At 46.3% G+C, this 144,179-nt stretch overlaps 2 protein-coding genes and 1 long non-coding RNA gene across 3 annotated transcripts; 2 read left to right on the top strand and 1 right to left on the bottom strand.

Annotated features, from left to right (window-relative positions):
* The first annotated feature begins 58,665 nt into the window (after positions 1 to 58,665).
* Positions 58,666 to 59,800, top strand: LOC119375948 (shematrin-like protein 1). The gene is made up of 2 exons (XM_037645992.1): positions 58,666 to 58,677; positions 59,546 to 59,800. Exons 1-2 carry the CDS (start codon positions 58,666 to 58,668, stop codon positions 59,798 to 59,800), a joined length of 267 nt encoding a protein of 88 aa, XP_037501920.1.
* A 5,958-nt stretch (positions 59,801 to 65,758) lies between these two features.
* On the bottom strand, positions 65,759 to 142,252 carry LOC119394458 (cytochrome P450 4V2). Its single transcript, XM_037661760.2, has 11 exons — positions 141,654 to 142,252; positions 128,111 to 128,220; positions 127,186 to 127,274; positions 125,703 to 125,902; positions 114,067 to 114,136; positions 109,940 to 110,066; positions 109,659 to 109,847; positions 108,245 to 108,418; positions 101,580 to 101,646; positions 89,504 to 89,683; positions 65,759 to 66,076 (listed from the first exon to the last, which is right to left on the bottom strand). Exons 1-11 carry the CDS (start codon positions 141,898 to 141,900, stop codon positions 65,874 to 65,876), a joined length of 1,656 nt encoding a protein of 551 aa, XP_037517688.1. The 5' UTR covers positions 141,901 to 142,252; the 3' UTR covers positions 65,759 to 65,873.
* Positions 69,363 to 71,294, top strand: LOC119394465 (uncharacterized). The gene is made up of 3 exons (XR_005184145.2): positions 69,363 to 69,486; positions 70,217 to 70,373; positions 71,153 to 71,294. It is a non-coding gene; the product is annotated as an uncharacterized LOC119394465 (long non-coding RNA).
* Positions 142,253 to 144,179: the final 1,927 nt, after the last annotated feature.

Below are 144,179 nucleotides of genomic sequence, written 5' to 3'. Positions count from 1 at the left end.
TGTGCTAAAAAGAACATCGTCATTCCGCATTGCCTGGTGCCAGTGGAAAATGGAAAATCTGCTTTGTGGGCAGTCAACTACTCCACAGAGCCTGCCATACTCCCGGACGGAATGAAACTCGCTACCTTCCGAGCAGACGAGCTTTCTACGGTGGCCTCGTTGACAGATGGAGATCCTCCGGGCGAAGCGGTCACTCTACGGCCTTCCGACTCACGTCTACTTGGCATGGTTAACACGTCATTGAGTGCGCGTGAGTGCCGCACCTTGGTCGACGTCCTGTCACGGTACCTATCTGTGTTCGACTTTGCGCAAGAGGACAAACCGCTTCCGATCCCTGAGTCTCGCACACGCCACAAGATCAACACAGGTACAGCGCATCCGATAAAGCAAAAACCTTATCGAGTTTCCCCGGCAGAACGTAAGATAATCGATGAGCAAGTTCGCGAAATGTTGGAAAAGGGGATAATTCAGGAGTCGTGCAGTCCTTGGGCGGCCCCAGTAATACTTGTAAAAAAGAAAGACGGCACCTGGAGGTTTTGTGTGGACTATCGACGTCTCAATGCAGTCACTAAAAAAGACGTCTATCCCCTCCCTCGCATTGATGATGCTATTGACTGCCTTCACTCAGCCTCGTACTTTTCCTCCGTTGACTTGCGGTCAGGTTATTGGCAGATACCAATGGATCCGGTGGACAAAGAAAAGACAGCTTTTGTGACTCCGGATGGGCTCTATGAGTTCAATGTTATGCCATTCGGTCTGTGTAACGCCCCCGCAACCTTCGAGCGGTTTATGGACACCATCCTGCGTAGCCTCAAATGGGAGATCTGTATGTGCTACCTCGACGACGTTGTGATTTTTGGGCGAACGTTTAGCGAACACAATCAGCGTCTCGATGTTGTGCTGGCTTGTATTAAGAACGCTGGGCTTGTTCTCAATTCAAAGAAGTGCCATTTTGGTGAGCGGCAAGCACTCGTTTTAGGGCACCTTGTAGATAAAGATGGTATCCGACCTGACCCACAGAAGACTAAGGCCGTCAAAGAATTCCAGCCACCACGGTCTGTGAAGGAGCTGCGTAGTTTCCTAGGACTATGCTCATACTTTCGTCGTTTTATTAATCGGTTTGCTGACGTTGCTCATCCGCTGACATGCCTCCTGCGAAGGGATGCACCGTTCCATTGGACAGAGGAATGTGACGCCTCTTTTCGACAGCTGAAGCATCTCTTGACGTCACAACCGATTCTACGGCACTTTGACCCCTCCGCCCCAACGGAAGTTCACACAGACGCTAGTGGTGTGGGCGTCGGTGCCGTACTCGTTCAACGCATTGAGGATAAAGAACGTGTCATCGCTTATGCCAGCCGCTCGCTGAGTAAGCCGGAGCGGAACTATACTGTGACCGAACAGGAATGCCTTGCCGTAATCTTCGCAGTTCAAAGATTTCGGTCATACTTGTACGGACGGCATTTCACGATCCTCACAGACCACCACTCCCTCTGCTGGCTTGTGAGCCTACGTGATCCATCTGGTCGACTTGCGCGCTGGGCCCTCAGATTGCAAGAGTACGACTTCACTGTATCTTACAAGACCGGCCGGAGCCATGCCGATGCTGACTGCCTTTCAAGACTACCTCTAAAATCCACAGACTGCGAGGCAGAAAACTTCGATCGTTACCTCTCTTCCCTTGATCCTGCTTTTCCCGACGTGGACGTGTTCAAGGCTGAACAGCTGAAGGACCCAAAGTTGCAGCCATACTTTTCTGCCGCTCAAGATTCTCAGATAGCGCGTCAGTTCTGTGTTCGCAATGGAATGCTATATAAGAAGAATTACTCTGCAACTGGGCCTTTGCTGCTGTTAGTGGTACCGGAAAGACTCCGTTCTTCTATATTACGTTCCATGCATGATGACCCCACTTCCGGCCACTTGGGATCAGCGCGGACTCTGTATAGAGCTAAAGAGCGTTTTTATTGGCCGCGAATGCGTCAGACTACCGAGCAGTATGTCGCCAGCTGCACGAGGTGTCAGCGTCACAAGCGTCCCACGAAAGCTCCCGCCGGTCAACTCCAGCCTGTGCCGCCTGCGTGCTCGCCTTTTGAGCAAGTGGGAATTGATCTTCTAGGTCCTTTCCCACGATCCTCCACCGGTAACCGCTGGATAGTCGTGTGCATCGATTACCTCACTCGGTACTGCGAGACGGCCGCCATCCCCTCTGCGACTGCTGCTGTCGTCTCTTTATTCTTGTTAGATTCCGTGATTCTCCGGCACGGACCGCCCCGAGTGATAATCAGCGACCGTGGACGCCAGTTCACTGCAGATGTTGTCAAGGAATTGCTACGCTTGTGTGCTTCTACTTTTCGACATTCAACACCCTACCATCCTCAAACAAACGGACTTACCGAGCGTGCGAACCGGACCCTTACGAACATGATTTCAATGTACGTGGCATCCAATCATAAGAACTGGGACGAGATTTTGCCGTTTATAACATATGCGTTCAACACAGCAAGACACGAAACGACATGCTATAGCCCATTCTTCCTTCTATACGCGCGCCCACCTCGTTATACTTTGGACACTATCCTTCCTTTGACCACCACTGATGGCCTATCAGTAGCTGAGACTCTCTGTCGTGCTGAGGAAGCTCGTCGACTAGCGCGACTCCGCACGCTAGCTTCCCAGACCACGTCAAAGGCCAGATACGACAGTAAGCACCTCCCCGTGAGCTATGTCCCTGGCGATTTTGTGTGGTTGTGGACCCCAGTACGGAAGCGCGGTCTATGCACCAAGTTCTTGGCGCACTATGCTGGCCCGTTTGTCATCATCGACCGCTTGAGTGAGGTTAACTATACGATAGCGCGCCTCACACCCAGCGGCCGACGTTGTCCAATAACTCAAGTTACGCACGTCGCCCGGCTAAAGCCATGTACACAACGAGAGGACACCTGACTCGCCCGGCGGGCTTCGTCTGCGCGAGGAGAAGTGTAACGGCGCCTCTGGAGCGAGAAAGAGGAGTGGTAGGAGAAGATGACGACGAGGACTTTGTTGCTGCTTCCGTAGCCTCACCCCATCCAGTGCTCTGCCGCTGAGCGTTCTCAATAAACGCCTCCTGACTCGTAACAATATGTTTCCTGCCAAGCGTCACATCAAAAGAAGCTAGCAATGCTTGAAATCGAATGAAGTCACAATATGATCCAGCTTTCAAGGATAAAACCATGGTATTTCTTCAAAAGTCAAAAGTGGCCTGAAGGATTCAGAAGGATCATGTGAACAATTATACTGAATAATGCAAATATTAACTTGAAACATTCTAATATTTAATAGGCGCTGTTAAATCTAAATAACAACCCCAAATTAAATATGCACTTGTTTTGCACCTTGAAGGTTCATGAACGTTAAGCTCTATAACGTGCCTCAGTTGACCGCATTTGGTGGAGGCCCTGTGTTGGGGAACATGGCAGGTTGAAGGTTGTTTTCGTATTCCACCCATTGTCGACGAGTGAAAGTGATTCTTTCCTTGGCTACGAGATGTGATCGGAGCCACAAGGGCCAGTATTACTTCACTCCACGTCATCCAGTCGAGTATGCTTTGAGCTTAACGACGCTTTAACGTATAAACTAGCAAAATGCTAGAAGTGGCTGAACTCGGGCAGTAATCTTGACTTCTAGGAATAAATGTTCACCTGTCTTAAAAATGTGCAATCAGTAGCATCCTGCTTGATTCGGATCATGGGACATGACATGCAAACGTATAATACTAAATAGTAGATATAGAGGAATAATTCTTATACTCAGTAGGTGTCATAATTGCAAATAACAGCTGCAAATAAAAAGCACGCTTTCACACTAATAGCACACCCAAAAATGTTGAGCTTTACGTGTCCCAGCCAACCTCCCTCATGTTCAATACCAGGGGCGTAGCCAGAAATTTTTTTCAGGGGGGGAAGTCATTCATGCTTTATGTATGTTTGCGCATGCGTTTGCATGTCTGTGTGTATATATACACAAGCAAAATTGAAAATTTTCGGGGGGGGGGTTCAACACCCCCCAATGCACCCCCCCCCCCCCTGGCTACGCCCCTGTTCCATACCATGTAGCTTTACGTGCACCTTTATTTAAATATAAGCTGTCATGCAACATCCTTAGCTTTGGCTGGTACAGCAGCTAATACAAACTGTGCTTGAGAATTCAAGATTTATTGCCAGTACCAACATTAGCTATACAAAATAACATTCTGTAGTAGTTCAAGCGCAAGTGTTGCAGCTTTGTTTCAGAATTAGCAACTCATATAGCGCTCACATAAGCATGCAGACATACGCGTCTAAATGTGCAGCTATTATTCTTTTTTTACGAAGAACTGCGCGAAATAAACTGGCACAAGGAGACGCACGGACAAGCATCTTCCTTGTGCCAGTTTATTTCGCGCAGTTCTTTGTAGTCATGAATTACAAACTTGCCCAGCGATCAATTCTTCGATATTATCCTTTACATGCAACCCACTTCCATGGCAGTTACCACGGCACACCATCTGTCAGACATCGTGCAACATGAAGCGTATTCGCATATAGTACTAGACTTGTCCTTCACTAAATGTTGAGACCTGAAATGTATTTGTTCTTTTTCTGGCATCATTTCAAAACATGACCTTTCCCTTGCAGTGTTGAGACATATATTTGCAGTAAGTTAGGCATTGTGTCCAAATCCATCACTGTGCCAGCCTGGCACTTAATTATGTATGCATGGGTCCCTTATTTCCATTCTGTGCTCCAAGCCCTTTCCTTCACCCATTACTGTAGAACTGTGGCATTTAGGTGTTTCATCTGGCACCGGCAATTGTTGTTTCATTTTGTGCCATTTCTTCGAGTACCCATGCCAGTATTTAGCGCGTTAAGTGAATGAAGGAACATGTTATGTTGCTGTGCAGCTGCACACTTAGCAGAACAATGAGATGCAGAGCCATGAGAGAAAATATAGAGAACATTGTCACGGTACAACGCAAACACAAAAGACAGTGAAAAGTTCTACAAGAGTAGGACAGCTTGTTGACACAAAAAAATGGCAGGCACAAACATGTCTAACAAGACAGAAACTTGGGCTAGTTGGTTGTCCTTCATGATGAACCAGCAGCACAACCACACACGGACAGAGGTAAGGTAGACGAAACACAGCACTCTGTTGTGTGCCTTCTTTCCTATGTCCGTGTGTGGTTGCACTGCCGGTTCATCGTGAAGGACAAACATGATGTCTTCGGCAAAATCCCAAAGACCCACTAGACATTGATGTTCATTGATGTCCCCATTGTCTTTCTCACCTGCAGAGCACACGCGTCAATACATATACAATAGGATGTATCGTAACGGTTTTTCACCTATATGTTCTGTTGTTGGAGTAATAGGGCATTGTGTGAACGAAATAATGAATGTAAAAATAAAATCACCCTAATATATATGCCATATTCCTTATTGCTCAATTCTCAACCTCCACGTGTTGCACTTCAGCACCTGTGCACATAATGGCCCCCTAAAGGATCGCGTCAGTACACTCTTAACCGCGTAACCTTTAGTAGAGGCATACATTTTTAAGATTCGTATCTGTCTAATTTAAAGGTTATGCATTACCTTCTAATATGGTAACTTCTACCATATAGGTCACGGTAGTTTTATAAGTCACAGAGAAACCTTTAAAGCAAAAGGTAACTAGCAACCTCTAAAATTGTAACTTTTATTAGAGGTATAGCGTGTTTGTGTCCGTATAGGTATTTGAAAAACTTCTAAACTGAAAGGTTATAGAGTAAACCTTCAAACGTAACTTTTATGACAAATACAGCACACCACTGCATGTAATTAACCTTATACAACCTCTGCATGCCTCGTGCAAAACTCTTCCATTAGAGGAAGAACATCACACGGGACATGCAGAAGTTGTGGGTTCATATTCCTCCCATTCAGCAAACTGTATTTTCCTTTCGTTCACCTGGAAAATAAACGTGTCCTGAAAGAAAGACAGGCGTATTGGCTTACCATGCTTTTTAGCTTAGTGGTACACAAACTTTCTAATCAATAAATGTTTATAAAGCCTGCGTGTGCATGGTAATTTCTGTGAGAAATATGTGAAATTGTTTGGCATACACAAAGCCGAACAGTTCATGCAGGAGCATAAGCTCTCAGACATTCGTCCGGATGCAAAGCAAATTAAACGAATTAGTCAGAGAAATAAAAAGCATGAAGCACTTTATTTAAAATGCAAAAATATACAGTAATTCAGCTATATGTAACTGAAAATTTTGTTTTTCTTAGAAAAATATTTATATGAGAACTTCCAAACATCTGCCCAAATAATCTTTGGCAATAAAGTTTGACCAACCAATTGCATATATAGTGATCAGACTTTTTTTCTTCAAAAGTGCCAAGAAACACTTCAATCAGTTTGAAATAAGCCCACGTGGGATAGGTTCTTGAGGTCTTAAAAGTTTTTGAACCATATTCAGGGTCTGCGAAAAAGCAGACGGGTACATGAGGTTTTTCAGAGAGTATATGAGAAAGCATATGACGACGGCACGCTCAATTTTCAGTTCCTTCAGTGAATTATTTCTTCCTTGCTGCCTCCATATACCCAAGCTTGGTCCTTGTATACGTATACATGGGATGCAGCAATTTTTTTTTCTGTCGGTAGAGCAGCCTGTAATTAGAATCATCAAAGACCCAAAAAAGAATGTTATATACTGAATGCAGCCATTTGCTAGACATTCAGCATTAGTCCAAGTCTATTTTTCGCACGTCATTTGACACATGAGCACTTATCAGTGCGTCTTTCACGCTTTTCGAATACAGTTAGGCAGAGAAAAAAGAAAATAACTTACCTCAGTTATCAGTGAGTGCTCTGACGAACCTTGCAAGTGCTTCGAGAGCTCCAAAAATGAAGTTTCCCTTCCTTCCTTCTCTGAGAAACTTGTGCCGCCTTTTTTAGCAGTTGTTCCGCTTCATCCACAGTGAACCCAAAGCGCAGTTGAAGCTCAGCACAAAGCTATGGCAGAAGCAACAAAACAAGAAAAACACTTATTTTCCCTTCACGTGCCTTAAAAAAGCGAATTTGAAACAAGTCATTCGGCTTGACCTATGTTATATTAAACCTTGAGAGTAAAGAAAAATCAATCGGGCCTTGAATACAACGCCACAAGATTAATTTTCCTGTGTGAGTTTACAACTCTACTGTGTGCCACTGCTCAGAAACAGATGCTTTACGATGTTTTAAATCAACGCTGATATAAAGTGTAAACTTACAGTTTCTTCCACCAAAAAATAATTTGGCATGGGGTCTACATGGTGTTGTCAGCGGTCTTGGTATGTGGCTCTCAAGAGGCACAAAACCCTTTCGTAGTTGACTGTGGCCCCTTTTAAGCTGTTCGAAGCCAATAATTGGAATACACGAAAATACAAATATGACAAAACAATTAAGGCCCCCTTTGACATGGAAGGATAAAGAACATAAACGTCCTTTGGGAGCATTTTGTCTCGTATGAAAATCGAATAAAATTTGCAGCCTACCTGCAACTCTGCCAATGCCACCTCTTTTGTTAGTTCTGGCCTGAATTCCTCCAAGAGAGCAGTATTACTTCTTTTCTGTCGGTGCCGCTGCATTTTTCTTTGCAGAGAAAGCCTCCGTATGAAGACACTCTGTGGAAAACAGTAGAATTTTTTGCATAACGATGAGCTACTTGATCATCTAGAGTACATTTTGAAAGTTGTATGCCACTTCAAAGAGTCCTGACACATAACTTTGAAGGCTAGATAACTTCTGGGATAGATATTTTTGGACACATGCATCATCTACAAAATGTCGACGGTGAATATAGGCTAGAACATGAATAAACTGAATTGTGATGTGCATGTCGCGCAACTGCACGAGAAACGCCCGACTTCACATCAACGCCACCTTGGTCCAACGGTAAACCAACGGCCACCTGATTCACGAGTTCGTGTTAGCTGTCATCATCCTAGCGAGCGCTCTTTTCTAGCACACCTCTGCAACGGAAAGAGGGGGCACCTCCTTAATGGACTTGCACGGGTGTACAAATGCTGACGTCCTTGCCCCGGCAATGCAAATGTAAGGCAGAGAGGTGACGCATATATATTTACAACATACCAGAGGGGATTACAGCAGCACCCTGAAAGCCTTGGTTGAAAAGTTTTCAATTCGGTGCTCATGTGAACGTGGTTTTGAGAGCTGACGTAACCAGCTATGTTTACACGAAAAGCACTTTGGGTCCCGCCTTACTCAATGCTCTTTTAAACCGAAACTTCACTGCGCACCAGAACAGTCTTCCAATTATTAACCATCACACGCTCAAGTAAACGAGCTTTCCGGCCGTGATAAATGGCCCGTTAGCAACAGAAAACACAAGGTGCAAAATTCTTTTTTTTTCAGTGCCTTTTTATTAATAAATACGCAGGGATTCACTGCTCACGCCAACCAGTATATGAGCCCGGAGGACGGTACAAACGGAGCACACGGTCAATAAAATCACACCGAGGTTGAACATGGCTCCGCAAATGCGGACGAGCCCGTTTTAATTCGTGAAAAGGACACGAAGCACCTCATCGATATCCCTCTTCTCGCACCACTCAGCATTGATTCAGGAGCACATCAGATGCAATGGCACTCCGCAGGTGCGTAGCCACGCGTAGCCGTGTTCCCGAGGCGAGGTACGCACAAAAACTACAGCGCAGATTAAGAGCCCACGACTGGCCTCATGCCCATATGCCGTCTGGCATACGTGTGCTCATATACCTAACACCGGCAAGAGGGAGCTCACACATGCACGCATATTCTCCGACCATAGATGTCAGACTCTGGAGTTTCCAAGATGTGTGGCGCCACCTGTCGGAGAAGTATTGAGTAGTGCATAGACCGACTCTCTCGCACAGTTTGCTATGGGACCAGGTGCAACTAGCGAGTGCGAAACAACGATTGAGCTTAATATCGCGTGTGTTTGCGCATTTACCACTCAGAACGAGAGCTGTGAATTGCTCTCCGCTAGTCGGACGCGCCACCGAGCCGTCGTGAAGTGCTTGCTGGATCATTCGCCTGAACGACGGCGAAAACAGCAGCAGACGAGAGCCCTCCGCACGCTACGAAGAAACTCCGCAAAAGACGCACTGTTGCGTTGTGAATTGCCACGGACGTAAAAGACTGAATAACAACGTTCAGTTTTACCGATTTCCGTAGTTGTCGTACGAAGAAGAAAGGCGAGAGCGCTGGATACGGGCCGTTTCGAGCGTGTTGGGTAAGCGAAGTACCCGCGTTCTCCACAGCCGGTGGCATGAATGTGTGGCTCTGCTGTTGTTTTGCGTAGCCCTGGTGCAAAACCGTGGTAACCTTGACTATGAAGCTCAGCAGAGGCTCTGACCGCGGTGCTTGTCGTGTAACACGAAGTGATCAGCTAGAGGCAGACTGGAGACGCGTGATACGCACACCGCGACGAGTTGGTCGTCACAACACAGCATCGCGGACGTATGTAGTACGTTTTGAAGGCTCAGAGTTCTGGTTCTAACTAGCTGACACCACGTACGTCATACAAGTAAATCGCAGAATGTTGGTCGTGACCCCCTTCAGGTTTGTTACGCCCGTATCCTCCGCGGTTGCCGTAGCTATCTCGGAGGCCACGGTTTTGCCTTTGGTTGTACCCCGCGAAAGTGGACACGCACGTATCCCCATTTGCAGTACATACAAACGGAAGACGACCATCAAGAGACCATTTGAGGATGCGTAATAAAACACTCCAATGCACAGGAAGCGAGAGATGAATTAAGGGAGATTGCAACTGAAAAGGCGAAAATCGCCGGAGCCATTTGCCCCTGATGAACCGAGTTTTGTACCACTGATCGTAAGATGCATAGCTAAGTAAATTGATCGTGTATGTAGGTACGTTATCGCTGTGGCATACGTATATACCCGATTTTAACGCATTTAGGCTCTAGAGAACGGATGTCGGAGGGCTTGCCTCGAACTCGGTGTCGTGTGATGCTCGCTTGTACTTGCGAGTTGCAGCGCGCGGGAATAACTAAAACTTATTTCGCATTGTACTCGCAGTTCGCTTTGATCAGCTTCCTTTGTTTCTGAAGCGTGGATTGGCGGAAGAAGCTTTCCAGGTCCTTGATTTTCAGGAAACCGCGCCTCGACACCAACGAAAGAGGAGGGTTATATTGCGGCCTATGCACATTCGCTTGCGGGCGGCTCTCTTTGCACTACCCAGTTAGTGCCAGGGCTACGATGAGGGCGCTGGTGGCGGTGTTTTTCGCAGCGCCGCCTGGGCAGAGTCTGACGTCTATATATATGCTTCGGTGCACCGCATTGGAAGCGATGATTTCACTTTGCAGCCGTAGACTCGGTTGTTAGATGAAGGAACGCACTGGTAAATGCTTATCCACTCATTTCAGCATCGTTCTCCGACTGCGCTCGCGGTAGCATGAGAAGAACAAGGTGGTCGTGGAGAGCGCGAGCGGCCACACAAGCGCGCCACCGAGAGAACACAGAGCCGCCTTTTCATTCGCGTGCGCCTGAGTGAGGTTTGAATAAGTCCTGGGGCGGACAACGCTTTTAGCACAAACACTACACCGCAAAACGCCACACCAGCTAAAGCATGGTACGTAGCACTCCTTACCTAACAACGTTGCGAAAAGATGCTAAGCTCACACGTGCACACAAAGCAAGTATTACGTGCTCGCGTGATAGTCCGTCAATTGCAAGTGAGCACTAATTTTAACAAAATTATGCCACAAAATTTATATCTTAATACTAGATTACCTGATTCTTGTATACGAGAGGCAACAACATTTGTCAGGGCATACAAAAGGGAAAACGCACAACGGCTGCAAAACAAAACTTTGCTTACCGAGATCAGCAATCCTGACGGCGCACACCACCATATATTGCTTGCAGTCGCATTGCAGCTCATTGCACCGGCCACGTAACACGCCACAAATGTCTTTGTGCTTGACGGGCATTTTAAAATCATACCGAGCACGCCGCCACACGTCCACAACGAGCGCGTCACGTTCAGGTAGTGGGATGAGACTATGGTGTAACGTAGTTGCTGTATATGGGCTGCCTGAGAGACTCATGGTGGCGCGAGAGGGCGCTGGGCGCAAGAGCGGTGCTGTAATCGCGGAGCAGACAGCTTCGTGAACAGCCTCTGCAGCAGTTATTTTTGTGAGACTTCATATCGCGCAATTTCGTTGTGACTGTAACAAACAAATTGCTTGTTTCAGCCACCATAAGCTGAATTTAGAGCATAAGAGCGTTCCTGTTAGCGCTTTATGGGCGTAGTTTCCTGCAGCTCTGGCTGTTGGTCGCTAACGTGTGCTTATATATATTGTTAAGACGTTTATTGACGGTGAGATTGACGGCGACGATGCACAACGACAGAGCGCAGACTCGCAGACTCTCACGAGCACGAGCACGAGGGGCGTGCTCTCCGAGGATAGGCGAAGAGGGTGACCCACTAGGAGGCGCTTGAGAGGACGACCCATTAGAGCGTTCCAATGCTTCTCTACAATTACTCCGGGTACGAAAAGGGAGCCGCCTGGCGACCTAACAGCTGGTCACTATGAGCGGGTCATGGTAGGGCTTGAGGCGCTCCACGTTGACAATGTCGCGCCCTCGACGGCGCATGTCGGAAGATGGTTCAATAGGTTCAATCAGGTAGTTGACCGGGGATGTGCGTTCGACGACACGGTAGGGTCCTTCGTATTTTGGTAGTAGTTTGGAAGAGAGGCCAGTTGCAGTGGTAGGAACCGAGAGCCATACGAGCGCTCCAGGGAGGAACGTGGGTGCAGAAGTGTTGGTGGCACTGCGAATGCTCTTCTGCCGCTCTTGGTCCTGCGTAGTAAAGGTCCTGGCTAGCTCGCGACACTCCTCAGCAAGTCTGGCTGTGGCAGAAATAGGCGCACACTCCGATCGATCCGGCGTGTATGGAAGGATGGTGTCGATTGTGTGCGACGGGTGCCTGCCGTACAATAAGAAAAAGGGTGAGAAACCAGTGGTGCTTTGAGGGGCGGTATTGTAGGCGTAGGTGACGAAAGGCAGAATCGAATCCCAATTTGTGTGATCGGCGGCGACGTACATCGATAGCATGTCGCCGAGCGTGCGGTTAAAGCGTTCGGTGAGGCCATTCGTCTGCGGGTGGTAAGCAGTAGTTTTGCGGTGAACACGTTGCACTCTTTGAGGATGGCTTCGACGACTTCCGACAGGAAGACACGGCCTCGATCGCTGAGCAGCTCCTGGGGTGGACCGTGGCGCAGCATGAACCGGTGGAGCAGGAAGGAGGCTACATCGCGCGCTGTAGCCGCGGGGAGGGCGGCAGTTTCGGCGTATCGCGTAAGGTGGTCTACAGCGACGATGGCCCAGCGGTTACCAGCCGACGTCAGAGGAAGTGGCCCATACAAATCGATGCCAACGCGCCCAAACGGCCGGTCAGGGCAAGGTAAAGGCTGTAGACCTGCTGGTGACTGGTGCGTTGAAGCTTTGCGGCGCTGACAATCGATGCAGGAGCGAACGAACTTCTGCACGTAGCGGTACATCCCTCGCCAAAAGTACCGTTGGCGAATGCGGTGGTATGTTTTCGATACCCCAGAGTGCGCACACTGCGGATCAGCGTGGAACGATTCGCATATGTCAGAACGGAGACTGCGGGGTATTACTAGTAGCCACTGGCGGCCGTCGGCGTTATAATTGCGTCGGTGAAGGAGGTCGTCGCGAATGGCGAAATGATGGGCTTGACGACGCAACGCGCGAGTGGATGGTGTTGCCGATGGATCAGTGAGCAAGTCTATCAGTGAAGCGATCCACTGATCCTTGCGCTGTTCGGTAGCGATGGTGTGAATGTCGATGGAAGAAACGGCATTGTGAGACATTGAGCTGTGGGTATTGTCGTCAGGCAAGGGGGAGCGCGAGAGTGCGTCGGCGTCAGCATGCTGGCGTCCGTTGCGGTACAGCACGCGGATGTCGTAGTCCTGTAGGCGAAGTGCCCAGCGGGCGAGGCGGCCTGATGGATCCTTCAATGATGACAGCCAGCACAGTGCATGGTGGTCGGTGATGACATCAAATGGGCGACCATACAAATAAGGTCGGAACTTCGTAAGGGCCCAGATAATCGCCAGGCATTCCTTTTCGGTGACGGTGTAATTAGTCTCGGCTTTGGTAAGCGTACGACTTGCATATGCCACGACATATTCAGGGAACCCTGGCTTGCGCTGCGCAAGGACAGCGCCAAGGCCAACACCGCTGGCGTCCGTGTGTACCTCTGTAGGGGCCGTAGGGTCGTAGTGGCGTAGTATGGGAGGCGACGTCAACAAACGACGGAGCTTCGCGAAAGCTTCGTCGCACTCTGACGACCACGAATTGAGCGGCCCATTACTTCCGAGGAGCTTCGTCAGCGGCGATATGATAGTCGCGAAGTTTCGGATGAAGCGCCGAAAGTAGGAACACAGTCCTACGAAACTGCGCAGTTCCTTGACGGACGTAGGTTTGGGGAACTCGGTCACGGCCCGAAGCTTGGCTGGATCGGGGAGAATACCGTCCTTGGACACGACGTACCCGAGTATTGTCAGCTGCCGTGCTGCAAATCGGCACTTCTTTAGATTCAGTTGCAGACCGGCCTCGCTCAAACGCGTCAAAACATGCCGCAGGCGTTGAAGATGCGTGGAGAAGTCCGGAGCGAAAACAACGACGTCGTCGAGGTAGCATAAGCATGTGTGCCATTTCAGGTTGCGCAGAACGGTATCCATCATGCGCTCAAAGGTGGCGGGCGCATTACACAGCCCAAACGGCATGACGTTGAATTCGTACAAGCCGTCGGGCGTGACAAAGGCGGTTTTCGGTCGAGCGTCATCAGCCATGGGTACTTGCCAGTACCCTGAGCGCAAATCGAGAGATGAAAAGAATTCTGCGCCTTGCAGGCTGTCAATTGCGTCGTCTATTCGCGGTAGTGGATACACGTCCTTGCGAGTGATCTTGTTAAGTCGTCGGTAGTCCACACAGAACCGCACAGAACCGTCCTTCTTCGCCACAAGAACGACAGGAGACGCCCAGGGGCTGTTAGAAGGTCGAATAACATCGCGGCGAAGCATCTCGTCGACTTGCTCGTTGATTACACGGCGTTCTGTGGGAGATACGCGATATGGACGTTGCCGCAGTGGCGGCTGGGTGCCAGTGTCGATGCGATGCGTAACGGCGGACGTGCGGCCGAGAGAAGTTTGAGCGACATCGAAAGAAGAGCGAAATTCTTCCAACAGGCCCAGAAGCTGGGAACGCTGGACTGGCGTAAGGTTGTCAGCAATGGAGGAACCAAATACATCAGCGGGTGATGAACCAGACGTGGAAACAGCACCGAGCGTACTGGAACTGTGGCAGTGCATTTCATCTGGTTCGTCCATAACTTGTGCGTCTTCGAGGGGTTCCACGCTACCGAGACATTCCCCTTGCACCAACGTGACACTGTACGGGAATGGATTGATAACAAAAATAGAGGTGCTGCCCTGAGTGACTTGCACGGTCGCGAAAGGCACCAGCAAGCCTTTCTTCGTGCAAACACGGTCAGATGGCGAGAGGAGTGCAACGGTGTCGGAAAGACTTGCGCAGTAGACTGACACCGCCGTTGACGAGTTTGCAGGCACCTTGGTGTCGTCTTTGACATGTACCTTGCCCGCAGCCGATGGATTGTCTGCCGGCGTCCAATCAGGGAACGGTGAGAGCTCTATTTCGGCTGGTGCGCAATGAATGACGGCGTCGTGGAGGGAGAGAAAATCCCATCCTAGGATGACGTCGTGAGAGCAGGCTGGAATTATGATCAATTCGACGGCGTACAGAGCATCCTGAATAATGACGCGGGCGGTGCACACCGCTGTAGGGTGAATACTTTGGGCGCTGGCTGTACGGAGGGAGAGACCGGAAAGTGGCGTCGTCACTTTTCGCAGTAATCGGCTAAGTTTGGCGTCCATGACGGATACGGCGGCTCCAGTGTCGATAAGGGCAGATGCGCGAACACCGTCCACAAACACGTCTATCACGTTCGATGGGATTCGCTGAGGGCTTTCGCAGTTCGATAGCGTCGCAGCCCTTGCCTCGTGGACTGCGACGACTAGTTTTCCTGGTCACGTGAGACCGGACGTGGCCGCATGGGCGACAGTGAGCGACGTCGTGGAGACGGTGACCGGCGGGTAGATGTTGCGGCGCGGGACGTCGGTGACATAGGCGGCGCTTGGTCATAATAAGGTCGGCTTGATTGGCTGGGGAGGGCTGATGCGACCCGAGGCGGCTCCATGCGATTGCAGTAGCGTGCGACGTGACCGGCGCAACCGCACGCGAAGCAGATGGGGCGGTTGTCGGAAGTGCGCCAGCGGTTCGCGGGTCCCATCCATGTCGCAGAACGGGACGGACGAGACGGCTGCTGATATGAGGGCATTGTGGGCAGGAGTCGGGGCCTGGGGACGACGTCGACGTACGTAGGCGGCACAGGCGCGTCGAAGGCCTGGGGTCCGACGACGGCTTCAGCGTAACTTCGCGGTGCAGCCACAGGAATCGCTGGGGGCGGCCTGGATACAGCTTGCGCGTAGCTTAGTGGCGCATGCACTGGAGGCGGTTGATGGTATTCAGGAATGACCTCTGCGATTTCCTGCTGAATCGCTCGGCGGAGAGGAGGCAGGAGGGTAGTGGGCGGCTGGTCAACGCGCTGCGGTGGAGCGAAAGCCAGTAGAGAGATCTGGCGGGCAATTTCCTCACGCACGAACGACTTGATTTCGGCGAGCAAGGTGGAGTGGTCGGAAATGGCCGACAAGCCCGCGAGATCAGCATCGCGTGATGGCGGTCGACGGGTCATCAAGCGCTGCCGGCGCAGCTCCTCGTAACTTTGGCACAGCGTGATGACCTCTGCCACTGTGCGAGGGTTTTTGGCCAGCAGCATGGTGAAGGCATCGTCGTCGATGCCTTTCATAACATTCCTGATTCTCTCAGACTCCGGCATGCTCGCGTCGGCTTTTTTGCACAAGTCAAGGATGTCTTCAATGTAGCTCGTGAACGATTCACCGGCCTGCTGTGCCCGTTCACGCAACCGCTGTTCGGCTTGCAGCTTACGGACGGCAGGGCGGCCAAACACGTCGACGATGGCGGTCTTGAAATCGGACCACGTCGGGAAATCGGATGCATGGTTGTTGTACCACATGCCTGCCACACCCGCGAGGTAGAAAACCAAGTTGCTCAGCTTGCCTGCTTCGTCCCATTTATTTGGGACACTCACCCGTTCGTAAATCGTGAGCCAGTCCTCCACGTCGGTGCCATCCGCGCCGGTGAAGACAGGAGGGTCACGGATGCGGGGGACACCGGGACAAGCGGTCAGAGCAGGAGGCGGCGTTTGCTGAGCGGCGTCTTGCGGCATGGTAGATGGCACGGTACGGTATCGAAGCTCCAGGGGCATCGAATGGAGACCGAAGTTGTGGTGACGGTACAGCACTCTCCACCACTTTGTTAAGACGTTTATTGACGGTGAGATTGACGGCGACGATGCACAACGACAGAGCGCAGACTCGCAGACTCTCACGAGCACGAGCACGAGGGGCGTGCTCTCCGAGGATAGGCGAAGAGGGTGACCCACTAGGAGGCGCTTGAGAGGACGACCCATTAGAGCGTTCCAATGCTTCTCTACAATATATATATATATATATATATATATATATATATATATATATATATATATATATATATATAGAGAGAGAGAGAGAGAGAGAGAGAGAGAGAGAGAGCGAGGCTTGTCGATGGTCTGCCACTGGCACCGGATTTGCGAACAAGGATACAGCTGTCCGCACAAGAGACAATCGTTATGGACGCTCGTTAGAAATAACGCCTCGTCTCCCTGGACCCGTCGTGTTTTTGCAGTTCTCTTCGGCAAAAATTGCTGCAAATCACGACCGCCGAGTAGCGGGATTAGGCAAAAAACGACGCAGGAGACGAGGTACAGAAGCAGGTACCATACTTTTTTTCTCCTTACCGCGAACGTTGCGGTAGAACACCTCAGAATGCCACGGCCCTCTAAGTATTTCATCGCTCTAACAACCATCTCGCCCACATTGCCGCACGCCGTGGACGGCGCACTTGCCAGTATTCTAGCACACGCAAGCACCAAACCATTTCAGGGCTGCTTGCGCGCGATTGGAGCAATAAAATTTCCTTTCCCGATCGCCCTCGCCGAATCTGTAACCCTTGCCCCTTGAATGTAAACGCCTAAACGTATATGGCGAAGACTCTGTCAGCTCTAAAGGTCACCGTTAAAGGTATACACGAGCCATATACCTTTAAATTTAGATTGTAACCTCTGTGAATCAGCATGTAAACCTTTAAAACTTGGGAAGACAAAAAACACAAAAACGTCGACCCATGTAACCTATAGGATAAAGGATAAATTTTGGTAAAGGTATACATACAGGATACGCGGTTAAGAGTGTAGTTTCTCTTAAATGGTTTTGAAAGCTGTTATTGGATCAGATTAAGCTAACTGAATCTCATGAACGTATCCTTTCAAAACAGATAAGGGGGCAGCCCACTTGTTATTTTCTAGCCAGCTACCTTAGCAATTTGGCCTTGAACGGGTGCACTTTCCTTGCAGTTGTGTCCCAAACAGCAGTGGCCTATCGGTTATCAGTAAAAATTTTCTTTATGAACAGTCTTACAAGTTCAGTAATGCAGCATTGTAATGGATCTATCATTCTGACATATAGTTTATGAATTCAAAACACTTCAGTTGAAATTCCTAACCTAGTTTCTCTATCAGTAATGACCACAATTGCTATGCAACTCTCGGTACCATCATCTGCATGCATGGATTGATGCATTCTGCAATGCTTTAATCATGCATCTTATCACTGGCCCTGTGATCTCACAAGTCACCTGTGTCCTTCTCTAGACAGTAACAGCTATAAATATTTTGCATAACTTAACCAGTTTTTTTTTCCAAACAGCATGACTTACCTCTATTTGCACAGTCAGTAAGCCTGAACACACAGTGCGCACTTTTGTAGTTTGACATATTTTATTTTCAGTTACAAACAAAACTGTGCAACAATGTATACACCAATACAGCGTTTGTAAACTAATAAGTGAATCTTGCTTTTACAGAAACAAGGTAAAAAAACAACTGCGAAAGAGGTGATCAAATAATTGAACAGAATGATTGTTGTTTTGCTACGCTTTAGGGGTTTCGGGCCTTCTCATCTGACTAGAATGAATTGATAATGACCTAGCTTGAGTTTCAGCACGCCTCTACGTAGAAAAAACTCTACTTTCTTGCAGAGTGCAAGTCAATACATACATGAAAAATTGCACCACATAAATGGCAGGAGCTATCTAAATGCCTTCAATTATAATAACTTTACTTAAACACAATAAGATAACACAGAATTGACTAGAGTAACAAAGAAGTATTGCAAGTAAGTGGGCCTTGATCGACGTCATATATTTACTTAAACACAATAAGATCACACAGAATTGACTAGAGTAACAAAGAAGTATTGCAAGTAATTGGGCCTTGATCAGCGTCATATACGTAGCCTTGGAAACAGACGAAGGGCTTGAGGTGTGCTTCCTGCCTGTTTCTGGCACTTAATTTGCAATCTATGCGTATAATACACAGTGAAAAAAATTCTGTTTTATATCATGAGCTGTGTAGTGCACGTAGGTACATTGATTTATCACAAATGTACGACTGAACTAGATACCCTCTATAATAGTAGGCCTGAAGTTTGAGGACGCAGCTTTTCTGTAGGTAGTGGCTAATAAAATTTCAAAACATGGGTATCAGCTGTGCCTGAACGACAAGTAATATGCTAATATAATACCCTAATAAATAAGACTTTTCACAGTACATGCATCAGAAATAATAAATAATATGATGACTGTGTATGTTATACTCTGAGGAAAACTACAAAATGAACATTGAATATGTATATATGAACACACACACATACATACAGTTGTTATTGCACATGATGTCTGCCACAGATTCCAATGCTAGTGTACCTGCTACTCAGGTATCCTCAATAGAAAGAGCATTGAAAAGTACGTGAACATAAAACAAACTTAAATGTCTCTAAGGTTTGTGAAAATTCAGCTAGCCAGCAGCCTTATCTACCCCGCCTAACAATGTAACAAAAAACACACAAACGAAATAAAACTGCACAAAAAAGAACATAAGTTAGGCGTTGTCCTTGAGCTTGTCGAGAATCTTTAGCAGTTTACTGCTTGCCCAGCAACGTGGAAAACCCTTCCTTGAGCAGCAAACTTTGAATTAGTCCCAATGTTTCGGCGAAAGCGGACGGGTAGGTAACATCCTTTATGTAATGTACGGTCAAACACAAGAAAAGTGCCTTTTCAAGCGTGCAGTCATCTTTAAGGGTAACACGCTCATCCTCAGCACAAAAAATAAGCTTTGTTGCCGAGCTCCAAACAATCATGGGCCCTGGTAACCCATGGACATCTGCAAGATACTGAAAAAAAAGTAATAAAAACTAATATATGTTTTATGTTCTGCACAGCATATCTTTATACAAAAAGCTAACAATTCAGAGGTAGTGGATGGATGAATGCCAGCACTAAAATAATGCAAGCTTTAGATGCAAAACCATGCATAAATTGAGATCTTTATGGGCGTGGCTTATGCCACAGTAAATAAAGCAGTTTCAGCAACCCCGATATGCAGCTATAGGTGCCACTGCTTGAAACTTTGCTAATGAATTCAAAGCAGCCACAAGTACAATGTCAGATCTCACTAGTGTATAAGCAAGCGTTTCTTTGTGTTTCGCACGCAATGTTCATATCATATATCTGTTCCATGAAAATTGGTAAAAACAGCAGCCAAATGAGTGTACTGAGACCATAAGTTATGGAAAGCAGAGCCTTGGCTTGCTTCAATAGTAGGCTGAAATGGAGGCCTGAAGCCACCTCTCAATGATGACATATCACAGGTGGTGAGAGATGGCATGTGTGTTGGGCATGTCCTTTTGCACTAAACTTGGGTGCTGTAGTGTCACGCTCACAGGGCAACAGGGCTTGTTGCTGAGCTAGTTGGTTCATAACTTGAGGAAAAACTGTAATGACGCAAAGAAGACGGGGACGAAGCGAAGACTGTTCGTGTCTTCGCTTCGTCCCCGTCTTCTTTGCGTCATTACAGTTTTTCCTCAAAACTCACAGGGCAAACCTGGAAATACCTGGCTTCTGTTTCTGTTGGGAAATGGAAGTACCACAGGACAATCAAAAAGGCCCGAATGGATTGCGTACATTGATGTACATGATTGCTTATGTGCGTACGCCTTTGTGCATACAGATGTACTTGAACTATCTTAAACTATTTTAAACAAAGGAATGGACTGGGCCCTATTTAATGGCAGAAAAGGAACTCTGCTACAAACAAGGTGGATGTAGCGACAGAGTCCACATTGAAAAAACTAAGGGCCATGTCCACACTAGGATACATAGCAGTTCCCAGTCATCATGTAAGGTGGCTACACATAGGCTAGTATCAATATTCTTTGCAGCACCAAGGAAACAAACTTCAATTCTACATGGATGTTCTAATACTGAAATTTGACATATAATCTTTCGTTGAGTGAATGTTACAAATTACATTCAAGGTCAATGTCAGAGTACTTTAGCAGACTCAAAGGGCCCAATTTCTGTAAACAGATGCATGCAGTGAATGGTGCTGTTGTATATAGACTAATATCACAACTTTGCAGGTCCTTTCGGCTGCCAATGCACACGTCTGATAGTGGTGCCACCACCTGCTTATTGGCATATTGTCTCTCTTTTATTGAAATTAAAGCTCTTTTGCAGAAAAACATTCTTGTATTCAAAAGTATTTTGTGTTTGCATATAGCATAATTGGGCGTAAAATTACCCTGAATATCTCCTTTCAACGTGGTCTTGACAAACATGTATTTGTCGTCTGGTCAGACATAGAATGGCTTTTTTTTCATATGCTGCGCCAAAAATTGCTGCATAACTGTGACAAAATTGTCGTGCGAAAGAAAATTCTTCAATGGAATGAGCTAGCTATAGACTTAATTGTAATTTATCAACTCTCCACCAGAAACAAATATCTAAGTTATATCTGTTGCAGTACCTAAACGCAGATAACTAGTTACATTGTTTACGAACGTTTCACGATAGTAAAACGTTCGTAGACATGTTTTACGATAGTCATGCACGTACAATACTGATTCCGTTTTTGAACAATATATGAGAGATAGATCCGCTTCAGGTGCACAGTTGTAGATGCTGCTTGATATCGTTCTTGATTCGCGAACCACATAATAGTGAGGAAGTGTTTCGCTTTCTGACAATTTGCTACCTTCATGCATTTCGAAGAAAAGGTCCGAGCAAGAGGCTCTACCGATGCGCCTTTCACAGATCTATAGAGACTCGTTAGGAGCGGTGCTTTGTTTCTAACAGCACAACACAAGAGTGGGAGCATCGAAATAAACTCACCCAGTCGTGCATGGTTCACGGGGCAGTGCCCGCAGTAGGAGCACCAGGCAACTTGATGTGGCACGCCTGGTTCCCCTGGCTCGTGGCTGTACGCGAGCAATCTGATGCACTCACACTCACATCGCACTCACACGTGCCATCATAACTGCACGCTCCTCTCTGAATGCCTTTGACGTCGGTCGAGGTGTACATCCCACGCAGCAGGGCCTGATCGGCACTGCCGAAACGTTGAAGCACGCCAAGACGATCGCGGGACGGAATTCTCAACGAAAAACAGAGACCACGCAAGGAGCGGGCGCAATAGAGACAGACACCGCTCGACGCGCTTGGGAGAGAGAACTGTATAGGGGGAATAGTCAGCAGCGTGAGCAGGGAGAGAACGCGATCAAAGGTGAAAACTTCCTTCGCACGTTGAGTTTATCGACGATCGGCCAAGGTCAGGGAGGCGCTGGCTGTATCAGCTGTATCTCGAGTTCACCGGCCGCATTCGGCGCCAACACAGGAAACACTACACGACGTCAACGTGGACTTCGAGCCTTGAGCACGCTCGCTCGGCGCTGTTGGTATAAGTTTCCCTCTCGCTTCTCGCCGCGGCGCCGATCTCAATTTCCCGCATAAAACAACGGGCCCTGTATAAGCGTTGCGTCCGCTCGAGACATTTTCCCGTCAGTGAACACCGGGCTCCATATAAGCGTTGCGTCCGCTCGCGGCCGCATATAGCGGGCCCAGCCCGTCACCGCAGAAATTGTCACGCTTAATGGCGATTGAAGGGCCGCTTATATGGAGTACCTTGAGGTGGAATAAAAATGGGCCGTTTATGTGCCGGACGTTATACGGGACTTGAATAAGAGTGTACTCTCTTATATGGACAGTCTCGGCTGGTTTTTGTCCGTCGCCGTCGCCGCCGCCGTCATGCACCGTATATGTATAGGTATGTATATATATATAAAAGCCCCGAAGAAAAATAATTCAGAAAACTGCTTCCGAAGCGCGGAATCGAACCGGCACCTCTCGCACCGCAACGCGTGGAGGTAGCTACTACGCCACGAAACGCAGATCCTCCAGTTACCTAACGGAGAGCGTTATATACACACCCTTTACCGCTGGCCGGACTCAGAGACAGCAGGCGCTTGTAAGCGTTTCTTCATTACCAGCGAGATGGCACGATGTGCGCGCTGGGCGTTGGGCGCTGGGCGCGCTTTGAAGGTCGTCGCCCCGCTCCTGCGAATGCCGATGCTCTGCGCCCTACAGGGCGTGGTCGCCTTCGTGCGCTTATCTCAAGTAAAGAAAGGGGGCGGGCGGGGGGTTGTATGTCTTGTGCTGAAGTTGTCCCTCGATGTCCGCGCTGAAGTCACAGAGCGTACGAAGGACACTTCGCTCTCTGCAGCGGCCTCGTTTGCTAAAGGAGCGCGCTGGTCAAACAGAAATAAATAACAACTGCGACATTTAGTTCGCGCTCGTCCTGTGTGTACCTGTGCGGTCGTTTCGTGAGTCCTGCTTTATGTTTCAGCAGCGCACCTCAAGTATCGAGCTGTGACGCATGATAGTTCGCGCTCGTCCTGTGTGCGTTCTTTCCGTGTGTCCTTTGGGCTCGAGCGACGTGCTGGCAATTTCGAGCTGCTTTCCGTTCTTCGCATTACATTCCAATTTGTTGCTATCGCATTCATTGCTTCGCCGTTGCGGCGAAACTGTGACTTTTTTTAAGTTTAAAAGCGTCTTGTATGTGCTTATATGCGCTATAGATAGTAATTTTTAAATTGTAACGTATTACACCACTTATAACTTGCACCCTACTGCAATTCAAGTCTTGATACTATTCAAAGCTGCTTCCACTTCATTTCAAACCAAAAAAAGTGACATTCACTCATACCTATAGTTCCAATCCTAGAAAATATTATGCAAGGGTCAAGACAAAAATGCTCATTTTTCTTAATAATATGCGGCAAATACTATTCGAACTATTCGATTCGAAATTATTCGACCAAATCATTATTCGCTTCGGATTAGCTTCGACCGTCCAATTCACTATTCGCCCATCCCTACTTCAAAGCACTAGCGTTCATACGCCAGCCTAATATTTATTAATCAGAGGCCTGAGTTACGTAGAAGGGGGAGGGGCTGACCCCCCCCCCCCCAAACACTTTCACAGGAAGTGCTTGATAAAAAAATCGCGTGTGACTCACCACTTTCAATAAAAATGTCCTTACTGGATTGCAACCACTGATAACTCATATTTGAACTTTCGAATTGAAAAGGTGCCACGTAGAGCACCAAATATGCGAGATGTTGTTAAAGAGCATTGACACAATGGTAAAAAAAAATCACACCATCTCCCGCTAAGGGGGACCATGAGGCGATGCGAAGCCGGAGCACTTGCACGATCGCGTTCAGTTGGTGTTCGCTGGGCATGCTACTGACCTCGCTTCTTGGAACGCGAAGACGAACACTACGCGCGTAGTGTCTTCCCTCTAGCCTGGCCGTTAATTCTCACAGGTCGTGGGGGGAACGCAGTCGACAGGCGCGCGAGAGAGAGGCAGCGTGGGAGAGGAGAGAGAGGGGGAGGGGACGCGAATGCGCTGGCCCTCATCACGGCGCTGCGCAGGAGAGAATTTCGGCATGTCGAGGCCGCATTTCAGAGGAGCTAAAGTCCCTAGATTTTTCGCTTTTATCTAGGGACTTTAAGAGGAGCCAACCGAGGCAAGCGCTGGGCTGAACGCGCGCAGCGCTCTGTCATTTGAAGGAGAGGAGACTAAAGGAGGAGATTAGCGTATGCGCCGTGGGAGCAGAAGCGAGAACGCAGGAGAAGCGCAAGCAGGTGCTGGTAAAGAAGTGGAGAGAGTAACGCGCAGCTGTTGGAGAGAGGGAAGGAGGAGAGTCGCGTATGCGTAGTGTGTGTGCGGACCACAACGCTGCGTGCGGTTGACCACGCCGCCTTACATACCCCCGAGCAAGAGATACCTCGCATCTGAAAAAGCCAATTTACACTAACAGACTCATGAGTCGACTCGCTCAGACTCACTCAGACTCAGATAGATCCGTGAGTTTCAGTCTTAGTGAGTCCGAATAAGTAGTAATTCGGTGAGTTTGAGTACGAGTGAGTCCGACTGAGAAAAATTTCAGTGAGTCTGAATACGAGTGAGTCCAGTTGAGGAAAATTTTGTTGAGTCTGAGTCCGAGTGAGTTCTGTGGGCAAAATATGTTTCGTGAGTGAGTCTGAGTGAGCTCCACATTTTTTGCCGACCTATGCTCACAACACTCGCAGGCCACAGAATTAAGTTGTTTGGTGAACCCAGTTGTCTCTAGAATGGAACAAATACTTGAATATATTACACAAATAAATACACCATTCAAGAGTGTATTTCGGGTATTTGCTCAATGTGACGATCTATTCCAGCACTAAAAACTGTGCATTTTGGAAAAGAAATTTCAGAAATAGTTTGAGATGTAAAGGAATAAAGATATGCGGACTCAAAGGAAATAAGTCTTGCAACGCAGAACACTAGTTCACTCACTGCACTCAGGACCACAGGCAGGACAACGCTCTATTTTATTTGCACACCTACTTGCCTAAAAAAGTAGGAACTATACATGCGCCTTTGGCAATGCAACATACTCGTAATTCATAACTAAACAAATGAAAATTGACTTTTAGCTTAACGATACCAAGGCCAACTTTCACTGATTCACGAGCAGGTAGCCTCATTCACAGGTGCCTCGTGAAAAAGTGTGCTGTCCCAAGAAGCTTAGTCGAACATGGTGGTGACCCATGGTGTACAATGTATCGGGTAATATTGCATTCGAAGCAGTACGATAACACCTGTTTATTTGTTTTGTTTGTTTTTTAACACGAAAGTGTTTCATGCCGGGATCCACCGAGACTTCAGCGACGTATTTCCGTCACGGAAATGACGTCAAAAATATGCATAATCAGATGGCAAAAAAAAACTTGGAAGGAAAAAAGTTTCATCAACGGGAGTCGAACCCACGGCAACAGATGCCGGGCAGCCCATCCCCTGCGCCACGGTCACACATAATGGAGACTTTGCAGACACGTCTTTTATTGCGATAGCAATTATATGGACAGTCTCGGCTGGATTTTGCCGTCGCCGTCATCATGCACCGTATATGTATAAGTATGTATATATATATATATATATCTATAAAAGCCCCAAAGAAAAATAACTGAAAAAAAGTCACAGTTTCGCCGCAAGGGCGAAGCAATGAATGCGATAGCAAGGAACTAATGCTATACGAAGTGAGGCTCGCCAATGGACACTCTCAGTTTGAACAGCGCTCCTGTTGCAAAGGCGGCCAAAGCAGCGAAGGAAACTAGAGTGCTTCAAGTGTCGAGCTGTGACACTTGATAGTTCACGCTCATCTTCTGTTTGTTCATTTAGCGGCGTCCCTTGAGATCGAGTGACTTTCGTACGCTCCGTAACATGAGCGCGGACATCACGGTGAAAGCGTGAAACATCCCTCTTCCCCTCACCACGAGAAAACCGCGCGAGCAGACAGCGGAAGCGCAAGCTTCTCCCATGCGCAAATATAAGAAGAAGCGAGCGAGCGAGCCGACGACTTTTAAATGCGCCCGTCGGGCTCCTAGTGCCATCTCGCTGGTAATGAAGAAACGTTTATTATCGCCTGCTGTCTCTGAGTCCGTCCAGCGCTAAAGGGTGTGTATATAACGCTCGCCGTTAGCTACGTGGAGGATCTGCGTTTCGTGGCGTAGTGGATAGCGCCGCTCGCTGCGGAACAAGAGGTCCCTGGTTCGATTCCGCGCTTCGGAATCGAACCAATAGAGCGCTTCGCAATAGAGCGAACATCGGCATGTTGGTGTGGCATAGTGAAACACACACTATGCTACATCAACACAACACCTGTGTCCCCGTCGTGGTTTTGCGCTGTGTGTTTCACTAGCTCCTGCAATGCGTCGTTGCTACACGTCCATCCCATTGGCGCGTTTCAATTAGGAGAGGTGCAATCTTGTCAACGCCTTAATACACCGCAAGGTGGCGTCCTTAGCCTAAGCCTCGGCCTCGCTCATAGTAACCATCCATATTAAAAATAGCGGTGTCTCTGCGACGCGTGGCAGCCTCGCCTGGCTCACGGTGCAAGATATATAGTAGAATACTTACACCGTGGCCTGGCTGTAACACCGCGTTCCCCGCTTACGCTCGCCCCGAGAAAAATTGCGGCCGGGCTAGAGGGAAACGCCACGTTGCGTTTCCCTCTAGTCCCGCCGTGGTGTTCAATAACTCTTTAACATGCGGCGGGATGGCGACTTTAGTCCACGTTCCACGTCTAATCAGCGAAGCTCTTCTGGCTGTCACACCGCTTTCTCTGATTACGCTCTCACCGTTAACTACTACTACTACCACAAATGTTTCTTCATTCATTGATCATGGACGTTATTCGCCGGGATGGAGATGCCCCATTAAGCTTCAACCTGGGTGCATCCACGTTAAATGGTGCTGTAGCTGCCAAACACCAATAGCCTTTGTGGAAGCTATCTTATATCAATGTACAGTAAGCAGTCAACTACATCTGTTAAGACACGTTTTACTTTCCTGCTATACCGATTCCTATGACGGAGGAATCAACCATGTTTTTATTTAATTATTTTTTTGGCTGATGTCCCATAATCTGAATAATTGCGCTTAAATCATTATATCAAAAAATGGAGAGCTATAATTCCTCTGCACAAAGCACTACTCCCCAAAAAATCAACTCCACCGTTCTTCAAATGGGTGCCGCAGTGCCACAGTTGACCTCCTCAGGGGGGGCCGAGCCCCTCCTTAAAGATTGGAGGGGGGCCGGGCGCCCCCTCAGGCCCCCCTGACTTTAAGCCCTGGTTTTACTCTCTTACCATATAAGAGCTTGTTTCAGAGCTTGTTTTAGTTGTGCACCTCTCTGAATTTAGGAGCTGTAAAGAAAAGTTCGTGCAGTGTATGTCTCCGGGTGTCACTCAATCGATGAAGTGACGGCGAAACATTCCTCGTCAACTTAACGCGACGAAAACTGCTGACATACACAAAGAATCCGCGATGATAAATACACGCGACTATGTTCACACGTACGCACACTCTGAGTTAGGTACTAATTATAAGCTGACTAGAGGCGGCGCGCCGCAGCATACTGAATAAAATGCTGTGAACAGAAAGCCCTACAAAAAAAGGCTTTTGGTGTAGCGCGAAGGAAACACGGTCACGAGAAGGCACATAGGAACACCACACAGCGCTGTTCATTTGTGTCTTCTCGTGTCCGTGTTTCCTTCGCGCTACACCAAAAGCCTTTCATATGAGTAACCAGCAAGCCCACGTTGCAACTCTCATCGCCTACAAAAAGGGGGGGGGGCACCCTTACGCTTCGCATTTAGAAGTTGAACGCGACAGTGATATTCACGCACGCAAGCACACACAAGACACACACTATCGCCTTCTCAATCGCTAGCTCGCCTTCGCTTCTCGATGGAGACGTATACACAGTGCCACAAGGAAAGCCCAGAGCCATATAGAGGGCTCTGGGAAAGCCAAAGTGCAAACGCCATCTGGCTCCTATCTTTGCATCTATCTGAAGTTTTCGCTCACGACCAACTTTTTTTTTCGCTCAGAAACAGAGACGCCGACGCCGCCGACAGTGGAATTTCTGCGAAACGAGCTCTATGACGCTGTCGCGCTAAAAAAAAAGTTGCAGCGCCTTAGCTCGGCTATGCCAGGATATGCGTAGCGTTAGCAAAGGTTCAACTGATTATGCTTAGCTTTCCAGATTGTCTAGGATTATTAGCCTTCTTCTGTTCATTCTTCGTACGCTGAACCGCTAATTGCCAGGCAACTATTTCGAGATCCAATGAGATAAGCTTCTCCGCTCTTCTGCGCCGTCGAGCAGCATTCGCGCTCTCCTTCTCCATGGCGTTACCCACCTGCAAACACCTGTCAGAGGCGCTATCAAGCGGCCCCAGCGCAGTGTCAGACGGCAACTGCACAGCGAAGGCGAATAGCTGCGCGCGCGCCGGCGCCACTGTGTCTATGGATACGACGTCACTCCTCTGGAATGCGGCGCAGAGCAGCAGCGGCGAGCCATGGGCGGCGGTGGCGGAGTCTGCGCGCACGCCGGCGCCAGCGTGTCTACGACGCCACTCCTCCCGAACGCGCAGACCAGCAGCGGTGAGCCGCGCGCGGCGGTGTCGGAGGGCGCGTGAGATGCCAGCTCCGGTGACCCAGCTGTGTGCCATCACTGATCCTCGCGCATGCGCAGCACGGCTCATGACCCTCCACGCGAAATCGGCTCCGGCTAGGCAAGTGTAGCTAACGCTACAAAAAAAAATTCGCCGCATATCTGCGTGCTTCGCTGCAAATGTCGAAAGACGATAGTCTTCTGCCGGCCGTACTACATGAGTCCTGGTCCCATCCGCGGCCACCCGTGATGCTGTTCTCGTACCTCAGACAGCTCCTCCTCTATATTGAATCGGCCGCATCTGGCTGGCATTGATAAAATATAGGAGGCGCTGCGTGAGATATGGACGCCACCTTGCAGTGGCGTCGGGAAACATGAGCTTGTGCAGAACCCAGGGCCACTTCCAGGTGGCAGCACCATATCTCGGCAGAGGGTTTTTCGTGCATAGCGTCGCATTTTCAGCGCAGCCTAAGAGACACTAGGGTCTTTAAAATTACGTATCTATGTATTTTCTAGTAAAGGAACACACCGCCTAATTACTTACATACTTATGTTGCGCCTCAGATATGCGTATTATTTGCTTTTTGATTGACAGTGTTCACAAGTATGAACGCAGCTACCAGTTCAAGATAGCTGGGCGTTCAGCAAGTGCTTAAACGTTGGCCGGTTGGCTGAATCGTTTGACGGACAGACAGACCAAAATTTCTGCGTTCAAGTGTACATACAAGAAAGACTATATCGTCTTTAAAAAAATAGACGCGACTTTCTTCAAGCAGCCTCTAAACGGGAGGTCTGTTGCACGTGCCCCCGAGAAAGAAACATGGTAACGCAACCTTACGACGCATGCGCGAGCGAGGAAAAAAAAAGAAGTAGAAAAGCCGAGAGAGGGAAGCGTGCGTGCTGAAGTCCCGCCGTCGCCCGTCGCTGTCTTCGCCATTTTGTTCCGTTGCCCGGTCATCGAAGTTTCCTAATTGCTCAGTGTGTTGGCAGTGCGTGCCCGTGTGTGCGCGACTGTGATCTCGACGTTGGACGTGAACGGTATTTAGCGACGGCAGTGCAGCATCCTGTACTTTGAGCGCGTTGGTTTCGTGATGATCTGGAGACTCAAGCGAGCTTGCAGCTGCATGTCTGCGTATTCAGCTGCATGTCTGCGTTTCCGACTGTGCCAACACCCGGTTCGGCACAGTCGGAAACGCGAACGGTAAGTGGTGCTTCAGTTTTCTCTGTTTCGCGTCCTATCGTCGCTCTGGTTTTTAGTACTGCACTGTGTCACATGCAAAGCGTGCTAAGTACAATGAAAAGCAGATAGGAAAAGCATTAGGCGCGCGCACTATCGTGAGCAATATGAGCTCGAACACCCTAGAGCGTGGCAGAGAGCCTCAAAACGGAAATATCGTGTACGTGGATGGCGCTGCCGAATCGGGAGGGGAAAGGAGGGTCGCTCTTCCGCTGACTGTTGGCACTCCCGCTTCGATAGCGTTGCTGCGAAGCGGCAGCTGATTGCGTGTCATCGGCCGCTGGCAATGATAACATAAGAAAAAAATGCACGAAAAATAAAATAAATGAAAGAGGCGCATCCAAATGTTCAGCCAACACCACCTAGATATAATACAAGCATTGCCTGTGCATCACGGCAGGCTATGTCTCAGGCGATATCTCAGCAGCTACGTAGCCTGATGGATCATTGGGAGCCGTTGTGTGCGTTGATGTGAATTCATATCACCGCTAGCGGCCACTGACTATCTATAAGCTGCCGTTTTGCACCAACGATATGGAGGCGGGAGTGTCAACAGCTGGCGGAAGCACGGCGCCCTTTCTACTTTTTTTCCGACAGCGGCCGCTGCGAATCAGCCGATGTGGGGTTCAAGGCTATTCGCCACGCGCTAGCGTGTTCAAGCTCATATTCCTCACGATAGTACGTGTGATGCCTGATGCGCGTTTAAAAAGCTTTTGTGAAGACACAGGCTTCGCACGACCAGTCTATTGAAGCGCGATTACGCCTCGATAAAGACAACTTGTGCTATATAATTGCTTTGCTTGCCATAAAGCGTGAATGTGGTAGCGTGCTTTCAGAAAATATACACTTAAGCGAAAGGCCGCGGTTATCACGCCGTCATGTGTGCATTAGGCTAACATTGTTTTCATTTGATTCGGTTGTCACACTTGTCCGCCTCGGTGGTACGATGGTTGCGGTGCTCGGCTGCTGACCCGAAAGTCACGGCTTCCATCTCGATCGCGGCGGTAGCATTTCGATGGAGGCGAAATGCTAAACGCCTGTGTACTCTGCGATGTCAGTGCACGTTAAAGAACACCAGATGGGCGAAACTTCCGGAACCCTCCGTTGCGGCGTGCCTCTAATCATATCATAGTTTTGGCACGTAAAACCCCAGAAAATATTCTTATTATTAGTTGGCATACTTGATTTGTTTGAGTTTTCCCTCAGTCTCATTGTTCGACGTGTACGCATTATCAACATATGGCATCATCGTGCGCCCTTGTTCTCCAGAGTTTCCGGTGGGTATACTTGTGAGGTACCCTGGGCGTCCTTGTTCTGCCGCAGCGCAACTGTGGGGATTCGTCAAGACAGAATATCAGTAAGTGGGAATACTTTTCCTTAACAATTTTGCACTGCGCACTTTGTTCGTCTCTAAGACAAAAAAATAAAAAAAAACAGAAGCGGCATATCATGGGGTAATAGTCGTTAGGTTGGATTTAATTGACAACAGCGAATAAATTACACGGCAGGGATGTGATTATGGCCTATTATGTGACAATCGTCTGCTAAGTGACAGCGTGTACGGTGAATCACATGCGCTTTACGGTATTGTCACTTAATTAGTGACGTATATCAGCTCTTGAACTTTCCTGGATTTCATTTAGATATTCTCAGCCACTTGAAGATGTGTGAGCTGTGCCAGACTAATTCAGCCAGACTCAACGCAGAGGGACAATCACAAAAAAAGATGGTTGATCCCTCTGTCATAGGAATCAGTATAACACGAAAGTGAAACATGTCGTCACAGAAGTAATTGATTGCTTTAGTGCATTGGTATATCAGAGCTTGTATAATGTCTATTGTTGTTTGGCAGATGTAGCACCGCCTGATGTGGACGCACTCACGCTTAGCACATATCCGTACCGACGACTAACGCCTATGATCATGATTTAACCCTTGCGGTAGCTGAAGTTCCTAACATATATGTGGACACCGCATATGGGGGGGGGGGGGGTGAATCGCGCGCAAATATGGCATCAAAAGCACATAATAAACACTGATACTCGATATGCACTCCTCCAAAGCGTCGTGAAACGCGAAGAGAAACGCTACGCGTGTCGTGTCTTCCCTCTAGCCTCGCAGTTAATTCTCATAGGGCCAGCGGGGAACGCGGTGCGACAGCCAGGCCAGCGTCAGAGAGCTATTTTTTGATATGGATGGATGCTATGAGCGAGGATTCTACAAAAGCCACCACCTCGCGGTCTGTTAAACGAAATTACACTTTTATTGGAAACGCGCCGAATGGGACAGTCGCAGCAACGGCGCGTTTTTTTTTTTTATCCTGGTGGCACACATGTCACCACCCCGTTATAAAAGGGACGCTCATAGCATCCATCCATCCGTCCGTCCATCCATCCATAGAGCACTGTTAGAGGAAAGTGTGAAAGATAAAACGCGCGTTCATGTACCCTCCGTTAGGTGTTTGGCGGTAGGTCAGTGAGCTAAACACCCGTCAGTCATTGTCCCGGACCGAGAGGTCATGGGTTCGACTCCTGTCAGCGGAACGTTTTCTTTATAGCTTTTTTTTCTTTACCATTTGATGGTGTTCATTTTCCTCACGTATTTCCGTGACGGAAATACGTCATGAAAAGTTTGGTGGACCCCGGCATAAAACACTTTCGTGTTAAAAAATTGTGACTCGCATAAGACTTATGAAGCCCGGAAGCAAGGCTAAGCAGCCATTAAACATCATCGCTTCCTACCTTCATGCTTCTTAATGAATATAAATATTGAGTTTAGTGCAGCACCAAAAAGCAGTAGACAATGACACGCAGGGTACCAGATGACTCTATCGCAAATTCACAAAAAATGTGCTGCTGTTCACCTATTCATGCTGTACCGTGCTTTGTTTTGAGCTCTTCCATTAACATGATACCTGGGAAACAAGTTATAAGAAACTGAAATTCTGCGTTTTTGACGAAATTGTAGGTGTGGAGTGAGCTTGAAACTGCAAGTATTTGCTTCTTGGTCTCACGCAGGTAGTGCAATTTTGGTTGGCTGTAGTGTGAAGGTTATGAATGTATGTGCAGTTTTCAAAACTACACTACTGAACTTGATGTGTATATTTCGAAAGGCTACAAGATTAAAAGAAAGGAAGGAAACAAAGAAATAGATGAGAAAACAGGTAGTTTTTCCAGTTCTTAAACAGGCTGTCCATGCTATGCAAAAGAAGCGGGTACGATGAATAAAGGATAATACAAAATAGACTTTATAGAAAAATAAAAACTGGGAGAGAAGAGTATGACGCCTCCTAAAGTCTGTCTCTAAAGTCAGTTTTGCGTAAGAAGCACAGCAATGGTTTCAATGCTAACAATAAACGGAAGCAGCAAGGAAAAAATCTAACAGCTGTGGAATCTGTTTTCCCGTAGTAAAAGAAACGCTTTATTTACACTGCCAGTTTTGTATCATGTACTGAATTAGTTCTTGGTGTTCGAGTGCCTTAGGATAATAAATTTAGAGTTAAAAAAGTGTTTAATGCATGGACGTCAAACTGAATTCATGCCAGTTATTTCAATTAGGTACTGGTGTGCTTTACAGCTGATCATTGCAGCATGAAATAGTGAGTCGCTACAAAAAAACGCGTACAGTTTTTTTTTTGTTTACTTTGGAGGTGGTGCTCAAGATGGCACTTGTAACGCTGTATAACTATGGGCACCAGCAGCTTGCCAAGAACTCGTCAAGCTCACCTGGATGCTTTACGAAACCTGGGTTGGTAGCAGCAATCTCGTTAGGATAGTGTGATCAAATAGAATGCATTTCTGAATTGTGCAGTGTATACCAGTTTGTAATGAAGCAAGTCATTGATACATTGGAAAGCTTGAGAGTACCACTATTTTGAGTTCAATTCTATGGTAGCTCATATCTCAGCCACCCTGATACAGTATGCTGAATATGCACCTGCACTCTGTCACACCTATAACAGTGTATTGAATTTGCAGTGGAGTGCCTCGATAACAGACACCTCTAGCATGAAATGGACTGTATTTGGAAGGATTCATAGCGTTCCTGGCCAAATGGTCAGTACTTATATAATAGCAGTGCTAGGAAGACAAGGAGAAGAAAGTGCACCACACGAGCGCTTAAACACAACTAAAAGCTTTATTGCTTCAAAAGAAAATATATGCCTAAGCCCTATCCTCGCTTATTACCTGCCAACTAGCTGGCCTTCCTGTTTTGCTTCAAATGATCAGCAACGTGATGCGTTACCTTTATAATGAAGTAGCATGTACATCTAAGTAATTTGAAGCTCCCCAGAGCATTGTTATTATGGAATTTGTTTTAGGGGCGAAGCTCCTTAAGACGGCACCCGTTCGTCCCTCGTAGTCGTCGTCGTCGTAGTAGTAGCAGTAGTAGTAGTCGTAGTCCGTAACAAGTCTTACGCTTTGACATCCAAGGTGGTGCCGGTGGGAGATTTTTCCTGTGCGTTGTTGAACAATAAAAAATTCGCAGCGTGCGCGTTAACTAAAAGCCGAATTCTTCTGTCTCTCATTCCCCATTAGCAGCCATTGGCATGTTCCAGTAGGAAACGTTAGTAGAAGTAGAAGTGTAAGTGTTAGCTAAAAGCCGACTTCTTCTGTCTCTCATTCCCATTAGCAGCCATTGTTTACCTCCAAGGTAGTGCCTGGTGAGATTTCGCCTGTGCGTGATTAAACAATAAAAATTTTGTTCAAAACGCCGTTGATTGATGAAATAAACCAACGAAATACGCCAGATGTTTTGTAAAAGCAAAACGAAAGAACGCCAGATGTTTCTAAAGCAAAACGAAAAGACGCCAGCTGCTTAACGAAAGACGCCAGATTTTTCTAAAGCAATGGTTTTCTAAACAATGAAAATTCACAGCGTACATGTAAAATTAAAGTGAACTGCAAGTCGTCATAACTCATCGAACCTTTAGTATAAACGCGCCCGATCTCACGTCGGTTGGGCAGAATAGACCTCTACCAGCCTACGTCACTCACTCCCCGTGCGTCAGGTCACGTGACCTCTGGGCGCACGTGCAACCGCGGGTGGTTGGCAAAACATTCCCGCTGCCGGCTCAGCGTGGTACAGTCGCACGGTGTTTGGCGCACGTTTTTTTTTTTTTTTTTTGCTTTGGAACCTTTTTCTGAATCTTTCGGTTCCAAGATTATTTGTGGTATGTGTCAAAGAACATATAAATGTGTCGTGGACTGTGTGACGAAAAATTTGCCAGGCTGCTGGCTGTTTAACTTGGAGAAGTGAACCCACGTGGTGGTTTGTGCAAGGAACAGCGGCATCGTCTTCGAAAATGTGCCGCGTTTACTGTGGCGTGTAGTGTGCGTTGAAAGGCAGCGACGATATCGGTTCACATTTGCGGACGTTGAAAGTGACAATATTGTGTGGTGTGTGCTGTGTGAATAACGATGCATCTTGTTTGCGAAAACATCGGCACGCGTTGTATCTAACAGGGCAATTTGCAGTGATCGGTTGTCGACGGAACATCAGGATTGGACATTTTATTTGACGCGATGATCTGCGAGTGCGTACATCTCAGTGTTTGTGCTGCGTGCACAAAAAAAAACAAAAGAAAGGGCATGGTGTCCGTGCTGAAAGGTGAGACTACGCATGAGCTACCAGCGTGTTTTAGCATTGCGGAACATGCACGTATGGTTTACCACGGCGAATATCCAGAACCATACGCGTATCGCCTTTTATTGGAGATATACGTCATAATGGAAGCAGTGGAGATTCTTGTTTGTCATATTCTAGTTAGCTTATCTTTACGGCTCGATATTTATGAAGTGACATTCCAAGTTTGTGTACCAAGTCTAAAGGAGGGGAGCAAGTATAGAAACACGTTGTAGGCATCAGATACAGCGAAGTAACCGCGCAAGAGATTATTTATAACTAAATTTAACATCTCAAAACTGCTCAGCGGATTATGAGGAATGCCGTAGGGGAAAACTTCGCTTCAATTTTCACTGGGATTTGTTAACCGAACGCAGGCTAACGAGTGTTTCCTTCGTTTTTTTTTTCTTTCAATCATCTCTGATCAGAATTTGCGCCGCGAGTGAGAATCTAATCCGTGGCCTCGTGCACAGTAGCCGCCAATGCTGTACATCGTTTAAAACTGCAGTGCAGATTTCGCGACGGAAATTGAGTACGTTCACATCCATTCCATGCTAATATTTCTCCAAACACCAGTCGTCGTGAAAATGTACAACGTTCGCTTTCGAGGAACGTAAGATTTTTTTATGGCTGTCATCCACGACGAGCAAATCATATGTTTACCTAACGAAATCGTTCATTACACGCAGTAACTCTTCCTTCTAACAGCTGTGAGTTCAGAAAATAGGAATTTGCAAAAACTTCTATCGAAGTAAAGCAGACACACGCAGCGCTGCTATGCAGAGAGATCCCGCCGGCGGAACTTTCTTGCCAACCAGCACCAGCTCCGAAGGCGGGACTTGGGGGCGGGACACTGCCAGTGACGTCACACTGTTTGCAAACAGGGAGAGGTCTATTCACGGAAGATTCACGGTTTACCGATGAACCTCCGCAGCTTCGCCCACTCATCATCATTCACTCCGTGGATATGCTGTGATTTTTTGTGTTTGTGCAAAACCATTAACAAATCTGCGAAAGAACTATTAGTCCTGCCGCGACTGCTTGAAATTAGGCTTTAGCCCTGAACTACGAAACTTAGGTGTACGTTTTATTTCATGGTGACAGGTATTTTTTGCTATCTTGCTTATTCAATACCCTGTCTTAAGAAAGTCAGTTTTAAAGGTAATGCACTGCCTCTATGCCTTGATTTATATATTCAAATTACAAGGTTGAACCAGCTTGTTGCAAGTTTCTTAGACTTTCCAAACAAGTAAATGTGCTGAACAGAGGTGAACAGTGCAAAGGACAGGCTGCATGCACCTCGGTATTTAAGTTATCACTGTTAGGAAGTTTTTTACATTCATTTACATTTGATAGTTATATTATTGCATGTCTAGTTTGTGTTGGCTAGGAGGGATTTAAAGTAATAGCAAACAGCAAGCAGCCTAGAAAATTTTCACAGGGCACACATTTCATAATTGGCAGACGCAGGATGGTGCAGTGTTTATAGGCAGGTGCTATGCACACTGTTGGTTTTGTCAGATAGGAGTGCAGTGATAACGACAACGTCTAGGCGCTGCTTTGGCATTAGCACAGTTTTAGATTTAAATGCACAATAAAGAATCGAGGTTGTCCACTGTGGCATGCCTCATAAGCATATATCTATATTTTTACCCGTCTAGCCCAGGTTTTAAATCATTTATTTGGCAGAACTTGCAGTAAGTTTTGAGGATGAATGAATTATTTTTTTATAGGAGTTGCCTCCAAAAATCAACAAGCAACATTGTACACTAGCTATTGTACCTTGTTCTTTTGCTATGTGTATACATTCACGGCAGAAAAACATGAACAAGGAAATTCGCCTAATCTTTCTGTATCATAATGCTGCGTGTTTCTAGATATTACAAGAATAAAAACGTGCTGCACACTCAAAGCATGTCTCACAAGAAAATACTTGGCAGCTCCTCAATTTTGTATTTTTGTGCTTTTTTAGAAAATCTGCAGTAAGAGAAGTCAAGTTAGTCTTTCGAAAGACAGTCATTTCTGTGGATGCAGGAAGCCTAATGGACTTCTTTACTTGATGTCTTTTTAGGAAGACTGGCCACTTTGGCGAAGCAGCAAGAGTTCTGGCCCACCTGTTTGTCTATTAAACGGTCTGTTTTGCGAACACCACTGTGCCTTACAGTACACTATATTGATGATCTTGTGCATATCTCAGCATTTAGGATTGTCAGCACTTAGACTGTTGCACTATGTTATGCACGATGCTGTGTCCGAACTTTCCAATAACAGTATGCATCTGAAAATTTTGCATGACTTGAAAAGTTGAAATTAAATGTAAACTCATTTATTTGCTAAGCATAATTATTGGCTTTATAGTCTGTTCAATTTCCATTAAACCTCATGGCATACCCAGACCTTGACTCTAATGTGCCAAGGCACGACCAGTATTAGTGATAGGCAACTTTTAATTCAGAGCATGTTATTGCCTAACTCCGAGGTAACCTTCCTGTCATGGTATTCGGATTCATTTTAAATGTGGTACTTTTGCATGAGCCATAAATTGAGCTCTTGAAGAGGATGAAGAATTGCTTTTCCGGTCGCTGTTGATGGCACTAGCTGGCATGGAAATATTGTTACCATAGGTCTACTACTTATGCATAATAGCACGAGTGAATCGTGGTTGCCAAATAATGCTATGTGCCCAAGCTTAGCTTCAGGAATTTACATTATTCCTTAAAATAATGGCAATAAAGGCAACTGTGTTTACAATTTTTGGCAGGCGGATCTTTGGTCGACACCACAACTCTTTATACAAGAAAGTGAACTGCACAATTATGTGCAACATGTTTTCTTGTCTGAGGGCAAACTAATGCAATATAAAAAAATATGGTGCACCAAAATGCCTACTGCACAGTCACGTATTTCTCAAAAGTGCTGCAAGCTTTTATTGTCTCATCGAGTTGCCTTCATGTGTAAGCAGACACCAAGTTCTCTGAGCATGCCATCTCTTTGGAGTGCACTTGCATACTGGCATTGCGAAGTGTATGTGTCGTGCTTTATGATCAATTTTTTAACTCTACTTTCATATTTTACTGCTGGGAATTAGTGCTCAGGTTGCACTGCGTATGCTATATCATAAATAATTGTTGGGGTTTAACGTCCCAAAAGCACGATATGATTATGACAGAAGCCGTAGTGGAGGGCTCTGGAAATTTCGACCACCTGGGCTCTTTAACGTGCACCTAAATAAGCACACGGACCTCAAGCACTTTCGTCTCCATCGAAATCGCGGCTGCCTCGGTCGGGATTCGATCCCACGAACTGCGGGTCTGCAGTGCATATGTTGTTTCATGCGTTCAATAATGAGCATAGGTTCTGTGCAGTAGATTAAAATATATATTATTACATTGACATTGTGGATGTTATTCTTTTCATTCCAATACAGTACTATAACCAACATTTCTTGCATCATTTGAAGTTTAGGAATTTGTAATGCATTCAAACAAAAAAGTTCTTGTGCATGCAATAAAAAAGTGCTTCAGACTCTGACGTATACGTCAGTAGTTCTGAGCCATGGATGCTTTGGGGGACCCCTTGAGGACTGGTGGAAGTGATAAGGGACCCCTTGTAGTGAAAGAAAAGGCGGGAAGGGGTTATAAATTAAGAGAACATTAACCCCTTGAGATTTTCGCCGTACATGTACGGCAGAAGCTTCCTAGTACCAAAGGGTTTTCGTGGCACATGTACGGCATAGCGTTCATTTTTAAAACGCGCGCCTGTTTAGATCATTTCTCTTGCTTTGCATGTGCTGCCACACTTCGGGAATACGTGGAAGTTTTTTTCATACGCCGATGTCTCTGCGTTGTATTTTTTTTTTTGCTTCCCAAAACGGCGCGTCGGCTATCGCTTGCCCATCCGAGCGCGTTCGCGGTGCAGCTGGTTTAATGTGCGCGCCTTTTTCGATCATTTCTCTTGCTTTGCATGTGCTGCCACGCATCGGGATTACGTGGAATTTTTAATTGCGAATGCATTTCTTAGTCGGGGGTTGTCCTGCGTCCCTGGCCGGCGTGCGCACAGGTGTTATCTCTCCGCGCGCGCTCCTCCTCGCCCCTAGCAACAGCTGCGCCGCGCCTAGCAACCGGAGCAGGTGATGAGCAGCGGAGGGTAAAGGAGAGGAGGAGTGTGCCCGGTGAGGGCGCTCGCATCGCGGAGCTCGCTCGGCGGAGAGAGAGCTTGGGTGCTCCTCCTCTCCGCACTCGGACCTATATATATCATGCAGGGAGCGCGCGCTTTGGTGTCTTGATAGCGATGGAAGTCGGTGAAGTCGAATCTCTCGCGGCAACGATACCACTAGGACGAAGTGTAACACAATGCAACTCGAGCATTACGCCTCTACGTGCACACTCTCGTCTCTCTTCATTAATTAATCGCACACTCATCGGGTGCACCCAAATGCATTCGCATTTCCTCACGATCCCCTTCGGGGAGGTGTGGCTTTTTTTTTCATGCGCCGATGTCTCTCCATTGTTCCTTTTTTTATGCATCGCAAAACGGCGCGCCGGCTATCGCTTGCGCAACGGAGCGCGCCCGCGGAGTGGTTGGTTCCAAACGCGCGCCTTCTTCGATCATTTCTCTTGATTGGAATGTGCTGCCACGCTTCGGGAATACGTGGAATTTTTTTAATGCGCCGATGCACCTCCGTGCGTGCGCCGATGTCTCTCCGTCTATTTTTTGTTTTGCTTTTCAAAGCGGCGCGGCGGCTTTCAGTTGCGCATCAGAACACGCCCACGCGGTCCGGCTGGTTTCGGTTTCGTCCTTATGGTGGTTTGCGCTCCTTGTGCCCACAAAGCTAATGGCTGTTTGGTTTCTAATCTCTCAAAGGGTGACCGCTTGTTACTCTCTCGTTTATTGCTCCCCGGGGTGCGATTACATCTGTTTCCGTGCGGCGCTAAATTACACAAACGACGGCGCCGTGATTGCGTTTCCTCTTTTGGGGTCTCTGAAAAACTAACTACGTCTTGTTGTCGATACGACGAAGTATTACTTTAGCTTCTTCACTCGTTTTGCTTTCCGGATGGGCGCACAACCATAGAGTTTTCTTCCGTGTGCTCACTGACGCAGTTCGTTCACGCTATGGAAGCGCGCGCCGGTTGCTCTGCTGCCCGTGAGTCGAGCAGCGATTCTTCTGATGCGGACTATTCCCCAAGTGTCGAATCAGAATCTGACTAATTGGATTTCAATCTGTCAGACGAGTATTTTTTGACGAGTTCAGACTCTGATGACAATCAAGCAGCGACATCTCAAAAGCGTGCGCGGCGAGCCATGCTTCAAAGACTATCACACGCTGAAAAGTTCTTAGTGTTAGAGCACGAACATTTTTAACTGGAAAAGTACTCTGGTGTGCTTATTTTTGTATGTCTGTGAGCTATGTTTAATGCAATGCATAATTTTTATTTATAATATACTGTTAAGATTTTTGGGGGGATTTTGCTTGATTTTACTACGAATAAACCATGTGTATGTAACAACAAAATGATTTTTTTGTCACTTTACGATCACGAAAAAAATTTTAGACAATTTTTTCTTGAATAAAATCGCCTGAAGAATTTATTTCAGCAATAAAAAATTACACATTTTTGGACATTTTTGGAATTCGACCCTTAAAGTGTTAAGCGTGAAATAGGGGCCCTGTGTTTCTCCGCGGCAAAGAATGGTTAAAGTGTCATGACAATGCGATCTCAACAACTTTGCACTAAGTTGTGCGGTCTGCAGCCACATTCCAGCTGTTTTAGCTATGCTTTCCCTTGAAATATGCAAGTCTAGGTAACGCATATGTCGTAGAAAATTGCAGTAAGAGCTTTACAGCCATCTAACGGAGAAGGGAAAGCTTAAGTCAGCTCCCGCGCAACGCAAGACTGTTGTTATGCGGTGAAGCAAACCAAAACTCTGAAGGGGCTGTTGTCGTTGGACTTGTGTGCCCTCAAAAAAAGAGTTTATTTATCTGCTGCACTCCTCATGTTCGTGCTATGTATAATATTGAATCACGAAAAAGCCCATTGATGTCATGCTGTGAAAAAAATATATTACCAATTAAAATGAAACCTTATTTCTTGAAAAACAGCTGTTTCACTGAGGCATACAATAATACCATTTTTTTAGTAGGTACTGCACAATCTCTTCAGGAGGAGTGCCAACTACGCGAGGACGTCCGCAATAGAGAAGTGCAGCAGTATTATCTTTTCTATTTTTAAGAAGACGTGTCATTCGCGCATTAGTGGACATCATAGACGTATCAACCGGGGGGCGGGGCAAGGGGAGCGCTAGCCCCCCCACTGACAAAAGCTAGGGGGGTGGAGCCCCCCACTTTCGACAGTGGTCCCTGTCGGCTGCACACTGGGAAACCACCAACTGAGGCGAATTTTTACTTCTACACAGCAATAACTTCAAACTTCTGCGCTTCTGCTGTGGCGATTGCCTTCCGTGTCTCACGACCACACACTGTAGGTGCTGCGCAGGCCACCTATGCGACGCTTTCGCGCTTTGCGCTACGGCAGTGCAGCGAAAGCTGCCGCTGAGAAGGGTCTCTATAACGTTACAGCACTCTGTCATGAATTTATTCTGCTGTGCCTGGCCTGAAATTTCCATTATCCACGACTCGAATACGGCCAGGAACCAGTACACGTTTTATGGGCCGATCAAACTCTCTTCCAATTTCAGGAAATTCATTTTCTTTCTTCGGAAAGGAATAGCATCACCGCTGCTCTATATCCAATTTGCTATGAGTCGATGAGTGTGCAGAAGTTTTGAATGTTTCAGTTGGGCCGCATTGGAGGAGCTAAAAAAGCTTTGCGCTTTTGTTGCCGATTAACCTGCTTCACCCTGATTATCATATGGTAGCTTGCAGCAATCACGGCGGCTTGGAACAAGGTGAGGAATTAGCCAGTGGACTCGAGTACATTGGGAAGCCCAGCTTTCAAGCTTGTCCCACAATTTGATCTACCGAATCAGGGAAATGGTCAAGGTCCATGGTTTTCTGGACTAAGGAGACTGAATTGACAGCCGGACTAGTTGGTCTTGAGTCATCTCGAATGAACTTGTACAGGGCAAAATTAGGGGTGTGCGAATATAAAATTTTTCGAATACGAATCGAATACGAATATCCAACTTCGAATATCGAATATCAAAGGAAAAATGCCTCCACAGTAACAATATTTTATTTAACATGTAGCTATTTGAAAAAAAAATAACATTAACAGCCTGACTGGCAACAAAACATACACTGCTATCTCCAGAACACAATGTCCAGGCTAGCACAATGCACATCACAACGCAAGCAAATATCACGGCACAATGAAAGTAATGACTAGACATTATCATGAAGAAATATGAGTTGCTCCACATGATCAGGCAGCAGGCGCTCCCTTCTAATAGAGACAACCCCCCCCCCCTGCCGCTGAAAAGGCACGCTCGCTTGGAACAGAAGTGGCTGGTATAGGGAGGTACACGGGGCAAAGCTTTGCCAGACTGGGGTATCTGAAGGTGCCTACAGTCCGCCACCAGTCACGTGGGTCACTGTCTTTCTTCAGAAGTGGTCTCGCATAGTGAACGAGTGGTAGTGCGGCACGTTAGGGCCGCATAATATTGAAAATGTGCGGTTACATGATCGCCAACAGCGCTGCACGTCGGAGATGCACCAGCAATAAATCATACGCTCGTCGCAGGCAGATATCGTGCCTCCGTGTACTTACGATGTTTATCGCTCCTCTCGGCAACGTTTTTAGCTGTACGAACGCAGCAGAAATGTGGAAGACGAGTTATTTTGTGCATGATAATCGAATCGCATATTCGAATTTTTCGAATATTCGAAGTTATCGAATATTCGAAACTTTTCGATTACACGGTTTTCGAATTGAATACGAATATTTCGAATGTAATATTCGACGAATATTCGAAACTTTCGAATATTCGCACACCTTTAGGCAAAATACAACTCGGCAGGCAAAGAAGCACACACGCGCTGCGCTGTTTATTTCTCTCCCTCCCTACCTCTCTCTCAGCAAGGATGGGGTCACAGAGTTGTATACGCGCACAAACAGTTCCACATTGTTATACTACAACTTTATACTGCAACTAAAGATATTTATTATTTTCATATAAGTCCATCTCGCCAGCTGCTATAAGTAGCCGCTGGCAATGTGACCGGCGGGCAGCCTTCTTGAATTACGCTCAGAATGAGACACTGTCCGGCTATTCTAAAAAAAATGTTTAGGTATTGTTCAGCCCACTTATGCGCTCTTTACTGTGCACACACCATTTTAACACCGCAAGATTTATATGTCACGTAGCGTAAAGCACGCGATTTTATGGCGCATCGAAAATTTTTGACGAACGGCGAAGCACCAATGGCCAAAAATATGCCGTATTGAAAATAGTGTAATTGTCTTAGAGTTTTATATAGTCGTGCATGAGCGATCATTATGCGATGGATCATTTTGGGGTCATTTGTTGTATCGCTTTACGAGCAGGTGCTGTGTGCATGACACAAAAAAATTCCACCAGTCATAAACAGCTAACGACCAATGCGGAGGAAACAATGCGGAGTAGGTTAACGTTATAATCACCCACATTTTTTTTCAAAGAAAATTAGTGCTTACACCGTTTGCTTATGCGTATTTACTTGGAGGGGCCGGAGGGCCCTCCAAGCAAAGTTGCAAACACAAATACGACGAGTATGTGGAATGTACTACACCCCTGACACCAGAAATTCTTACTTAAAAAAAAAAACCTTGTGGTTTACAAGTTAACAATAATAGTAATATAATAATAGTAATAATAATACCAATGCGCTAGAAACACTGTTTCTACTAGGAGCAAACAAGACAAAAAATACAAGATACCCAAACCTGAATATGTGCAAGAAAGTGTACTACTAATTACGGAAAAGGTGCAGTCACTGCTAGATACATTAAAAAAACACAATTATTAGTGAGCAGCTTCTAGAGGTTAATGAAATTACATTGAATGATACAAATCTTTACTACTGGGCAGGCTGCCATCGACACAGTTGTATTCATGCATAAAGTTGTGTCGGTAACGTATAAAAAGTGTTGCTTGCAATACTATTCTATGCATATAACACGTATATGTATGGTTGTCCCTGCGTATGCTACGTAGTACTGACTGTACTTTATCTATAATGTTAATAAACTCTGTTTACCAGACTCTATCTCTGTGTGTAAAAACTCACATCAACTTGACTTGCTTGGCTGTCCCCGCCATTCGTGAACAAGCTGGTACGCCACTGGTGGACATCGTGCTTAACCTTGGTGCACGCCTTCGACATTAATTTTAACGGCGGCGTGACACTGAAGAGTAAAGGTTATTTAGTAAAAGGGTAGCTAGTCTCCGAGTATGAGAAAAATAAATAATGTCTATGACTAATTGAGAAGCACTATGTCGTGCCTCAGAGCGCGTAGGTGCTCATTGTGCAAATATTCGTGTAACTGCTCAGAGGTGCCGCTGGCCCTGCGTGCAAGTCGAACAGTACGTACACGCGCAATAAATGCACATAGGTGAGTTCTAGAATACCCTTGTAACTCTGACATCGACGTATGTAACAAAAATATGCGATAGATGATGGTCTTCGAAGAGCTGAGAACGCGGTGCTTCCCCTGCAGACACTTGCAGCTAGCGGCAGAAATAACCAAAATTACTCAACAGCCCACTGTCAGAGAATACACATACGTGATTTTCGCTACGTAAAGGTACTTGTCACGCTGGTATCCGCGAACTTTGGGTGAGCGAAACATCCACGATGTATGGCGAACACCCAAAAGGACACACGTTTATCATTTCTCTTGCGGCACGACAGACGACCAACCTAAGGCGGAGCTGAAGGTGCGAACGGTGGTCTTCGCGAGTTCATGACGCCGCGCAAACTATTTACTGACCTAACGCACGCGCAAATGCACGACGATGAAGTTGAAATATAGTTGAAATACACGACGATGAAGAAGTTGAACGCTCCGCCCTCTCGTTGCGAACCACTTTGTAAATATGTAAGCCTGTGAAAACTCGCCTAAGCTTGCAGTGGCTCTTTGGCGTAGTGGTTAGAGTGTCTGCTTTCGGTGCTTGTGGTCCTGAGTTCAATTCCTGTGTCGTGTGTGATTTGTACGTGGTGTCATATATGTGTGTTTGCATTAATGTCCATTTTGTAATTGTCCCCAGAGTTATAATTATTACTGAAATTAAACAGTGAAACGCAGATACAGTGCCAAAATTTCTTTTTTCGCAGCCGCTTTAGGGCAGCCTATTGACAGGACGCCACGCGTAAGCGCTGCAGACCGTACCTGGCCAGGAAAAATATCACCTAAAATCCTGTGAAAGCCACGTCAAGGCTATCGTGTTGCTTTTTCTGGGAGCCGCCGAAGGAGTCGCATAAGGAATTGACTAGCAGCGGCCGTAATTTGAACGGATTTCCTGCCTGAAGGCGTGGATTCTAGCTTGTCTTTGACTAACTGTGTAGCGAAACGCTAATATCCCACCTGCTTCACATCTCTCCCTAAATGAGCGGGAAGGTTCTGTTTTAATGTACGTGTTTTAGTTTTGTGGATGTGTGCATGTATGAATGTGTCATTTCTTGCGCTTGATTAACTTTATTCAAAAGCTGTTTCAAAGTGATAGCTTTACTCCCGCGGAGGAGTGCTTTCACTCTATCGCAGGCGGAGTACTGTACTCCATGAGGAAGCGTTGGATCACTCCCTGTCTAGAGAGAGTTGTTCCACCCCGGAAAAAGGAGTGCCCAGCGCGACAAGCGAAAACTCTCCCAAAGTGCGTTCGGGCAATCGCTTTTTCTAAGAGCGTATGTGTACTTTTCTGCTTTGTAGGATAGACGTTTTGCACAAGGGACGACACGATACAAACACATTTGCTGAAAAAACAACAACTCGTGCAACATGTATACTCACTCTTTAACAGCGTTCCGCCGTTCCCACAGGCGGCCGATCGCACAGTTTCCTTGGCGCGTTGGAGGGAAGTTAACTGCGTCATTTCCTCGTGGGAGCAGCCATCAAGCAAGTACTTCTCGAGGCATGGTACCGGACTGCGCAGAACGAAAAACGAGCTCATTAGTACCTCCTTAATGTGTTGCAATCTTTATAAATAACAGCTGGAACATTTATTGTGAGCTTAAAGGGGCCCTGCAGCACTTTTTGAGCAGGGTTAAAAAGCGCTGCCCATCGGTAGTCGAGGCTCCCGAGAACACGCGAGCCAAATATTATAGCGAAGCGAGCGGCCTGGAATTTACAATAAATTCTCAAAGTCAGCTGAAAATCGCTCCCTCTTCTCTCGACAAATGATGTATTAGTCCGCAATATATGACGCGATTGTCGGCAGTTCCACCATTGTCTGATGTTATAATCACGATAACACCCTCATTATTACCTTAGTTGTTAATGTTTAGTTCAATAAGTAGATAATATGTATGTTTATATTGTGTTATGCCGTTAAAACACCGAACAAACATTAATATTAGCACTTCCGGTCTCACCGACAGCTCGTCTGCTCGTTTTCTTCACCATGTGCAGTGCCGAAATCGTGGATATTACTGTGCTTTTGACCATCGCCGGTTGCCGTTGAGAGTGGCAGCCGTTCGATTGTTGCCTCGTCAGCTGGAAACTGCATCGTCGGCACGTTCTCACGACCGACCGAGGCAGCGGTGCAGCATTTCTCCGATAACAATGCTGGCGCCGGCTAGCTTAGGATACCTGTCTTTGCTGTATGCAGGGTTGCCACTGACTTTCGACTAAATGTCGCCAAACGACGAGCAAAAAGTCGCCAAAAGTCGCCATTTTTTTTACACATTTCGCCAAAAAAGTCGCCATTCTAGATATGTGCGGCATACCGAGTAATAAAAATTTCCACTCACGTATAGCCCCGTAGAATGCAGTACTGTCCAAGACCATGTAATTATATTGACGATTCTCAATGCCAGTCGTATCGCCCGCTTCACCGTGGGAGTGCATGGTGCCGCTTCTCCGACTAGCCGCAAGATGTGCGTGGTGGCGCAAGGGTGAATGAATGAAACGCTCGTGATACCCTTCCATCCCTGTCCGCCCGTTTTGAAGGTAAAAGTAAAAGTGCGGTAAGCCTTGGGCGAAAACCGTGAAAGCGTTGTTTGTAGACAGCTTTACGTACCCTTAAATGAATTAAGAGGATTAAATGGTTTATTGATGGTAACACTACAGAATTCTTACAGGAACCTTTCATTAGTGAGTCTTACACCTTTTCAGTGTGAACTAAAAATCAACTAATATGATACCGGACGCCACCGACCCTTTCTTATAGTCACTTATATCTACACGCGTCAATGCGATGCGTTATTAATGAACAGATAGATAATGTAAAATGTCATATAGCGATAGTTGTCATTGCACACGCTCACCGAGAACAGTGGAAGACGCTCAATAAATAGTTTTTTTATTGCACAAATAGCCGCGTATCCGCCTCTCTTCGCTATTCCAAAACAGTCTTTACGAGCTGAATTGGGAGTACTGAAACAGTGAATAAGTCGCCAAGCTATTCAGAACAGTTGGAGCTTTGGCGGAACAAATGGTCGGAAGACGCGGCCAACCCGTCGTCTAGCCCCTTCAGGATTGAAACTTTACAGAAGCTTAAATCACCTAAAGCCATAAACTTATAGTCAAACAATGCCGCCTCGAGGTATGCAAGGCAGTCCGCTAACTTACATGTTGCTAGAATGTCGCTAGGGGACGCTGCAGTACCTCCTGCATCTAGATGAATTGAGGAGATACACACGAGTTACAGGACGGACATACCGGATGACGTGTAATGTGCACATTCTACTCATGGGTCTAAATCCTAGAAAAATACAGAGAATGTTGCCGCTCATTCGTTGGGAAGACACTGAGCTTAGGATGTATAACTCATCGGAGACCTAAATCGAAAATCGCCAAAAATTCGCCATGTCGCCATTTATAATTTTAGGTCGCCACGGGCCTCTCAAATTCGCCAATTTGGCGAAATGTAGCCACCAGTGGCAACCCTGGCTGTATGGCGCGAGTGCCGTTCGCTGTCTGTTCAGTATGTCATCGAGCCGTACCTCGGCGTATCCTCCCCGTACTCTCAGGTTCCCGAGAAACCGCGACACAGCAACTAAGTAGACTCGCATTTTCATGGTAGCTGCAGACAGCCGGGGGATGGGTCCGCGCCGGCCCGATGCCCCACGATCCTTTCTTCTAGTCTTTAGTTCTTTGTTGTCAGCCCGCACTCGCTGTGCGCCCGCATTCGAAGAGCAAACAGCATCGAAGTACCGCCACTGGGAGAAGGGTGCACGCAGCTTTGCCGTGTTGAATATGATTCAAGCGAGAGCAGTGCGACGAGGCGGTGTATCGGAGTGTGGGTCGAAACCCATCTCAGCTGTCATTCGTTCCAAACGGGCACGCAAGTTTGCGTCCATGGATGGCAGAGCGATGAAAACACTACGGCAGTTCGAGGTGCACATCCAACATTACCAAACCGACTCGCAGTTTTCAAGCACGCGCAATACACGGTGCCATGGGCTCCGCCGTTCGACGACGACCGCGCTAGCCGACCGGAAGTGGCGCCACAGACCACGTGGTTGCGCCGAGACGCCAGAGAGAAAAAAATGAAGAAAAAAAATGCCGCCGGCGCTGACGTCGCCTCCTCGCACCTCTGCCCTCCCTCCCTTCACGCCCCGCGCAGCTTTCCGCGCGCTGCGGCGTTGAGTGGAGGGAGAAAGCTGCGGAACGTGATCTCTATAATTTGGTAACACCACTTAGACTTGACGGATTCGAAAAATTTTTGCGGCATATGACTCGTGAAGAGTCATACGTCAATAATGAGACTATTCCAATATAACTAAGAAAGGTGTTGCAGGGCCCCTTTAAGTCTCTTCAAGAGTGCAAGAGATGCAGGCGTACACTATGAGAGGAAGAAGTGGAATACTGGACATACAACAGAGTGGGCTGGATAATCACTCAGTCCCGATCTTCAATGTTTTTTTCCACGCGCTATGTATCTGCTAAAATATACCCACGCACAATATTGTGTCGCTGAGTTGCCGGCCTGCAAACGTTATTGGATAGACGAAATGTCACCCAGATTACTCGTGCTGCAGCTGAAGGAACACGACTACTCCGTAATGTCTATGGAAAGTGCCCTGAGATCGGCTTTTATGAAAACCAGCAGATAATGAAGCCCTTCTTTCTGTGAGATCTGCTGGCGCACTTTTGTTTGGAATCACCAATGCCGACTGAGGCCTATGCAGGCCGCACTCTTCTAGAAGTCATCAGCCTTCCTTTTAGGAGACCGGAAATTGTGTGTATAAAAGTGTGAATATTCATTTCATAGATGTCTATTGATTTTTATGCAGCGTTTGTTGTTTATCTAAAATGAGATGTCTATAAACAGCTATCATACGTGACGTCTTACCTGCTATGCAGGATCGTATATAGAAAGATTGGCGGTTATGCATAGAACTTTCTGAAAACGTGAAGAGGAAAGCCTATATTCGGGCCTTCTGTTGACCCGGTGTTGAACTGTCTGTGCAACGTTATGCTGATACGTTGTTGCGGCAGTGGCCTCTCCACCAATTCTGCATTTTCAGAACGCCTGCGTTGCATTTGGCCGCATAGAATAACAGAGAGCTGAGCTAGTTGGTAAGTATTCATTCTAAAAAGACTGGGTGTGCAAACACAGACACAAGAAAGAAGTCAGGACACCGGAGAAAGAAGTCAGGACAAAAGAAGAAATCAGGCCGAATGTTGCTCTCATCGGGCTGCTGCCGCATCTTCATCCGCAATTGCTTCCTTCCGACCGCGGTTACGACGAGCGGCACTTTGAGCTGCGCTAGCCTCTTCCGCCGTGGCGTACTTGTTCGGTTTCTCTGCTCTTGCCTGATATTTGCGCTTTTTGAAGTCGCGTACTGGAGACGAGGCGTCATAGGCCAGTCCGACGCGGAAGAGAAATTGCGTTGTTACTGACGCAGACGCTCTGCGTCGGTAACAGCCTATTTTGTAGATAAAGGTGCTCTTTTTTAGACAATGTGATAGATTTAGTGCTAATGCAGCCTTCACATGCCTTAATTATGCGGGAAACCTGCTAGAATTATATCTGTTTCTGTGCCTTAAAACTTACAAAAATACAGGTGTCACTGAACGCTGGAGGGCCCAAACACCTCTTACAGTGGTCAGCTAGGTCACTCCCCCCCCCCCCTCCCCTTCCCCGGGACACAACCTTAGCAAAAATGGTATGTAGTGTTTCCACTTAAAAGAACGGCACAGAATTAAAGCTTCAGTATGGAACTGGCGTCCATCTTAATCTGCTTTATTTTTAACTTCATTCTCCTTTTCCATCCTGCCCCGGCTCTCATGCTTCTTCACCTTCTGTCCAAAGGCTCATACAGCTTCACCCTTCCCGGATTCTTTTAATTACCTCTCCTGGGGTAATACTCGAAGACATTTCCAACTGAAGCACATTCAACTGATCCACGTTCACCAGTGTACCAGACAGTCTTCAAAATTAAGGACCGTAAAATTTGGCACTGGAATCTCTTGTTCCTTTCCTCACTAGTACGAGGTCGGTGACTTGAATGTCTGGCATGTGTGCTCGATGCCTCTTGTCGAAATTATTTTTCATTCGTTTTCAGTATCTCTCCTCCTGTGATTTTTGCTGCCTCTCCTCGACGATCTTAAGGTTTTGCAAGAGTCCTAACTCACGGCCTGCCAGCAGAATAGGGGTTTCTCCTGAAGAAGCGTACTGTGGACTGCCCCCACAAGCCACTTGTGTAGGATCTATTATGATGTTTCACGGCTGCTTCTAAGTAGCATTTCTATCCACCAGGAAAACTATCGTACATCTTGATGTACTATTTCACGTCCCGTACGGCACGTTCTGCAAAGCCCATTCGCCGCGTTGTGGTATGGCGCACAGCACTTCATCGATATATTGTGATCTCGAGCCCATCTTGCTAGCTTTTCACTCTTGAACGCGGGGCCATTATCACATACGATTGCTGGCGTAGTCCTAAACATGTCTCTTTCGAAGAGGGTTATGACGCTATTTGAATCTTCTTTTCCTGCTCGTGCCGCGACCATCCTGGTGCATTCATCTATGGCCAGAAGAAAAGCTTGCGTTTTCTGACTCCGTCCCGTTTCTTATTTAGTTAGGCGAAATCCAGGTGAACTACTTCAAAACGCACGTTCTAGTGGCAAGGTAGTATCATGGCGTCCGTAGGATGTTTATATGTACTTGACTTTGTGTACTTGACACACATGACATGAACGAACGTACTGACTGACGTCTTTCTTCAAGTGAGGCCACGTAAATCGCTTCACCAACTTGTTGTAGGTGCACCGAAATCCTTCGCGTCCTCCAGATTCTGGGCTATCGTGGCACAAATAAAGCAATCTGGAAACAAGCGTAGGTGGGACTTCAGTAAAAACCAGTTGTTCGGAGCCATCCCACAGCTTCACTTCATTGATTTCTTCGGATTTTTCTTTGTTACTTTGTACCATCAACCTTGATAGAGCATCTGCATCGGTTAAAAGCGGTCCTGGTCGGTGCGAGATGGTAAAGTCAAATTGCTGCAAGTAATTCACTCATCTGGCCATACGTCCCTTAGTTTGGGTCATATTCAAGAGATAAGTGAGGGCCTGGTGATCGGTGAACAAAGCGAACTTCGTACCTTCCAGGTACGTACGGAAGTACTCAACGGCTTTCAGAACAGCCAGTTCTTCCTTTTCAGTAGTGGTGTAGTTAGTTTCAGACGGCTTGAAGGTGTGACTGTAGTAACCTACTACGAGTCGCTTTTCTCGGCCGGATGCTTCAATACATTTTTGATAAAACACTCCACCAGCCCCATAATGTGAGGCGTCAGTGTTCAATTCAAAGGGTAAAGTGAAGTCCGGTATGCACAGAACACGGTCAGCAGAAATTCTGTGCACCAAGTCACGGTAGACTCTCACATTCGTCACTCCATTCAAAGGGTACTTCTTTCTGTGTTAAGCGCGTGAGACACCTAGTTTTGACAGCAAGGTCCTTTATGAAAGATCGGAAATGTCCTGCCAATTCCAAAAACACACGCAGTGAATGAACGTGATATGGTTTATTCAGCTGAGAGATCTTCTCCACGGACTCTTGTTTCGTGGTTTTGGTGTTCCCATCGAAGAATCTTCCAAGAAACGCAACTTTTCCTTGAAAGAATGCACTCTTCTTAAAATTAACCTTGAGATGTGCTAAGCTCAAGGCGTTTAACACCTGAGACAGATGATCCTAATGCTCAGCCTCTGTTCTGGAGAAGACTATATGTACGCCAGGCACGTAGCCAGGATTTTTTTCGGGAGGGGGGGAGGGGGGGACGAAACCTAATTGTTCGAAAGAAAGTCTTTCTATGGCAAAAAGAAAAAAAAAGTTGCCCGGGGATATAGAAGCCTAGACGAATTTGTGGGGGGGGGGGGCACCCCCTGCTCCCCCCCACCTCTTGCCTACGTGCCTGATGTACACATTACAAAAAACACCAATGGCTTTAGGACGTCGTTCATGATATTCTGGAACCATACTGGGGGGGGGGGGGGGGCGAGTTTTTTCAACCGAAAGGAAGCCGGTTATATTCGTAGAGATCGAATGGCGTGATAAAAGCAGTGTACATTTTTGTTTCTTCGGTAAGTGGGATCTGCCAGAAACCTTTGCATAAATCGATGCGGGAAAAATGTCGGCAACCACCGTTCTCATCCATAATTGTGTCAATCTTCGGCATGGGAAATGGTATGAGTTCTGTCTGACGATTGAGAACCCTGTAGTCGGTGCATAATCTAAAGGTTCCGTCTTCTTTCGGTGCGATCGTTATCAGAGAAGCGAAGGGTGATACCGAAGGTCGTATGATATCAGCATCTAGCATCTCCTGCAACTCTTTCTTGAGCCACATCTTTCGTTCTCTTGACATATTGCAAGGTGATTTTCGGAGGATGGTCTTGTCAGCTAGTTCGAAAGGAACCTTGTGTGACTTCATCGTCTGAGGATAGCTTCCTATGCATACAAGTTCAGGGTAGGTCGTTGCGATATCCTCCGCGCACTTGACAACTCGTAGGTTGTCTTGTCTACCCTGATTTGTCTCGATCCTTGCCACTCCTTCGACTAGAACCACATCGTTCCAGTATACGTTTATCTTTACTTTCTTTATATCTGGTCTCGATAGCAAAAAGCCGTACGTCACACCCTCTATCACCAACACTTCGCTCTCTATTTTCTGACCCTGGAACTTGATGTTTACAAAGGCCCACTGATCATGCAACGCTCCCTTCCATCATAGCCTTGCACCCGTAGGGCTCTTCTAAAGCCCCTCCATGCGTTTTCCGCCGGCTAGGTTAAGTAGCGCCAACTCGTTCGCCCCCTCTCCCTTTACACCGGTTCCCCGCATAACGGAAGCCGAAGTGCCGCCATGATGTTTCTGCTGCTTTTCCGGTTGATGCACCTGCCCCATGCCCGCCTGATGCCCGCCCATGCCCTCGCGACGCAGAAACACCGAGCGAAAACTCGCTCGGCGGCAGGCAGTTTACGACGAACCTCAAAACAACAACTCTTGCGAAACGGAGAAGCAAATATGAGCTTTCTGGCGTGTGCACATGCGTGCGCAGAAACAAGATGGAAGGAAAAAGCGGAAGGAAGTGGCTCAAGAACTTCCTTGCGGAAGCTCCGGAACCGGAAGTGGGCGTCGTCGTCGAACAATAGATGGCGGTACTTAAAAAAGCGGCAGTAGACGCGATGGAGGGGCTTTAGGCTGTTCCACTATGCAAGCGACTTGCATTCACCAGCTTGGCATTTATAATAGACACAGAAACACCGCTGTCTACCAGACCCATCATATGTTTGTTTCCTACTTTGACGGGAATGTGAAGTAGGATAGAGCAACTTAAATAAACAGTCTCATTTGGAGTCATCGGGTGGGACTGATCACCCTAGTTTATTAGATTTCTTTTCTGTAGAATACTCCTGAGCCTCAGTCTCGATATTATTCACTCGACCTCTTGGAACGCGCCAGGTCAAGTTATCCGTGCTGCTTGCGAGGTGGCTCGGTTCTCGCTGATCGCGGCTTGACCAGGCCGCTTTACTCCGACTGAAACAGCTGCCTGACTTAGCGGTTATGCTTGTTTCCGAAGATGATGGTATGTTCTGAAAGCACTTCGAGAGGTCATGTAGAGTTTTGGGTGACAGTATTTGCACTTACTTCAACACTTCAGTGTGCAATTCATTCGTTATTAAGGCTACCAAGGCCGTAGATGGAAATAAAGGCTCAGCCAGCTTTAAAAGATCGCGTTTCTCAAAGAAGTACTCGACAAGGGAGCTTTGCTCGGACTTTAAATTAAGCGCTGTTTTCCCTCTTTGTACTGGATGGCTTCGGAATGCAGTCGAAATGTTTTTCCTCCACTGGCTCCAAGAGTCGTCACTGTCTTCCTTAATGCATGTTTCATACCACTTGCACGAAACACCTCTCAAGTAAACGCGCGTTTTGGTGATTTTATCCTCATCAAACAGCCACTTGTTTTTTCCAGCGCCACATTCGTAGAAATCAGGCTAACTTTCTGGACATAAAGACACACCGTCGAAGGCATCAGGTTCTAGGAATTTAGGCACCGGTTTCTCAGCATTCAGAGAGCTTATAAGAGATGTCACTATTTGGTTCTGTTGAACAATCTGTTCCTGTTGCAGCTGAAGAGCTTTCGAAACTAGGCTCACCTCTTCCGTCGAAGACCGTGATCTGGAGTCTTTTCGACGCACTGGTTTGAAAACTAGGTCGATGAAGGTCGCCACACGCAAGTTCACTTTCACAGCACCTTTCCGTCGCAGTTCAGTAGTGTCCACGGCTGCCTTTTCCACAACCAGGTTCACGAGTTCTTCCGAGCTGAGCTCACGAGATAGGTCTATCGCTTCATCTTGAACTTGGTACTTCGAAAAGATGATCTCCGCGGAGATCTCTTCAAGGAAGAACGTCACCCACATGTTGGCTTCGATTGCCGGCAGCAGGAAAATTTCCGTCACCGGGGATCGAACTTACGACCCTCGCTCCGCAGCGCGGGGCGCGTAACGATTCGGCCGCAAACGGCACGTTCCTTCCAATGCTAGCCGCAAGCTATTTATATACACCATTTGCCGGTGGCAGTACTAAGAAATGGGTGGTACATCAGCGTGTTTTCGTTATCACTAGCGAGATGGCGCGAAGCCCTCCAAGAGCGCGCTTTAAAGGTCGTCACCCCACGTGGATGAGTGCGCGCCTCTGCAGGGCGTGGTCGCTCGTGCGCGGCTTATCTCGTGATGGCGGTGGTGTGTACGTCTCGTGCCCTCACCGCAAGCTTGCGTTGAGAGCACGAAGGTCACTTTGCTCACTGCAGCGGCCGCTTTTGCGAAAGGAGCGCGCTGCTCACACAGAAATAAGTTACAACTGTGACAGTTAGTTCCCGCTCATCCTGTGTATGAAAGGGAAAAAAGACAACCACCCGTTTGTAGCACGAAGTCACAATGAAACCCATACGGATTTCTCGGAAAATAAAGCCTCTTTTGTCGCCGAAAAATTCGTCCTGGTCCGGGGTTCGAACCCGGGACCAACGCCTTTCCGGGGCGGTCGCTCTACCATTTTCATTGTGGCTTCGTGCTACAAACGGGTGTTTGTTTATTTTCCCTTTCTTAACCCTTCCGCCACCTTGCGCGATTCCGCAGAACTGATTTGCAATATATCATTCTGTGCATGTTCGTTCCGGCACCCCTTCTGCTTGAGCAGCGCTTTGCAAGTTTCGAGCTGCTTGCCGTTCTTCGCGTGATATTACAATTGGTTGCTGTAGCATTCATTCCTTCGCGCTTGGGGCGAAAGAATGCACAACAAACGCTCAACTTGGCTCTGAAGGCACGTTTCACTTTCGTGTTATACCGATTTGAATCCCGGCTACGGCGACCGCAATTAGACGTAGGCTAAATGCAAGAACAACTACGTATTAGATAAGACACGAGTTACAAAGCCTCTGGTGGTCAACCTTAATTCGCAGTCTCCCACTAGATTATAATCACGAGATTGTAATCTAAAGTAAAGGTGGGAGCCTACCGATGGAAACACACTGTGCAATAGGGGCTATATTAACAGGAACAATGTGACTCTAAGGCACTTCATTTCGGTTATGTAAAGTCCATATCTCATAGTAATAATGCTGCTTTGGCACTAAAACTGAAGAATATTTGTCTTCAGGATTTGCTCCAAACGCATATGAGTTTAGAAGTGACCTGCTACTTTTTTTGTAAAATGCAGTATGTACTGTAAAATAATGACCTTAAAGTATAATTACCAACCCTCCGTTATTTACAAATTACTTATATTCGTTTCTCTTAATAATAGCGTCGGTCACTTAGAGTTCAGTGGGCAGAGAGAGAGAGAGATACGAAGAGGAAAGACAGGGAGGTTAACCAAGCTTTGGCTCGGTTGGCTACCCTGCACTTGGGGTGGGGGAGAGGGGGAATAATAGAAAAGAAAGGGTAAAGAAGAAAGAAGAAGAGTATTACTCTTCAGTGGGCAGAATTTAGTTACATACCTCAGGGCTGATTTCTAAAAATTATGTTTTTGCTAAAACAATATCCATATATAAGCCCGGAAATGTTTAAATTTGGCAAGATATCACCATCGTGGGTCTCGTGACCAACCACTGAGGCGGCGGCCTTGGAGTGTTTTCTAAAAAAAAAAAAAGCACTAACCGAGGACACTTACAGCTTCCTTCATTGTTTACGAAATTGCTGCATTAGAGCGTTGTTCCGCGATGTTGGCGGTACCTGAATTCGTTTATTAATTTTTTATGTGAAAGCTTGTCTGAAAGTTTTGTCGTGAAACTTTAAGAAAATGATATGCGCCACTTCGCAGGGTGGCACGTATATGCATAATGTACCCATTTTACGATGGAAATGTAGCGGAGTGTATAAAATAAACGGGAGACTGTTAATCTATGCAGAGACACAGAGAGGAAATTATACAAAGTGGGCACTTCCCGTAGTGCGAAAACTTGAAGAAAAAAAAACAAAAACAAAACAAGAACGATTGGCAACTGAAGTGGCCGTTAAAAGGCGGGTGATATGCAGATCCCTTCGCAGCTCTTTACCACAGTTGCTCTTGCAGTCCGATGAGATTGCCTATATAGACAAACGCCGAAAACGCGGTCGCGACATTGCGTTATGAGCCGCGTTAACTTTTTGAACAAAGAGAAAAGCGCGTCCGTCGAAATGGTTTCAGATTACTGAGTGGCCGTGTCCTTAATCTGCGCGCAGCTAATTTACCGCGGGCGAAACCGGAATACGGGTCGCCTGCGTCGTACTTGAGAACAGCGTTCACGCATCTATGTACTGAAACTTTCGTTTGTGGGAGGAAACGAAAGTTGCATTCCATCGAAAATAAACAAGACTTTTGGGGCGTGCACTGAGCCATGAGCCAAACGGTGACCTGAAAACCACCGTATCATATGCCCAACTACACCTCCCCCCCCCCTTTCCCTCTAGACAAGTGATTTCAGTTGACCAATGTACAGCAGGAAGGGAGACGAAGCATTGCGAGTTGACTTGCCGATCCTGAACTTTCGCCACGAAAAGGGTAATGACGCGAAAAAAAAATAATACAAAAAGCAAAGCAACAGAAAAGCGGGAAGATTTGCGTCGATAGATCAGATTCGCGCTGAATGCAAATATCTAAGGAAAGGAAGTCAGCCACTCATATCCCTGCGCGAATTGTTATCGAGTCAGTTGATTTTAGTTGATTTTCAGCTCGGTGCGCGTAGATGCCCGCCTTGTCGTAATTCAGGGTGCAATGCCTCCACCCACGGTCCTGAGTACGTATTGGTTGGCCAGATCTCCTGAGGGCAATCTGTCCAGCTCTAGCGGCTGCGGTCGGATTAACTTCCGAGCGCGAGAAAATGAAAAAAAAAAGAAAGCTTAGGACAACAAGCAGTCCTGATAATGTGGCTACTTGGTTACGTTTCACGTTAGAGTATATATAAGACGAAACTGGCAGCTATTGCAGCAGAGAGTCGACAGCTGCACCAGCCGAGACGTCGCATCCACTCACCATGAACGCCGTTGTAAGTATACGTTCACAGAATGGTTTCCTTGCCAGAAGTAAGGCCGTGGTGAACCTTCTGTGCTTTGCGACGTGCTCACGTGTCTTCATGTGCTCGACATCACGGTGTAGTATACGGTGAACTCAAAATTGCACGGAGCCCCGCCATGGTGGTCAAGTGGTTATGGCGCTCGACTGCTGACCCGCAGGTCGCGGGATCGAATCCCGGCCGCGGCGGCTGCATTTTCGATGGAGGCGAAAATGTTTGAGGCCCGTGTACTTAGATTTAGGTGCACGTTAAAGAACCCCAGGTGGTCGAAATTTCCGGAGCCCTCCACTACGGCGTCTCTCATAATCATATCTTGGTTTTGGGACGTTAAACCCCAGATATTATTATTATTATTATTATTATTATTAAAATTGCACGGAAATATTTCAATGTTCTGGGAGCGATATCGTGAGATTATTTCTCAATTCTTTCGCTGCTGATGGGGCTACCGTCAATGCCTTACCACAAAACGGTGAAAGAACTCTACAACCTATATTTAGTGCCTACGAGCGCAACTCCACATTGCGGTTTTCCTGTGACACAGTTCATCAAGCGGTGTGTCACGTGATGCTGGGAGCAAAAAAAAATCAGTTTGACAAGCGCCCTTGGGGTAAGACGTCTTCCAGAAAGAGACAAGCATTTGCCGGTAACGGCAATGGGAGCTTTAATAGTAGTTAAAACGCATTTTTTCTTTGGTGCGTTAAATTTTTCACTGATAGCTGAGACATGGAATGAAGGAACGAGATATTGTCCAAGAGCACAGGTGAAGCGTAGAACCGAGATTGTTCCCATTGCAGTAAACGAAGTCGATACTATTTTTTTTACCTCACCTTGTGTGCAGGGCATCCTCACTACTTTCGCCCTCCTTGTGGCCGTCGCCAGCGCTGGTTTCCTCGGAGGTTACGGCGGCTACGGCCTTGGCTATGGCTACGGATTGGGATACGGACTTGGCTACGGCGGATACGGTGGATATGGATATAGCCTGGGACACCTTGGCTATGGTTATGGCGGCTATGGACATGGCGGCTACGGCCTGGGATACGGCGGTTACGGACTGGGCTACGGCTATGGATTCGGCCTGGGATACAAGTACTAGACAAAAAATAAATAGGTGAAACGTCATGCACGTCTCTTTGTCATTGACGCCGTGGACACAACGATGGAAGCGCACCAATATGCCAAACACTCGATGCACAAGGTTGTCCTTTTTAAAGACGATAGTCTTTCTTGGGATACTTGAACGCAAGAATTTTGGTCTGTCTCTCTGTCTGTCTTTCTGTCTATCTGTCACACGATTCAGCCACCTGGCTAAAATTTAAGCACTTCCTAAACGCAGAGCCATCTTGAACTAGTAGCTGCATTCATACTTGTGAACATTGTCGATCAAAAAGAAAATATTACGCATATCTGAGGCACAACATCAATACGTAAGTATTAGATGGCGTGTTCCTTTACTAGAAAATTACGTAATTCTAAAGAAAAATACGTAATTTTAAAGAACCCAGTGTTCTTAGGTTGCGCTGAGAATGCGACGCTATGCACGAAAAAGCCCTCTGCCGGCGATATGGTGCTGCCACCTGGCAGTGGCCCTGGGTTCTGCTCAAGCTCATGTTTCCCGACGCCACTGCCAGATGGCGTCCATATCTCACGTAGCGCCTCCTCTATTTGATTAATGCCAGCCAGATGCGGCTGATTCAACATAGAGGAGGCGCTGTCTGAGGCAAGGCAAAATATAAATGGCCGCTTGATGAAATACAATCCACTCTACAAGACATGCCCAGACAACGCAGGGAAAAGACCGACGACCATATTGCAGCGCAGAAGCGCCGGCGTGCCGACGCCCGTCGTCTCAAGCGTGCCTATAGAAACGTCCAAGTAACGAGCCCAGCGGATAGCAAAAGATCGTGAGTCGAGGCGCACCCGGAGGCAACAGGACAAAGACAAGGTACGCGACGCGCGAATCGTCAGCGACCGAGAGGCTAAGCGAGCGTACCGGGCGGCAGAAGAGACGCCCGAAGCTGGAATCCTGGGTTCAAACAAACCTCCATTGCATTTATCATGCCAGGACGGAAATGGTACGAGAACAGCATCCCGGGTGGCCGCGGATGAGACCAGGACTCATGTAGTACGGCCGGCAGAAGACTATCGTCTTTCGACGACATTTGTAGCGAAGCACGCAGATACGCGGCCAATATTTTAATGGAGTTGCTTACTCTCTCGATGCATGGGATAGCAACCCAAGATTCTTGGTTTATTTCTTGCAGTACACGTAATAAAATACGCAAATATGGCGTCATTTAAAACGCGGAAAGATATTGCTGTTCCAGTGCTTTGGCTTAAAAATACAGAAATTTGCCATTTAGTGACTTAAGAACAATAAGTTTATTCGGTATACGCACATAAGACATCAGGAAATTTCTATGTCACACTGTATGATACTGCACGATATACAACGTAGATAGGATGAATGCGGATGAGGAAGATTAGATACTGTTTCATTCGACACTTTTTTGCTGAGTATGGTGTTCATGTCCGCCGAGCATTTTTTTCGAACTTGGCTATCATATTGTATGCACAAAAGAGAAAACAAATATGCGTAGATATAGCACAACTGTGCAAGTGTTCATTGGCAATGATTCTGCTGAAATGGGGAAATGAAATTTCATTAGCATTCGCCACGCTGCTTCAATGGAAGGAAATCAGGTAATCGAGTTTTATGTCTATCCGTTTTCGCTTTGCGATGCGGCGGAAAACTGGTGTCTATGGTGGGATTCAAATTAAGATGTCCGGGCAGGCCCAGCCCAGAAGGCCCGTGCGCGGCAGCCGATCGCCACCGCGACTTAAAAAATAGTCCCGCTCGTGCACTTGGCTATATTCTCCGAAGGCGCGGTCACCGTCCGTCTGGCTCGTGACCTGATGACGTCAGTCTGGAATGCGTGCCTATGAGTGCAGGCTTGTGATCATCCACCTTTGAGGAGGAAGCGCTGCAGACTTCTAAAGTTGTATAGTTGGTCACAATCTATTCAGAACAGCATCTCTCAAGAGATGCCAAGGACAGTAAGGGAACTTCTCTTGCGGTTATAAGAACCTACTTCCTATAGTCCTAAGGAGTGCTTCTCCGAATTAATTGTTTTATGAAATTGCTTACGAATCACCTGGCTTAATTTCACATGCCCCTATTTCTCTCTACCAGTTATTCGATATTATCAGGAGGTCGTGTTCATTTTCTCATGGGTATTATTTGTTTATGAAAATGTTTGCAGTAAGCGCTCAGTAAAGCCAGTCGCTCTTTAGCATGTCGGTAGCGCTTAAGGTTAGAGTTACCGTATATACACAGGCGCTAAGTTCGATGTGCACACGCTGCGCTCGTTTAAAGGCGTTGCCCATTTCACCAAGAGCATCCGATAATGGGTGTCAGAAGGATTTGCATTCTGGTACGCATGTTTAACATACTCGCAGCCAATAAAACGCTACAGTGTAACACAGGGGCGCCTGTACATGTCATATCGGTGTGCAGCGCACATGTTTCAAGATACAGTAAAGAGTATACTGGCAAAAGCGGGAGAATATACCTACTGTCGTATTGTTTGCCACATTGTCTTGCAGAAAGGGACTGTGCAACGGAATGTGGATATGAATAGGCATAATAATCAGCGTGTCTGTGTGCATTGTACGACGAAGTCTATCCTGGCGATCTTCAGCTATAAAACTGTCATGCGTCCCCAGCTGAACCCGTACGGCAGCAAGCTACCCAGTTTTATATGGGGAAAGCCTCATGTCTCACGAGTCAGTGCTACGTACGGCGTTGGCGCGAACACGAGTTCTACCAAAAGTCCAGACGAAATGATGAATTCTGACGTCATCAGACGGCACCGTCGCTTGGTCGAACGTGGGCCGATCCCGGAGGTCGTGTAACACCAGGTGAGGTGCAAAATGCTTCATATGGGAACGGGGAGGAGTGGTGCAATGCAATTGATTGAGAATGTCAAAGTAATGCAACGGGTGTCTCTTGAAAGCACGTGCTTTCGCCTGTGCTTTCCTTAGCGTGAGCTGAAGTGATGGTAAATTTTCATACCACCACCCTCTATGCCGTCTCATATTAAATGCTCGATAGCGCAGGGACAGCCTAAAGAAAAGACTATCAACTCATTTATTTCAGCGGAAATTTGACGCCTAAGTACTCATCACCACTGCCCCACCCTGGTGGGGGAACCCGTGATAAAATGAAAAATCGATACGCAAAAGAATCGTCATCATCCTTGCATAGGGCAAAGTTAGAGGTGCTAAAGAGCATATTCAACCTTTTCAACCTCACGTAACCGCAGCTAATCCCTTTTCGCAAGCGTAGTATTTCCTAAGCAATTAGTAACTCCTACGCACATGAGGTCAATAGAAAAACCTACGAAACTTTTCGTCCTCATGCGATAAAATAACATGGGGTCGGGAGCATGCATTATGTGCGCATGAGTGGCGCAAGGCTGACTTCACAATAATACCTTGACTGGGGCGAGTTAGTACATACTTGGAGGAATGCAGCGCAACTTAGACGAAGACAGGAGACACACATAGACGCAGACGAGCGCCGACTTACAACGGAGTTTATTTGCACTTCAACAGACCGTTTTATGTATCATACCTGGCTATATCGTGAAAGAGTAGTTTACTAATACGGGGTATCGTGAAAGAGTAGTTTACTAATACGAGAAAAATCGTTTCGCTCTTTAGGGTCCCTTTAAAGGGACCCGGAAACGGTTTTTTGAAGTTTTGCCAGCGTTTAGGCAAGAGCATCCCCAAATCATACACACCAGAAATTAAGCGACGCACTGTGTACCAAGGCAGCTACGGACAATTATATCTATACCCTCCTCCTCACCATTGCCTTGCACCCTCAACTCACAGGCACGCTGGCATCGCCGGCGATCGCAGCGCTCTCAAGCGGACTCGACGGTTTGAACTTCGCCCAGTGATGGCCTCCGATATTGCGCGCCCACAGGTCGCGCGCTATCTCGGAGGACCAGTCTGCACGGCAGCACGGCGTCTGGCAACAAAGACGAAGCTCGCGGAGTGGTTGATATCTCCTCCGACAGGTCCCGCCACACTACCAGCCGATCTTATTTTATTCTCTGTACGGCGACAACCTGTAAAAGTATGCGGACGAACAAAAAGAATTCGAGAATGATCACCGATAAGCGTAAACTCGAGCAATGTGGTTGTGTCTTCAGGGGTGAAGTTACAGCCGCAGAAACGTGGATCGCGGCGTTGAATAGATAGCGAGAGCGCGACGCTTATTGCAGCGACGAGCTGAAGGGATTCCGCTGGCCAGATGCCTCACAAACATTGCACGATGTCGCAGCTTTACAAGTCACCAATTGCTAGATATGTGGTACACAACACGGCTTGAGGAATTCATTGTGTCCAAGAAAAGACACCTCGAGATAAACACTGTCGCTCAGCTCACGTACACACGGAGCACGCTGTAACACAGGCAGACGACGCTCGCTGCCCACAGGAGGTTCAGTGGCGTGGACTGAACATGTCTAATCAGATCAGCCACCTGCGTGTCGTCGCGCTTCCAGTACGACATGCACTGGAAATGGGCGGTTTGAAAACGCGTTTGACTGAGCTGCTGTGATCGGGGGCGATTCGCAGCTTTAAAGCCTTGCAATAAATTACACAGTTTACGCACAGAGCTTAAATCGTTCTGTAAATGATCCCTAGGACTTGCTCTACCGGTGCAATGTGTTCGTACAAAATCGTCAAAACCGTTTCAGGGACCCTTTAAGAATGGGAGCTACTGCGTTGCGGTCAATTATTTGTTACATACTGCGTTGCAGTATGTAACAAATAAATAAATAAATTACCACTGAAATGCTGCTCCACATGTTGATTAAAATTCTCTCTCATTGATTGCCATTTTGTAGTTTTGAGATTAGTAAGCCGATGGCTACTCATAATGATTTCTGAGAGGGTTGTAAATGCTATTATCCCACGGAATAGTAAATATTTCCTTAGTAAATGCTGCAAACCATTTCGTTCAAGACTTACTTTCACAAATGGGCCTTCGGCTTACGGCACTTCTTCTTTAATAGCGCTAGTACTCTGTATAACTCTTTACCGCACTTTTAACAGCGAAGCTGTTCTAGCTCGGCGTAAAGTGTCTGACCATGCCCGAAAACTATCATCATCATGAACGGGTATTTTCCACAGAATTTGGGCAGATCTCACTGCTCACCTCTACGGCGTGGCCTGTTATAACCCTGAGAACGAGTACATAGAGAGAGAGAGAGAGATAGAGAGAGAAAGAAAGAAAGAGATAAACAAACAGAGAGACGGAAAGAAAGTTATATATCAGAGAAAAAATATTCACGAGGCGGGATTGGAACCCGCGTACACTCAATCCGAAAGCGGGCGTCCTAACCACTCGGCTATCCAGGCACACTATCATAGCATAGTACAGTGTAGCCTTGTATAGCATAGCTTGTAGAGCATAGTATAGTATAGCCTTGTATACTATAGTGTAGCAAGGGGGTGGGAAAGGGAAGTGAGCGTGAGGAGGAGAGATATGATGGTGAGGAAGACGTAAATGAGGAAGGGAGAGAGTAAAGTGTAGCACAGAAAGAATAAGAACGAGAGAAATAGAGAGAAAAACATGCACAAAGAAAAAGAAAGAGAGACATACAAAACATCAACGAAAGAGAAAGAAAGAAGTAGACCGAGAGAAATAAAGACAGAAAGAAAGATGAAGCAAGCATCCCATCGTCTAGCGACCAGATACCGCACCACCTGACCAAGCGGGGCATGCGCAGTAACTAAGCCACGCCCACCAATGGAGACATCGTGCGAAACTTCCGCTCTATAGTGCATAGCCTGGCTGCGTACTCCCGAGGAGGAAGATGCGCCTCTCGAAGTTAGACGTGTCGGTCGACGGGGAGTACGAGCGGCGATGGGCCCGTGCTTCGCTATGCCAAGCTTTGCGCGACTTAGTGCAAACTGCCCGATTTTTTGCTATGAGCGAATGACCAGTCTATTCGTGCATAAAACCTTTATTTTTCAGAAGGAAGTTGCGCTGAAAACGTAAGATAACAAAGCACGCATACAAATTAACGGCGAATCGCCCGTTTTTCAATTTTTTTTTCTGATTACAATGAACAAGGAGCACGAGTGCGACATCACAGTACAGTGTCGTTCTGTGACGCCTGCTCCGACTCTTCCAAATTTCTATTGCGAAACCAGACACGCAGACTACCCCTGGCTTTGAGTACGACTTCGTATGTGATCTTGAGCTCTTCAACGGGCGTAGTTGACTCCACGGTGAACTTCGATAGAACCTTCGCAAGCAGCAGCTTTGCTTCCTGCATGAAGAAGCGTTGACCTGCACAGTGAAATGGTACCTGTTCACTTCTGTAATACAACCAAGGTTAGCACAGCGTTTCCTAGCCTTTTTAGATGGAAACACTGCTAACAAAGCCTACAGGAACAATATCCAGGTATGTGGTGTTTTTCCCCTAAAAGAGCTAAATCCAGAAACCGAAACTGGGCTAAATTTCACGGGAGCATAAATCGCGCCTAAGTATCGTTCACTATTAAAACAATTCTGATCAAAATGGGGCAATTCCTGACTGTAACGCGAACTCAAAAAGGGAGTCCCGAATCGATAATAATAATAATAATAATAATAATAATAATAATAATAATAATAATAATAATAATAATAATAATAATAATAATAATAATAATAATAATAATAATAATAATCAATCAATCAATCATTTATTTAACGTGCCCAGGAACAACCGTAAGGTCTTTGTGCTGGCGCACGCAAAAAAAACAATAAAAATAAACAATACAATACAGACAGTTTTCAGAAATAAAAAGAGCAAAAACACGTAGACAAAGAGAAATGAACACAAAAGGGCAGGGGTAAAATGAGACAACACGAGAAATATTGACGGGGAATAAAAAATTAGATTGCATATATACAACTATGTGGAAAGACTGAGAAGGGAAGACTTGGTACATTGTGCCACACTATGTCAAAACAGTGCAAAGATCGGATAAAAACAATGATTGTGGGCTATGAAAAACGTCAAGATCAAGAAAATTAACATTATAGAGACTTTGTATTCTGTGAACGGTAGAGTGTTGGAAGAAGGCGGGTACGTGAAACGGTCTGTTCTCTCTGGTTAACTTACGCGGAATTCGAAAATTTACACAATTGAGAAGTACAGGGCAGGATATGATACCGTGGACTAGCTTGTAAAGAAATAAGAGATCAGAGCGATTTCGTCGGCAATGAAGTGATGGCAGTGATAATAATTCAGCAGAATTTGAACGAGATCCAGAGTCATTTTAGCAAAGCGATGGTTATATATGCTGAGGAATTTTTTCTGGACTCGTTCAATGGTGTTACCGCTGGATTGAGCAATGCCATCCCTAGCAAAAATTCTAATAGAAGCTTGTATTAGTCTAATAAGTTTTTCTAGTAGATGTATTGGTCTTATGAAAATTTTTATTAGCCTAATAGATGGATGTATTAGTCTAATACATTCTTCTATTAGCCATATTAGTTTGTATTAGTGAGCTGTATAAGACTTGTATTAGTCTAATAGGTCTCGTATAAGTTTTGGTCTGACACCTATTCGGCTAATAGAAATATGGGTATTTGGTTTAACAAGCTGGATATTTGTATGCAAGTGTTCAATTGCAAAATTGATGACTCAATTGGTTCATCTATTAGCCTTATTAGTTTGTATTGGTATGTTATATATGACTTGTTGAAATTGATATTAGCCTAATAGGTAGATCGTATGGGCTTTTTCCTGCACCTATATTAGGCTAATAGAAATATGGTTATTCTCTTAAACAAGCTAGGGCATCAAGTAAATGTTCAACCACAAAATTTGTGACAAAAGGATGACCTCTGGGTTACTAACATGTTTATGGTGGCGCATGTCAGGCATGCATGATTCTGAATCTGAAAAAGATTTTCTCGAGCTGTGCATAAAGTATATGTTTCACGAAAGAAAAGAGTACGGCATCTATTAATATGTGCCTCACATTTTGGAATTAACATCACAGAGCTATTGTGCTATGACACTGCTTTGTCCAAAAGCATGACTTCAATTTGTTTCTTGAGGTCCAATGTAACAACAAATTTTGACCAGAGATTTCGGTGCTACAATGTGGGCATGAAAAATCCTTCTGACGAGGATTCGATATCACAGCTTCGCATGCTTGACAAAAATAGTGACGCTTGACAAGGTCATCCATCCACTGCCTCCACGCTTTCCTTAGCATCCAACTCGAAGTAGGAAGGACAGGCTTGCCCAGGAAAAGGTTAATTATTCCCACAAGCTTCACCATGCCTGTCCAGTTCAGTGCTACTGACACAGTGTACGCCATCAGCGTAAGCATGGCATCTCTAACAGTCATGTCCGAGTTGGGAAGGCGTTCGCCAGAGAACGTGCGACAAAATTCACCAGCATCACCTTCGCACCTATATGTATCGCTGCAATCTTCAGCGGAACCACTAGATTCACTGTCAGACAGATTGCTAGCGACGCCACAGCTTTCTGCACGATCGCTTGCACTTCCACTTTGGTCGCTTGCATCGTTGTCAGAAGCCTCACGGGGCGAGTCACTCACGCCAGTATTTGCACTTGCGGCAGCAGAGTTGACAAGAGGCGACTACCTAGGCGTGTGCGAAGATGGCTTGGTGCACTGGTGGTTATCCTGGTACCTCTAAGATGTAGTACGTGATAATAAATAAGACGCCTCCGGCTCCAAATAACGTTTCCTCCGCTTTGCAGTTTCAGACGTGCCCCCATCATGACGGATAGCGCTTAAGTGCCTTTTATCACTGCACCATATCCGAAAAATGAAAAACCAAGTCGGGACTCGACTGATTCATTTTGACTGAGACCGCGACTAAAAGAACAAGAATGTTTGCTTGTTTGTTTTCTTGCTTTTTTTCTCTCTATGGCGATGACGATCCTACTGTCCCATATAGACGGTGTATTTTATTAACTACTCATACAGTATAAAAAGCATAAACTTGCGCAGAGAGCTCATACTTTTGTGATTACTTTTATTCCCGCGCAGAATTAGCGAATTTTTTCTCCGTAATGTGATTTGTGAGGATTTTAGAAATGTCCAAATGGTGCAAACTAATCAAGGAGGATTTCTAGGCGCAAACTCACTTCCCACCCCATCAGCATCGTCACCGCCATCAGCTTTAACACGTGTGTTTCGCCGCTGGGACGAAACCTTCCTCCTTTCTCTGCGGTCTACGGCAAGCGAAGCGCCGTGCTCCCGATCGGGCTGCAGAAATTAGGCGCCTTTTCTTCTTGAAACCACTACCACCACCACAGCGCAGTTCTGTTACCACGTGTAAAACCTGCACAATGTACGCATATGTGCGCTTCAAGGACGACGGCGTGAAGGTTGTCGTGCTCGAAGAAAGAATTAAGAGATTCTCTCCGTAAATTATCAAAGACTTCGACAACAAACAATGGTACAGTGTACGCTGGGATGACAAAAACAGCGGATATTTCCGAGCCCAGATTATGAAGTCGTTTGGTGAGTATGCTTTTGTTGTTCATTATTTGATGGTGCAATTTCAGGGACAATCGATATATACATCGCGTGTACCTGTTTTCAGTAACCAAAGAGGAGGCTGATGCTTCCGCGGAAAGCTCGAGCAAGAGATTTTCCTGCCCCCAAATGCCTATGGACAGCAGTTCAGAAGGCGACACCGCAGCGAGTGGGGAATCCTTCAGAAAGGTGAATCTTGCAAATGTTTGTTTAGCACTACTCAATTACTTAAGGCTGGACAGCGCTTTTTGGCGACGCCGATTTGCTGATGGCCTGCATGGTCGGATGACTTGTGCCTCACGTGTACCGATCTACGGGCCGCCGAACATTCTTTAACAGTGTCCTCGTTCCCGCGAATTGAGTGAAGGCTTACAGCAAAGCTGCTGCATAGCCCCAAGCAACTGTACTGTGTAGTCCTAAGTCCGCTGAGTAGAAAATCGGGAGGAGCTCGCATATCATTATAGATCATCAAAAATTAAATCCTGTTTGTCATTCGTTTGTTTGTTTTGCCTACTTGAAAGCATGAATGGTTTCCCTACTTTAGCTATTTCATGACCATCTGCAAGTGAGTCTGTTTACTGACGCACATGCACCAGTTTGCATGCAGGTACAATCAGTGTAGAGACAAGTAACCAGCCAGACCGAAGGTATCTACTGCATTTCAGATAATCAATAACTACACATGCAACATCTCTATATGCGGCCAAATTTGTTGGCGCTGGCATACATAGCCAACAGAAGAATTGCACTGAGTTGGCACCGTAGTTCTTGCAAAGTTTAAGGCTGTAGCCGAGGGCAGCTTGAGTCGCTGTCAGCTGTTCAATCAGTAGACAAGTGCAACCATATCTGTGCATGCATACATACATTTCTGTGGTTTCTAGTTTTCACCAAATTATTTTTTTGCTTCTGCCTGTACCAGCACAAAAGACAGACACAAGTGCCAAAATCTCGTGTGAAGGATACCGAGGCACAGTTTAGGAAAAAACAGCTGGACCTTTTGTTTCCTCCTGAAACATGAAAGGGAGGAGATTGTCTTCGGCAAGAAGTTGTGAAGCTGCGCAAGATCTTCAAAGCAGGTTTGTGATACAATTCTTACCATGTTGGGCACTTCATTGAGATCATCCACTTTGCATGCACGTTCGAATTCTCTTTTGATAATTACTCTGTTGCCTTTTACCGTGCCCGGTAATGTAAGTTGTTTATCTGTTCTTCTATTATGTGACCTGCACAGCATGCAGTAGCATGTCACATTTTCTTAGAAATGATGAAAACACTCATAGTTATTTGTTAGTGCATTTTCAAATATCTGCTGCTTTATTTCGTTTACGTTTAATCTAATTTTTTTCTCCACATTTTACTATGCATGATCCTCGGCATCCTCAATTCATAGCACGCCCTCTGAAACCTGAAGCTGAGCAGCAACAGTGCCCTCTATAGGGCACTGTTGCTGCTGCTAAAATTAAACATTGACAGCTTCGCAGTCTCATCTTCTTTAATTTAAGCTGGGAGAAAGAAGCAGAATAAAATTCCACTGGTGTTAAATTTTTTGCTGTTGTCTGATCTGATGTCAGCAAATGAGAAATTGTAGCATGTGTCAGCCATGTTGTTAATGGGTGAAGCTCTGCCTCTGTAGTTTTTATTGAGACAGATGGTTGCCTGTTACTGCAGCTATTTAAATATTAGTTTCCGATTTAGTGTCGTATTTGTTTCATGTTTTCTGGAATAACGCATCTCGAGCTAGTTCGTTGAACATAACAAGGCAAAAACAGCGCGCGCTTGACGTGGACGGACAACAGTGCCTGTGTTCTGTGTTTGTGAGCTTAAAAAAGTGATTTACTTATGTGTTTGGTTCTAGATTTCTTCAGCCACTCCTCGTCCAGAAGTATCCATTTAAGGAGGTTGACCTCGCGGTAAAAATTGCGGACATCATGAAGGTACCGACGCCACCAACTCAGCAGCTAACACCACCACCTCAGCAGCCAAATGAGGAAGGTTAACTGTAGGGGGCTCACCTCAATTGACGATTTAAATAAAGTGTGTTTGTGTTTGACAACTGCCTTTGAGTCATATGCAATGACATGCATGCTGCTGCCGCATGCTACGAGCAAAGCCTGCTCGCTGCTTGTGCAGGCACCTATTGATCTAATAGAGGCTATTAGTTTATGCGCATTAGCCTAATACAGGCTATTAGCTTATGCCTATAAGCATAATACAGGCTATTAGTTTATGCCTACAAGCCTAATACAGGCTATTAGTTTATGCCTATAAGCCTAATACGGACTATTAGTTTATGCCTATGAGCCTAATACAGGCTATTAGTTTATGCCTATGAGCCTAATACCGGCTATTAGTTCATGCCTATGAGCCTAATACAGGCTATTAGTTTATGCCTATGAGCCTAATACAGGCTATTGGTCTTGTCCTATTAGTGTTGTCCAATAAGACTTGTACAGGCTATTAGTCTTATACTGTATTAGTCTAATACATGTATTAGTGCCCATAACCTAGTAGGCTGTTAGTTTTTCTATTAGAATTTTTGCTAGGGATTCCATATCACGGACGCATACTCAAGTTGCGGAAGACATATTGCCGTGTACAATTTGTGTAGGGCCATGGGAGGCCTGAATTCTCGAGATATTCTACAAACACATCCGAGAGAACGAAGGCCCCGCATAGCAGCACGCTTAACGTGAGAAGAAAAGTTTAACGCTCTGTCAACAACAACACCAAGATCACTGATTTCATAAACCTTGCATAACGGCACAGAATTGACAGAGTATTGAAATGACACGCTAGATGTTTTGCGAGTGATAGACATGAATTTTGTCTTTGAGGTACCTGTACCTGTTTGAATCCAGCTGAGCCAGATTCATTAAACCAGCGCTGCGTCAACAATTGTGACCAAAACAACCAACATTGCCGCATCCAATCTATTTCATTTGTGTCCTAATTGCTTTGCTATCGTGTTCTCGTTCTGCAATTAGTTTTTCTTGGGTGAGTTAATAATAATAATAATATCTGAGGTTTAACGTTTCAAAACCACGATGTGATTATGAGAGACGCCGTAGTGGAAGGCTCCGGAAATTTGGACCCCCTGGGGTTCTTTAACCTGCACCTAAATCTAAGCACACGGGCCTCAAGCATTTTCGCCTCCATCGAAAATGCAGCCGCCGCGGCCGGAATTCAATCCCGTGACATTGGGGTCAGCAGTCGAGCGCCGTAACCACTAGACCACCGTGGCGGGGCGGTCGCGAATCGAAAATGAGCCATATCCTGTACCTGTTTGAATCCAGCTGAGCCGGATTCATTAAACCAGCGCAGCGCCAACAACAATTGCGACCAAAACAACCAACATTGCCGCATCCAATCTGTTTCATTTGTGTCCTAATTGCTTTGCTATCGTGTTCTCGTTCTGCAATTAGTTTTTCTTGGGTGAGTTGGTACTTACTGAAGGGCGTGGTGTTGTAGGGCGAAACTCGAACATAAAAAGTACCAGGCAGGCTTTCCTACTTCTTTCTACTTCTTAGTGTTTCTTTTCGAGTTTTGCGCTACCGTATGATGTCATTCTTTCGCTCTAAGACAGTATATTTGAAATAGAAGACAACTAAAATGAAGATACTGAGCACCGATCTATTCCTTGAAGAAGAAGAAGGGATCCGAAGCGCTGCGGCATAAAAAGTGCTAAGAAGAAGAAGACGTAGAAGTGAAGAATTTTTGAAGGCCTTCAGTATAAGATGCCGACAGCACAGAATGGTGCGCCTTTTGCCACAAAGGACCACTCGCTCTTTACGCCCATGCAACGAAGGACGGCACCGACGGAAGCACCAGGATGGTGTTTATTTTGTCTCAAAATAGTGTTATGTCGTTCACTCACTGCGATTTAGATTTCTTTTACGAGCTAATTCAAATCTAAATGAAATGTCCCAGTCTATAAGAGTCAAATACAAATGTTACTCCTGAATACCGACGATAGTGGGCTATATAGATTTCATCCGCAATATAGGTTAGAGGTATATTGGTGACATGAGCACAATGACAAAAAATTGTTGGAGCAGGACACGCGATATTGCCGGTAGCCCTACAACTGCGTTTTTTTCTCAGTTTCACTTAAAGTGGACTCGGATCTTTAAGAAAAATACGAAAAGAAAAAAAGCGTCACATATAATAAATCGCCGCTGTAAATGTAGAATAAATTGAAAATAAGACTGTTGTAATAGAATACGCGCACGGAGTACGTGTGCTCATGTATTAGCAGAAATAAGTTTCAGAGGAAAGTTTTGCATGCCCGAGAAATCAAAGCAGAAGTGCGTGTTGTCTTCACTGATAGCGGAACGAAAGAAAACTTGGAGGACGCTTGAGCTTCGCCTTGAAGAAATAGAACGCGATAGCACGATTGGAACCCATTCTTGTCGCCTTCGCATTCGCTGGCCAGGCTTCGCTTCTCGGTTAACCGTGCCGCGAGGAAACGAACGTCTCTACGCTTAACATTGGTCATTTTAAACTATCCTAGAATGCCTATTGTAAGTCAACTTGCTAAGTGCCCACTGCGCCATAATTCATTCTGCGAATTAGCGAAGTACCCACTCTGCGCGTATACCTTTGCGCCAGTGTATACCTTAGCACATGTTGAGGTCGCTTACCGGGAGGATTTCTACTAAGCACACATGGCTTCTCTTTGTCTTCGCCTTAATATCTGAATCTCAATCTTAACCTCAGATAGGAGCTTCAATGAAGTGTTCCACATAAAAATTAATGCTAGGTTTCTGCAATGCCGCGCGTGTAATTCTTTACCGCGAATATATATATATATATATATATATATATATATATATATATATATATATATATATATATATATATATATATATATATATATATATATATATATATATATATATATTGTCACGTGGTCGTGACGTCGACGAAGGCAGCAGTCGGCGTTTGCAGGTTGAAACTGTTTATTTGGCCGAACTTGTGGCCGGAAAATGAGAACTAGCAATACAGCAATACACGCTGTACAATGATAGCGGCGAACAGGGCGTCGTCCGTCGATCAACTGACAAGCGGTCAAGCGCGTCGGCTTTTATACAGGCGCTATGGAACTTTCCAGCAATATCGCTGGTGGCGGTGTTATCTCTCGACAAAGCTGGAACATTCGCGTGCGGCGCGCAATCTTAACAAAACGATCTACCAAAATCGTGAAGCTTCTCGAACACTGCTTCGGGGCCAGCGTCGAGCGTTGATAACCGTCCTTGCTGGTCAAACTCGAACACATCAAAATAAAAGAAGAAGCGGGCGTGGCATTGCCCCCCTCTGAAAGAGCATCGTCCCGATGCTTGCAACAGAACATGGAAAGGAAAAACAAGTGCATACACAAATAAATTACAATAACAAAGGAAAAAGTACAGTCCCTAGGTTCGCTAACGCGCAAAAAAGGGCTTAAGGCGCCCGACATGGACGACTTCAGGTCGTGCGCGGCGTCGCTGGGAGTTCGTAATGCCATCCGGGACGACCTCGTAGTCAAGAGCGCCGTGACGTCGAAGCACCTTGGGAACAACGGTGGTCCTGCCCTCGAGGTATTCCACAAGGCCCCTGAGTTCTGGGTCCGCTCGCTGTCGTTCGGCGAAATCTTCGGCACTTATGGTTCCCAAGAAGCAGTCATCCTCCATGTCGTCCTGCGGCGGTGGGTCGACGGGGGCGCGGGACAGGCAGTCAGCGTCGGAGTGTTTTCTTCCGGACTTGTAAACGACGGTTATGTCAAATTCCTGAAGTCGTAGGCTCCACCGTGCGAGGCGACCTGAAGGGTCCTTCAAGTTAGCTAGCCAACACAAGGCGTGGTGGTCGCTCACAACTTTGAAGGGACGGCCGTAGAGGTAGGGGCGAAACTTCGATGTAGCCCAGATGATGGCCAGGCACTCCTTTTCTGTTGTGGAGTAGTTGATTTCTGCCTTTGATAGCGACCGGCTAGCATAACTGATGACCCTTTCGAATCCGTCGGTCTTTTGCACAAGGACGGCGCCGAGTCCTACGCTGCTTGCATCGGTGTGGATTTCCGTATCGGCGTATTCGTCGAAATGCGCAAGTATGGGAGGCGTCTGCAGGCGTCGTTTCAGTTCTTGAAATGCTTGAACTTGCGACGTTTCCCACCTGAATTCGACGTCAGCCTTCGTGAGTTGCGTCAGTGGCTCGGCGATCCGTGAAAATTCCTTGACGAAACGTCTGTAATAGGCGCACAAGCCGAGAAAACGGCGTACGGCCTTCTTGTCGGTGGGCGTCGGGAAGTCAGCGATGGCAGCTGTTTTCCGCGGGTCCGGGCGAACACCATCCTTGCTGATCACGTGACCCAAGAACAAGAGCTCTTCGTACGCGAAGCGGCACTTTTCAGGCTTCAAGGTGAGTCCGGAGGTCTTGATTGCTTGAAGTACAACTTCAAGGCGCCGAAGGTGTTCGTCGAAGTTTGAGGAAAACACAACGACGTCGTCCAAGTACACGAGACACGTCTGCCACTTCAAGCCGGCCAGTACTGTATCCATAACCCGTTGAAATGTCGCAGGTGCCGAGCAAAGACCAAAGGGCATGACCTTGAACTCGAACAGGCCGTCTGGTGTTATAAAAGCAGTCTTTTCTCGGTCTCTCTCGTCGACTTCTATTTGCCAGTAACCGGTCTTGAGGTCCATCGACGAAAAGTACTTTGCGTTGTGTAATCGATCCAGGGTGTCGTCTATCCGGGGAAGGGGATACACGTCCTTCTTCGTGACTTTGTTCAGGCGACGATAATCGACGCAAAAACGTAGAGTCCCACCCTTCTTCTTCACTAGCACCACCGGGGATGCCCACGGACTCTTCGACGGCTGGATGATGTCGTCGCGTAGCATTTCGTCGACCTGTTTCTTAAAAGCCTCGCGTTCTCGCGTCGAAACTCAGTACGGGCTCTGTCGGATTGGTCGGGCACTTTCTTTTGTTATGATGCGATGTTTCGCGACTGGGGTCTGTCGAATTCTTGACGACGACAAAAAGCAGTCCTTGAATTGCAGGAGCAGGGCTTGAAGCTGGTCTTGCTTGTGCTTCGGGAGGCTCGGGTTGACGTCGAAATCTGTTTGGGGATCTCGATCCTTCGAAGCAGGTTCAGTAGCATCGAAGAAGGCGAAAGCATTGCTGGCGTCCACGAATTCGTCGATGTAGGCGACCGTCGTACCAATGTTTAGGTGCCTATATTCGTGGCTGAAGTTTGTCAGCACTACCTTTCCTTTGCCATCGCGCAGCTCGGCTATGCCTCTTGCGACGCAAATCTGACGATTCAGAAGCAGGTGCTGATCGCCCTCGACGACGCCTTCCAGGTCTGCTGATTTCTGAGTGCCGACGGAAATGATGACGCTGGAGCGAGGGGGAATGGTGACTTGGTCTTCCAGCACATTCAAGGCGTGTTTTTCTGGCGGTGTGTACGGCGGTAGTGCTTTTTCTGTGGATAGTGTTATCGACTTGGATCTCAGATCGATGACTGCACCATGAAGGCTTAAGAAGTCCATACCAAGAATGACCTCTCTCGAGCAACGCTGCAGGACTACGAAGTTCGCGGGATAAATCCGGTTGTTAATGGTGAGTCTCGCTGTGCAGATTCCCTCCGGTGTTACTAGATGACCTCCAGCTGTCCGGATTTCTGGGCCTTCCCAGGCTGTCCTAACTTTCTTCAGCTTCGCGGCGAACGGTCCACTGATGACAGAATAGTCGGCTCCGGTGTCGACGAGAGCTGTGACGTTGTGGCCGTCGATAAGGACGTCGAGGTCGCTAGTTCGTCGTCTTGCATTGCAGTTAGGTCGTGGCGTCGGGTCACGGCTACGCCGGTTTGTTCCGCTGCTTCCCCGTTGCGTTGTCAGGTCCACTTCGGTCCGCGAGGCTTCGTCGTCAGGGCTCCGTCTGGTTCGCGTCGGGTCTTCAAGGTTTCGTCGTGGTGTCGTCGTCGGCGGCGGAGGATCTTCGATGTTTCGTCGTACAGCAACCGTACCTCCATCGGTTGCTGCCCTTAGTTTTCCGGATACGGGCTAGGCGACCGGCCCCGGAAGGGGCCAGTGTACTGGCGGCGTTGGGGAGAGGCGTAGCGGCCTGGCGACGGCGATCGGGAAGGTCCTCGGGGGGTCCACTGCGCTCCTTCCAGATAGTCGGCGATGTCACGTGGTCGTTCACCCTGCTCTGGACGCGGCGCGTCGATGGCGAACCCGCGCAGTCCCATCCGTCGATACTGGCAGCGGCGGTAGGTGTGGCCAGCTTCTCCGCAGTGGTAGCAGAGTGGACGACGGTCGGGGGCGCGCCAAACATCGGTCTTCCTCGGCGTGTATCGCTGACCGGCTGGCGGGCGGTATGACGTCGGTGGTGGCGGCGGTGGTGCCTGGCGGCGGAACTGCTGGGGCGGCGCGGCGTCTTGACGTGGGCGAGGAGGGGGGGCGTTGCGTCGGGCTGCAGCAGCATAGCTCATTGCTTGCAGCTGCGGCGGTGCCGGTTGAGGAACACCCAGTGATTGTTGGATTTCCTCGCGTACAACGTCCGCAATCGACGTCACTTCGGGCTGTGCAAAAGGTGCGAGCTTGCGCAGCTCCTCTCGCACGATGGCTCGGATCGTTTCGCGCAAGTCGTCGGAGCCGAGGGCATGAGCTCCTGCGCTGTCTTGGAATGCGCGGCGATTATACTGCCGAGTGCGCATCTCGAACGTCTTCTCGATTGTTGTTGCCTCCGCGAGGAATTCTTGGATGGTCTTGGGTGGGTTTCTGATTAGTCCCGCGAACAGCTCCTGCTTGATTCCTCGCATGAGGAAGCGAACTTTCTTCTCCTCAGGCATCTCAGGGTCTGCGTGGCGGAACAGTCTCGTCATTTCTTCTGTGAAGAGGGCCACGTTTTCGTTTGGCAGCTGCACGCGGGTTTCGAGCAGAGCCTCGGCCCTCTCCTTGCGGACAACGCTGGTGAATGTTGCCAGGAACCTGCTGCGAAAAACGTCCCATGTTGTCAGGGTTCGCTCTTGGTTCTCGAACCATGTTCTAGCTGCGTCCTCCAAGGCGAAGAAGACATGCTGTAGCTTGTCTTCACTGGTCCAGGAATTGAAAAGGGCGACTCGGTCGTAGGCTTCGAGCCAGCTTTCCGGGTCTTCGAACGACGATCCGCGGAAGGTTGGCGGCTCCTTGGGCTGGCGAAAAAGGATTGGCGCAGGCTGCACGTGGTCGGTCATCGTCGCTGTGGTCGATGTTGAGATGTGCGGCTGCCTGGGTTTTTCGGGAAGGAGCCCGTGCTCTGGCTGCAGTCCCTTCTGTCTGCGGCTTGTTCGACGATCCGGGACTTCCTTGCCGTCGTCCTCGTCGCGGCTTGGGCTTGGGTCAGCGCTCCGCGGTGGCGTCCGGATCATGAAGCAGCACCTCCACCAGATGTCACGTGGTCGTGACGTCGACGAAGACAGCAGTCGGCGTTTGCAGGTTGAAACTGTTTATTTGGCCGAACTTGTGGCCGGAAAATGAGAACTAGAAATACAGCAATACACGCTGTACAATGATAGCGGCGAACAGGGCGTCGTCCGTCGATCAACTGACAAGCGGTCAAGCGCGTCGGCTTTTATACAGGCGCTATGGAACTTTCCAGCAATATCGCTGGTGGCGGTGTTATCTCTCGACAAAGCTGGAACATTCGCGTGCGGCGCGCAATCTTAACAAAACGATCTACCAAAATCGTGAAGCTTCTCGAACACTGCTTCGGGGCCAGCGTCGAGCGTTGATAACCGTCCTTGCTGGTCAAACTCGAACACATCAAAATAAAAGAAGAAGCGGGCGTGGCAATATATATATATATATATATATATATATATATATATATATATACATAGAGAGAGAGAGAGAGAGAGTGAGAGAGAGTGCCATTGTGTGCCATTGTGCCCACAATGGCACTCTCTCTCTCTCTCCATATATATATATATATATATATATATATATATATATATATATATATATATATATATATATATATATATAGAGAGAGAGAGAGAGAGAGAGAGAGACATTGTGGGCTATACTGTGCAGTGTAATCCAACGATTGCATAGTACTTGTACACTGTTGTCCTTTATGAAAGGTAACACGCGAGCGCGTGGCCTGCGCTCTGCGGCAGTAGAGTTCCTGTATATGCTACCTTTAGGTAGCAGAGTTGCGCATAGGTCCGGCTAGCAACCACAGCTATGCGTTGAAGTAGCCCTCCGTTTGTGCAGGCGACATGCCTATCGTGTCGGCAATTAACATGTCCGGCGTGTCGAAGACCGGAGATAAGCATTGATTATAGACGACTAGTGTTTATTCAGTTCGCTGCAGAGGCGGCGTCCAAAAATACAAAAGTTGGCCCGTGCGTCGGCTTCTTCGCAATGCATGGTTGCTAGCGGCGTTTGGAAGACAGATGCGGAACTCTGCTACCTAAAGGTAGCATATACAGTAACTCTATGCGGCAGCTGCCTAGAGCGCCATCAACCGAGAGCTGAAGAAAGCGTGTCCACTTTTGGCGTCATGTATTGTCAAACAAAATAACGAGATATGGCCGGTGGACAAGCGCTGCCAGTTTACGCTCCCTCTCCCATCGAGCAACGGGCGTTGCCTGCAGCTCGCGCACCGCTCTCGATTTGTTGGTAGAAGACGACGAGCTGCAGGCATCGCCCATTGCGCGAGCGGAGGAGTGTAATCTAGTGGACGTGTTTTCCTTAGCTGTCGGCTGATGGCGCTGACGGCGACCGCTACACAGTGCTGGCTACGCGCTCGCGTGTTCCCTTTCATAAAGGACGATAGTGTACATATAGCGTCGACATACAGGGTGTTCAAAATTAAGCTTTATGGTTTTCTTAAAATTCAGCACTGGGAGGTACGTGAAAACCATCTCTGCAGATAAGTTTTTTATCCAGGCGGGTAGAAACTGAGACCATAATTATTGCTGTCAGCCGCCCAATTGACTAAGATTGAATAATGGACGTTTTAATGAGTGCAGCAAGTGAACATGTTTGTATTGAAAACTTGGAGGCAGTCGCGTTTCTACACAGTTCCACTTAGAAGAATTCTTCTAGCATGTCTGTGCCCCGAGATATCCCGCTGCAAAGTTTAATTGCGATTTGCATGGTTACGCATGAAAGACAGTGAGCGCTGGCGCAAAGCTCCTCCCCTATGTGCCACGGCAATTGCGTGCGTCGTTTAATCTGACAACGGGTCAATGGTATAGGCAAAGATGATAACGGTTACCCTTTTGCTACGGGCTGGCGATAGCAAGCAATGACTGCTCGTCATTAAGAGGAACATTGCGCCGATCCTCACCGTCTTGCATGCGTAATCACGCAAACCGCAATTAAACTTTGCAGCAGGATATCTGCATGGGGGCACAGACATGCTAGAAGAATTCTTCCAAGTGTAACTGTGCGGAAAAGCGACTGTGTCGAACTTTTAAATACAGTTATTCCAGGGCTCCCAACCCAAACTTCTTTGCTTCGGCAAGGTATTCAAGCTGTTAGAACGTCTGACGCAAGTGGCGTCAACATCGATAGACTGCCTGATGCAACGGGCGCCAACAAAGGCGGTAGCCTGATGCAACCGACGGCAACTCCGTGGATGCGGCAAGTCCTCTCATCTACGGGTCCGATTCAAGCCAGCGACCAACGGCGGTTCCTGATTAGAGGCTTCGAACTACTGGCTGATGCAAGAGATCCCTGGGCTATAAAAGAACCAAGCTGCGCGAAGAGACGGGTACAGCGAACGAAGAAATCCCGGTTCGTCGTCACACCTCAGTGCAAGCCCAATAAGCTGTCGGCCTCAGCGCCGCATATGTAATGCCTCTGTTCATATGTATATAAATTTTGCCTTAACTCACCGTCGCCTTGTGCGCTTCGTCTATCAGCCCTGCGCAGATGCAGCCGCAAGCTGAGACACCCGATACCCAACAATACAAATATGCCCGCTTTCTGCGCTCATTAAAAAGTTGATTATTCAATCTTAGTTAAGGGGGCGTCTGACAGCGATAATTATTGTCTCACTTTGCGTCCCCCTCGATACATAACTAATGTGCAAATGTGGTTTTCACGTTCTTCCAGTACTGAATTTTAACAAAATCATAAAGCTCAACTTTGAACACCCGGTATACTGAAGATAAACAGGGCAAGAAAGTAATGGTACGGGCAAAAAAAGAAAAGAAAAAAAAACACTGCACACGGGCAGTTGCCTAAATGAGCGCTTACGGGAGCATGCCAATAATGTACCTAATGGTAAAGAAAGCTTCCTGACACAGCACGTGAGCACGCGTGGGTGCACTCCGTAGTTGCAGTGCGCCGCAGTTTTCGATAAGATGAAGGTTGAGTAAGCGCGCATAATCGGTGAGGCAGCTTAGGTGGTGCGAGCGAGGAGCGGGTGCGTAAGCGAACCGTTAGTTGCGCCATCTGACATGGAGCTCTGTCTCTCAGAATGTGAACGTTTGCGTTGCAAGGCCACTGTGATTGTTGATGTTGTATTTGCTGCTTTTGTGCCAGCGCATTTTTTCATGTTGTTTTTTTGTGACTGTTCCGCAGATACTTATATGACGCATTCATGTCAATAAAATTCAGTTTGAACCAGCACTTGTCCTGTGTGTTTGCTTTTTGTCGCCGTGCTTTCTTGTGCTGTTACCTTCAGTATAAACCACCAACTGGCCCAATCAGCTATACTTTAGCAAGTCAACACATAACCATCTCTCAAGCACACACGAAGCTTCCAATAACGTATAGCGAATGATATTCATCGGCTTCTTCGATTTTATTAAATTAGTTGTACGCCGGCGACAAGAATCGCGGCGCTGGGATTACTTCAGCTGTGCCACAATTACAGTTACGGTACTCCGAAGCTGACAAATGCTTCAAGTTACAGAGTTATTGCGCCAATGTGTAACTGTACTTTATCCCTTCTCAAAATGACGTTCTGCCATTGCGCAAAGTTTAGCCGGCTCTCAGGCGAAAGATAAGTTATCGCACTGTCGATTTGCCGCTCGGGAGTATTTTTTATTGGCTTCAAGTGAGGGCCGTTTTTGTCTGATATTGACGTGAGATTGTGTGCAATTTCTCGGGACTGCATTGTTTAAATATAACCGCTTCTGGTGTGAAGGTCTCTTATTGGCAGCAGCGGCACTGTGATAGTGACAGGCGGCGTGCCTTTTCCGCTGTATTTTCAATGCACTCATTTAACATGGGAAAAGGGAAAAAGACACAAGCCGACACACAGCGATACACGTCACGAACTGATAAGCGGCCGTAGCTAGCAATCAGGCGCGTTGACAAAAGCTTATGAAAGGTTCGTGACGCTTTTCATGGCCCCTGCAGCTACACATTTCTTTCGCAACAGGCGTTATCACAATGAGTGTTTTATGCGATAAAGTGGTAACACTCAATCGATCTGAAAGCGCGCGTCTCTTGCGTTTTCAAAATGCCTGCCGAAAAATGACCTGTGGGAGTGCGAAATAAGTACGCTCTGCCTCGAAAATTCTTGCTTCTACACGACAGGAAAACCTTTTCCACCCGTGCATGTATTTAGAGTTGTCGTGGAAAGTTTTCATCTGTTCTATACCCCCGGCTGTGGCTGCACGTGGCGCTGCATTACGGATGGTGGACCTCAGTTGTACGGGGTCGAGGGTTTCAAGGGGCAGATAATAAGGTCGAGCAATGTATCACGTTATGTCATGACAGTATAAATAGTTTTCTGTCCGATACACCAAAACTCATAACGTGACGTTCGTAAAAGAAAATTGCGGGTGTTTGTAACCCCCTCCCCCCCCCCCCCCCCCGTTAAACTCTGGTGCCCCTTCGCGTCTTCTCGCAGCTTTCGTATAGAATTTAAATCTGATTGTGACGCATGCTTGTGATTTACATTGTTCAGCTGACACCGACAGGTGGAACTTATCACGGCAACATCAGCTGTGTGTTTTGATGCCACTACAATATAAGAGGGCTGCTTGCATTTACAAAATATTGACCGTGTGTCTCTGTTCTAGCTTTTTTTTTATCATGAAAAATAACTAGTTTTTCAGTTCACGAGGCATCTTCAGTCTATTTTCTGGGTTTGTACGCTGCACAGCAGGCAGCTGCAGTGATAGCTTGTGGATAGCCCTAGCAATCTTGTGTATTCTTCAAGCTAAAAGAAAAACCTTTCACCCTATGCATAGATCAATGAAACCCAGAGACCCAGCTGCAGCGAAGAAAAACAAAAACAAATCTCAGCCCAGTGTAGCACGTCATTCCTTAGCCACAGGAGTGTTTTCGACGCTGTATGCAATTTCCTACCAGAGACTAAAAGACTTGAATGTTAAGTGTAACTTAGTTCAGTTTCTTTTTGGAACGTTTCTTTCCTTAATCACAGCTGTATATACATGTATTTTTGGCCGTTATTCTTTCGTTTTTATTTTTCTCTTTAAGCTTTATGAAGTTGTACTGTTAATATGTAATGCATAAACTATTAATTTTTAAAACCGTTTCCTTCAGAAAGTGAATTAATTCTTTAAGAAAGGCAGCGTCCGATTCATGGCCTATCCCCCGAGGTAGGTTGCGCCAAATGTCTGAGGAACAACAACAACAACAATCCAAACTGCGCGGGCCAGAAAGCGCGTACTGACAGAACCGTCCGCTTGTGGTACCCAATGCACAGGAAAGCAGACTCTCCACTAACGAGACTCGGATGCATGGCTCTATAGCAGTGCCAGCTCTTTACCCCTTTCTCTATCGTTTTACAGCGAAGCTCCATATGACACTTTTCGGGGATTACTTAGTATCCGCCGACAGGATACTCTCAGAAATAAACGAATAAACTAAGTAAATTTTCCTGGCGAGCCTAGATTTGAAACTGGATCCCCACGCTCCGAAGGCGAGTTTCTTAGCCACTGGGCTACACATCCATGCTTGCATAAACTGAATATGTCTGAACCACATGAAAGCGTTATACCCGCATTGCAAAACAAATGTAAAAATAGAACACTCTCTATGAAGGTTTCGTACACTTTCGTGTTACGGAAGGCCTCTGCAGGACAAGATGTAAAGCTGACATGAAGAGAATCGTACACATCAAGAAAATGCCGGCTTTGTGAAAATATGGTGTCCAACATGCGTTTCGGCGCTCGCGCGGAGTACCTATTAAGAGATCCGCTGAATAAGCTCCTCAATGTTTTTAAACAGGATCTGTGGCAATGTCAGCATCCCAGCCTTTCCTTGGGCCCTCGTGGAAGGCTAACTATATTTCGTCCCAGAATGCTGCATATGTACACATAAAAAATAAAAAAAGTAAGCAGATTCCCCGCACAGTGGGAATCGGTGTAATGCGGAGCACTCAGCAAGGAGGTGCATGCATCACATTGTTTGCCTTTGAGGCAAATAAAGGCATTCATGTCATGACATGTACTTAGGTCACTGTCGCATGTTCGTCATACATGCATGCATGTGCATTGTGGTATATACCACGCTAATGACGCGTAAATCCTTGTATATACAATGCATGACCTATTATTTATGTTCCTCACGTACTCTTCCCATGCCTACCCGGAAGCGCACCAAGACAGTGTCATGCAAATCATTCCGTACATGATATATTTCCATGATTGGATATTAGGACCTCTCATTTATATTCGTCATGTAGTGAAGTGACGCAGTTTTGGTGTATATCCAGTGAATGAAACGGCCTTCAGCGCACCATGAGCGTGGAATCTAAGTCAAGCAGTACATGACATGCATATAATAATTTTCATGTGACAGCCTGTCGTTTATGTTCGTCGCAGTCATGTCAGGCAATACCACTTTTGGGATATACGAAGCTAGCGAAACGGCCTCCAGCGCACCATGAGCGTGGCATGTAAATCATGTCGTGCATTACATGCATATCATGACTTTTATGTTACAACCTGTCAATTATGTTCGTCATACATTCACTTCACGCGATATCATTTTGATATCCATAGAGCTAGTGAAACGGCCGCGAGCGTACCGTAAGCCTAGAATATAAGTCATGCTGTACATGACATGGATGTCATAATTTTTGTGTTACGAACTGTAATTTATGTTCGTCGTACAGAAATGTCCCGCCGTACCTACTTTGGCATATATATCAATTTAATAAACGGCTGCGCGCACCCCAAGATTGTATCATGTAAATCATGCCGCACATGACATGCATGTCATGATTTGCACGTTACGACCTGAAAATTATGTTTGCCATATACTTTTTTACGCCGTACCAATTTTGGTATATATCAAATTAACGAAACAGCCGCGAGAACACCAAGACCGTGGTAGTAAATCATGCCGCTCATGACAAGCATACCATGATTTTAAATTATAAGCATTTCTTAGCGAACCTCTGGCACTTTGAGCGTTTCTATTTACGCATCTATCTATGTATCTATCTATCTATCTAACCGCCTACGTCTGGGTGCTCTCATGACGGCCTCCTTAACTTGGTGCAGACCAAAATTGGCATGGCAGGGTAAGAGGATTTGACGAATGTGACTGTCGGGACATGACATGAATAACGTGAAAATCCTGTCGCGTACGTCGTCAAACCCTTGCCTTCGGACACTTGTGGCACATACCGTTTGCCATGCACGGGACGCGGTGAACGGGTATGCGCCACAGGTGATTGACAGTTTATATCTACTCAGGAACGGCGAGAACTGACATTGGTAATTTAAAAGCGAGAGCGTTAAGAAAAACCGACATCGGCAGCGTTCACCCGACGAATGGAAAGAATAAAAATTAAGCTCCCAGCAGGAAACGAAAGCAAGCATTCTTCGTGGCAATCAGGTATTCTACGACATAGCCACGCCATGTCTATAAACTGGTTTGGAAAAACAGCCTATGCAGGCGTAATGTTGGTGCAACGTCAATTATGGTTGTGGTGCTGGCTATCAAATTTTACAAAAACGCAATAAACACTATATTGTACTAATAGGATACAGGCGTCATATCAAATTAACGCCTGTGGTTCCAGTGTTAGCTCCGCTTTTATAGCAGTCTAATAAACATTAAAGTTGTATTCCTATGATTCAGCGTGCTATATTGAAGCATTGCTCGAACCCGGATGAATATATTAAGGAAAGTTACGTATGCATATTCACACGACTGCACCGTAAGGTGCACTTAGTTTCGATAATACTGACATATGGGCTCTAACGTGAAGCCTGAGGTTACGTCGCACCATAAGTTACCCTTTAAACGCTAGTGTTGGTTGTCGACGTGCCTGGAAAGCCCACGATGTACACACAGCTACTATACTTCCAAAAACACGTCGATCCACCTCGTAACGCTTGGCTCAAAGCCATAAAATACAGCAGAGAAGTACTCTCTGACTGCTTCGCATGGCAACCGATTCCCACAGCGCGTATGATCTGCCGAATTTTTCATGCAATGAACTGTCATTTATGCTCGCCATACAGTCATGTCACAGCATACCAATTTTGGTACACATCCCATTAATGAAACGGTCCCGAGGGCACAAAGTCGTAGGCGGCTACATAGATAGATAGATAGATAGATAGATAGATAGATAGATAGATAGATAGATAGATAGATAGATAGATAGATAGATAGATAGATAGATAGATAGATAGATAGATAGATAGATAGATAGATAGATAGATAGATAGATAGATAGATAGATAGATAGATAGATAGATAGATAGATAGATAGATAGATAGATAGATAGATACGGTCAAAGTGGCCGAAGTTCGTTAATAAATGCTTCGCATTTAAAATAAATGTAATCATTGCCAGCGTTGTTCTTTCGCGAAAACAAAGCAAAAGGGCGATATTGTATTACGCGCTGTTCTGCGGCGATAATACAAGTTAATACTTCAGATCTTGTTCCTTAGAACGAGCATCGCCCCGTTTCTCGGTTATTATCACGACAGCTGTTGCACCAGACATATGTGCGCTTATCATGCGAAGTACGTCACCGATTCTAGCCGGAGCGGCACGCAATAACTTGGGTGCACGTTTACGCGAATTTCCTGCAACAACTTCCGTCAACAATCGCTTTGTTGACGGTTTGCAGCAATAGATCCGTCCGCAGCGGACCTATTGCAGTTTGAGTTACGGCGCTGTTATAAATTCAGATAGCACACATTTTCACCGACATCGCATATTGTGCCACTGTTGGCGATTTAAACAATTTAAAGAGCCCCTGAGCATCCTTGAGTGCGAAGGCGAGACAGCGGCTTCTTTCTCCCCGTGGTTTCCCTTCATGTACAGTGAAACCTCGGTGATACGATCACAGCTCATACGAATTTCAGGGTGATACGAACTTTTCGTTGGTCCCGGCCAAGGCCCATTGACCTGCAATGTAATGGAGTGCGGTTGTTGCGAACCGACTTTCAGCCAGCGACGTTTGATACGAACGTACGCTACCGCCCAGGTACGAAGAGGTGCTGTCCGCGCTGTCGCGGAAGACGCGCCAAGCACGTGCGAGTGCGGGAACGCAGGCGTGGGCATGCGCGCCGCACCGCCAAAGCATCAGAATCGCGGTGTAAGAAAAACACTTCTCTTACGGTCAGAATAAACCTTCACAGACGCGTCGCAGCCTCCGAGATTGTGTGCGCAATCTTTGAGGCTCTTAGGTGCCTCCATGTGCCTTCGCGTTTAGATTAGGACATTAGCGCTATGTTTCTTTTTTTCTAACGTGTCGATGCGGGCTGCTGTCGTTGTACTGTGTTTACACGTGCCTGCCTCGTGCATCAGACATCCTATGAAAGGTAGACGAGGACCGAAAGAAGGCGAGGACGGCCTTAGCGAAGGAGTCAAGCCTCAAAACCAACGTTTTCTCGCAATGTCAACATGCGCGACCGTCGAGTTCTCACTTGTGCGGGCACAGCCGTAAATCACCCAAAAAACATCCTTGACACCTCCGCGATAAAGAAATCATAACACAGGACCGTGGTTCTGTAACTTTGTGGCCTTGATCCATCGCGTCAAAGCTCTTGTTTAGTTATTTTCGCTGCAGTACTCCGGTGTCATACAAAAAAACATACTAAAATTTGGAAGGGGCTACTTCTGTCGCGGGTCACAACGCATCTGGTTCATAAATTAAATACGCGCGTACGGGCCTTATATTTACGAATGCTGGTATGATTGCCGACATCCAATAACTCAACTGACAATCATTCAGGGTTCTTCCTGACGTTGCTGCGGCCCTGAAAAACAATAAATGAAATTGTACGCCACCCTTCATTTGTCGCATGCTAATTTTCCATGCTTTCTGGTGATACGAATTTCGGATGATACGAATATTTTTGGTGGTCCCGTGATATTCGTATCACCGAGGTTTCACTGTATTAGCGTTCTCTTCTCCTCACCGCTTTAGAAAACGCTACGCTTATCAAGAGATGTAGTGGGATGTTAACAAATGCGTCGTGCCCACTTTTTCAAAAGTGGAGTACTGCCACGCGTTTCCTCAGTTTGAGAGGAATTGCTGAGTTGGGAAACGTTACAGATCACGGTTACCTACTTCACCTACTTCTCCAGTCATTCAGAAACGGACAAGAGGGACAACCACACTTTAAAGGGGTCATGAACCACAGTCCTCGTGCTTGGTGAAATACACAGCCCAACTAGGCTTTCGTCTTCATGTTCTTAGAAAGTTTTAAGCATCTCCCTTAATTCTTTAGACCTTGCACACCAGCAGCCGCGATAGCTTAGCTTCCGAGGCGTAGACCTTGTAAGATCGAGGACGCAGATTTCATTGCCGGCCACGATGGCTATGAAATTGAAGAAAATTGTGTATTTAAAATTAGGGGCACGTCAAGCAACCTCCCGTTAATGTAACTAATCCGACGTCGTCAACTATGGTGTGCCTCATAATCATATCATGGTTTTGTCACGTCAGGCCCCACAATGGGATGTTTTCCTTACCATGCAACCTGCTTAACGACCACAGAAAGTTAACCGTGTGCTAAATCGTAGTTGTTATATAGCATACATGGTCAGCAGAGCGCACATGGGCATTAGGCCTTGCACATCATCACCAATCATAGTCTATGAACTATTCACTTAATATCATTTTCGAAGTTGAGAAATAAGTGGAGGCCAAAATGGCTGCTCAGTATACGTGTAGCTTGCATTAGTTCTACAGTCATAAAAACAATCTATAGCCTATGAAAACTCTAGTTAGAGGGAAAGATACTGACGTGTCACAGAGGAAAGAGGGAGGTCTTACCTAGGCAGTTCTTGGGACCGGCTGAGAATGGGACGTAGGAGTACGGGTGTCGCTGAGCAAACTCCTCGCTCAGGAAACGCTCGGGGAGGAAGCTGTCCGGCTGTCGGAAGTGCCTTGGGTCTCTGTGCAGGCTGTAGAGGTTCACGAAACATGTCAGGCCTTCAGGAAGGTGGTAGCCATCTGCAGCGAAAAAAAAATCAGATGTCCTTGCCCTATCGGGAAATTGGGTGAAGCGAAGCTTTGATTGTGCATGCGTGGCATACTACTTCCCTTTCTTTCTTTCTTTCTTTCTTTCTTTCTTTCTTTCTTCTTTCTTTCTTTCTTTCTTTCTTTCTTTCTTTCTTTCTCACTGCGCAACGCTGCTTTCTGTTTCCTTCCTCCATGCCGGGAAATGCACCTTCATCCACGTGCGCATAATTCAGTTGCTACAGACAACAGCGGCGCTCACGCCTTCATATCCAAGCAACAATGAAATTTAGCAATGTGAAATGACAAGCGACCTCGATAAAAGATCAGATTGCCATATCAGAAATGGCTGATCGCCGGCAGTCCACGATCGGCAGAGCGTAACTTACTGGAAAACGGCGCATGCAAATACGCATGTGAACGTCGCACCTTCGAAGGCCGCATTTCTGCACGCTCGCCATAGACGGGTTTATCGCGAACGATTCCGAAATCTGTGAGATATAAAAGGTTCGCTTTAAAAGGAGCAGTCGCTCAATCCTCTTGCCACGCTCGTTGTCTAGGACTCTGGACGGAGCAGGTAAACAGGACCGCGCAAGAATGATGAATTACAGAAGACGACGGACACCAGAAAGAGTGCCTCGGGAGAGCGGCTTCAGGCGATTCTTTTTATACAGCAAAGCTGTCTGTGCTAGGATCAAAGAATATTAATGTAGAAAAGATTTAGGGTGGCAACACGTCCGACAGAAGCGCCATGTTGTCTCGGAGCACGCAGACGCGCGCTATGGCAGACTGCTCTACCACAGAGCCACGTTATTGCATGAAACTGTTTCCAAAAGAAAAAAAAAACACTATATGAATGTCATGCAGTGGAAGGAGCCTCCTTAACGCGTGTAATATTGTGTGGCAGAAGCGTAGAATCGTGCCAGGCGTCAAAACATGTGAAATGCGCAAGGAGTGGGTGTTTTAAAGGCCCACCCATTACAAAGCGCTCAGACATATTTAATCATCACCAACTGCAAAAGCATCGACAAAGTGAGTAGCTGCGTTGGTTCGCGTGTTGCTTTACGAGCGCGTAGTGGGCACCTAACTACTATACCTGCAGTAGGCATTCTAAGTCACTTTGAAACGGCCAATGTTACGTGCACACTCGTTCGTTTCCTTACGGCACGGTTGAGGCATGCACCGAGAACCGAAGCAAGGCCAGCAGTTGAGAAGGCGATGCGCACGGGGCCCGATCACGCTATCGCGTTCTATCCTTGAAAGCGAAGCTCAGGCGTCCTCCAATTTTTTTTTATATCCTGAACAACCGTTTTTCACTAACACGGGGTAATATATTACCTGTGTTGCATACACGTATGAGAGCGGCAAGAAGTGAGAGTTTCGTGGTTTGACACCCTTCTTGCAAACATATTTTGAACACGACCGCACGACCGACGCGTGGCTTTCTACGGGACTTCATGAAGACTGGAGACCCAGGAATGCATTAAATGAGGTGATAGCTCAGGAAAAAGCTACGCCAAACACGCGTCAGACGAACTTCATCATTGTACACTTGCACAGAGAGGCAGTGGCTGTTTCCAGGCGCGTCTTCCGTTGGTGGTAACGTTTCTTTATTATGTAAAAATCGTACGTAAAAATAAAGCATTTTTTATATATCACATTTTGTTACGGAGACAAGAAGGAAACTGCCAGCGAGAGCGTTACCCCCAAAAATTGATGTCTTTGAACGCGGTTAAAGCAAGTTTATCGAGCGATAGCTCACATTTGCTTGCTTTTGGGAGGGACGAGACCATTGGTTTGCAGAGATTCAACTTTATTGCATGTCTTGGTTTAAGCAAAGACGACACTTTATGCTCCCGACCTGCGGGATCCTGTGAGAAATCTCTAGCGTTGAACTGCAACATGAGCTGCGACGTGCCTCACGCGCAGCTGCACGTTGCTCCGTAAACACGCATGCGAGCGCGTTTTGTCACCAGCACGCCTGTCTCGCACCCAGGCTGCTGGCGATCCGAGCGAATATTCTCGCACCCAGACGCCGGGCCAGGCTGGCCGGGCTGCCAAGGCGCGCATGTGTTGCGCGCTGCGCTAAGTAAACAGCGCAAGCTGCAGTTCTCAGGCTTTAATGTGCGAAAAAGTACCGTTCACGCCGCTTCAGCGTATAAGAGCTCGTCTGGGCACTACTGTGTCGTCTTTGGATGCCAAAACAAGCAGCGCAACAGGAGGTTATTACTACTTAGCGCTGTCTGCGACGATCACGACGCGCCACGGGAATAGTACCGGTGCGGTGTTTTCAGCTTCGCCGCGAGTGGATAACTGTGATTCAAGCAGAAAAACTAGCAGTCGAGTGAAAATGCGCGAGTGAGTACACTAACTGCGTGTATTCTGTAGTGTGATGCCCACATATTTCATTTTACGAACCTAATTTGCGCGACACGCAGAAGGGTTGAAGGCAGGCGCGAGCTTCGTGTGGGGGTGCATTTCATATCTTTGAGCGTTTCCTTTAACGCAAATGTAGTGCAAGGTAGTGCTTTCAAGCACAAGCAATCAGCGTGCTTTGCCACCTTCAACGTAGTATTAAGCTTTAGTGCTTTTGATGGCATCCACGCCTTCAAGATTTCGTCTTCAAAAAATAGTAAATGGTACGGTGTTCCTCAACAGCTGGCCAGAATTTCGTGCTTTCATTTCAGTGTTTGATGTCCCCAAATTTATTTGGACGCGAGGCATCCAGCTGCACCTAATACATATATTCACGCGTAAGTAAACAGTGCTCGCGCCAGTGTCCTTTACGTCGCAGGCGTAGCGCTAGCTCAAGCAGCTAAATTTTTAGCATATTTACACAGCACACATTCAATAAAAGGCAGCTGGATTCCGTCCATTTCAATGTCGGCTTAACTAAGAGTAGCACAGTTTCGCTTGTAAAGCATCGTCGTTACAAGAATAAAATCGCGCAGATAGCTTTCAAAAGGGATCGATGAACGATACTGCAGGTGATACTCTCTGACAGCACGCTTTGGGAGCAAGACGCATTATTGTAAGAGCGCTCCTGAAACAATAATTACGTTCCGCGAAACTACCCGTAAAACGTACTCTAATTATTACGCGATGCATTTTGAAATGATGAGTTTTCACAAAACTGTGTGCACAACTTCTAATGTGGGGCAACAAAACATCGTTTCACTCTTTCGCGAGCTGCACTGCAATTACGATTCACGCGTACTACAACCAGGACGTTTTTTTACAAATGTAACAGCGTACGTACCTGACGAGGTAGCCGCAGCCTGCACAGCACGTACTTTATACATTGTGGACTTGCATGAGCAAAGTGTTCTTGATGTTCCAATAAAAACAGCGAAAATGTCCAGGCTAGAAAAAACGCGAAACACGCTCTCCAACGGGCTGAGTTTCGGGAGTTTCGCGATTGCTCTGTGCAGCGTGTGCTGGCATGGCAGCCCGGGCATGTTTCGTCGCGTGTACGATAGATGGCGCGACGCGAGATGCAAATATGGCGCTGCGCATGGAATTCGCTGTCTTCTGGAATTTCGATGAAGCGCTTCGGCTGCTTTGGCCGGCTCTGCGACAACACGCGATGGGCATGGAACGAAGCACGTGATCAAGCACGTGATCGATGGGCGTGGAACGAAGCACGAAGCACGTCGGCGCAAACTCATCGTCGAGACCTTTGAGCCATCTCGCGGGCAATGTATAAACAATTTTCGGTGGTGCTGGCGCAGCTCAGAGACTATGACCCGATAAACGTTAGGTACGACCTTGGCTAAAGTTGAAGGTCAGATTCCCAGAATGAGGCGTATTCTGGGTTTTTACATGGAGGAGCTGAGATATCGCTCTAAATTACCGGTGGCCTCTCCTATTTTTTCGTAAGCATTAGGAAATGATGAAACCATATTGCCGGCAGAGTGTATATAATCCCGTCAAATCACGCGTGGTGACGTAGGCTAGTATCTCATTCGGAAGAGAACATGAAAAAATAACAGTTTCACCGCAAGGGCGAAGCAATGGGTGCGATAGCAACAAATTGTAATGTTATACGAGGTAAGGCTGGCAGCTAACTCTTTTTAATCCGATCTCGAGTAACGCTACAAAACGCTGATGTAAGAGAATACTGCTACTCCATGTGTGGGATGCACTCAAGGGGGCAGTCTCTTCCCGTTGAGAGCGCAGCACGTAGAAGGGTATACGAGCCATCCGCTGATACCTGCCGACATAGAGCGCGCGCCAGCGATCGCTCAAAGTTCACAGATGCTCCTCGAGCGACCCCTCCCCCCCCCGCCCGTGTTCCTTCATGCTCGTTCAAGACGGGCGGGGCGTTTGCCTTTGCCTGAGCAGCACTCGATCGCAGGTCTAACACGCGGGGGGATGTCATCGCATGCGCGCTCGGAGCGACGGAGATGGGCCGGCCCGTTTGAGCTCTGCTTCAGCCGCGTTCGTCGCCCCCGCTCGCACACTTCGACCGGCGGGTAGAATCAATTTGAGCTTTATGCGGAACATAACGGTGACGCCGACAGCGAAAACCCGTCTAGATTGTCCATATACCAAAAAAAATAACTAGCCTAATAATAATAATAATATCTGGGTGAGTGAGTGAGTGAACAACTTTATTGAACGATCCGGCAAAAAAAAAAAGACAGAAAAGAACAAGCGTTTAGCGTCCCAAAACTAGCGTACCTTGCAGTGGACACGCCATGCTAAAGAGAAAGCGGCGCTGATGGACACCAATTCTGGCTTTTGCTGTTTCGCCAAGTTTTGCGAATTTTCTCTTTTTTTTTCCTCTATTTCTTTCTTCTTCTTCTTCTCTCTGTTTTTCTATATATTTACTTCTCTCTCTCTCTAGTTCTTTCTCTTTCTTCCTCCTTCTATTTTCTTTCTCTTTCATTCCTTTATTTCTGTCTCTCTCGCTCTATCTCTCTATTTCTCGCTTGCATCCTCCTTCTTTCTATCCTTTTCTCTCTCTATCTCTCACTTTATTTCTTTCTCACTTGTTATTCGATTCTCTCTCTTTCTTTCTCTTCCTGCATTTCTGTCTCATTATTTCTCTTTCTCATTCTTTCTATGCTATGCTTCACTCTCTCCCCTCCTCCTTAACGTCACTTCTCTCCTCCTCGCGTTCACTTCCCTTTCCCACCTCCTTGGTACACTATACTATACACGGCTACGCTATCCTCTGCTAGCGTGCCTGGACAGCCGAGTGGTTAGGGCGCTCGCCTTCGGATCGAGGGTACATGGGTTTGAATCCCGCCTCGTGAAGAATCTTTTTTTCGGCAAACATTTCTGTGTCTCTCTTCCTTTATATATTTCTTCCTTTCTCTCTCTCTTTCTTTCTCTCTCTCTGTACTCGTTCTCTCACCCATCAGGGTTATTACAAGCCATGCCGGAGAAATCGGCGCACGTGTTCTAGGAGTGAAGCAACCAGATGAAGAAGAGGATGTAGAGAGCGCTTGTCGTTTCATGATGATGATCGTTTCTGTTTCCGACAGACAAATTACGCCGAGCTTCGACAGCGTCACTGTTAAACGGTGTCGTTTGGTCCCACAACAGTTATCGTCATCTGGCTTGTTTGCGTTTCCTTTCTTGAAAACTCGGCGCTCGCCACTTTCCTCTCAAGAATGCTATGCCACGCTGTGAACGCGCATGCCCTTCATGACTTGGAAGTACCGGGCGCATGGTGATAGAGCGAGGAAAGGCATGCGAGGCAGATGAGAATTGTTTTGGGACAAAAACGCATCGTTTTTACTCGCCCTTTTTACAGTGTAGCAGCTGCTACAGGATCTTTTTGAGTTCGCCGGACGTTTTTACGATGAGGCGTGCAAAATTAAGAAAAAAAAGGAACGAGTAAAAAGGGTGCCTTTTTGTCACACAACAAAAATCGTCATCTATCTCCAATGCGTTTCCTTGCATTAACTCCACGCTCCCGGCATTTCCTGATCCCGAACGGCGTGCGCGTTATCAACGTGATGCAGCGTTCATGATAGGAATGTTATTAATAATTTTTTTAATATCTGGGGTTTAACGTCCCAAAACTACGATATGATTATGATGGACGCCGTAGAGGAGGGCTCCGGAAATTTCGATTGCCTGGGGTTCTTTAACGTGCACCTAAATCTAGGTACACGGGCCTCAAACATTTTCGCCTCGATCGAAAATGTAGCCGCCGCGGCCGGTATTCGATCCCGCGACCTTCGCGTCAGCAGTCGAGAGCCATAACCTGATAGAAAAGTGGCGAGCACCGAATTTTCAAGAAACGAAGCGCAGCCAGCCTGATGTCGATTATTGGTGTGGCGCAAAAAAGCACCCTTTTTACACGATCTTATTATTTTTTTTTAGTGTGTGGGCTAGAGCGCATACGACAGACATTTTCAGATAGTGACCAGCAATCTACCTCTGTTCGTAAAGCGAAAAGTGTAAAATCGTTTCGTATGTCCAGTATTACCTTACGGGTTGAAACTTCCAGGATAACGAAGAAACTCGAGAAGAATTAGGGACTGCGCAGAGCGCGATCGAACGGAAAATGATAGGCGTAATTGGGAGATACGGAAACGATAGAATGTATCACAGAACGAATGGGAGCAGCCGACATCCTAGTTGACATTATAGGGACTAACAACCGGCCAGAACGTGTGGTTAGATTGTGAAGTGAATGTAAAGGCCGTGAATTATAGTGACAGAAGCGAGCAGTCTTCTCTCCATTCGAATAGGACTTGTATTTTTAAATTGCGTTTGGAAGCTGCAAGAAAACATTAGCGCAGCTTGCACGAAGTCGCGCAAGGCTGGGTCATAGCAGAGGTAGTGGGAACCTAGCTGGTCCTGGCTTGGCTAGGCTTCTACCCTCTCACTTCTCTCTTTTCCAGCCCTTGCTATATACTATACTGTAGATGGGTATGCTTGCTCTCTTTCTTTTTTGGCTCTGTTTATTTCTATTAATTTCTATCTTTCTTTTCTATTTCTTCCTCTTTCTCGCTCTTTCTATCTTTCTTTTTCTCCATTCCATTTCTTTCTTTCTTTCTTTCTTTCTTTCTTTCTTTCTTTCTTTCTTTCTCTCAATTTCTCGCTTCCTCTTTCTTTCTAAGCTATTCTTTACTCTCTCCCCTCCTCCTTGATGGACAGTTTTGATGACAGTTTTAATTTCCTGCCAACATTTCCTTTACTTGATATATCGCGGTTAGATTTCTTTATATAGATGTTAGATTTCTTTATTACAATCTCAATATACGAAACAGACTTTTTGCGCGGAAACTATATAGTTTAAATGATAAGGTAAAGATGCCTGGAATATGAATTCAGTATGCATGAAGTAACTAAAAAGCTCCCTTCATTATTTATTCTGGCTCTCAAGGAAAAAAATAAAGAAAAGAAATATTTGCTGCGCATTTTGCTTAGAGGAAGTATCGAATGCTACGGCTGGGGCAAAACAGTCGTGGCGCAGGAAGACCGTGGAAATAAAACACCTCTTAACTACTCGAAACTGATACAAGTAAGTGGCATTATTATCGCCTCATTCTGACATCAAAATGCTTATTTCATGCGCCCGAACACTACATCTGCTATACGCTAGGAGTGAGTGGAGTTGCGGCCTTCGTTACCGTCCTTTACACCGTTGACGTTGAAACTGAGGTGCATTTTTTTTTTTTGCATTGCAGCCGAACTCGACTATATCGAACTCGGGTAAATCGAATTATCCTGTATATCGAATTGTTTTCGAACACGGCAATCCTTGAACCTCGATGCATAGGACAATTTAAGGGTAGATCGGAGAAAAATAACACTTGATATATCCAACATCGGGAAGCGGGAAACGCCCGAAGATGTTGCCTTTCCGTCACAAATAGCATACGATCACCCAGGGAAGAAGGATGTTAAGTTTAATACGATTTTCACCCAGAGAAGGAGGCTTTCACACATGCATCCGGGAGAGCGAGTGACGTAGTTGGAAGGGCGCCACGCGGAACAAGTAGAAACTACAACTTGCCATCATGCACTTTTCCCCATGATTTCTCGTCGTTGCGCCGCCGGCCCGTCGTGCAGGGTCGCTGTTCGCTTCTCCGCTCGTTTTGTTAACACGATGGATGCCGTAAAACAGAAGAAGCCTTACGTCGCCGCTGTGTATGGCATCCCAAGAAGCACGCTATCGAAAAGAAGGCGGACATCTGGGCCAATGCAGACGACACGTTTCCGGCGCCTGAGGAGTATGTACACCTGTGTTTGAAGATTTGGAAACGCTACTTACATCGATACCGTATCTTCTTGCGTATAATCTGCCCCTACATATAACATCCCGCATCCCCAACTACAAACCGCGGAATAATACAAAAAAAAAAAAAAAAACGCGTACTGCCGTGAAGACGTGTTCCTTACGCTGTCCTCAAGCAATGCCGGGAAGGCAACTTGCGCACCGAAATTCGCAATGAAAATAAAATTATTTCATGAAAAGTGGCATATCCAATTATCCGAAATATCGAACTAATTTCCAGGGTTTTTTAGCGAGTTATATATAAACGGTTTCGACTGTACAGTGCGATTACTTGAAAAATACCAAACTTACGAAGAGGAAATACATGAACGTTAAAACGCCGAAAATCGACGTCTAAGTTTAACGTAAAAACCACTCTTCTTGAAAATATGCATGTGTGAATAATTTAAGTTGCAGCAACCACTAATGAGACAGTGATATCACGTACGTTTTTCTTTAATTAGCACAATTTTATGTTGTGATCGCCCAGCTTGTTTATGGCACAGAATTGACAAGGATGTTAAGTTTAATACGATCAACAGTGTTGAATCACATTGATGGAGGAAAGAAGAAGCTCAGTTCGCTAATTAAAAAGTGCTTCGCAATAAAGAGCCCCTAAACCACTCCTAGTTAAAAGACGAGAGAGTCGTTTCTTTCTCGTCTTCATTACCCTTCCCGCAGGCTCTAACTCCTCCACGCCGCTTATTTCTTCATAAAGCATGTGAACAATGTCAACGATAAGCGTTCAGCTTATCAGGGCTTCTCGCTTTTTGGCTACACGCTATTATCTCCGCCTGCACAGTTGAAAACGCACAAAACGAAGCGAAATCGGTTAATCACGCACGATAGTCCTGCACGACCAGGCAGGGCGGGCTTGCGAGTGCATGGTAAAGCAGGGTAGGAGACAATTCACAACTGATATCCCTCGCATATGAACCAACGGAGAGCATATTTCCTCAAGACGTAACATGAACAGACTGCTGGCGTCACGAATTGTACCAAAAATACGGGAAACGCAAGGAGAGAATAACGTGCTGGATTCTTTGTATTTACACAGGTTGTTTCGGAGCCATTTAAAGTAATGGAGAGTTGAGGTGTTAGGGGTAAAATAAGGTCAGTATTTAGCTTCCTACAGACAAAACACGTTAAGCAGTAACCGTGAGCGTTTCAAGGACTAGCAGGGCGCAGCTGTCGACACACACTCCAGCAATATCAAAAAGAACACCCCAGTCGGTCTCTAAAGTAGAAGGGAGCCAGATGTCCTGCCATAATTAATATAGAAAAGTACCATTACCATTTATATTCCAATTATTACAAATAACATCTCCTGTACTTTCCTTGGCATTATTGTCTGTTATTTCTCATTAATATTCTAACAAAGAAAAACGAGCCCTTAAAAGCCATCTTCTTTCCTTCATTCACAGCAAGGGTCTCATTCTGGCAGACTTGATGCCTACAGGTAGTATGCAAGGGATTATTGGTCAGCTGCCAGCTCGTAAAAAGATCACGTGCCACGTGACGCCAAAAGGCAGAAAAAAAGAGTGTTCCACACTCGCCGCCATGGCTGCGATCGGCGATGACTAACACTCCTAGGTTTAAATACACGTATATATCCTATAAAGTGGACGGGGGGATGGCCGCCGCCGTAGCTCAGTGGTAGGGCATCGGACGCGTTATTCGAAGGTCGCAGGTTCGGTCCCTGCCGGCGGCAAGTTATCTTTTCGTCCACTTTACTTTCTCCACATTTATATTCCAATTATTACACATAGGATCTCCTGTACTTTCCTTGGCATTATTGTCTGTTATTTCTCATTAATATAGAAAGGTACCTGAAAGACGAAAAGTGGAAGTTCAGATTATGAAAGTGCGCCCGCTCGAACGCACTAACATCGTTCTGTTCGAGCATAGCTATTAGCCATGCGACCTCGCCTATTTCGAAAAAAAAAAACAAAAAAAATCTCAGCATCGCGTCGATAGCTTCGTACTTCGCTGACGCACAAGACATTCTACAAGGTCTGCTGTAAAATGCGTGCGACCTCATTTGGCTACCCAAAGGGCAAGTCTAAGCGTTCAGTATAAGGAACATTAATAGAGCAGATATGGCGTTTCAACCATTCTACGCCGCACTGTTGGAGTGGGTGTTTCCTATCATTAAAACTAGCAACAAAAAGGCAACGTCAAAGAAACGCGTGCTTGCAAGCTGCATACTAATGCTTTTTCACGCCCTCTCATGTCGCTTAAACGTTGCAATTTCGCACAAGGGTCTACATGTGGGACTAAACGACACTTAGTCAATTGGGTTACGTTTCAGTTCTTTTTGGTGTGATGGCATACGGGAAACACTGCTGAGGTACCGCACTGCATCCGTTATCGACCACGGAATTTAAAAGGTTTTAGTTTCACCGTGTGCTTCACGGGCAGCCTCGTTGGCCCTTTCGTCGTCAATTTTTATGGGCATTCAAAGCGGTGAGCGTGCCGGTCCCTGTATCAACTGGACTATAGTGAGGGGGCGGCTGTTATCACACACGTGCGGCGGCCGTACCACATGAACTCGCAGCCTTCTTTTGGCCTGCGTGGTCTGACCGTGTCACTTGCGCTGACAACATTCGGTTCGTCCCTCGCACTTGAATGATATCTGTTGACCCATCATGCGATGCAGTCGTTCCCATCATACGATGCAGTTATTGTATTCAAGTGACGGTCTCTCCTTCCACCCCCCCCCCCCCCCCACACACACACACATCCACTGTTGCGAGTTCCTCATATATATCGCACAGCCTCGGAGAACAGAGAGATGCGACCTTTGTCAACTACTTGATGGTTTTGTAATCTCTGACTGCATTTGTCCCTGAAAGTCTTGATTCCGAGCTGATAGGAGAGGTTTGAGAGCAGTCCTTGGGCTGGAGAATGTACAGTGGGGATGGAAGGAAACGCGAACATGCGGCATCTGCATTCTCTGCTGTTTCGCATTTAGTTTTAAGCGGTTGTAGCCTGGATGGCGATAAAAAGCCACTGAGTCATCCACGATACAATGAAGAACCATTCTAGCATTTTTTTATGGCCACTAAGGTCAGAGCGCGATGAAATCATCGCTCATGTAGTTAAGGTGGACATCGGCGGAATAAGCGCCCAACCATGAGAGCTGCTTAGAGTCGAAGACTCACTGGCATAAATGTGAATTCGTCGGTCTACGTTTCGTGAAAGAGATAAACTGTCAACCACACGTTTGTAGCAAGAAGCCACAGAGGAAATTCATTCAAATTCTTCAGAACGGAAGACTCCCAGTCATAGGCGTGCGCAGGGTTCCCCATCAGGGGGGGGGGGCAAAGGTTCACCGCAGCGCCCCCCTACCCTGCTAAGTCAATGTATGGGGCAGATTTTGCGCGCCCCCCCTCGCTCTTAGGTGACTAGAAGGGTCAATGTACGGGGCAGATTTTGCGCCCCCCCTCTTAGGTGATTAAGGGGGGCGGCCGCCCCCTCTGCCCCCCCCCCCCCCTGTGCGCACGCCTATGCTCCAAGTTGAAGAAAAGTTATTTAGACTGAATCAGACTGCACATTTAGAGCGTGCCGTGTAATTCAGCGAACCAGCTCGTGTGAAGCAAAAGGCACTGCCAATAAAATTGTGAGAACAAATTGGGCGTCTCTTACCTATAATCATGTCGTGTTCTAATTTCCTTCCAAAAAGTGGAAATGGTGGATAAAGGCGGAGTGATTCCTGCAAATACAAAAATTTAAATAAATAAAGGCACCATATCAGCATGTCAGCATTTTTTCCCCTTTGAGCAAAAAAAAAAAAAAAACAGCAGGGGAGTCAAGCCTCACGCTGCCGTGCACGTGTACGCGGCATATGAATACATTGCGGTAAACAATTTTTTTCAAATACTGAATGTTGAGCAGGCTTCACGTGATTTAGTATTTCAGCGCGAAGGAATGGTTCACATAACAGTAAGAAGAACTGATATTTTACTAACTGGAAGTTTTGCAGTTTTACTAACTCTAATACATTCGTGCGACTTTAGCTGTTATTATGAAGGGTGTCACCCCGAAAGTACATGAAATAAGGAGCCGTAAAAATGCATTCCCCCTTAAAGGAACAAAAAATGAAGCATTCAGCTTAATCTTATAAATTATTCTTTCAGTACTCTACTGCAATTAATTTCCGCTTCATGGGATCACTATTATGATAGTAAGTGAAGGTCAGTGTTCCATTCTTGAAATTCACGTCGAAACTATAGCACCTGAATGTCGGTCTGACGTCACGGGCTTCAAGCTTTTTTGTTTTGGTATTTTGGCTACATTACATGGCTCAATGAAACTTCCCGAAACTTACAATGTTACGTCTAGCTCTCCCAGCTAGACAAAAATGAATGTAATTCATTTTTACCGATAAAGAAAAAGATAAAGAATTATGGACAGCATCCAAAGCTATGGCGTACAGTTAAATAGCACGGGATCTGAAGAAAAAGAATAAACCTGCGCAGCCTAGGACTGTGAGAGAAGACGAAGAAGTTAAGAATGCTAGGGGCAAGAGGGCTCCGTGTCCGATTTATCGTATTCGCTCGTAGTTTTCCTATAGGATCCGCAATGCATCGCCGCCACCTGTGTTTTCGTTTTGCACATTTTCTATTTTAACAAGCATGCTCGCGCGGCCAGAATGGCGGTTTAAGTATTCTTAAAGGGCAATTTATTAATACGAGAAAAACGTTCGTCTCTTTAAGCTGCCCTTTAAATGTCGACAAAATTTAAAATTCTTACATTTCGTCGTGGCGGAATAACCTCCAAAGAACCCAGCGCCACTAAGAAAGTTATGGGTGGTCTTTTAAGCAATATCGCGAATAAATGAACTAACGTGAAGTTCTTAAAAAAAAAAACACGCATATCCACGAAGTGAACGATGATGAGTTGACGAAGCACTGGGGATCGTTCGGTAACCCTCAATCTCCCGTGACATTGCCCACTCGCGCACGTAAATGAGTGACAACGCGTGCGTACAGTTATATACAATCTGTTTTATTGGTCTTAACTCGTATGTCGTGTTGAGATGTGGATACCGTTTTGCCTTCATTATTACTGCGTTATTAAATGTAGAGCTAATGGTTCTTCGATCGGATCTAGCCTGAAGTTGGCAAGGACGAGGTCTATGCACGTTCCTCTGGTGGCTGTTGGTTGTTTGCAGTCATGAAATGCATCGTAGAGCGTATCGAGACGTCATATACTGCACAAGCCAGTCGTCTCCGGGGAAGCCGATTGTTGTCGGCGTTGCCGTTTTGCCGCCGCTTCCCGTGCCCTCAACTCCGGGTCCGCTTGTCGTTTTGATGCGAAGCAGCTATGTTCGACCCTACCTCCCGTGTGAGACGCCGTCCACTCTAGTTACCGCTCCTTCCGCTAGAGGCGCTTCTCGGGGAAAATGAGATTCGAGGAGAGGCTGAGGAAAATGAAGAAGAGTAGATGGGCAGAGAAGGTTTTCAGTTATTTGTATAGAAAAAGCGTTGACACGCAGTGGAGAAAAAGAACTAGGAGGCTGACCAGTAAATATACGGCTAGCAGTGCGGGCGATATGGCAACAAGGAGCATTAAGCGGAAGGTCAGAGAGGCGGAGAGGACTTATTGGATGGCAGCGATGGAAAAGAAGCCGGCTCGGAGTAACTACCGAAAGGGAAAAAAAACGAAATAAGGCGGGTAAGGTTTTATGATAATTCAAGGGGAAGCGCTTTACAGTTTGAAGCAAGGGCGGGCTGCCTTAGAACGCGTAGTTATAAAGCGAGATTCAGTAACGAAGAAGAACAATGTACATGCTGCGGGGGGGGGGGGGGGACTAAGTAAACGATGAAACATGTACTGATTGAATGTGGCGATATTCACCCAGGTATACGTGTGGGCACGAGTCTACATGAAGCCTTGGGTTTTAGGGACAGCAATGGAAAGCTGAACACGTCCGCGATAAAAATAAGTAAGAGACGGTTAGAGTATTGGTGGCAGAAAAGTACAGATAAAGTACAAAAATAAATAATTGGGAAAAATAAGGTCGTTCTGCCTTAAGAGGCAGAGAGATGGACCGTGAATTTATATTTTTTGGTATAATAACATAGATTTAATCAATGTAGATAAGGTATTAGGCCAACATGAAACAAGGAAGTTTTTTTTTCTTCGAGCCTGGTGGCAGACATGTCACCGCCCCGTTATAAAGGGGACGCTCATAGCATCCATCCATCCATCCATCCTCGAAGAATCCGCTAGAAAGCACTTGTCCGCGCGCCATAAACCCAGGTTGCGCGTGGTAGCGCACGCATTCCTTTAGTGACATTCAATAGGAGCGCATCGGTATGTGTGGTAAACAGCAGTCTGACTCATCCGCAGCTGCTGCTCGGCGCGCTAGAGCCACTGCCGCGAAACGGCAGCGGCTCCAAGCAGACCATGAACTTCGTGCAAGGGAAGCTGAAGCTCAACGGAAACGCCACCACGACGCTTCTGAAGCGACTAAGGCTCGCGCGGCTGCAGAGCAAGGTGAGCGCAGGGCAGCGGACCCGGAGTTCCGCGCTCGTGCGACTGCAGCGGAATGTGAACACAGACAAGCGGACCCGGAGCTTCGTGCCAGGGAAGCTGCAACGAAACGTAAACGCAGGGCAGCGGATCCCGAAGCAGCACGTGCTAGCGAGGCTGCAGCAAGAGTACAGCTGCTTCGAGTGTCCATCAGGGTTCCCTTAAAGGGTATTCAGACGGGGGACAAATTCTCGGGGGATAAAGGCGGAGCCTAGTGACGTCAGCTCACGAGGAGAAGTCTCCACAAATGTCCCCCACTCACACGGACGAGGCGAACGGAGGGGGAGACCAGTGTTACTAGACTACACTGGTGGCTTGTACCACCCGTTTGACGAGCTGCTGACGACAAGCTGCAGACCACCTTGCAGATGCAGACTGGACACCCAGTGCCGCTCTCTGCAGGACCAAGTGCAACAATGTGGCCAAACAAGAGCCCGAAATTCCACCATGTGCACCGCCGGGGGATCGTTTGTCGTGTCGGGGAAAAGGTCCCCGTCTCCTCCGAGGAGGCGCGTGGGGGTCGCGCCCACTTACTAAACCGTGAGGTCGCGGTCACGTGGTCTGCAATCCCCCCGTCTCCCCCGAGGATTTCCCCCTTCTGTGAATACCCCTTTACGGGGAGACGTGTGTAATTGTTTTTGCCGTTTTGCCGCCGCTTCCCGTGCCCTCGCCGCCAGAGTAGTAGCTTGTCGTCGGTGTTCCCGTAGAGCCGCCGCATGCCGCGCCTTAAGGCCGAACCGTATAGAGCGTTTTTGCCGGCGTTTTCCAGGCGTTCCGTACGCCGGTGTCCCTCGACATCGACGCTACCGGTGACGGTGGACGAAACGTCCACCTCTGGACGGTCCAGACATCGCGGGCGGCAGCGTCGACGCCGGAAGCAGTTCGATGGACGCAGAACCCATCAGCGTGCGGCTGGCAGCGACTTCCGCTACGTAACGGCGTCGTCGCTGCTGACAAAATAGCTGCCGCCCGCCTCGGATCTAAGAAGTCGTCGTCGCGCACTGTGTGGTCCTTAAGTTCTCAAGTGATGCTTGTATTTGACTTAGCTTGTTACCTAGAAAGCAGGAATGGAGTGTATTGGCCGAATACGTGGCCTCAAAGAAGCGCGACAACTTCAAGCTCAGAGGCCATATATTACGAGTTTGTGGTTCTTCTTAATGCCAATAGCTGGCGCTACAAGTCAAATAAAAAAATATACCTTTTGGCGGCGGCACTGTGACTCGTTTTTTGCACCACAAAACTGCAAATGAGAACTAAAAGCTATAATCAGGAATAAATCTTGTTGGTCCATTGACGGAAACTGTACACTGTTTTACAAGGCGTCTGGTTCATTCCCTCTGGTCACACTGTGCGACGCTGAGTTAACGCTCTTCATATGGTTTGCCGCCCTCTCCAGGGTTGCCAATGGTGGCTACTTTTCGCCAAATTGGCGAATTTGAGAGGCCCGTGGCGACCTAAAATTATGAATGGCGACATGGCGAATTTTTGGCGATTTTCGGCTTAGGTCTCCACCGAGTTTTGAATCCTAAGCTCAGTGTCTTCCCAACGAATGAGCGGCAACATTCTCAGTACTTTTCTTGGTTTTAGAGCCACGAGTAGAATGTGCACATTACGCGTCATTCGGTATGTCCGTCCTGTAACTCCTGTGTACCTCCTCAATTCATCTAGAGAGATAATAAAACGTTTATTTGATGTTCTGTGAAAATAAGATCAGTGAGTGGGATCCTAAGTTCGGGATGCCATCTAGATGCAGGAGGTACTGGAACGTCCCCCAGCGACATTCTAGCAAAATGTAAGTCAGCGGACTGCTTTGCTAACCGCGAGGGGGCAGTGATTGACTATAGACTATAGGTTTATGGCTTAGGTGCTTTAAGCTTATCCGAAGTTTCGCATCTGAAGGGGCAAGACGACGGGTTGGCCGAGTGTTCCGACCATTTGTTCTGCCAAAGCTCCAACTGCTCTGAATAGCTTGGCGACTTATTCACTGTTGCAGTACCCCCAGATCAGCTCACAAAGACTGTTTTGGAATAGCGAAGAGAGGCGGATACGCGGCTATTTCTGCAAGAAAAATTATTTATTGAGGCCTTTTTCACTGTTCTCGGTGAGCGTGTGCAATAAAAACAATTGCTATATAACATTTTACATTATTATACAGCAATAACGCATCGGATTGAGGCGTGTAGATATAAGTAACTATAGAAAGGGTCGGTGATGTCCAGTATCATACTAGTTCACACTGAAAAGGTGTAAGACTCACTAATGATCGGTTCCTGTAAGAATTCTGTCGTGTTACCTTCAATAAACCTTTTAATCCTTTCACTTCATATAAGGGTACGTAAAGCTGTCTACAAATAATGCTTTCACGGTTTTCGCCCAAGGTTTATACCCCACTTTTAGCTTTGAAACGAGAGGACAGGGATGGAAGGATATCATGAGCGTTTCGTTCATTCACCCTTGCGCCACCACGCACATCTTGCGGCTAGTCGGAGAAGCAGCACCATGCACTCCCATGGTGAAGCGGGCGATACGACTGGCGTCGAGAAACGTCAATATAATTTAAGGGTCTTGGATGGTACTGTATTCTACGGGGCTATACGTGAGTGGAAATTTTCATTACTGGGTATGCCGCACATATCTAGAATGGCTACTTTTTTGGCGAAATTTGTAAAAAAAATGGCGACTTTTGGCGACTTCTTGCTCGTCGTTTGGCGACATTTACTCGAAAGTCAGTGGCAACCCTGGCCCTCTCTGACGGCGTTGATGCGACGACGCCGAGGGACTCAACGTCAGAAAACGCCGGCAAAAACGCTGTATATGTTTCGGCCTTTACGTTCGTTTTCATCCATGGCAGAAAGAGAATGTGTGGTCTGGAACGCGCTTACATATGCATTTGCACTGCAGCGTCCTCTCATGTTTATTTTGTGGCAGAAAGAGATTGTGTGGTATGGAGCGCATCTCCACGAAGTGAATGACGACGAGTGGGCGAAGCTACGTCCTAAAGTCCATAATGTCTCCGTTGTAGTTGCCGACTAGTATAAAGGGTTTGTGCTTGTAGGAGTTTTATATCATTCCGTCACAATTATGCTTGATATTAGTGTACTGTTCAACCTTTTTTTTTTTTTGCGTCTCACATATGTTACCCGAGCGTTGCCCCATATGATGTAAATTGAGTGACATAAAGAGTCAACGATAAAGCTCGGTCCTAATGTGCATAATGTGTACGTTGAAGTCGCTGACCAGTATAAAGGATTTGTGCTTCTAGGTGTTCTATATTGTTTCGTCACAATTATATTGTTGTTCGTCTATTGTGAACCTTTTTTATTCACATACACACATATGTTTCGACTATAGCAACGGTTTTCTAACCACCATGACAGCGCACAGTGAGCGTCGACGACAAAGCTAGGTCCTAAGGTCCATAATGTCTACGTTGAAATCGCCGACTAGTATAAAAAGCTTGTGCTTCTAGGTGTTTTATATTGCTCTGTCACAACTATGATTGATATTAGTCTATTGCTAAACCGTTTTTAGGGGATTTTACATGGTGCTGTGCCGTGAGCACGGACACCACACAACGGACAAGCTTAAACCCTAAGGTGTTTCGCCCCTAAAAGAAAGAGGCAACCTTTATTTCCATTGCAATAAATCAACTGCACGAATACATCGAGAAACGCCGCAGTTTTTCCCTTTCTCAAACTGCTGCGCAAAATAATGCGAAGTGTATATGTTTGTGAACTGATATTTATGACAATCGATCGTTACCGCTCACCCACCTTGAGGCAGCACTCGAGATAATTAAGTTGCAGAAGGTCCTCGCTACTAATGACGCCATCTTTGTCTCGTCCAAGGACTCGGTCAAGCTCCTCGTGAACATTGGCCAACTTGGACGGGTGAAGACCAAGCAAATAAATGGTCCAGCTCACTCCCGATGCAGTTGAGTCGGTGCCCTGTCCATTTTTCAGGGCGTGGGGAAGTTCGGCGACAAATAGTGAGCAAACAGAAAAAGGAAAATAAGCAATCTTGCGAATGGGCGTGCCACACTCCCATTCCTTCAGCATAAGAATTCCACTGTACAGAAAAGCGAAGGCGACACGGAGAAGAAATGGCATCTGCCGTTAGCGCGCCAACCGGTTGTACAGTACTCGATGCGTCAGACGGGAAAAAAATAAAATATAAAACGTGTGACGTAGTTTTAACGGGCGAATGCTTTGTTAGTTTTCACCGAGCAAACAACATAGCGAAAGCATGAGGCGTAGGAGAAGCGTGACCACACTTTAAATAATTTGGGACGTTGATAAGACGTACTCAGTACGATCGCGGCAGGCACTTTTCTTTCCTTTAGAAGATAGTAGAAAAAGCGCGAGATTGCTATGGAACCCTGAAACGTTTTACCCCTTGGGCGCGCTGCATAAGTTGTTAGCTAGATATTTTATTCAGATATAGTTACCAACGCTACCAACTTCTATAGGGTGTCTGTCAAAGGAGTGACATGTTATTTCGTCCTTTGGTTATGTTAATAAATTTTTAGATGCTTTCAGCAAGTACTTGCTCACGTTGCCAACTTGCATTTCGTACTAGATTCATCTTGGACGATTTGCTTATTTTTTATGCGAAATAAATCAAATAGCACTGCGGCTTTTATTTTGTTACAGAAGCGACGAACATCATTTCGTTCGCGAGAGCTGGGTGCAGGATAAGTGAAAATCAGCGATGTTGGATAAAGAGCGAACGTTTAGTAAATGTCGGTTAAGAAACATTTAAGAACGGCTTTACAAAGGGAAATATAAGCCTGTGGGCTGAAAGAGGGTCTCGACTAAGAAGCGAATTACGACATTGGACAACCTTTCGAAGGACTTCCGTTTTTCGTAAACGATACGCCTAACGTGAATTCATATCATTCGTTTATTCATATTGATAGGAAGACATAAGGATAAGTAACGATCGAATCTAGGCAATTAAGAGTGCCAGATGTGCTAACTCTAAATATGCTTTCCATATTTTATCTAATCTACCTATGACACCACCTCTGGCATATTCCCTTTCTTCTTCTTTTTCATAGCGGACGACAACAACGGAGCTAATATGTCCCGAAGCAACTTGTCTTTCCTGAACGACGCTTCTGGTTTTAGAATCGAGGACACTATGTCTAGTGCATGCCAAATAGGAGTGGCGGTGAAGGGCACTTACCGCGAATATGATAGAGTCAACATCGTTCTTGACTTCTTCGATGGAATATGAGGGGTCCCTGATGTTGTATGATAGCAAGGAATCCAAGAACAATGAAGGAGACTCGAACGCTGTGGAATCTTTCTTTAGGCCAATGTCAGTGTTAGTGGAGTGGTTTTTGAGCAGCCATTCTTTCCTTTCTCTGAGTACCTGCGTTGTGATGGACGAGGGAAACACACGTCGGTGAACTTTTGCACTTGACATGTGAAAAAAAAATAAAAAGAGGCGTACTGTGGACTGACCGAGTAACTGAACTTCTGCATTTTTTGCACGGTGCTCTTGAACACTTTTCCCTCCTTGGTCAGGTCGTAGACCTGCTGCATCCATAGCCATGGCCGACAGCCACGAACAGCAGTCAGGTACGAGAGCCTTGGGTGAACAGGTTGTTTTGTACGTTATCGGGAATAATTAGAACAAAAACCTAAGCGTAAACAAACAGATTAACAATAAACGAAATGAAGCAAAAATGGATGAAGAATACAACACAGAAAGTGCAGTGCGCAAGTACACTGTTAACATGTCTACGTACAAATGCAAGCAGCAGTAAACAATTTGGTTAATAAAAAAGATTCGATGCACAGAGAACGTTCGTGATGGGCCGAACTTTTCGGTCGGTGTCCTTGCACTTAGTAGAATAGAATGTGAATTAGAACTTACCTAGCATGAATTTGTTATTTAGGCTCGTTACGAATTAGCGTTTACTAAGGATGATCATATTAAGTAGGAAGTACAGCAGACTACAGGGGCGGTATTTTGTAAGAGTCAACAAACTTTTCCATTTCAAAGCGCGTTGGTTGGCTAGAGCTCAAGAGCAAGCACACCGTCACCAATCGTCACCGCCGGGTTTTGAGCGCTATCCAACCAGCGCACGCTGGAATGGGTAGTCCACTTAATGGCTTCTCACAAAATACCCCTCTAGATCTGAAAGAAACTGAGTGTGCGTTGCCTGAATTGTGGCGTGTGTTCTTAGGAAGATTAGTTATTGAAAGAAAGGCACCGATGAGCAGTGTGCTGCGTAGTAGAGACTTATCCATTGCTTGGACATTAGAGCGCAAGGAAGAGGTGAAGAAGGCTAAAAGAAAGGCTGGGACGCTAACCAGTGCTGAACCCTGTTCGCTTCCCTGTACTGGGGTAGGGGGACGGCGAGGAAAAGTTATTGGAGCGCAATGTAACAATGCAGACAATCTCCTCCAGACGCAGCACACACTCTAAGAAAAAAAAAGTAATTTTACTCTTTTGGGTGAGTCCTCACTTGTCACACGTATAACTATGTTTAAACATTACACGTTAACTCTCTTGTGTAGCTTATTATACTCTCTTCGGTGAGTCGTGGGAGGTGCGACTATCCGAAAAATAGTTAACTTGTATCTTTAAAAGAGAGTTATATATATGACATTTTAGGGCTCACCAGGGAGACTAACATGTACTCTTCATTTTAACGCGATAGCGTTAGAGAGCTCGTTTCGCAAAAATTCCGGCGTCGGCGTTGGCGTCGGTGACGGCGTCGTCGGTTGTGAGCGAAAAATCGTCCGTGACCAAAAAGTTGAGAAAGGTGCCAATGAAATAAACAATAAAAATCTTCGGTCCCATTAATGAACCAACCCGGGCCGTTCGCGTGGCAAGCAGGTGTCCTACCACTAAGCCACAATGTTACTTGCAACTGCTTCGGAAAAAAAAAAAAACACTACATAAATGCCATGTAGTGGAAGGAGTTTCGTTAACGCATTTAATGTTGAACGGCAGAAGCGCACAATCCCGCAAGGCGAAGCTTAGTTGCATCAAATTTTTCAGTGTGATTTTCGTGAGTGAAAAACTTTGAAGTACACATGCATGTGAAGACCAACTTCACATCTTTCGAGCTCCCATTGGCTCTCGTACTTCTTGCCGTGTGCCTTGCAAACTAAGCACAGCCTTGAGGTATTCTTCTTTATTTTGTTCGGCAGGTGTTACGAGGGAAATGAGCCCATTCGGCGATTTTTAGGCGCATTGGCGAGGCAATTTTTGCACCACGCCATGCTTTGAAAAAGCCGGGATAGTGAACCTTATTCAAGATAATAACTAATAATAATAACAAGAATAACACAACTGAGCCAGTGTCACTCCCTTCGTACGATTTCTTCCATTTCCTTCCTGTGAATGAGAGTAGGTATTGCTAAATATAGAAATGAGCCATACGGTGTTCGACTTCGTAAACTCGAGCAGTTTGCTGAAACGAGCGAAATTTCGCCGCTTTCTCTAAAAATCGGCATTAGACTACGGTTGCATTTACTTCTGAAGGCGTAGTCACGCCATCCCTGTTCTGTTTTCCTATTTGCCTGACACGAGCGCCGCATCAAGTATAGGACAGAGACAGGACGGGAGGCAAGCGATGCTCGTTCACGCCTGTGCCATTGATATAGCTCATATAAAATCCATACTCTCTGTCCGAGCACACCAGTATACGATCACGGCGTTTGGAAAGTGCCTCCAGCCCTCTTGCATTTTTTTTTCCTTTTCTGATGAGCCATGATGAAGTTACGCAATGAGTAGCTGTAGATACTTTAGTAGTCCTGCCAGCTAGGCTACCCTCGTAACTCTGCAGAAGGCATGAATCAAAGCGGCATTGAGTCAAAGCCTTATCTGACCTACGTTCGGCCCACGCTAGAGTATGCCAGTATAATCTGGGACCCTCATCAGTCAGGGTTAATTCAGAGACTGGAAAGAGTTCAACGTCGAGCAGCAAGGTTTATTCTAGCGCGATACTCTCGTAAAGATTCCGTCACCGAAATGCTCAGTTTGCTAAACTTGCCCACGCTTGCTGAACGCAGGCGCATAGCAAGATTAAAGTTTTTTTACCTTCTCACTAAAAACAAATTTAACATCAATAGCAGTCAGTACTTGATAGCACGACAAGGTAGAGCATTACGAAAAAGCAAAGATGGTACTTTCGAAATACCTCAGATGCATATTAACAGTTACGCGTTTTCCTTCTTCCCAAGAACCATTAAAGAATGGAATCAGTTGCCACTAATAACGCGAGAAAGTATCAGTGCAGAGCATTTTGAAAATAACCTAGCAGGCCAATAAAGACGCACGCATTTACGCATGATTTTTATTTTGTGTTTGTGTGAGTTCATTTGTTAGTATTGTGCTGTTAGCTTTATATTGTTTGATCGGTGCATGTGCAGATTATTTCGCTTATGAACGGCTGTGTGTTTTTGTACGGCAATGGTCGGTTATATTTTCTTACATCGCTCGTTAACTGTGTATTTATGTTGTTGTATAATTGTGTTTATGGTGTTGTATAATTGTATAATTGGTGTTGTTTGATCGTATATACGAACTATTTGACTTATGTACGCATATGGTTTCTTCTGTAGTATTTTATGCACGGTTTCTTGTGTAGTATGGTTTCTTATATGTACGCATGTGTTTTTTTTTTCTTATGTAGTGTGGTTTCTTATGTATTTTTTCTCTTCTCAAGTGTTTTTTTAGTTCTATTTTTTTATGTACAACATGCAAAAGTGCTGCTATTCACCCACCCTGTAACGGCCGACAGGCCAACAGTATGAGTAAATAAAAAAAAAAGCTTGCAACACTACAGACAAAACAAGCTGAAGTCCAGCGCGTCTGATGCTCCCTAACGTTCCGCGTACACACTCTCCATCCGGTTACTGCATTGGAAGTGGTGGCGCACGTATTAAAATGATGTGCTTCAGTTAGCTATTCACGGCGTGTGAGGACATCAGTTTTTGGGTACGACGAAAAGGTCATATTTCATCCCAATTTTAGCGTGCAGCCAATAACGGAATACATTGATGTCTGTCACGTACACTTACTAACGTTAGTAAATCTGAAATCCAGACGGCGCGGCCAGGCACAGGAAACATTGCACATTTTTTGTTATATTCTTCACCTCGCACATTTTTGACACCGAATGGAAGCCGTCATACGTCCCTTCCGTCATGCACCTGCATAAGCCTTCTTCTAGCAAAACACCCGCGCATTCGTAGCAAATCAGCGATACTGCGCCGCAAAATCCCACAATAACATTTCCACTGTCGCGCACTTTTTTTTCAACTAGTGCTGAACAGTGCAATATAACGCGACATTTTATAGCTATCCATGTCGCATACATTCCTACCATTTTTTTAGCAGCAATTTTTTGTTAGTGCTATAATGTTGCGGCAGCACTTGCATTTCTGTTCGATTTGATAGCTTTAAGTGCAGTGAAAAGTAGATCATTCTCGAAGGTTTTCCGAATCGACGACTGCCCTTTTCATTTACTTTTCGTGCGATAAGTTTAACGTTTACGAGGAGATGACGACTATAAAGCGAGAAAGAACAGCCACGAATAACTTTGGCCTCCTTATACAAGATTTTTTCTTACCGGTTGAAGCAGTTGCCAAAGAAGTTTCGTTCGTCTTTTTGTGTATGCAGCTCCACTCCCATACATACACCTGCATGTCGCAATACGAAAACCCAGCGTGTAAAATTGTACTATTCAGTAAATATACAAAGGGAGGTACTATATTTAGCAAATTATTCTCAAAAGCATGTTTCAGTTTTCGTTATCTTTAGGTAAACAAGGGTGCTATGCAGGATGGCCCTAGCTTCTCGTGAATCCGAGCTTGCTCCGAGCTCGCACTACGGCGATCGTGACAGGAAGACAGTGCGGAAGACGGAAAAGCAGCGTTGTTAAAAACGGCTACAAAAACGCGCATGTCGTCACAAACGCATGTGCGACGTTTGCAGCGGTTTTGATAGGAGAAGCGCGTGCGAACGCATCAGTGCCGCCACTCAGCCAGCATTTCAACGGTGCAGCAACGCGAGTGGGATTGTCGCACGATGTTTTTGCCAACTGAACATCGCGCCTCCCACAGGCGTGTTCGTGGGCGGCTATCCTCATTCGGGAAAAAGTTCTTTCGTTCCACGTGGAACATGGAAATTTGCACTCGTAGGCAACAAGGGCGCACATGCAGCAGTCTCGCACAGCTTGTTTCGCTTCAATAGAATATTACGTCGACTATTGTGTTACGTAAAATATTATGAAGTTACGTCGCTGCTCATAGCTGTATCGTGCCGCTCGCTGGCGTTGTGCTGTGAGTACTGCGCCTCGGCAAGAGCAGAGGTGGTGGGTGGGCCCGAGCCTGGCCGCGGGCGCCTGTCGGTCAAACTTGTTGATTCTGAGAAGGCCCTAGTTCAACTCGTGACTGTCATTATGCCAGTGTGACTGTCAAGCGTTTCATGCGGTGGACACTAATGAGCAGCTATTTCCAGCTTTGTAAGTGGATGAACATCAACTCACTCTGTTCGGTCTGCTCAGTCTACTGCGGAGTGACGACCGCGTCAGCTCGATATCAATTTTCATAATAATAATTAACTTGGTCTTAATTAGTAAGTCCTAGTTATTATGGTATTGACTAGACTTATCGGCATTAGTACACTCTAAGCACGGTAACGTTTACTAAAGGTGCACATTTTCACAAATTTGTGTACTTATAAAATAGAAGTTATCTAGTAACCTTTAGTACCCGTTCACAGTATCGAGCATTCTCACGTAAAAATAGAGGTTACGTTGTACAGTACACGGTATACTGTTTACACAAAACGGCTTGCAGGAGATTTTATACGGCCACATCACGTAAAAATAGAGGTTACGTTGTACAGTACACGGTATACTGTTTACACAAAACGGCTTGCAAGAGATTTTATACGGCCACATCACGTAAAAATAGAGGTTACGTTGTACAGTACACGGTATAGTGTTTACACAAAACGGCTTGCAGGAGATTTTATACGGCCACCGCTCTGCGCCTCTTCTTTCCTTCGCTCTTCTTTCTTCGACGCATTCCAGGAGGTTACGCTCTTCACATGGATCAGCCAGTTGCGCCACAGCAAGGGAAGCACAGCCTTCCACTCTTTCGCACTTCGTGCTGCGCATGCCTCGTGTTTTTTCCGCGCTTCCTTGTGCGGTTTTAATACACCGTCCATATACGTACGCTAAGAAATGCGAACCTTTGCGGAAGGTGTCACATGGAAGGTGCTTCTCGGAACACACGCGATGGCGCATTGTAATAAATCAAGTGCATGACTGCTTATAGAACGTGACAATTGCGGTGACCGAGGCCAAACGCGTCGCCTTCGCTCATTAGAAGAGGCAGCTAACAAAACATTCGCATATTCGAGGCGACTTGGAGTTGGCATGCACTACAGTAATGATGAACCGTGATTATTATTAAAATGTGGTCGACCCGTCAATATCAGTGAAGACCAGAGATTTTATAACAGTATCCTGGTATACGTGTCAGGCCATCCTCTCTTGGTCCAACTTCTATGCAGTTTAAGCATAGGCTGGCGTGATTATAACACTTCAATTATTTTTCTGCTGCTCGTGCACTTTCACTGACTCTGTGATTTGTGCTTATCAAACTGTGTCTTATCCGATAATAAATACCAGCCGTCTATTTGTTATAGGGCTATTTGCCATTTTGTTCACCTTCAAATATGGGATCAGCATTGGAAACGTGGATACTGACAAAATGGGAAGTTGACAAAGCAGGGAAGCTGCTGAAGGCGGTAAAGAAGTGCGCGGAGAATTAACACTGCTCCTCACGGCGTAGAGTATACTCAAAATTGATATACAGACCACTCACCATACGCCACGTTAAGTCAGTTTTACGTACTTCTCGCAAAACTTAAAGAAATGTCTGAAATCATCGCGTAATAAGTAGCTGGCTGGTACGTTTGTGCATATTATATACGAATGCTGAATGATATCAGAAAAACACGCAGTAAATGCAAATGTATGCATACGCAAAACATACAATAATACCAAGAGCGCATATCAAGAGCCGGAACGCGGTTTTCTCGAGAGATGCAAATTGTAATGCTTAAGTATCTACGTAATTGGATCAAGAGAGGATGCTTGTCTGATACACATGGCACAACTCATGATTAAGAATATCTGTCAATCACCTGCTCTTCTTAATTATCGTTTTAGTGGCAGACCGCATTTGAACGACGATATGCTTGTGGGCGAAGGTGTGACGTTATGATGCATGCAAGCTCTAAGCCAACTCCAAAGGAAATTGTTTTGTGTTTTTTCTTTCGATTAGGGAAGCGTACATCTCTTGCCACGGACACCGCAACTGTCGTGATCTATGCAGACATGTACCAGAATTATTCCAAAGCTCCAGCGTGTGTATTCAGGACAGGGCAGGCCATATGACACCGCCGTGAAAGTTCCCATTACTCTGTGTACATATTTGTACGCTGCATAATAAAGCCGCAGAAAGAAGTGCAAAAGATTAGGCATGCACAGAAAGAAGCCCTAAAGGAAGAGCCACGCTTCTCTTGCTAGACGACACTTGGCTGGGCCGATCATGCGTGTAGCGAGTGGTCCGAAATGTGTCGCAGAAACAAGATCGAAAGAAAAAAGAGGCACATACCCTTTGTTAGGCGACATCTGGGTGGGTGGGCCACGGGTAGAGCTGTTATACTGAGTGGAGCCCCCTGTAAATAATACGTGATCAGCGTCGTACTTCTCCTTAAGTACACTAGTGTGTGCGGCATACCATAAATTCTGGTACTGCAGGACAGCTGAAACCCAGAGGGCAGCCAAAAAGAGGGTGATTGTCAGTCCTTTACTTTTGTTGCTCGGGTTGTGCGTGCTCACAAGAAATTTTCTGAAGAAAAAAAAAACATGCACCATTCGAAAAGAATTCATATTTCATTGCTTTATACCTCCAAAGCAGAATACATCAAAGTTTATTGATTTATAGCTTCAGGGACTTGTCTAGCAGATAGAAGACCGCAGGTATTCAAAGCGTTTCTTCTTGTTTTCGCCTGTGGTTGGTACAAATTTACAGGAGCAGGTGGTCAGGATCTGCAGTCAAACCCTCTCTTGCTGCACGCACCATCATGTTGCATCAGTCAATATGTCAGTTGCTGATTCCGCAATCTCCTCGCTGGACAGTCGACCCTAAAAGGAGAGGACCTTTATTTTGCACTATTCCAACGGTTACTGCCACTTTGCACACAACTGCCGATAGCACGTAATGTGAGACACATACTCCAACCCTCCCCCCCCCCCCCCCCCCCCCCAAAAAAAAAAAAGGGTGTTACTTGACCAATACATAAGCGTTCCTCAAATCTACTATCCTCAGCAATACGTTTATCGGAAAACAAAAATCTTATTTGAAAACGCACGTTAATCCCAAATGCAATTTACTTCTGTTTAGCACAAGAGTCAGCAATACAATAATGTAAGTAACAGTTTAGTAGCAGAAACACGACAGCAGGTGATTAGAAACAGAAACATTGCAATTTACATTTTTCAGTGACCATACTTGGCAATTCACGTGGAGCTTGAATATGCTCGTACCTAATTGTTTTCCTCAAGGGGCATATTCCACTTGACAGTTCATAACCTCGGCTGCACCGAACGTAAGGCATATCGGCGTCTGGAAGTTTCCAAGCTGCCTGATAGGAGATCATCCCAGCATGCCTTGGGCGGGATGTATGCTGTAAACATTTCCAACGCAACACGTTTAATATGGCGGGAAAAAATCATTTGTGTTGTCTACGTACCTTTAAACATTCCAGCTTTGACAGTTAAATCACATGTATACTGATTCATTTTTTCTAACCACAATGACACGTTGCTTGCACCCTAGAACAGAACGAGAACACAAGAAAGGTTATCTCAGTGCCAGAGAACAAATTTTTATCGCCAAGGAACTAAGGACATCGAAAGACATACCAACCACACTGACCATATCCCCGTTTGAACTCCTACGTCGCACGATTGCTGGCATTCGTGCTATCTGAAAAAGCGTTAAGCCACAGCGTATCGCTTATCGCGTAACATATTCTCAGCTGCCTTGTTTCGATAGCGAAGCAGTTAGACGTAATCGAGCGACGCAGAGCAAATACTGCCGGCAACAATGCGTAAAAGCATGACAATTTATTTTTCTGACTCGACCCAACTCTTACAGCAGCGTATGAAAATGAATTATCTGAATTTTGAATGCCGTACATTGTGATCTGTATGAGTGCAACTATGGAATGAAGATGACTTCAGCATATATTTGTGGTAAGGTTTCAAGTTAGGTCAAGACGCAGAAGTTTGAAGTCTGACGGAAGCCCGTCTGGTTGGGTTGATACGTGGTGACGTTGAAAACCCGAGGCACTGAGCCGACTAAAGCAAAAAGCACACACACGCACGCGCACACACACGCGCGCACACACATACACACACGCACGCGCGAGCACACACACACACACACGCGCGCACGAGCACACACGCGAGCAAACACACGCGCGCGCGCGCACACACACACGCGAGCACACACACACGCGAGTACACATGCACGCGCGCACGAGCACATACACACGCACGCGCGAGCACACACACACGCGCACGCGAGCAACACACGCGCACGAGCACACACGCACACACGCGAGCACACACAAACACACGTGCGCGCGCGAGCACACACACACCACACACGCGCTCGCGCGAGCACACGCACGCGCGAGCGCATACACACACGCGCGCACGAGCACACACGCACGCGCGAGCACACACACACACACACGCACTCACACACACACACACACACACACACACACACACACACGTACGCACTCACACACCCGGAGTAGTCGGTATCAAGAGCGACTCGAGAGAAAGACGTCGTGACAGTCATTTTTCTCTAGCGCGAGCACGTGCCTTCCCCCAGTCGATTGCGTGTCCCCTGAAACGTGCTCAGCCAAAGCACTGGATTTAGCAATTTATTTTTTCACGTCATAAACGTCCTTTTGTGTGTGTGTGTATTAAATGTTTACTTCGGTCGGCTCAGTGCCTCGGGTTTGCTACATTCAGCTACACACGGAAGGATGCTGTGATTTCCTTTAAGACACTTAAAACTACACTTAAAACGCACTCTTAACGCCATTTCATTGTCTTTCGTGTACTTAAAGCTTTATTCATTTCGGTAGCGCAAAACAATTTATAAAGACAAGAGAGGACACGTAAACAGGACGGGCGCTAGAGATCAACTGACTTTACTGCAAGGAAACACACAAAAACCCGTTGCACAGGCGCGACGCGCTACATCACTCTACGAGGGCTTTTTTTTTTTTTTAATGTGTCTAATTTTCTTTGCGCTACCGAAATGAACACCAGTGATCACAACCAACTAGCCCGCATTACCGCCTTAAACCCTCACTCGTCCACCTAAAACTACCGCAGCCGAGTTTGAAGCATGGCGAAAGGTTGCGTATAGACGCGACGAAATATCATGTACCGGTGACAAGGACATGACAAACACCCCAGACTGCCATTGACAGGAGCGAGTTACTGCGCACGCAGAGCTCGTCTGGGCAACGCTGATCTGGGGCACTTTGTTTATGCCGCCTACAGTATTTTACACCGTCATTGCAGCCTTCATCGAGCGTGTTGAAGGTACCAAAACGGCGACAGCAAGAAGGGTTAAACTTCTGTCCTTCATCTCTTCTCACATAAACGTGTATGATAACGAATGATCTTAGTCGGATGTTTGATAATATACGCCCAAACACTCACCTTGTAATGTCAAACGCAGAGCAAATTCTGCCAATAACAATGCATTACATAAAAGTATGACACGATTTATTTAAGACGTAAAAGTATGACACGACCCATCTCGTACAGTAGCGTAAGCATGAGCATGAATTCAGGTAAACACGCGACATAAGTACATATACACAAGCAAATAACGTACTGAAGAGAGAATATTGCTTACCTGCAAATCACATTTACTACTGTCTTCGGGCAACGTAACAACGGATGCAACCCGCTCGACAATTGCCAGTCGCAAGTGAAGAATCAGCAATGCAGCTCGTCGCAACGGCCGCGCAGCCCACTGAACGTGCCCGTTGCAATGCATCGTGGCTGATTTGCGGTGGATCGCGCACGTTAATGACTGTCCTTGCGTGCTGTATCACTAGTTACACGCCACTCACGTACACAACACAATTAGACCACGCACGTCAACAAAGCGCGGAGTGTAAAACCTGGATAAATCGATGAAACAAAGAGCAGCACTGCACAAACGCGACTTCAACAACCGCACCAACCGCCTCGCATTCGAATGCTCTTCCCGGCATACACCTCAAGCTGTGCAAAGCCTACGAGAGTTGACGCCGTCCCTGGTTCGATAAAGTTGAAGCGGCGCCTCGAGGACGACACATTTGTTACTCACCGCGAGCTCATACATCTCTCTACGCGGCCTCTCTACTGGAGCGGCCGTCCCACGCTGTTTTGTGAACTCAGCGGCATCTTTTTCTCCCGTGTTGGCGAATTGATGATGGTTAAGCGTCTTTGGTGCTATGTTGTCCCGTGACGTTTGCTGCACTTTACGATCCGTTAATTATAACGCGAAAAAAAAAACAAACAAACTAGACAACACGACAGCGAAATTCGAATAAATTGTATTGCGAGTCTCGGAAAAATATTTTTCTCGCGCCACGGCATGGTTCTTCGATCGCATCGTCAGTTTAATTTGGTCGGTTGTCGTGTGCTCACAGTACTTTATCTTGTCGCCATATGCGAAGCTTCCCGGAGGCAAATTAATTACTTCTGCGGCTTAAAAGCAAGATAGATATAAGAGCTACTTAATAAGTTGTTTAGCACAAACATTTGACCAACATACGATAGTTTTTCGTTCTTGTGCTTCTGCCGATGTCTGTGCAGATTATGTCACTTCATAAATTACGGGTTTTGGAAGCGGGCTCACCTTATTGAACCCCACCATCGCTTGCCTCAGTATGCCGCAATGTAAAATCGCTGCTTCTGTGATTTGCTTTTTTGCTGTCAAGACCCGTTCTGTGTGTACATCATCCGCTGTTCAATTGATAAAGCCAGCCTTGAACATGCGATGTGACACATTGATCAATAAACTTCCACTCCATAGTGTAGGTCCCCTGACGGATGAGTCATTGCGCTTATATAAGTTACAATCTAAAGGTTACAATGCTCATCGCGGTGCTTTAGCTTTTAACTTGGCACGCTGCTGTCGATGTAACCTTTATGAGAGAGGGAAATGAAGAAAACACAAAGATAAAATTGCTGTAACAGCCATGTAACTTATAAATTATAGGTTACATGTCTTTTTATGCTGTCCTAAACGTTACCGTGATTAGAGTGTATGGTGGGTCATTCTATGCCAAACGTCCCAGCTATTTTGGCGACCATCTCAAATGTATTCGAAAAAAATCATGCTTATTTATTGCATTGAATAGAGTAAATTGCTAGAATATTTCGGAGAGGACAAAATTTTTTGGTCACGTGGGCGCCTTCCGAATTTCCCAGAATGTCCTCTGGATATTGTTTGTAAGAAAATTTATTCTAAGAGTATCGTTTCTTGTTTTAATACCAAATTTGGCTTACAATTTAAGCAATGATGTTTCTGTAAGGTGTTCGAAGCTCAATAACATTAGTGCAATTTTTATGCCATATCCGCCTCCAGGAATGGGACGGCGACGAAGTCATGGTATTCAATAGGCGAAGTCTATTGAAGAATGGACAGTGCTATCCAAAAGCTTCTCTTTGTGCTCTGTGAATTTTTGGGTGGAATTTTCGGATTTTCTTGTTGCCTCAGCTACCCGTCTTGCGGCCATGGTCGCAGAGCATTCCAGAGGACCTCCTGGCCAGAAGGAATCTTGGGAAAAGAGGAAACTCCCACACAGCGAGGAAAAGGGGAAACTCCCCCCAGTGACACCCAGAACACAGAGCTCTACTCAGCTTCAGGAAACGACTCATCTGACGACGATTTCATCCCCGTCCGGAGCAGGAGGGCGAAGAGGAAAATCGTCAACGCAGCCTCGTCCACTCCCGCGAGTACGGCGACTATAAAGTCAAGGCATGAGCGCTGGCCGCACGTCATCATCTTCGTGCTGCAAGTAACGGCAATGGGGAACTTCAACGAGGACGCTCCCGTATGAAGAAATGGGAAGGTAGCTGCCAATTCGGAACTTCAAAAATTATTTTTTTCCTTAAAACAAAAATTGTAATGATAAAACTTGTCATATAAGCAGAACTGTTTAGTTGCTTTGGATTCAGGTATAAAGCCGATTTCTAATTGGAGCACCACGTGGTGTAAACTGCGTCTCAATGGGGAGAAAAATGACAATTTTCTGATATTCGTCATTTTTTCCTCGTAAAGTTTAAAACTTGAGGGGTCTGAAAATATTTATGGCGCATATCATACCTTCCATAGAGTAGGTATTCATTACTGAGATAATCATACAAAGTGCAATATTGCAATGAAAAAAATGCAAACATAGAAGATTTTGGCAAGATTCCTGGAGGTGTATATGGCAGAAAAATTGCACTAATGCTGTTGAGCTTCAAACACCTTACAGAAACATCTTTGTTTAATATGTAAACCAAATTTGGTATTGAAACAAGAAATGATACTTTTAGAATACATTTTCTTACAAACACCCACATGACATTCTTTGAAATTCGTAAGACACCCACGTGACCAATATTTTTTTCTCTCCGAAATAGTCTAGCAATTCACTGTTTTCAATGAATAAATCAGCGCGATTTTTTCGAGTACATTTCACATGGTCACCAAAATGGCGGCGACGTTTGTCATGGAATGACCCTGGTGTTGGTTATCGTGACCTTAATTAGCTCAGGCCTAATTAGCAAGGGCTTAAGTATGGAGCTAATTAGCATAGCTTTAACGCAATTTGAGTAGCAATGTCTGACTAGCCTGGTCTTTAGGGCGTCTTAATTTGCATGGTCTTAATTAGCTCGACCTCAGCAATGCAATGGCTTCATTAGAGCACTCTTCATTAGGGTGGTCCTAATTGGCATACTCTTACCAATACGTGGCTTAATAAGCTCGCTCTTAGCATGACTTGTCTTAATTAGCTTGGTCGTAGCATGTCTTGGTTTGATTAGCCAGATCTAGTGCCTAGCTAATTAGGTAATCAGCCTGGCGCACTTGTTCGGGGAGCGAGCAGAAGAGGACGAAAAGAGCGCGCGCCGGCCGAGCAACACACTAGATAGAGGCTGATCATGATGATCATGATGATGACACATGTAGTCTCGGCGATTAGGTCCGGCCGCGCGCTATTGAAAGGCGTTCGGCCAGAGCTAATATTGAAGGCAATGGTAATAATTATTGTTAAGAATATCTAATGCCTGCACTAATTATTCTAAAGAATATTTAGTGCAGGCATTAAACGCTTGAAAATGAATTTAAACAGCCCATACACTTAAAGATATCATTATACTAAACATTTCGGACAGTTTTCTTGCATGGGTGCACTTCTGCACTCAGTGGAACGACAAGCAAATAAAAGAAGATGCCGCTGGTTTGAAGATGCCACACACCTTGGTCGACCACCCTTGAAGTGACGCCGCGTTCCATCTTAACCAATGGAACGTGGCGCTCGCTGAGGGCTGGGTGGGACCTTTTCTTAGTGTTAGTTCGTTAAAAAGGGGTTGTCGCCAGAGCTCGGAGAGATTCCAAGTTTCGCTAAACTCGGGCCATCCTGCATAGCACCCCAAGTGATTGTTTATAAAGTATAAACAAGAGCAAAGCGTGAGTATAGATGAGCACGTTAGGGGATGTGTACGCAAGCGCCTGAAAACTAGCTGAAAACAATACAATATTGAACCCTAAAAAAAAGACACTTTCATAGCTTCCGCAATTTGATCTTGCGGTCCATACAATATTCGTATAGATGGCTTGCCTTAACGTCACTGAAGCTCTCATGTGGTGGCGCCAGCACGTCGGAAAGCTACATTCCGGAAGTCACGTGAATGTTATCAGTGCATCGCTTGTAAATTATGTCATCATTCAGACTGAGAGGCCTCTAAAGTTCCGGCAGCACCTTTATCACACCGAAGCAGGTAAACCGCAGCAGTAAAAATACCGCGTTGACGTTATCGTTGCCACCACTTTGTAGTCCCACTGCGCAAGAAGCCGCGTCCGTGGCATCAGTTGCAAAATTTAATAGAAAGGAAGCAGTTCTGGGGTGCGAATGATCCAAAAGAAGCAATTAGGTTTTACTCAGGCGCGGATGTTAAGACATACGTGTTAGCATTTTTATAATGAAAACACGTTTCTTTGCGAATTTCATGAAATCTGCAAAGCGTGCGCTTGTATTTATCGCCGTCATCGCCAAGTTGGGGCATTCTGTATGCGCACATGCCACTTTTCAGTGACGAAAAAGAAATCCTATACAATTTATTTGTTGCCGTGCGCAATAGAAACATCGTAACATATATTGAGACACGCCCCAATGAATATATATTTAGACATGCACGCACGATGGCGCCCTAAGGCTCGGCCTAACGGTGCCGACGTGGACGCGGCCCGCCTCGGTCTGAAGAGACCGGGCTTCAGGACTCTCAATAAAGTTTTGTGAATGAATGAATGACTTCGCGGTGGCGACGCTCGATGGCGAGGCGTGTCTAGAGGGATCTACAAATCCCAGGAGCTTAGCCGCTGCAAAAGTATCGTATATGACCCGTTTCGGGCGTGGCAAAACGTTTTGTCGCTACTTTGCTTCAATGCTAAATGCAATATATTCAACAGTCGTTCTTCTTCTGTGAATACCGGCTATTATTTAAAGGTAAGTTCTGACGAAAAAGCAGATAGTAATTCAAAGACAGAAAGTGAGAGAATTGGGAAACTTCAAGTTTAATCAGACATGGAAAGTATATTTGTAGCAAGTCTGTTATACAAATTTGAATATGAGAGGCTTGTGCGTAATGAAGTGCCACATCGACTTCCTTCTAAGCCATAGAAATCCACTTAGGTTACAGGTGTGATGCAATATTGCTAGAATATTGCTTTCCATGGCAATACTTTCAGTTTTGTCCTGCAGGATTTTCCTTCGGGCGTTTGGTGCTTAGTTGTGCCGCTACAGTCCCTCTTGTTCTTTTTGACCCACCTTATACTACAGTAGGAACAGACAGAGATTACCTTAACGGAGTAGTTTCTGTGTAATACGTACGGGCCATGATGTCCACGAAGCATTTCTGAAGTCCCTTAAAGCAGCAGAAAGGTTCGTTCGGTGAGGTTCGCATGGATCGCTCGATTTGGTCAACAAAGGCTTCGCTGTTGCTGTGGAAAACATCCATGTAGATGTCGAGTACTCGAGCGTGGAATGCAGGTGTAAACACTTTGCGCTTCTGTCTCCAAGGCTCGCCTCGGCTGAGTAAGGAAATACAAATATGTAGATAAAACTTACACTCACAATTTTTCTCGGGAATTCAGGCAAGAGAACAATAAATGACATAGTCTTAGAAACAGTGAATTGAGTAAGGAAATCGGACAACGCAAGTGTGCTAGCGGTAGGAAACTAAGCAGAATCTGGTGCTTTTGTCCAGCTGCGCAGGCTAGCGACCTGGTTGAAATGGGCCCACGCTCTACCGTAGCACTGTAATGGCCACGCACTACCCGCTACGATTCTGGAAATTTTCAAATTTTAAACGATGTTGCGCCATGATGATATTACATTAAAAAAGCGTTTAATCGCACGTGGTTGTAATATTACAGCCACCCAAATCTTTAACTAGCGTGCGCAGCGGCGACTTTTCTGTGCGTCAGCGCCATATGATGGAACGAAGTTGGAAAAAATTGTTTGTGGGCATGTACTTTGTGGGCATGCACTTGCCCTCACTCTTTTTGGGCATTAATTCAGTCACATGGCAAAGACACACAAAAAAAAATGCCGCTCGCGCACGCTAAAGATTTGGGTGGCGGTACATATCCTTTGAAAGGTTCCTACTGAATGGGCAAAATACCTCGAGTCTGCCGAAAATGATGTTAAAGAAACGGTTATGTTTTTCTTATAATGAGTAGGGTTGGATCATGATTTCTTGCATCTCATCTAGCGACCCTTGCCGATAAAAGAACGAAAGATACAGAATAGCTACAACGTTTTCCTGTTTCCCATCACATGGAACCCTAGCCTAAACACATTTTTCCCCATGAAATAAGCAAGTAGCTGAGCAGGTGTTGCATAAAGTAAAGAAATTGGACGACATTCAAAGTAGATATCAGTCAGAGAAAGTTACAGCCTTGGCAACCGCGATTTACATTGTTTCTGTTGAGCTTGGCTAATTCGTCTAAAAAGCCTAGGCGTCATGTGGAACAGCAGTTTAACATAAACTTGAAGCGTGTAAAATGTCATGGTGGATGCGCTCACACACACACGCGCTCACACACACACACACACACACACACACACACACACACACACACACACACACACACACACACAAAGACATGTTTATGTAAGGTTATGGATAAGACATGCTTATAAAGCAAATATTTTTATTGTATCAAAACGTTGCAGCAAGTAACATCTACTTGTGATTCATGAATTGTCTGTCTGCTCAGAGTCCTTACTGAGTTTTCTTAAGCTTGCACAAAAACATTAACGTTGAGAAAGAAATGGAGAGAGTGGAAGAACAGTCAGATGTGTTGCCAACCTCGTGAGGAGATTGTTAGGCCCCAGCCATGCAGCTATGAAGTTGTACATATCCGGCTTAGCCAAGTTGTCTTTGCTGGAGAGAAGTGGCTGCAAAAGTTTGAGTACAAAAGACCGTAGTTACCATATTACTCGATACCTATGCTATATGTTTTCGCTTGTTGGAAAGCTCATTGAGTTATCACTGGCAGTGTCAAAAGCGGTTTACATCTTTTGTTGCAAGACGTTTCAGGAGACTTAGGTGGAAAAATACCGATGATTTCATTCTGTCACTACTCATTTAACTTAGATTCGAAAGTAATCCAATCTTTTGGGCCATGGAGTATGCGCGGAAAAAAGTTTTACCCTACAGCTGTTCGCAAGAACAGAGGCCGCGAACGTGGAATATTGAACGTATCATGCGGTTTGAGGTCGACGTGTGATAAACAGCCTTTCCAAGCAAAACAATTTGTGAATGGCGCTCCTGTTTTTTATTAGTACAGGGGACACTTAGACAAGTGTTATATATCTTCGAAAAAGCGATACTGGAGCATCGCGATAAAACGACACTTGCAATATGGTAACAAGTGTGTTCATAGCTAGCATCCACATTTTTTACTATATTCATTTTACCTTCATACGTTGGTGGAGTTGTGTAGTTGCAAGCTTTAGATGACACTAAGGCGCAAGAAAGGCGTACGCATCACAACGGATCATAGTATCACTGCTTTTATGTAAAAAGAGCAGCTTAATTTAGAAAAAAAGAAACGGTTTAATTCCTGGCTACCTAAGAAAGGGCAGGGCTGATTGACGCATACGACAGCTTGGAAGGTCACATGTTAAACGGGGCACTACGCCCAATCATCAAGCGGAAGCACGTACGAAACATTTTCTTGACAGAGGGAGTACACGTTTTCGCACATGACGCTGTTGCGTGCAATGCTCACCTCGACTGCTTCAGGAGTGTGCAGAACTACGATGGGTAGCATGCCGATGTAGGTCTTGAACGTCTTTCCTTTGTAAGTCTCGCATAGTTCGCATATTACACTAAATAACCCTGAAATAGAAAGGGCACATGTGAAGGCATCGAGTATTAATGGCCTGCCGTTATAGCTTAAAGCGTTATAGCCTAATGGGCTACCGTTCTAGCTTATTTCGTAGAGCAGAAGAATTTAGCGGAGTATAGCGAAAACAACTTATGTAGCGTTTCATCTAACTTTTTTTCTAGGTCGCAGGATCGAATACCGGCCATAGCGGCCGCATTTTCGATGGAGGCGAAAATGCTTCAGGCCAGTGTATTTAGATTTAGGTGCACGTTTAAGAACCCCACGTGGTCAAAATTTCCGGAGCCCTCCACTACGGCGTCCCTCATAATTATATCGTGGTTTTGGGACGTTAAACCCCAACAATTATAATTTCCTTTCTATTTAAAAAAGAAAAGTTGCAAAATGTGTTTTTCTTTTATTAGAGACAATAAAAGCTTCTATTTTTCTCGTTGAAGTTGACCACTGAACTAAAATGGTGACAAATTTGCCAAGAAAGATTAATAATGGGCTTAAGGTCGATATCATAAACAGACGAGAATACTGCCACCTACGCTGAAGTCTGCCCTCGTGCCTCTTGGTGCATGTATCTATACTCGATTACTCGAGTTTCTTATCTGTGATAAGGACAGCAGTTCCCGTATTCAGGTCCGACAACCTGGATTAGATTACCTACGCCTGTACCACGAAGAATACGAGAAGCTTGCGCATTTTACAGATAGACAGCTAAATAAAATACCGTTTAGGTGAATATCATCGCTTAGGCGAATTTAAACATTGAGCGCTTAGGCATTGAAGAGAACTACTCTCAGTTAAGTACTCTTATGTAAGCGTATGTTACAAATAGTAATCAAGAATTTCCAACAATATTATTTTTTTTTAATTCATGATGGGAAATCGAAGGTGACGTGAAAAATGTCTCCTCTTCTCGAACTCTGCGGCGGTATCTATTCGCATCTTTTTGATCTGATTTCAGACTTTCCGTATTTATTCTATGCGTATTTGTGTATCTGCGTGAGCTGCCTTTATGTTCTAGCTTTTTATGCCACCTAAGTACGATTTGCTGCCCTTTCGGCCTCTATGACCTTGTGCTTCAGCGTTTTAAAGCGAAAGCCTTAGGTGCCTCATCAAACGCGAAAATTGACCGCCGGCGCCGGCGGCGTCCCGCGTCGGCAATGTCAATACGAGTGATGCAAAAAAGTCATTATCACGTGATGACACCACCATATGACGTCATCACGACGTCACATATCACAAAATTTTTGTGTCGTCACATGATGACATCATCACATGACATTGTCACGTCGTCAAAGGTGGGCCGATCACGGAGGCAATGCAAAACCAGCTGAGGTGCAGAAACCTTGCAGGAGGCAGTAGAAAACCATGTTCGGAGGCAGAAAGCGCAATGGCGAAGAAGAAATTAAGAAGATGGCCCTCGCCTTCGAGTCGTCTTAGGCAATACATCAGGGATCCTGTGAGTTTTTTCACGTGATCTCTCGTAAGCTCATTTTAGTGCGTTTATTTCACCTGGCTTCGGGCCTAAATCTCGCGCTCTTATTACCTTTCTTTTGTCGAGTTCCAACTTATATTTATGTTTACTATGCACCCGTTCGATGGAAGAAATACAGCGCCCGGATCCTCTTGTAGGGGCTGTCGTGCCTGGGTATTTGGATCCATCCCTCCTCGGCAACCATGCTGTTGCTACGATAGGGCAGCGTCGTACCCGGACTCCGTTTGGTAGCGTAGTCGAGTCTCCGGGATGAAGAACTGATGCTAGCAAGTTGGGAAAACAATAACAAGTTTACTGGCACTTTTGAACACTCAATTACATAGTGACAAGGTAAGAGTTCAGTGACGAGCGCATTGGATGAGCCTGTTACCGAGGGCTCAGAGCATAGAGTTTCTTACAATAATACCTAGAGGGGAATCTGGCGCTAGTGTCTACGCGGGCTCCTTGAGCGGCGCTTCAACCACCATGGGAATGATGGGAAGTACAGGCTTCGGATTTGCTTTGGATGGATTAGGTTCTTGAGATTCGCGACGCTCGTTTGCCGAGTGTAAAACAAAGCGATATGAAGTTATTTCTAATTCGAACTTGCTTTATTCTTTTGTACGTAAAACGTATTGCAAAAAGTTTGCATGAACGTGGGATAGAACTGAAACCTGGACAAATTCAACCACCAGGGTGTGCATTGCTCTGCAATTGTGTTCCAGATTTGGCATCACAATATAATGAATTATTTTCTTTACAACAGTTGAAACAAACGCGCTTGTCTTTCCCTCGAAAGTACGCATTATATATTTATGGAAATAACAGTACCGTATTGAGTGAGAAACACTTAACGTATCATCTGCTGCGATGACAGATGCGTCTGTCCAAGTGGCCTGCCCCCAACGCATCTCTCGTTTTGTTGTGAAGTCGAGTCAGAGGAGCGCGACGGTGCGTCTACTTAGCGTCGCCGTCGTTTTGCAGTCGATTTGAAAGAGTTTTGACAAGTAGCGCGTCTAAAAACACGTGAACTTTATGCAATTTCCTGCACTGGCATGGGACGCTACATCAATGCGCAGCGGTGAGTGCACGACGCTTTGCTAAAACTGTCAAATGCAACCTGTAAAGCTGCAACTTGGCAGCAAACTAAGAAACCTAGCGGTGTTCAGCCTCTTTGAACAACAAAGGCACTGCTTGAGTGCTTTGCAACGCACCACACTGCCCACGCCTCGCGAAGAACGAAACTGAAACTGTAGAAAAAGATCCGTAAACACTTCGCTAGCTAACGTAATCCAATCCGAAGCCTGTACTTCCCATCATTCCCATGGTGGTTGAACGATCGCAGCGCCAGTTTCCTCTCTAGGTTATTGTATGAAACTCTATGGCTCAGAGCCCCATTTCTCACTCAGCACCGTCGTTTTAACCCCTCAGTTTGGCTCCTCCTTCTTGGTGACCACCAATCACACACACAACCCCACCCACCATGGCACAGTTCATTTCACTGTCGCTGAGGGGTCGTTGCACTCTTGAAGCAGCAAGGGTCAGGTGGTCAACGGCACGCTTGTGGGGGAAGCAAGGCGACAGGTTCCTCGGGCTCGTTCCTCGTACTCTTCTTTTCCCCGAAGGGCAGAACGTGTTTGCTCCTCCGATTTTTCCCCGAAGGCAGAAAAGGGTCTGCGGCGACTCCTGTCCAAATATGCAGGTCATATCGTTTCGGCAGCATACCAAGTGAAACCCAGGTGACCCATTGTCTCCGGCTTTGCCGTCCCGGGAACGCCGTTTCCAGGAAAGATGCAGGTGTTCTAGCAGTGTGAGAACGCCTCGCCCGCCGAGTCTCATGGTCAGCGCGACGCCACCGACTGCCAGCCATAACAGGGCCAACACTTCTTAAATAATGTGCACGTAAGATAACAAAAGCAGCTGTACCTACGACGCGGTCACTTTGTGCAAAATGTTAAGAAGAAAAAAAAGCCAAGAGGACGTGCTGCCCCGTTCTCCTCCCTCTGCTAGGCAGATGGAACGACAGCTTCTTTCCAATGATCGCTGATGGCATCAGTGGCTGTGTACTGCTGGTTAACTGGTTAGGTTACACAAGTCGGTGTGAAGTGGACCGTATCTATCTATCTATCTATCTATCTATCTATCTATCTATCTATCTATCTATCTATCTATCTATCTATCTATCTATCTATCTATCTATCTATCTATCTATCTATCTATCTATCTATCTATCTATCTATCTATCTATCTATCTATCTATTTCAATACCAAGAAGACATACAAACAGTCCATCACGAATGCTGCCTTTTGTCAAGTGCACCGAGGTTGTTGATTCCATGCACCTGACACACAAGCGCGCACGAGCTGTGCTGTTTCTTTTGTTTTGTGGGGAATACTTAGCTAATACGGCGTGTGATACTCACAGAACACAGTGTATGCCAATCGTCCTAGTTTGGTAGAACAAGAACTCCACGCAAGACACCCTTTGGGTATTGTCGAAGTGATGCGTAGAGTTTTATTGCAACAAACTTCATGGCTGCAGATTTCCTTGGAACGTTGTTGCGGAGGGACATCAGCACGGCGTCTTTTATATTCTTTTTAGCGTTCATTAGCGTTGGGAACGGGCCCAACGCTAACCACGGTGACCGTGTTTGGCATTAAATTTTCGCAAAGTCGAAATATTCCTGTTGCGTACTATCATGTGGGCTTTGCAGTTGCCCTAGAAAACGCTTTTATTACACCGCAGAGGAAGGAAGGAAGAAATAAGCGGAAAGACAGGGAGGTTAGCCAGTTCTTAGACCGGCTGGCTACCCTGTGCTGCGGGATACCGCAAACATGAAAAGAAATGTGTGCTTGTGAATGTTCTAGGGTAAAGTGAACTCTGGCTAGCGAACTGTTCATTCACATGGTATTTTCTTTGTTTCAGCTTGCTATTTGATTTCCTTACTTTATTTCTCTCTTTTTTTTTTTGCTGCTGCAGAACATACAGAAATGGAATAACCGAGATGCTATGCACCTCTATCGCTCCACCGCAGTCAAGTTATAACAGAACAGAACGGAACGGAACAGAACACTGCTACGAAATATTTCAACTGCGCGTTGTGGAAAGTGTTGTTCTTTCACAAATGCTTTGCACCGCCGGTACAGTGCATTCATACAGTTCAGATATACTGACATCCCGCTACCCTGGGCGCCTATAGCCTCGTAGGTAAAACACCAACGGGCCCCGCCCCGTGGGTGCCTTATCGTGGGCGCGAAGTTTTGAACGCATAAGGCCCCACCCTCGGTGGGGCCCTATATGTTCAAAACTGAGCAAATCCAAGAAGCTTTTATTTTATGCATTTATGTATTAGATGCGAAGCAGCTTTTGCTCGGGGCTGTGTCTGTCGTCGGTGGTAGCGTCCGCGCTCCACTGCGCACGCGCCTACTCTCTCTCCCACTCTCCTCCTTTACGCAGGTGTTCGGTCGCCTTCTCTCCTCTCCTCCCCCGCGCTGTAGCCGCGGCGCAGATACAGCCTGTAACCCGCTCTCTCCTCTCCCTCCCCCATTTCATGTGTATACAATCGCGTACGCTCGGTCGGCTTCCGTCATTCTCGCTTCGCTCCCGTTCACATGAGTTGTAACGTCAACGTCGGCGCACTCGTTCAATCGGCGCTAACGGAAAGCAACGCACAAACAGAACGTAATGATAACACAAACACTAAATACAAGCCTTACGCACTAACGGAAACGCCGAGTAAACGTAACAGAAACTCTGTGTGCACCCCCAATGCTGCTTCGCAACCCTTCATGGTTCCCTTGAGTGGGAGATGGTGTAATTTTTTAAAGCGATTCGTCTTACGTGGCAGACGGTTGGACAGATGCACAGGTTTCTCGGTGAGTTGGCATAGAAGTGCTTACGCATTTAACAACTATATTCGAAGAAACATCTCTATAAACTTAAATTTCGCAACGATATATACCTAGTTAAAATACTCAGTTTTCAGCTCATTCTACCTGGGCATCTTGAAACGAGTAAGCTGTCTTGTTTGCATAACACGACCGTAAATCTCAAGCAGTGAAGTCTACAGCATATATAATATGAAGCTGTTGATAAAAAATATTAGGGCAGCTTCGCACTAGTTGTGCCTGAAGCCTGAAGGAAGAGCGGTGCTGGGTGGCCTTCTTTGTTTCTTTTTATTTTTTCTTTGTTTCCTCTCTTTCTTTCTCGTTCTCTCTGTTTATAGTATCTGTTCTTGTATCTGTTGCTATTTCTTTGTTCCTATTTTTATCTTTTTCTCTCTATATATTTCTTTGTCTTTCTCTGTTTTTTTTTATCTTTTTAAGTCTTTATTCCCTTTATTTCTCTTTTTTTTCTCTTTGTCTCTTTCTCTTTCTTTTTATCTATCTTTTCCACGTGTTTCACGTGCTCCACTTCACCGGGCAGAGTCTTCGCTTAACGCTCGCACCTGCTGTACTCGCTAGTCGGGCTTTCCCAATTCCTGTGGCGCGTACCCACCTGTGGTTTTCTGCTGACGCCAAAGTTTTCACGGCCGGCTTAAACAGCTCCGCTGTTAAAAAATGATGAATATAACTCTGGGGTTCTGGGTGCGAAGGTAGGGTATGATCGTGCGACACGCTAAAGAGTGCATGGTAGGCCAAGGTTTAATTACCCCCATTTTTTTTTAATTTGTAAGTATGCTTCCAAAATTGTCAACAACAGCACAGGCGCAACAAACAAAAGCTGTCCACAAGCTGTGCCGGTGAAGACTATATGGAATGCTAATATCTTTGGGCTCTTTACGGGACGGATATCTCGCAGCTGACTTCACAAACCCTGAGCGAGCAAATGAACGTGGCTTCGATCGCGTACTCCGATTTCTCTTTTATCGTGTGTCTGCAAGTAGCCTCTGCACGCAACCCCGTTGCGCTGCGTAATACGTTGGCCTCACGTGGAGAGCGAACCCTGGGAAAGGTTGAGGATGCGCTTAACAAAACATCATGGCATATCATACTGTTTTCCTGCGTCCTTGTAATATATGTGACGTGGCAGAGATGACCGCATATAATTGAATGCCTTATCGAGGAGGAATAGTGGCGTGTATATTTGGTTACTCAGGCTTGCAATCATATTGGCAGCGCCAACTTATAATAATAATAATAATAATAATAATAATAATAATAATAATAATAATAATAATAATAATAATAATAATAATATTAATAATAATAATTGTTGGGGTTTTGCGTCCCAAAACCACGATATGATTATGAGGGACGCCGCAGTGGAGGGATCCGGAAATTTCGACCTCCTGGAGTTTTTTAGCGTGCACCTAACCTAAGTACACGGGCCTGAAACATTTTCACCTCCACCGAAAATGTGGACGCCGATGCCGGGCAGGGCAATCATATATATAAAAAAAAGTCTATGGCACACTCTAAAAAAAAAAGGGAGCGAGAATGGAGCAACGGGCTCCGTTCCTCCTTCGGAGCCGCGACTTTCTCCTTTGCGGACGATTTAGTCGTCGCGCCCTCTTGCGGCAAGCGCCAAGGGAGAAACTTTTCTCCTTTTCTCCTCAACTTGCGCGCGCGCGCATGCGCACGCCGAGTTCAATCGCGATTCCGTGCTGCGGAGAGCAGCTGCCCTTTCGCGGTCACTCGGCAGCCTCAGACCGGACTATCCAGTGCTACCGATCTCGGCCAGTCGCGTGCAATTACTTGTACCTAGGATTGATGCGAGCAACACACGAGTGACGTTCATTGTTTTTGTTCGATGTGTTGAGTAACGTGTGTGGAGTTCTTTTTTTTTTATAGGCTCGGCGTGTGCGCGATGCGCCGCATACTTCCGTGTGTCTCGTGTTGTTTGTATACGCTTGCGCACGATCTGCTTGTCATAAATACAATAAGTCCCGCTTCACAAAATAGTCTTGTTTTAATGAACACCTTCGACGGTACACCAATAATTCAACTTTTTTCGGCGTTAACATACTTGGCTAGAGCACGCGTTTTTAGTTTTACACAGCACTTATAGCACTTATCAATGCAACAAGCAATATAAAGAAGCATGAAGGTTAATTTTTACAACATTTTAGCAAACGTGATACCACTGGACAGTGCATGCGTGAAAGTACGATAACATATAATTGCTGGAGTTTGACGTGTCGAAACCACGGTATGATTATGAGGCACACCGTAGTGTGGGACTACGGATTAACTTCGATCAACTGGGGTTCTTTAACGTGCACCCGAACATAAGCACATGGGTGTTCTTTACCTTTCGCCCCCACTGAAATGTGGCCGCCGTGGCTGCATTTTAACGTTAACCTGCATCATAATTGCACATATCTGAAAAATAAGTCAATGACTTCTGTCAATTAAGCCAAAATTCTCAATCACATGCGTTTTGGAATACGCATGCCATCACTGAGAATTAGGACCGACTTATTCACGCGTGCAGTATGTATCTCTCGTTCTCAGGATTTTGCTCTGGCGTGCGAAACTCAACACAAAATGCGCTTCTAATGACAGCTGTGCACAGTGGGTAATCACTAACACTCTCACTCACCTTTGTGAAAAGAGTATTCCAAATCTAACGCAAGACAAACCACCGCCACAACGACAACTACACAGTTGTCGCACAATGACCACAATTTCACACGCCAGGCGAATACCGTGACGTAACAGTAGCAGAGCAGCATGTAGGTACAGCGTACTGAAATATTACAGAACACGTAGTGTGGGTAGCGTTCTTTTCCATAATTCGCGCGGTGTAGCGCCAGCTTCTCTACTCAAGTAATCGAGCTGCCGCGACGCCAAGAGCCACTGACATCGCTCTCGAAAGACCACCGTCCGGTGCGAGGCCATCTTGTCTTGTTTCTTCTCACGACCCGCGTTGTAACGTACGTATGCACAAATGAGACGGCCGTACCGCATCAGAAGCATTGTCACTGAAGGGCTAGCAGTTGAAAGAATCCATGGCCCATTGTCATACTTGTTGTCAACGCATGAACAGAATGTGAACAGATGTTAACGCCAAACCACTCAACGAAGTCGACGCGACGAAGGCGACGGTATCTGAACTATGTTTCCGATGTTGCGCCCTCACACAGTAACTATTGAAAATAAAGAAATAAGAAGAGAAATTTCATCTGTGGCCGCTGTCGGAAGATGGCGCTACTTCAAAATGTCGCCGGAATGGTATGAACGGTTCACAATATGGTCGTTTTCGCACTAACTAATCAACTCTCTGTAATTATATTGTTCATTATCATGCGGCTTTAGATTAACTGGTGCGCTTGGCTAAGCCATAGATAACATTTAATAATGTCGGCGTATATTGTGACGCAGCCATGAAATCGTAAAGAGTTGAAGAAAAATGACGCATCTTTGTGCCACTATGGTCCACTGTAATTCAGTGACTATATAAGGGCCAGCGCTTCTTAGAGGGGTATGTGTAAACGTCTATACGTATGCGTCTGTAGTGAATTGTTTGTGTTGTAGGTTTTACACACGCGAATGAATTGTGTATGTATTGAATTGAGTGTGCGTACTATGTGTCTGCCTAGTGAACATGTGCGTATCAACTTTCCGGTGTGTCCTTGAGTAATCCATGAATGGGCCCACCTCCCCGAAATGCCGTGTGCAGTATCGACGTACGCCGCCTCAGTCAGAAACAACTTTATTTTTTAGTATTGTTTAATCCCTCTAGATGGCGTCAGCTACCACCTACTTCGCGGCCGAGGCGCTCTCATAGCTCCACCTACTTATATGAAGTTGAACATCTATCTATCGAAACTATGCTCTGCTGCGCCGGGATTGTTTTGATGCGACAGAATGTACATTTTGGAGGCACAAACGCGTGGATAACGTCGCCACACCGTGTGACGCTTCGACAAATAAAGACAGCAAGCGTAACGTACAGTCTCCGGGTGAGAGCCCTTTTGCAGTATCCGTCTCTTTTAAAGAACGCCGTGTCGCTGGCCGAGCGAAACGTACGAGTTCCGTCGTTCCGTTTCGCGAGGTTTTCATCACTGCAGGTTTGTCTGCTTGATTTTATTGTCATAGCGTTCGATATTAAGCTCAGCGGGACCGTTTTTTGTGACTGCCAGTGCCGCATACTCTTTATCAGTCGAGAATCGATGCGCTCGCTAGGCCTAAATCTATTGCTCGCTTCACTGGCTTGGCGTCAGCCATCTTGATTTTGACGGTTTCTCCATTGAAAAGGGAGGAACGGTTTCTCCATTTGAAGACGAACATTGGGGACATCGCCGTTTCTCCCTTAAAGGAGAGAGGGTCACTCCATTTTTTTTAAGAGTGCAGCTCCACTACTGAGAAAACTGAGGAAGTGCGTAGCACGCGCACCCAGTGATTCCCGTTCGTTGAGTTCCCACTGCTCCGCTTACCAAAGCGTCGATGACGCCAATGTTTGAGGTAAGCATGTATAGGGTTTCCCCGGCACAAGTAGAATGTTGTTAGGCCGATTCACAAACTTGGTGTGCGACATTTGCGCTATTTTTTGCTGCGCTTTATTGAGAAGCTGCTTGTTACAGCGGTTGAGATACGCGTCGTCTGCAGCGAGTTCCGTCAGGTTGTTTCCCCCTTCAGATGTAGTAACGTGGTCACGTAGCGTCGCAGCGCCGTGCCGCGCCGACGCAGAGGCGGCGCCGCAGGGGAACGGGCATCCGCTCGCTCGGCTAGGCGGTGACGCCCTCTCTTGCGCCCCGCCGGAGTCAGTCCCATATTTCCGAAATGTTTTAGCGATTTTATGTTAATTAGTGCGACTACTTCTGGGCTTTTGCTGTTAGTTATATTATTTCAGACCATGTTCGTTAGACAAGCCGAGCCCCTGAAGTGATCCTCACTTCAAACACCACAAGCGACGGAATCAGCACACGCTCTGTTTATTTGGCTTGTTTCTTTGTGTAGGTGTACTCAGTTGTCGTTGTCAACATGAGACATCCTACACGCAGGGGCGCAGGCACAAATCTTTTTTGGGGGTGGGGGAACCTCCTTGATTTGAAGGGGGGGCCGAGCAGGCAGATGTGGTGAAGTGTCATTTTGGCCTCTGTATGCCATCGCAAAAAAAAATTTCGGGGGGGGGGGGGGGTATCCAGGCCTGGTGTGCCACCCCCTGGCTGCGCCACTGCCTATAGACCAGAACACACCGAATTCTATGCGTAGCGCCATACTGGCATCGCGCGTCGCGCCATCTATCGCAAACTCGACGAAGCAACGTCCCTAGACTGCTGTGCCAGCAGACGCTACACAGAGCAAACGCGGAACTCCCGATACTCAGCCCGTCGGAGAGCGCGTTTCGCGTTTTTTCTAGCCTGGACATTTTCGCCGTTTTCATTAGAACATCAAGAACACCTTGCTCATGCAAGTCCGCTATATATACGGGCTGAGCAGGCCGCGGAAGCAACCTTATCAGGTACATACGCTGTTACATTTGAAAATAAAACGTCCCTGCTGCAGTACGCGTGAGTCGTAATTGCGGTGCAGCTCGAGAAAGAGTGAAACGAGGCTTTGTTGCCGCATATTACAAGTTGCGCACAGATTTGTGAAAACTCGTCATTTTAACATGCATCGCATAATAATTAGAGTAAGCTTTGCGCGTAGTTTCGCAGAACGTAATTTTTGTTCCACGAGCGCTCTTACAATAATGCGTCTTGCTCACAAAAGCGTGCTATCAGAGAGTATCACCAGCAGTGACGTTCATCGATCCCTTTTGGAAGTTATTTGCGCCATTTTCATCCTGTAACGATGATGATTTACACGCGAAACTATGCTACTCTTAGTTAAGCCGATAGTGAAATGGGCGGAATCCAGCTGTCTCTTATTAAATGTGTGCTGTGTAAATATGCTAAAAATTTAGCTGCTTGAGCTAGCGTTACGCCTGCGACGTAAAGGACACTGGCGCGAGCACTGTTTACGTACGTGCCAATATATGTATTATTTGCAGCTTGACGCCTCGCGTTCAAATAAATTTGGGAACATCAAACACATTTCATGAAATGAAAGCACGAAATTCTGGCCACCTGTTGAGAAACACCGTACCATTTACTACCTTTTCAAGACGAAATCCTGAAGGCGTGGATGCCATCAAAAGCACTAAAGCTTGATACTACGTTGAAAGTGGCAAAGCATGCTGATTGCTTGTGCTTGAAAGCATTACCTTGCACTACATTTTCGTCAAAGGAAACGCTAAAGGGTATGAAGTGCACCTCCACACAAAGCTCGCGCCTGCCTTCAACCCAGCTGCGTGTGACGCAAATTAGGTTCGTAAAATGAAATAGGTGGGCATCACACTGCAGAATACACGCAGTTAGTGCACTTACTCGCGCATTTTCACTCGGCTCCTAGTTTTTCTGCTTGAATCACAGTTATCCATTGGTGGCGAAGCTCAAAACACCGTGCCGGCGCTATTCCCGTGGCGCGTCGTGATTGCCGCAGACAACGCTAAGTAATATCCTCCTGTTGCGCTGCTTGTTTTGGCATCCAAAGACGACGCAGTAGTGCCCAGACGAGCTCTTATATATGTATACGCTAAAGCGGCGTGAACGGGCACTTTTTATCACTTTAAAGCCTCGGAACCGCACCTTGCCCTCTTTACTTGGTGCAACCCGCGCGCGCCTTGGCAGTCCGGCCAGCCCGGCGTCTGGGTGTGAGAATATATCCGCCAGCAGCATGGGTGCCAGCAGCATGGGTGCGAGACAGGCGTGCTCTGGTGTATACGCCTTTTGAGTGCAAGAAAAACGTCTGGGGCCTAATTAAAATGAAATGTTCAGTTTACGAGTGAATCTTAGCCATTTGGCAGGCTCGTTTCACTAATATAATGTATGGTACGAAGACGGGCTAGTATCACGAGTAGTTTTAACGTAAAATAATTTTTGTGACTGCGGGCCCTTTATCGCAGTACCGTTATGATGAATTCACCGGAAGTTTTTCACCAAACGGCGCCGCTACGAGCTCTTGTGAAAAGACTTGTTTTGCAATCGCAAAGTAACCTATAATCGATTGTAAGGTTGACAGGTAAAATTTTGTTGATCATGTAGTTGATATGTAATTAAGATTTAATCACGCTTAAATTAACATTTAGACATTTCAGTAACATTGTCTGTTTCGCAGAATAGTGCCAACTGCACATCTTCTCAGAAAGTTTGAGCCTTGTAAGAACGCGGTAATTTTTTAGAAGGGCCTTTGCATTTTGAGCAAATTCAAACTGCTCTAAGTATCTTCATTGGAGGTGCAAGACGTAGGTATCCTTTATTTCCCCAGGATTATTCTGGAAATTTGTGTTCCCGTCCTTTTACATTCGCCTTAGCAATACAGTCCGCCGCGGTGGTGTAGCGGTTACGGTGCTCGGCTACTGACCCGAAGGCCGCGGGTTCGATCCCGGCCGCGGCGGTCGCATTTCGATGGAGGCGAAATGCTAGAGGCCCGTGTACTGTGCGATGTCAGTGCAGGTTAAAGAACACCAGATGGTCGCAATTTCAGGAGCCCTCCACTACGGCATGCCCGATAATGATGTCGTGGTTTTAGCACGTAAAAGCTCACATATTATTGTTATTATTATAGTCGTAACAATACAGTGCAACTTAACGCGTTTTGAGAGTATGACTGACGTCAATGTTCCAAAGCTGTTAACCATGAAAGTATATAGGTGTATATCACCTTCGAACCATGTGAATCCGACGATCATTACCATGAAACTAAAACACAATTTCGTGGGCGTTTGCAGTCATCGCTTCAAAATAGCGTTAGCGTAAATAGCGCCAAAATGTAGTGTGTACACATAAAAGGGCACCAGACAAATGTAGCGGAAGCTCTGAGCTGCATTGTTTTCATTTGCCGCGAGAAACTGCGCAAGCTGTGAAGTTGAAATCAACATTTTCAGCTGTCGATTCTATACAGGTGGATATCGCAGAAAAAAGGCATTCAACGAGGAAGCTTTGGTTGAGGATGTGACCTGACACTCACCGACGGTGGCGTCCTTAACGCTGCACTCTCGACTCTTCTTCCAGTAAGCGACAGCGGAGAACCAGAAAGGAACGCCATCCCAGGGTCCCGGCACCGGTCTAAGCGCCAGCCACGTTTTTATCCACTCTGACACGGCTGGAACCACGATAAAACACGCGAAAACTCCGAGCATGCAGAGAGCGACTGCAACCAGCAAGGCGTGCAGCTGAGAAGTCCCAACACCGTCGGAGATCCACCAGAGAGCCATTAGCAGTTCACAAAACGTATATGACGAGCTCGCGGTTACACAAAACGATATTTCCAAGTATGCCACTCGCTGATGAATCACATTCTTCAAAACGAATAGTTTTCGGTCTCTGTTATACTGGCAGTTTCCGGTGCCAGCTGACTTATATATCGCTCATAGTAGCGAATAATCAGCTGTTCAGTACTAGTAAGGTTTAAAAACGTGTCTGGAAAAGGTAATTTTATAAAAGCATGTTCAGCTCTGTGAGACGGTAAAAGTTTTCAGATTCGCCTAACCTACAACGTCGAGTATGCCGGCTTAGGTAGCGACTGTTCGGTTCCAGAGCGCAAACGCGTTTATATGGCCCAGTGCATCGCAGCGAAGTTGATGACCGCGTCAAGTGGATAAAGATGGCGAGCTGTTGACAAGGCATGACCTTGCAACTTTCGCATTTTGCGTCCCGCCGTCACAAAGGGCAGGCCCGCCGTTACTTCGTCCATGTAGTCGACCGCGTCAGGCGAAATTGCAATGACACACGTGAAGAAGGCCTTTTGTTCGGAACGAAGAATCACGCACGACCGGGCCACCCCACGTCCGTTGCAAGTCTCTTGAAGGGCAAACGACACGTGCTGTCTGAAGCTGCGTGTAATATTTTTGGATCTACTTGTGTCACACTCACAGCAGCGCCACCAGCACGAGGGCCGGGTGGAAAGGTTAATGGTCTGCATTCTATATATGTAAGCAATTTGCTCTAACACCCCCCCCCCCCTTGCTATTTTGACATTGTCCTTGCCATTCGTTCATTTATGCGCGATGACAGGTACAGGTTCTGTCAACACTATTCTCGCTTCTATGAAATTGCCCAGAAGAAAGAGCGCTCCGCAATGAAGCGTTCCGTGCAATTCTAATTGGAAATGCGTCAACACGTACCAGCGTACGTGACAGCGTGCACCAAGCTGTTAGTTCTTTTGTTGTGTCGCCTTCCCGAGCTGGCGGCTGTGTAGAGTTTGGTGGTTGCGTTGCCAAGATTGCATAACGAAAAAAAGAAAAAACAGAAGAAAATGCTACCACCGCCTTTCCCCTCCCACAATTTTTCTGCCACAGTCATCACGGTTGCTGTAGTGTTTAATCGGCCATCATACACAAAAGAACAGGGATCAAATATAGTTTAGGTATATTACCTGCGAGCATATAAAAATAACACTAAGAAGATAAACTTTTTAATGCTTTAAGAAGTTAAAAAAGCAGATACTATAAGGTTTATATGCGAAGTGGAGTGACAGCTTGCACTGGCTCATTCGAGAGTCGTCGAGGTCGCAGAAAACGCAACTGGCGAGAATCCTACAAACAAGAATATAATCGAAAGTGAGGTTGGAGGAAAGCCTAAATGGCGACAAACGTCCACACTTGCCACAGGAGTGTACGCTTCGGTCGTCAAAGTTCTGAATTATTATATATTGTTGGGCTTTCTTCGCCGTGACATTTTAAGAATGCACCTAATTGATCGCATTGTTCAAGAGATGTTGGAGTTTGAAATTACGAGTATCTCAGCATGAAAGCGCACCGTTTCTTTTCGCGGCTGTATAAATGCGTAGAAGAAGAGAAGGTAAAGTGCAAACGATTCAATTGGTTCTTATTAGTACATCTTACCAGATGTGTCATTGAAGCTGCATCGTTAACTGCGATAAGAGTACTGTGGTATATGCGCTGAGGGCAGGTTGCTAAGTATTCATTTCAACTGCGGTGAATATGACTTCCGGGACAAATTCTGTTCACTGAAGGCAAAAAGAAAATAAAAATAGCCGCGGAGACTAAAATGCGAGTATAGTGAACCACTCCCCGTATTCACTTCACCTAATTTCACTTAGTACGCGACACGCTAACATTTATTTATTTATTTATTTATTTATTTATTTATTTATTTATTTATTTATTTATTTATTTATTTATTGGCAGAGTACCTACATCACCATAAATGCATTACGTAGGGGGCAGCATCACCACGTTTGGTGCCACTGTCTACTCGCTCTTAAAGTTTCAGCGTTTGCCGTTGTGACCGTGTAGGTGAACCTATTGCGAGGGAAAATATTGAGCACCCAATGTTCTCTTAACGCGAGACAATACTCTACTTACGAACTGTTCTGCATAATGTAAACAGTGATAGAGTGCATGGACATTTGATAGAAACATACATCATATCCAGTATCATTACATTGATTCCATTGAATTGTTGCTTGAAAACGGAAATGACTTCGACCATTTTCCCTTCACGTATGAAACCCACGAAGGCTATGCACTCA

Source organism: Rhipicephalus sanguineus, chromosome 1 (genome assembly GCF_013339695.2).
Source record: "Rhipicephalus sanguineus isolate Rsan-2018 chromosome 1, BIME_Rsan_1.4, whole genome shotgun sequence".
Taxonomy (NCBI): domain Eukaryota; kingdom Metazoa; phylum Arthropoda; class Arachnida; order Ixodida; family Ixodidae; genus Rhipicephalus; species Rhipicephalus sanguineus.
The sequence above is the reverse complement of the archived record's forward strand: the minus strand, read 5'-3'. Positions and strand labels throughout refer to the sequence as shown.

Coding starts and splice junctions, on each gene's coding strand:
- LOC119394458 (XM_037661760.2), bottom strand. CDS start 141,900: ATGGCTCTCTGGTGGATCTCCGACGGTGTTGGGACTTCTCAGCTGCAC. Junction 127,275..128,110: donor ACACTCCTGAAGCAGTCGAG/GTGAGCATTGCA, acceptor AAACTTTTGCAG/CCACTTCTCTCCAGCAAAGA. Junction 108,419..109,658: donor TTGACTCTATCATATTCGCG/GTAAGTGCCCTT, acceptor AAAAATGGACAG/GGCACCGACTCAACTGCATC.